The sequence below is a fragment of the Limanda limanda genome, chromosome 22 (genome assembly GCF_963576545.1).
Source record: "Limanda limanda chromosome 22, fLimLim1.1, whole genome shotgun sequence".
Taxonomy (NCBI): domain Eukaryota; kingdom Metazoa; phylum Chordata; class Actinopteri; order Pleuronectiformes; family Pleuronectidae; genus Limanda; species Limanda limanda.
In genome coordinates, this window is record NC_083657.1 from 7,635,710 (window position 1) to 7,744,941 (window position 109,232).

The 109,232-nt window shown below is 43.4% G+C and overlaps 13 protein-coding genes across 22 annotated transcripts in view; 6 read left to right on the forward strand and 7 right to left on the reverse strand.

Moving 5' to 3' along the window:
- polr2a (RNA polymerase II subunit A) overlaps positions 1-9,563 on the forward strand; it is a 13,262-nt gene extending 3,699 nt beyond the window's left edge. The window contains exons 12-29 of the mRNA XM_061066417.1: positions 1-110; positions 238-332; positions 414-617; positions 727-949; positions 1,082-1,265; positions 1,457-1,628; positions 1,721-1,826; positions 2,237-2,442; positions 2,964-3,227; positions 3,341-3,548; positions 3,637-3,737; positions 3,828-3,932; positions 4,054-4,236; positions 4,331-4,534; positions 4,623-4,809; positions 4,907-5,020; positions 5,116-5,265; positions 6,049-9,563. The exon at positions 1-110 is cut by the window's left edge and continues 59 nt beyond it. Of these exons, the coding sequence (XP_060922400.1) occupies positions 1-110; positions 238-332; positions 414-617; positions 727-949; positions 1,082-1,265; positions 1,457-1,628; positions 1,721-1,826; positions 2,237-2,442; positions 2,964-3,227; positions 3,341-3,548; positions 3,637-3,737; positions 3,828-3,932; positions 4,054-4,236; positions 4,331-4,534; positions 4,623-4,809; positions 4,907-5,020; positions 5,116-5,265; positions 6,049-7,199 (3,967 nt within the window). The 3' untranslated portion in view covers positions 7,200-9,563. The remainder of the gene's footprint in view (positions 111-237; positions 333-413; positions 618-726; positions 950-1,081; positions 1,266-1,456; positions 1,629-1,720; positions 1,827-2,236; positions 2,443-2,963; positions 3,228-3,340; positions 3,549-3,636; positions 3,738-3,827; positions 3,933-4,053; positions 4,237-4,330; positions 4,535-4,622; positions 4,810-4,906; positions 5,021-5,115; positions 5,266-6,048) is intronic.
- Positions 9,564-16,309: 6,746 nt separating this feature from the next.
- On the forward strand, positions 16,310-24,512 carry capgb (capping protein (actin filament), gelsolin-like b). Its single transcript, XM_061066076.1, has 9 exons — positions 16,310-16,407; positions 20,300-20,493; positions 21,685-21,839; positions 22,564-22,722; positions 22,839-22,988; positions 23,130-23,216; positions 23,502-23,634; positions 23,892-23,983; positions 24,128-24,512. Exons 2-9 carry the CDS (start codon positions 20,301-20,303, stop codon positions 24,191-24,193), a joined length of 1,035 nt encoding a protein of 344 aa, XP_060922059.1. The 5' UTR covers positions 16,310-16,407; position 20,300; the 3' UTR covers positions 24,194-24,512.
- A 671-nt stretch (positions 24,513-25,183) lies between these two features.
- si:dkey-219e21.2 (zinc-binding protein A33) lies at positions 25,184-29,757 on the forward strand. Its single transcript, XM_061095814.1, has 10 exons — positions 25,184-25,189; positions 25,412-25,583; positions 26,779-26,915; positions 27,025-27,126; positions 27,769-27,900; positions 27,982-28,101; positions 28,280-28,408; positions 28,843-28,921; positions 29,101-29,127; positions 29,228-29,757. The coding sequence occupies exons 1-10, from the start codon at positions 25,184-25,186 to the stop codon at positions 29,755-29,757; spliced, it is 1,434 nt and encodes a 477-aa protein (XP_060951797.1).
- Positions 29,758-30,112: 355 nt separating this feature from the next.
- Positions 30,113-32,355, reverse strand: LOC132996193 (C-type lectin domain family 12 member B-like). The gene is made up of 6 exons (XM_061066520.1): positions 32,339-32,355; positions 31,728-31,835; positions 31,425-31,553; positions 31,078-31,238; positions 30,846-30,970; positions 30,113-30,556 (listed from the first exon to the last, which is right to left on the reverse strand). The coding sequence occupies exons 2-6, from the start codon at positions 31,780-31,782 to the stop codon at positions 30,439-30,441; spliced, it is 588 nt and encodes a 195-aa protein (XP_060922503.1). The 5' UTR covers positions 31,783-31,835; positions 32,339-32,355; the 3' UTR covers positions 30,113-30,438.
- Positions 32,356-33,196: 841 nt separating this feature from the next.
- On the reverse strand, positions 33,197-48,321 carry tp53 (tumor protein p53). 4 transcript variants are annotated; one of them, XM_061066374.1, is made up of 12 exons: positions 48,033-48,321; positions 40,211-40,304; positions 39,374-39,477; positions 38,371-38,674; positions 36,796-38,136; positions 36,083-36,337; positions 35,690-35,813; positions 34,971-35,110; positions 34,616-34,873; positions 33,857-34,123; positions 33,571-33,668; positions 33,197-33,473 (listed from the first exon to the last, which is right to left on the reverse strand). In XM_061066374.1, exons 2-12 carry the CDS (start codon positions 40,257-40,259, stop codon positions 33,402-33,404), a joined length of 3,012 nt encoding a protein of 1,003 aa, XP_060922357.1. In that variant the 5' UTR covers positions 40,260-40,304; positions 48,033-48,321; the 3' UTR covers positions 33,197-33,401. The 4 variants fall into 4 exon arrangements, with proteins under 4 accessions (XP_060922357.1, XP_060922358.1, XP_060922359.1 ...); XM_061066376.1 differs by lacking the exons at positions 33,197-33,473; positions 33,571-33,668; positions 33,857-34,123; ... (6 more) ...; positions 39,374-39,477; positions 40,211-40,304 and adding exons at positions 40,732-42,494; positions 42,627-42,700; positions 42,800-42,891; ... (6 more) ...; positions 45,677-45,813; positions 47,078-47,402 and having other exon boundaries at positions 48,033-48,316; XM_061066375.1 differs by lacking the exon at positions 40,211-40,304.
- LOC132996067 (solute carrier family 2, facilitated glucose transporter member 4-like) lies at positions 44,438-61,240 on the forward strand. 2 transcript variants are annotated; one of them, XM_061066378.1, is made up of 12 exons: positions 44,438-44,635; positions 45,665-45,853; positions 53,229-53,324; positions 55,533-55,693; positions 57,434-57,558; positions 57,660-57,775; positions 57,906-58,068; positions 58,380-58,567; positions 58,662-58,766; positions 59,157-59,258; positions 59,355-59,558; positions 59,639-61,240. In XM_061066378.1, exons 2-12 carry the CDS (start codon positions 45,803-45,805, stop codon positions 59,852-59,854), a joined length of 1,527 nt encoding a protein of 508 aa, XP_060922361.1. In that variant the 5' UTR covers positions 44,438-44,635; positions 45,665-45,802; the 3' UTR covers positions 59,855-61,240. The 2 variants fall into 2 exon arrangements, with proteins under 2 accessions (XP_060922361.1, XP_060922363.1); XM_061066380.1 differs by lacking the exons at positions 44,438-44,635; positions 45,665-45,853 and adding an exon at positions 50,939-51,403.
- An 89-nt stretch (positions 61,241-61,329) lies between these two features.
- LOC132996068 (Y-box-binding protein 2-A-like) lies at positions 61,330-65,069 on the reverse strand. Of its 2 annotated transcripts, none has more exons than XM_061066382.1 (10): positions 64,901-65,069; positions 63,966-64,029; positions 63,639-63,672; positions 63,473-63,562; positions 63,160-63,402; positions 62,947-63,032; positions 62,532-62,844; positions 62,269-62,400; positions 62,099-62,172; positions 61,330-61,921 (listed from the first exon to the last, which is right to left on the reverse strand). In XM_061066382.1, the coding sequence occupies exons 1-9, from the start codon at positions 64,980-64,982 to the stop codon at positions 62,137-62,139; spliced, it is 1,080 nt and encodes a 359-aa protein (XP_060922365.1). In that variant the 5' UTR covers positions 64,983-65,069; the 3' UTR covers positions 61,330-61,921; positions 62,099-62,136. The 2 variants fall into 2 exon arrangements, with proteins under 2 accessions (XP_060922365.1, XP_060922364.1); XM_061066381.1 differs by having other exon boundaries at positions 62,099-62,175.
- A 4,106-nt stretch (positions 65,070-69,175) lies between these two features.
- On the forward strand, positions 69,176-74,162 carry LOC133028728 (eukaryotic translation initiation factor 5A-1-like). Of its 3 annotated transcripts, none has more exons than XM_061095724.1 (6): positions 69,176-69,563; positions 71,207-71,376; positions 71,579-71,683; positions 72,272-72,403; positions 72,589-72,661; positions 74,002-74,162. In XM_061095724.1, the coding sequence occupies exons 2-5, from the start codon at positions 71,209-71,211 to the stop codon at positions 72,649-72,651; spliced, it is 468 nt and encodes a 155-aa protein (XP_060951707.1). In that variant the 5' UTR covers positions 69,176-69,563; positions 71,207-71,208; the 3' UTR covers positions 72,652-72,661; positions 74,002-74,162. The 3 variants fall into 3 exon arrangements, with proteins under 3 accessions (XP_060951707.1, XP_060951705.1, XP_060951706.1); XM_061095722.1 differs by having other exon boundaries at positions 69,177-69,563; positions 71,204-71,376; XM_061095723.1 differs by lacking the exon at positions 74,002-74,162 and having other exon boundaries at positions 69,177-69,563; positions 71,204-71,376; positions 72,589-73,899.
- Positions 74,163-74,888: 726 nt separating this feature from the next.
- On the reverse strand, positions 74,889-79,527 carry gps2 (G protein pathway suppressor 2). Of its 3 annotated transcripts, none has more exons than XM_061095727.1 (11): positions 79,383-79,527; positions 78,356-78,473; positions 77,586-77,695; positions 77,344-77,456; positions 77,157-77,236; positions 76,970-77,049; positions 76,622-76,787; positions 76,347-76,430; positions 76,149-76,225; positions 75,829-75,924; positions 74,889-75,525 (listed from the first exon to the last, which is right to left on the reverse strand). In XM_061095727.1, exons 2-11 carry the CDS (start codon positions 78,447-78,449, stop codon positions 75,433-75,435), a joined length of 993 nt encoding a protein of 330 aa, XP_060951710.1. In that variant the 5' UTR covers positions 78,450-78,473; positions 79,383-79,527; the 3' UTR covers positions 74,889-75,432. The 3 variants fall into 3 exon arrangements, with proteins under 3 accessions (XP_060951710.1, XP_060951709.1, XP_060951711.1); XM_061095726.1 differs by having other exon boundaries at positions 77,586-77,761; XM_061095728.1 differs by lacking the exon at positions 75,829-75,924 and having other exon boundaries at positions 77,586-77,761.
- Positions 79,528-80,669: 1,142 nt separating this feature from the next.
- gabarapa (GABA(A) receptor-associated protein a) lies at positions 80,670-83,733 on the reverse strand. Its single transcript, XM_061066243.1, has 4 exons — positions 83,487-83,733; positions 81,972-82,050; positions 81,759-81,877; positions 80,670-81,600 (listed from the first exon to the last, which is right to left on the reverse strand). Exons 1-4 carry the CDS (start codon positions 83,574-83,576, stop codon positions 81,520-81,522), a joined length of 369 nt encoding a protein of 122 aa, XP_060922226.1. The 5' UTR covers positions 83,577-83,733; the 3' UTR covers positions 80,670-81,519.
- Positions 83,734-86,515: 2,782 nt separating this feature from the next.
- On the reverse strand, positions 86,516-95,177 carry ctdnep1a (CTD nuclear envelope phosphatase 1a). The gene is made up of 8 exons (XM_061065994.1): positions 94,459-95,177; positions 91,596-91,662; positions 90,183-90,301; positions 90,012-90,083; positions 89,612-89,728; positions 89,392-89,503; positions 88,453-88,537; positions 86,516-87,789 (listed from the first exon to the last, which is right to left on the reverse strand). Exons 1-8 carry the CDS (start codon positions 94,561-94,563, stop codon positions 87,729-87,731), a joined length of 738 nt encoding a protein of 245 aa, XP_060921977.1. The 5' UTR covers positions 94,564-95,177; the 3' UTR covers positions 86,516-87,728.
- Positions 95,178-97,071: 1,894 nt separating this feature from the next.
- Positions 97,072-99,653, reverse strand: elp5 (elongator acetyltransferase complex subunit 5). Its single transcript, XM_061066275.1, has 8 exons — positions 99,152-99,653; positions 98,985-99,045; positions 98,818-98,898; positions 98,268-98,479; positions 97,830-98,005; positions 97,660-97,755; positions 97,465-97,565; positions 97,072-97,371 (listed from the first exon to the last, which is right to left on the reverse strand). The coding sequence occupies exons 1-8, from the start codon at positions 99,204-99,206 to the stop codon at positions 97,263-97,265; spliced, it is 891 nt and encodes a 296-aa protein (XP_060922258.1). The 5' UTR covers positions 99,207-99,653; the 3' UTR covers positions 97,072-97,262.
- Positions 99,598-104,537, forward strand: phf23b (PHD finger protein 23b). The gene is made up of 5 exons (XM_061066274.1): positions 99,598-100,191; positions 101,442-101,473; positions 101,577-101,669; positions 102,087-102,702; positions 102,828-104,537. Exons 1-5 carry the CDS (start codon positions 100,164-100,166, stop codon positions 103,019-103,021), a joined length of 963 nt encoding a protein of 320 aa, XP_060922257.1. The 5' UTR covers positions 99,598-100,163; the 3' UTR covers positions 103,022-104,537.
- Positions 104,538-109,232: the final 4,695 nt, after the last annotated feature.

The following is a 109,232-nucleotide window of genomic DNA, read 5'->3' on the forward strand; positions in this document are numbered from 1 at the left end:
ATCAGCCGGCTCCCTTGTCCACATCTCCTACTTGGAGATGGGCCACGACATCACCCGGCTCTTCTACTCCAACATTCAGACTGTAGTCAACAACTGGCTGCTCATCGAGGGTGAGAACAGTCACATTTCAATAAATATGATTTACTCTTATAGTGGTATTGAATGATTCTGCAACAAACTGTTTGTATCAATTGTAGTTTTCCATATTTACAAGTTTATTCCTTGTGTATCCTCCAGGTCATTCCATTGGTATCGGTGACTCCATTGCTGATGCCAAAACCTACCTTGACATCCAGAATACCATCAAGAAAGCCAAACAGGATGTGATAGAAGTAAGCACATGTCATTTCTGCACAGTTCAGGGTAAACGTTACTCCAGAAAATGTAGTTGACCTTTGCCTTCCACCTCCCAGGTCATCGAGAAAGCCCACAACAACGAGCTGGAGCCGACCCCTGGTAACACGCTGAGGCAGACCTTTGAGAACCAGGTCAACCGAATCCTCAACGACGCTCGTGACAAAACGGGATCCTCCGCCCAGAAGTCTCTGTCTGAGTACAACAACTTCAAGTCCATGGTGGTGGCCGGATCGAAGGGTTCAAAGATTAACATCTCACAGGTAAGAGAGTCAACCTTACTATGTTGACCTCACAAAAGCTGAATTTGATTTAATGGGATACAGTTGTTCTGACCATCCCTTTACCTCTGTTATTCCCTCCTTTATCTAGGTTATCGCTGTGGTGGGGCAACAGAACGTGGAGGGTAAGAGAATCCCCTTCGGCTTCAAACACCGCACGCTGCCTCACTTCATTAAAGATGATTACGGTCCTGAGAGCAGAGGCTTCGTGGAGAACTCCTACTTGGCCGGCCTGACACCAACTGAGTTCTTCTTCCACGCCATGGGAGGCAGAGAGGGTCTGATCGATACAGCTGTCAAGACTGCTGAGACTGGTGAGTCGGAGGATCTGGGGAGAAAATAGGGAAACAAGAATTTCCTACATTTATGGAGTTGTGCTGTTAGTTACTTTTGTTTAGTAATGACCAGACTTACTCATTGTTTTAAAATCGTCTCTTCCCCGACAGGTTACATCCAGCGTCGTCTGATCAAGTCTATGGAGTCTGTGATGGTGAAGTACGACGGCACCGTGCGTAACTCCATCAACCAGGTGGTCCAGCTGCGCTACGGTGAAGACGGCCTGGCCGGAGAGAATGTCGAGTTCCAAAATCTGGCAACTCTCAAACCCTCACACAAGGCCTTTGAAAAGAAGTGAGTCACACACACACACACACACACACATACCTAGAGTTTAAGTGTTGTCTCAATACAAAGCGAGGTTGGTTTTAGCCGGATATTCAGGCTCAAAGAACCTCCCTTTTTTTGGTTTAACTTGCAATGATCCCTTGTTTTCTTGTCTATAGTCAGTGGTTTAACATTTGTCACTTGTCTTGTCTGTCTAGGTTCAGATTTGACTGCACTAATGAGCGCGCACTGAGGCGGATGCTGCAGGAGGACGTGGTTAAAGACGTCCTGACCAACGCCAACGTGCAAAGTGTCTTGGAGAGAGAGTTTGATCAAATGAAGGAGGACCGGGAGATTCTTCGGGCCATTTTCCCCACAGGGGACAGCAAGGTGACTGATCACATCTGGGCACACTTATGCTCTTTAAAGAATCTACTGCTCATACAGTGGGAAAAAAACGTAACATTTCTCCTCGCTTGCAGGTGGTGCTGCCATGCAACCTGGCCAGAATGATCTGGAATGCTCAGAAGATCTTCCGCATCAACGCTCGGACCCCAACAGACCTGAATCCTCTTAGAGTGGTCGAGGGTAAGCCAGAAATAATCGTGGCATGAATACATTCTACATCATTGGCCACTTTTTTCTCCACTTGAACTTGCTGCTAATGCATTCAGCAAAGTTGCGACTTCATATCTTTAGCTACAGGACTTTGTGAACCACGTGGATATATTACTTGTTTTAGAATTAAAGCCAAGAAGTCGTGGCCCGGCCTCAGCTGCTCTTTAAAGCCACGTAAAGCTGGCAGGGGAATCCACAGCTGTTGCATAAGAAGAGGAAGAGCTCAAGTCTTATAAGAACAGTCTTATAATGTGTGGAAACTCTCACGTTTAGCTTCATTTCTTACTATAAGGAAAGTGAAATAACAGTGAGAAGAAAAAGACAACTGTTCTCCAGTTTACTCCTCATGAGTTTCAAGCTCTTTGTATTCTGATCCTCAGGTCTTCAAGATCTTAGCAAGAAGCTGGTGATTGTGAACGGCGAGGACCCGCTGAGTCAGCAGGCCCAGAAGAACGCCACGCTGCTCTTCAACATCCACCTGCGCTCCACGCTCTGCTCCAAACGCATGACGGAGGAGTTCCGCCTTTCCACCGAGGCTTTCGACTGGCTGCTGGGAGAGATTGAGACCAAGTTCAACCAGTCCATTGTAAGTTTTCACATCTCTGCGAGACAGTTATACATTATTACTAGGGGCCGAGCACTGACAGGCACTGACAGACAGTGAGGCCCTTTTGAAATTGTAAGGATTATTATTATTATTATCTTTCAGGCAAATTTATTGGCTTTTTGAGGGCTTTCACATGCTCAAATTCTTACCAAAATTTGCAGAAAATTAGAAAGTGGTGAAAATGTATAAATTGGCCGACATGTACAAATAAGTCTGAACTTGTCCTTGGGCTTTCATTAGATCAACTTCAAGTTCTGTGAATGTCATCTCAACAAGATGGATATATAAACTACCTCGGTATATATGATTTCATCACGTGGTGTGACATTTTGATGATTCGCCAAAAAAGAGGGATTTATTATAACTCCTCTGTGCATGTCAGCCTCAAACCTCATTCACACATTCACAGTCCCGCCCTGATCAGATGTCTCTGATGTCTCTGATGTCTTAGATGTCTTAGATGTAAAGATGAAAGTTTACGTTTACCTCTTCTTCCTCAGGCCCACCCAGGTGAAATGGTCGGCGCTCTGGCTGCTCAGTCGCTGGGAGAACCAGCTACCCAGATGACCCTGAACACTTTCCACTACGCCGGTGTGTCGGCCAAGAACGTAACACTCGGTGTGCCTCGTCTTAAGGAGTTGATCAACATCTCCAAGAGGCCCAAGACGCCCTCGCTCACCGTCTTCCTGCTGGGTCAGGCTGCACGTGACGCTGAGAGGGCCAAGGACATCCTCTGTCGCCTGGAGCACACCACACTCCGAAAGGTCAGTTTCTCATGACTGGACTGTTCCTCTTTATGTGATAATGATGCTAGAGATGATATTATGATATAAAATAAATTCCACCTTTTTTAAATGTGCCTTTTTTTTTCTCTCAGGTGACAGCCAACACTGCCATCTACTACGACCCCAACCCCCAGAACACAGTGGTGGCCGAGGACCAGGAGTGGGTGAACGTCTACTATGAAATGCCCGACTTTGATGTGACGCGCATTTCGCCATGGCTGCTCCGTATCGAGCTGGACCGCAAACACATGACTGATCGCAAACTAACTATGGAACAGATCGCAGAGAAGATCAATGCAGGTCGGTTGCTTACCCATGCTCTCATTTTGAATTTGAGTGGGTGAAGCCCTTTCCCCTGATTTCATTGTGGTTTTTTCTCTCTCTGAAGGTTTTGGAGATGATCTGAACTGCATCTTCAATGACGACAATGCTGAGAAGCTCGTTCTGCGAATCAGAATCATGAACAGCGACGAGAACAAGTTCAACGAGGTGCGTAATGATGATATATTCAATAATAATAATAATACAATCTCACCGTAGTGGGACAAATCGCCAATAACGTAATTTTTCCTGGTCTAGGACGAGGAGGTGGTGGACAAAATGGACGACGACGTGTTCTTGAGATGCATCGAGTCCAACATGCTGACGGACATGACCCTACAAGGCATTGAGCAGATCAGCAAGGTAACAGATTGTACAAAGTGAAAGCACGTGGTTTATTTTCTACACGCGTCATCTGTAAAAAAAAAAAAAGGCATGTACCTGCCTGTGGCTCTGAGTCAATGGTCAAACTCCTCTCCTCCAGGTGTACATGCACTTGCCCCAGACTGACAACAAGAAGAAGATCATCATCACGGAGGAAGGAGAGTTCAAGGCCCTGCAGGAGTGGATCCTGGAGACGGACGGAGTGAGTCTCATGAGAGTCCTGAGCGAGAAGGACGTGGATCCCGTCCGAACCACCTCCAACGACATCGTGGAGATCTTCACGGTACAAACACTTCCTGGTTTTGTCTAAACAGTAGAATCGAAGTAGGTTGTCGTTGATATTCATTCCGTCTCCTCCCTTGTTTCTTCTCTTCCAGGTCTTGGGAATTGAGGCTGTGCGAAAGGCTCTGGAGAGGGAGTTGAACCACGTCATCTCCTTTGACGGTTCCTACGTCAACTACCGTCACTTGTCTCTGCTCTGTGACACCATGACCTCCCGCGGCCACCTGATGGCCATCACGCGTCACGGCATCAACCGGCAAGACACGGGACCGCTCATGAAGTGTTCCTTTGAAGAGACGGTGAGAAGAGAATCAATCACTCAATGATTCTTAGAAAGAAACTAGACTTTGTTTTCTCAACACCTCTTCTTTGTATTCCCCTCTCCAGGTGGATGTGTTGATGGAGGCGTCGGCACACGGTGAATGTGACCCCATGAAGGGCGTGTCCGAGAACATCATGCTGGGCCAGCTCGCCCCGGCTGGCACCGGCTGCTTTGATTTGCTGCTGGATGCTGAGAAGTGCAAATACGGGATGGAGATTCCCACCAACATGCCTGGGATCAGCGTGGCTGGACGTAAGTGGAGAGAGAGATTTGTTTGGTACTTTGCCTTTTTGTTTCCCTATATAGTGTCAGTGCCATGTAATTTATGTTTCTTATCTTTTTCCTGCAGCCACTGGAATGTTCTTTGGCACAGTGCCGAGTCCCATGAGTGGCATGTCACCCGCCATGACACCGTGGAACACCGGGGCCACACCAGCCTACGGCGCCTGGTCTCCTGGTATCGGTGAGTTCACCTGCAGGTTTCTCTGGCTCTTCTCATTGTGTCTGTTGTCATTCGCTGACTTTCCCCCTCCTTTCTTTTGGTGTTTCCTCCTCCAGGAAGCGGCATGACTCCTGGTGCAGCCGGCTTCTCTCCCAGCGCAGCGTCAGACGCGAGTGGCTTCTCCCCGGGCTACTCACCCGCTTGGTCCCCGACTCCCGGCTCCCCCGGTTCTCCAGGACCTGCGAGCCCGTACATCCCATCTCCAGGTTAGACACGTTAGACACTTTAGAAACATGAGTTCGTTCAAAACAATCAAAAATGTATTAAAAAAGCTTTTTAAATCCTGGTCATGCATGAGACGCACTAGTAGCCCAAAGATGGAGCCATCGGGTGCTCCTCATAGATGTATATAAAGACTAGATGTCTCGTCTGCGTTGCCGGCCAACGGAGTCGAACGTCACCACATGGCGGCCATCTTGCCAGAGGCAGCTCGCTCACCCATAACATTGTGTTGGTAGTGGAAAATAACCACAACTTGCTTAATTTTCAACCGATTTTGAAACTGTTTGGTTTGTTATACACGTCAGAGATGTCGTTATGACACTGCATAAATTATTCATTTTTTTTAGAAAATAACATAATTATTCATTAGTATGCAGTGTCATATCTACATCTCTGACGTTTATAACAAACCAAACCGTTTAACTATCGGTTGAAAATTGAGCAAGTTATGGTTATTTACCACTACCAACACAATGTTATGGGTGAGCGAGCTGCCCCCTAGCAAGATGGCCGCCATGTGCGGACGTTCGTCTCTGTTGGCCGGGCAACGCAGACGAGACATCTAGTCTTTGTATATATATATCTATGGAAAATTAAGCAAGTTATGGTTATTTACCACTACCAACACAATGTTATGGGTGAGCGAGCTGCCTGTAGCAAGATGGCCGCCATGTGGTGACGTCTAGTCTTTATATATATATATCTATGGTGCTCATCCTTTTTGTTTTCTTCATTCTTAACTCTTCCTTCTCTGTTTCTATCACCAGGTGGCGCCATGTCACCAAACTACTCTCCCACCTCCCCGGCCTACGAGCCGCGCTCCCCCGGTGGCTACACCCCCCAGAGCCCCGGCTACTCCCCCACCTCCCCCTCCTACTCGCCCACCTCTCCCTCTTACTCCCCCACCAGCCCCAACTACAGCCCGACCTCTCCTTCCTACTCGCCCACTTCGCCCAGTTACTCCCCAACCTCTCCCTCCTACTCGCCCACGTCTCCCTCCTACTCCCCCACCTCTCCATCTTACTCTCCCACCTCCCCCTCTTACTCCCCCACCTCGCCATCCTACTCTCCCACCTCGCCGAGCTACAGCCCGACGTCGCCGAGTTACAGCCCGACGTCCCCCAGCTACTCCCCCACCTCCCCCTCTTACTCGCCCACTTCACCTTCATACTCTCCCACCTCCCCCTCTTACTCTCCCACCTCCCCCTCCTACTCCCCCACCTCTCCCTCCTACTCGCCGACCAGTCCGAGCTACAGCCCCACGTCACCAAACTACACTCCCACCTCTCCCAGCTACTCCCCCACCTCGCCCTCCTACTCCCCGACGTCGCCCTCTTACTCTCCCACCTCCCCCAACTACACCCCCACCTCCCCCAACTACTCTCCCACCTCTCCCTCCTACTCCCCAACCTCTCCCTCCTACTCTCCCTCCAGTCCGCGCTTCACTCCGCAGTCGCCCACCTACACCCCCAGCTCGCCCTCCTACAGCCCCAGCTCGCCCTCCTACTCCCCCACCTCCCCCAAATACACCCCGACCTCCCCCTCCTACAGCCCCAGCTCCCCGGAGTACACTCCCACCTCTCCCAAGTACTCCCCTACCTCTCCAAAGTACTCCCCAACCTCTCCCAAGTACTCCCCGACCTCTCCCACCTACTCGCCCACGACGCCGAAGTACAGCCCCACCTCTCCCACCTACTCTCCCACCTCTCCCACCTACACCCCCACCAGCCCCAAATACTCCCCGACCTCCCCGACTTACTCCCCGACCTCACCCAAGTATTCACCCACGTCTCCTACGTACTCGCCAACTAGTCCTAAAGGCTCCACCTACAGCCCCACCTCCCCTGGATACAGCCCCACCTCCCCCACCTACAGCCCGGCCATCAGCCCGGACGACAGCGACGAGGAGACCAACTGATGAGTCACCGCGGAGGAGGAGGAGGAGGGGGGGGTGCACCTGAAAACCCTGTGTCACCTCACGGAGGACACTTGAAGGACAGCGCATTTTAACCAGCTGGAGGTGGCAGTGTTTTTAGCCCCAGGGGTACCACCTGTTGCCCCCCAAAAATCTAAAAATGAAACTATGATGTGAAAGACTTGAACTGCTTTGCCTGAAGGAAAGAAAAGGCTGCCTTTTGAAATAGTTTTTTAATTTTCACATGGGATGTTGAAGCAAAAACCGCAGATCCCAAGAGGGAATGCAAAAGGAGAGGGAGGATGAGGTGAACACATGAGGGAGAAGAACATGTCCCTTTTTAACTTTCTAGTGTATTACATCCAGTCTCTCTCTCATTCTCTAAATGTTGGGTGTGTAGTCGTTCCCTGGAAAGCATACACTTTGCCAAAAGCCTTTTTTTTTGAAAAGATGAGTGGATTGTATTCATCACTAAAGCATAAGCTCTAAAGAAAATCAAGGAGGTAAGGTTTAGACTTTGTTTACTGCATTTTTTCACCGAGGTGTATCTTGTTAGGCCTTTTGCTTCTTTTGTTAAAGTCCAGCTGCTGCCATGTGTGGTGGCATTTTGTAAAAGGAGATGGAGCTGTAGGTGTTTGATGGCTCGGATTGTCTGCAGGAGAGTTGGATGATGTATACATATATATACATTATAGGAGAGAGAAACTGGCTTGGAAGGAAATTTAACTCTGAACATCGTTAACTACATCGCCCTCCCATCCTCCTTCACACCCCAAAGACAAAAACCTCAAAGATGTCATGAAAGCACCCACCAGCATCCTCTTGTCCTCGACCATTTTGCAGACTTGTGCATCAAAAGCAAAACAAAAAAAAATGTAAAATTAAAAAAAACTTTTCCAGATGCTATTCTTCCTATGACATTGGGAATTTAAAGATTTATACGGAAGAAAAATAATCGTGACAACTATTATTCTGTCTTTAATTTTGATTCTGGGATGAACTGGGGCGCACACGGACGAGGGAAACCAGTTTGGCGTTTGCTGCTTCTGTCATCGTTTTGCATGAGTAGCACATGTTAATGCGTTTTAATCAAACTTTAGGTTGAAATTTGTCTTTTTGGAATCCCTCCCACTTTGCTAATCTTCGTCCCATTTCTTATAGTTGACGTGTACCCAGGTTTATTTGGACTATTCAGTTTATTTAAGAAAAGGTTAACTGCTATTCTGTGTGAATATGAATAGAGGAAAATTAAGGATTTCAATTTGTTATTATTTTTTTTTGGGGGGGGGGGTTCTCTTGTTTGCTTTTGGTGACTTTGTGAACCATGTGTGCAGGAGGCTCGTGTTCATATTGATGTCTCTTTTCACGAACAGTTGTACGACATGTCGCATTCTGCTGCGTTGTGGCATCGCTTCGGTTACATGGACAAAAAAAAAAATTGTGACATTTTTTCCTTCAGAACAGAGTGAACCAGTTTATTTTTCTTTTAAGCAGAGATCGTCCAAAGAAACATTCCTTTTGGGCCTCTCTTAAAAAATATAAACCTTACCCACTACATTAGTGTGACCTTTCTTTTGAATATGGGTGCTTTCTCACACGACTCGACCCACTCTGGTCTGTATGCTTGATGACAATGGAACCATTTCCACCCCCCTTCTTTCCCTCCTCGTTCCAATTTGATCATTCGTTGCGGTTTCTGATTTATTATTCTTGGATAAGCCGGGGTCGCCTCCCTCTTCCCTCTTCATCCACAAGTCATCCTCATTTCTGAAATCAGTGTTTCTTTTTTCTTCCAGTGTACGTACCAGTGACGTTGGGGGCGGGTGGGGAATGTATCTGATCCTACTGGGAGTCCCGGGGAAGTCAAAACAAAATAAAACCAGTGATTATTTTTGCGTTCTGTTTTTGAAAGTGTTTCGTCTAATTTTGTGAAACGTTGCTTCCGATTGGGTCGTCATGAATTGACAGGGATGCATCCTCTGGCCTTTGAGATGAAGCAGGGTTGGTTGGTCGCTGCACTGCGTTCATATTGTGGTGGAGCTTGTTTCCTTTGAAGCCACTTAAATGTCACGTTTTGTCCACTACGATTGCATCCAATCCTGTCGTCTTAACTCTGTGCCGTCCGGTCAATTCAGGGCGCTGGGACTCCCAGGGTGAATGAATGATTGAAAGTGTGTATGTGTGAGCGGTTAGCGTGTGTCCAGAGGTGAGACAGGGTTTCAAGCAGGGGGAAGGACGCCACGTCTGGGCAAAGGAAGGTTTAACTTAAAATTGCCACTGTATAGAAATCGATTCATTATCTCATTTCTCTGTATCTTTGTTCTGTTTGTTTTTTGACTTGGAAAAAGAAATAAAAGTTTTACTACATGTTTCTGCCTGTTTTTAACATTGTTTCATGTAAGGTGGATATAATCTGATATTTAGACATCTTGAAAAAACGTTTGAATCATAGATGAAACTACTGAATAGCCTCTAAACACAGATACTTTATAATGCTATATTTATAATAAGTACCTTTTATTGATACTTGTTTTATAATGTTTAGGTCTGATAAAGGCTAATTTATCTTACAGTTATTTGAAAAATGCTTAATGCTGATTACAGGAATAACGTGATTTTAATCAATTATAGCAGAAAAGCATAAAAATGAAACCGAGCAAGTGGACAGACTTTTTCTATCAATGTACTTGTAAACATTACTTAAATTTACTTACAAACAACAAAATGCAATTAAAGTGCCAAAAGTAAATGTACTGCACGTTTCAGATTGTATATAGATATAAACATGATACAGATTATTCATTGCAGATACAGTTTGCACTGTTGTAGATTAATTAAATACTCAGGTGTATCATGACTGGACAAAAAAAAAAGTCTAGCGGTGCAATGGGAAAAACGCAACAGGGAGCCGCCATTTTGGATTTAGTGGCCATTTTGGCCGTTTTCTAAATTTTATCTTTGACGTACTTGTCCCAGGGTTTTCATCAGATCAACTTCATATGGACATGAGTGTTATCACAACAAGATGGAGATATAAACTACCTCGAATTTCGAGTTTTCATTATGTGATCGTGGCATGGCGTCAAAGTTTGATTACATGCCATCAAAACACGATATTCTGTATCTCAGACATACATGGTGCAATGGACTCCAAACTAGACATGTATGACAAGAGTCCGACTTGACATCTACACAGAAATTATGAATTAAAATCACAGCGCCCCCTGGTGGCCACAGGAAATGTCTTGTGTTTGGAACATCTCACACTTGGAAGTATTCCTCAAAAGTGTCTCAAGACATTGATAATGCCATAAGATTACTGTGACTTTTCGTCAAATGCCATATTAGTGGCGTGGCGTCAGAGTTCATCAATTCGCCGTTAAACACGAAATTGCTGTAACTTCGGTGTTCATGCTTCAGTCTCCCTCAAAATACATTTGTGTAACAACAGCACCTCCCTGAAGATATTTATATGGTTTTAAGGAATGGGCTTGACAAAATAACACACATTCACAGTCCCGCCCTGATCAGATCCATATCAACATTGACTCATCATTACAGCGCCACCTGGTGGCTACAGGAAGTGACATGTTTTAAACTTTGATGAACTGCTCTTGGCTGCTTTACAAAGTTCAGCTCAAATGAGCTGTACATATAAAAGAGCACTTCAAAGGATTAAGTTTGCTATAATGTCACAGTGTCAGTGATGTTATAATCCTTTGATGTCTTTGATGTAAAGATGAAAGATTTGTAAGATCTGAAGAGAGAAAAGAGTGTTTTTGACCTGAACAGATCTATTAGTCTGTATATCGTGATATGGATAGCACCACCTACTGCCAAATGGAGGTAGGCTTCGTATTAAAACTAAATTCTAAAAATAAATATGCAGGAAATTAGAAAGTGGTGTAAATGCACGTATTCTGGAGGAATTTTTATTTATTTATAGTTATTCTTTTATTTCGAAATAATGATCCTAAGTTAACCTCTTCTTCCTCAGGCCCACCCAGGTGAAATGGTCGGCGCTCTCGATGCTCAGTCGCTGGGAGAACCAGCTACTCAGATGAGCCTGAACACTTTCCACTACGCCGGTGTATCGGCCGAGAACGTAACACTCAGTGTGCCTCGTGTTCAGGAGTTGACCAACGTCTCCAAGAGGCCCAAGACCCTCCCGCTCAATGTCTTCCTGCTGGGTCAGGCTGAACGGGACGCTGAGAGGGCCAAGGACATCCTCTGTCGCCTGGAGCACACCACTCTCCGAAAGGTCAGTTTCTCATGACTGGACTGGTCCTCTTTATGTGATAATGATGCTAGAGATGATATTGTATTAAAGCAAAATAAATTCAACCTTTTTAAAATGTGCCTTTTTTCTCTCAGGTGACAGCGAACACGGATGTTGTGGACGAAATGGACGACAACGTGTTCTTGAGATGCATCGAGTCCAACATCGCCCCCTGTAACTCCCCCAGCTCTCCCTCCTCCTCGCCAACCAGTCCGAGCTACTGCCCCACAACACCAAACTACACTCCCGTCTCTCCCAGTTACTCCCCCGACTCCCCCTCCTACGCCCCGACATCGCCCCCTCACTCTCCAACCTCCCCCGACTACATCCCGACTTCACCCTCATACCGGCCCAGCACCCCAGAGTACACTCCGTACTCTCAAAACTACTCTCCCACCACTTTCTGGGTCTACCGCAGATCCCAAGAGGGAATGGAAAGGAGAGGGAGGATGTGGTGAACACATGAGGGGAGAAGAACATGTTCCTTTTTAACTTTCTAGTGTCTTAAATCCAGTCTCTCTCTCATTCTCTAAAGGAAGGGTTAACTTAAAATTGCCACTGTTTAGAAATCGATTCATTATCTCATAGCTCTGTATCTTTGTTCTGTTTGTTTTCTGACTTGGAAAAAGAATAAAACTTTTACTACATGTTTCTGACTGTTTTGTAATTGAATGTTTCACGTAAGGTGGATGTAATCTGATATTTAGACATCTTGAAAAAAAGTTTGAATCATGGATGAAACTACTGAATAGCCTCTAAGCATAGATACTTTATAATGCTATGTTTATAATAAGTATTTGTAACACGTTTGTAACATGTTTATTTGCGGTATAGTACATGTTTGAATTATAGATGAAACCACTAAATAAAATCTAAACATAGATACTGAACTGATACCTTTTATTAATAATTGTCTTACAATGTTAAGATCTGATAAAAGCCCATTTATCTTCAGGGATAACGTGATTTTAATCAATTATTGATTAAACAAGAGGACAGACTTTTTCTATCAATGTACTTGTAAACATTACTTAAGTTTAAGCCCTGATCAGATCCATATCAATATTGACTCATCATTACAGCGCCACCTGCTGGCTACAGGAAGTGACATGTTTTAAACGTTGATGAACTGCTCTTGGCTGCTTTACAAAATTCAGCTCACATGAGCTGTACATATAAAAGAGCACTTCAAAGGATTAAGTTTGCTATAATGTCACAGTGTCAGTGATGTTATAATCCTTTGATGTCTTTGATGTAAAGATGAAAGATTTGTAAGATCTGAAGAGAGAAAAGAGTGTTTCTCTCTTCAGATTTGAACAGATCTATTAGTCTGTATATCGTGATATGGATAGCACCACCTACTGCCAAATGGAGGTAAGCTTCGTTTAAATACTAAATTCTAAAACTAAATTTGCAGGAAATTCGAAAGTGGTGTAAATGCACGTAGTCTGGAGGAATTCTTATTTATTTCTAGTTATTCTTTTATTTCGAAATAATGATCCTACGTTAACCTCTTCTATCTCAGGCCCACCCAGGTGAAATGGTCAGCGCTATGGATGCTCAGTCGCTGGGAGAACCAGCTACTCAGATGAGCCTGAACACTTTCCACTACGCCGGTGTATCGGCCGAGAACGTAACACTCAGTGTGCCTCGTGTTCAGGAGTTGACCAACATCTCCAAGAGGCCCAAGACCCCCCCGCTCAACGTCTTCCTGCTGGGTCAGGCTGAACGTGACGCTGAGAGGGCCAAGGACATCCTCTGTCGCTTGGAGCACGCCACTCTCCGAAAGGTCAGTTTCTCATGACTGGACTGGTCCTCTTTATGTGATAATGATGCTACAGATAATATTGTATTAAAGCAAAATAAATGCAACCTTTTTAAAATGTGATTCCTTTTCTCTCAGGTGACAGCGAACACGGATGTGGAGGACGAACTGGACGACGACGTGTTCTTTAGATGCATCGAGTCCAACATCGCCCCCTGTAACTCCCCCACCTCTCCCTCCTCCTCGCCAACCAGTCCGAGCTACTGCCCCACAACACCAAACTACACTCCCGTCTCTCCCAGTTACTCCCCCGACTCCCCCTCCTACGCCCCGACATCGCCCCCTTACTCTCCATCCTCCCCCGACTACACCCCGACTTCACCCTCATACCGGCCCAGCACCCCAGAGTACACTCCGTACTCTCCAAACTACTCTCCCACCACTTTCTTGGTCTACCCAACCTCTCTCTCATACTCTCCTTCCTGTTCACGCTTTACTCCGCAGTCACCCTCCTACACACCCTGCTCGCCCTCATTGAGCCAGAGCTCGTCCTCCTACTCCCCAACTTCCCCCAAATACAACCAGGCTACACCGCCATACAGCCCTAGTTCGCCAGATTACACTCCCAACTCTCCCAATTTCTCCCCTAACTCTCCAGAGTATTCCCGTACCTCTCCAACGATGCCGAAATACTCCTCGACCTCCCTGACTTACTCCCCACACTCCCCCGACTATTCACCCAAGTCTCCTACGTACTGGACAACTAGTCGTAATGGCTCCGACGACAGCGACGAGGAGACCAACTGATGAGTCACCGCGGAGGAGGAGGACGGGGGGGCACCTGAAAACCCTGTGTCACCTCACGGAGGACACTTGAAGGACAGCGCATTTTAACCAGCTGGAGATGGCAGTGTTTTTAGCCACAGGGGTACCAACTGTTGCCCCCCAAAAATCTAAAACAAAACTATAATGTGAAAGACTTTGCCTGAAGGAAAAAAAAAGGCTGCCTTTTGAAATAGTTTTTTATTTTTCACATGGGATGTTGAAGCAAAACCGCAGATCCCAAGAGGGAAAGCAAAGGAGAGGGAGGATGAGGGGAACACATGAGGGAGAAGAACATGTCCCTTTTTAACTTTGTAGTGTCTTAAATCCAGTCTCTCTCTCATTCTCTAAAGGAAGGTTTAACTTAAAATTGCCACTGTTTAGAAATCGATTAATTATCTAATATCTCTGTATCTTTGTTCTGTTTGTTTGTTTGACTTGGAAAAAGAATAAAAGTTTTACTACATGTTTCTGACTGTTTTGTCACACGTTTGTAACATTTTTATTTGGGGAACAGTAAACGTTTGAATTATAGATGAAACCACTAAATAAAATCCCATTTATCTACAGGGGTAATGTTATTTAATCAATTATTGCAGAAAAGCATAAAAAAATTAAACTGAAGAAGAGGACAGACTCTTTCTATCAATGTACTTGTAAACATTACGTAAGTTTACTAACAACAAAATGCACTTAAAGTGGCAAAAGTAAGAGTAGTGCACGATTCACATTGTATACAGATATAGATATGACACACATGAATCATTGCAGATACAGTTTGCACTGTTGTCGTAGAGGAGATAGATAGTGGAAAACATGACATCATCTATAATATGAGCATTCTCTACATCTGCTGTGTGCTGTGAGTTAAACTAACATGTCCCATCCACCTGGGGGCGCTGTGATCCCACCTGCTCCTTAACAAATCAGACTCATTCACAACTAATAATGAAGACACTGGCCCCAGATCTTCTAGAAACAAGATCATATTGATTATTGGAGGCTGGTTTATCTGCTGAGTCACTTCAACCAACTGAGGGGAAAATCTGTCGTTTAGCGTAGAAGTGAAGAAATCTCATTTATCGGTTATAGGTTCGGATCCTGGGTCTATAAGTGACCTCTGCTTTAAAGTGTGATAGGTTCTTAAATACAGGCCCAAAAGGAGATCAAATAATATTCATTGGTTTAACCACTAAAGATTTAAAAACCATCCAATGTGTTTCACTTGATTTAGTCATATGTAAAATTGAAACTTCCAGTCACAGACTCGACTGACTCAGCGTTTTCTCAACTCAAAGCTTGAACTTGGACTTCATGAACTTTGAAGGACACTCGTTTGATGGCGTGATGTTTTTAGAGATAGGGTCGTTGGTGAGGAGGATGATATCATGTCTAGTAAGTATACACACCCTCGAGGAGATAATCAGTGGGCTCACCCAGTGGGCCCCCCCCCCCAAACGCCTTGTGTAACGTTCACCTGTAGAAATGATAAGTCACTCGACCACATGATGATCTGTGGACGCACTGTGGTGCTTACACTTGCACATATGTTAAGGCGTGTCTAACTTGGGGGGGAAACCACGCGTGACTAACAACTGTATTTGGGTCGGTTGCTATGGCGATATTTTCCAAGTGTGCAGTGAGTCATTAATGCGAGGCTGCCTGAGGATGGGATCATATTTTTTAAAAAGAAAAAAGTTATGTTGTACATGAAGTATTTTAATTAATGAACAAAAGCAAATAATGGTTAGAAGCAAATGCCCGAGCCTCCAGGATCCTGACTTTTTCTCACGTCCTCATTAAACTTAATTTAAATCATGCAAAACCAAAACCTTTTTTTTCATGGTTTCAACCTTTCAAAGCTTTTCTGAGTTTTGGGAATATGGCATATAATATTTATCCCATAGTAAGTGGTACCAGAAAGCTGAGGAAGGGGAGTTCAATGGATTTTGAAGACATTTTGTAATTTTGAATGACATGTTCTAGTATTTTTTCAAAGAAAGAAACACAAAACTAGTCCAAAATTAAAACCTGTTGCTAGTTTGGTTTTATCAGCTTAGTCTTTACTTTCTGAAACAAGCCTGCTTTGCTTTTGAAGTCTCCCTCCACTTCAAGTCCTGATTCAATCAGGTTTCGTCTATTCCTCCTTTTGTTGTTGAGTCAGGGGGCCGGGCCAACGCCGCCGCAGACAGAGGCAGGAAATATCTTGTGTGTGTGTGTGTGTGTGTGTGTCTGTGTGAGAAAGAATTTGTGTGTTTAAGGACGTGTTTCTCTTTGCATGACTGGATTTCTCTGCTCTCTCTGCTCAGACGTGTTTGTGTCCCACTGCTCACTCACTCTCTAAGGTAAGGTAAAAGTAAGGTTGTTTTTATCCTTTTCTTCTGTAAGATCTTAAAGTCAGTCCTGTTTTTCCTTCTTCCTTTTCTTCTCAGTGTATGTTCCTGGTGTTTTCCTGTTTCTGTCTCTTTTTGCTCCACACATTCCTGAATTTCAAGAATTTCAGCGGAGGAGTCTCACAGCGGGACAATGACTCTTTAGTTGCTCCACCTTGTCTCATGTCCATCTGTCCATTCAAACTAACTCTCTGATACACTCTCATTTTATCAGTTGGGAAAATCCCTAACCTTTAGTCTCTTTTCCTTTAGTCTCTCTTCCTCCTTCTCCTCCCTCTCTCTCTCACTTCCTATAATCCAGGTTTCACTTGCAGCTGTTTCACAACTTCCTTGATATAAGGTAAGGGTGTGGTGTTGAGGAAGTAGCAGCAGATGAGATCTTGTTCTTTATCTCAGAGGAGGAGACGTAGAAGTTTGGTTGAAAAGCAAAAGTTAACTACAACTGTAAAAGTGTAATTTATCCTACATATGATAATATATATTTATTTTTTCATCTCTCTGTTTTTCTGATCCTATTCCTGCATGAGTCTGTCTTGTTTCAAATCCTCTAATCTCATAAAAACACACACACTCACACACACACAAACAAACTTACACGCACATACACACCTCTTCCTCTGCTGCATTGTCAGCTCTCACATTTCTGTCTGCATATTAACACATGACTCAGTGACGCCTGCAGCTGTAGATGTGTGACCTCTTGTCTCCATCTAACCTGCTCTGTCCAATCTGTCTCTCTGTCTCTCTGTCTCTCTGTCTATGTCTCCTCCAAACAACCAGAGGCTACCAATTAAACTTCTCTAATGTCCGACACCGACAGGACAAGTATCTCGTTTCTCACCTTGTCTTGTTTTCTCTTGTATGACACAAGCAAGACTTACATTATTATTTAAAACTTTTTTGTTTCTGCTCTTAGTCAATTTAAAGTCTGTTGTCAATGCCAGAATATAAACAATGAAACATACTCTATGGTTATGAAGCACCGTGGTTAGTGAGAAGTCATACAGGGATAAAGGAGGAGGAGGAGTAAGAGGAGGAGGAGGAGGAGGAGGAGATGGAGCCAGAGGAGAAGGGGAGAGTGGAAAGATGGAGGAGCCAGCGGCCCGCTCTCCAGTAATTATCCACTTGGTGTTTAGCTTTAGCCAGGAAGCAGGAACCTGACCCTCGCATCCCCCAACACACACTCCCATGCACACACTGTGCAGGTAGGCTTACAACACGCCGGCTCCAGTTACCTCCAGCATATATAAGCTAACCAGGCCAGGTGAGAGCAAACACTCACACGCTCCCCAAAGGACGGACCCCTCACATCCCCAAACCCTCACAGGCCAGTGGACCCGCAGGATGGAGCTGGAGTCAGACAGCATGCCGCAGGTACCAGAGCAGATCTTACAGTTAAGTGGACCAGGGTCTTTACTTACTCTTGGAGCGGCTGAGCAGGCATTGAAACCTCAACTCGAGGGCCCCTGCCTGAGAGCCGCCCCGGGGCCTTCTCCTGTCCGATCCTCCTGCTCCACTCCACCTCTCTGTCTCTATCTCTGTAGCGTTCAGCATCAATTGATTGATCACATGCTCGGGGGGAAAAACTAATAATTGATAACCAATATGTCTGGAGAGGACAGTTTGTCAGAGGGAAGCTGCTGCTGTTGTGTTCAATGGTTATTTCAGTCAGATGATGCCTGAGAGTATGTTTCATTCATGTTTGTGCAGATGGCTGTCGGACACAGATACAGTGTTCGGATGCCAAATTGATATTTGTCTCATATGGAAAAAGACGCTATCATTGCCTATTTTTATGTGAATAAGAACCACGCAAACAAATAATAACAAAGTTTTTCAAACGCAAGTCAAATTGAACCTCTAATATTTCAAAAATATTATTTTAATTTGATTTAGGAAGAGTAGCTTTCAGGTACAAAGCCTCCGAAGGCTTAATGCTAATATTAGCAGGCCAAGATGCTGACATGTCACTATTTTAAATGTTTAGCATGCTGATATTATTTGTCGTTCTTACAGTAACGTACATCCTGAGATTAGCATGTTAGCATCCTGTGTGACTGACCACACTCATGACTAATGTTTAACACTGTGGGCAGCAGCGTGTTGTGTAAGAGAGCTATCACCACTAATCCTCCCTTATCATCATGATCTGGTGCCAGTGGCATTCCAACGTAAACTGCTTATATAAAGGTTATATAGTTATATGAGTTTTCTCATCCACAAAGGTTCCACCCTTGCATTGTGTGTATGTTTATTTTAACACTATAATATCTAGTTTATTTAATAATGTCATAAACAAGAAAAGCTTGAAAGACTCAGATTATTTTGGGGGCTTTTAATAACTTCCCATGGTTTTCCTCTGGAGATTGAGATGGTGCCTTCAATCACATGACCTACCGTTACCTTAGTGATATTACAGTTCATAACCTCCTGTATGAGCTGGGTTATCACGCTATACTGAGGAAAGCCATGTGATCTGACGCCAAGTGGACTTTGATCTAGAATTCTTACCCGTCCTGGGGTCAAGCATCAATATTTGGAAGTGTGAAAATTCCTTCCTGGTCTGGGAACCAGTGATCTCTCAAGATCTACTCACTCCTTTCTGGAGCCTTCAACCAAATCTCATTGTCTTCCTCATCAGAGAGTGATAGTTTACTAACCATGTCCCCAGCTGTGTATACTGTAACTGAGGTTAGGTGGGATTTCATCTCCATCTAATAACCAAGATCATTAGATGTTGTTGAAAGCCCTGAAAAGTTAGTCAGAGGACCTTAAACTTTTTGGGGTCAATTGACAAGAATAAAGTTTATTTATTATTCAGTCATCATAAAAGTCATCCATACTAGTTAATACATTAAACAATATGATAATGAAATACATTTTTGGCTGCAGACCAGTATACAAAGTCCAACCTGCTAAAAAGTTTTAGTGGGAGGTGTCGATATTAACATTTTGTCGACCTCATCTATATCAGTGTGTCAACTTTGGGGGAAGGTTTGACGTTCGTATCTTTACTCTAAGATATACATCTAAGCGTATTCTTTTGTTTCAGCTTCTATTTATGAAGCAATCATTTGCTTTTTATACCTGATAATCACAATACTGACACACGTGTGATTTTTTTGACGCCATTAAACTTTGGACAGAATGAGACAATAAGAATCTGTCTACAAACCTTGTTGAGTTTCAGTTTGGTAAAGTATGACAGGAAGGCACCAGCACACAGGATGAGAGGGTGTTGTGGTCGCCTCACACATTTTGCCTGTTAACGTCGACCCTGCAGTTTTTTTTTTAGCTGGGTGAAACGGTGCGAAAATATGAGACACAGTGAGAGAAAAGTAAATTACAATTGTTAGTCCCTCCCTGCGACATGATCCAGTATGTATACAGCCACGCCTGTGTGGAATGACACTAGTGTTGTGTTGGTGTGCAGCTCGCTTGGTGTTGTGTTGCATGAAAAGTGATGTAACGTAGCCCGTGGTCTTTAGGCAGGGCTCATCACTCCGACCACATCCTCCTCAACATGTTTTGTTCCACCCGCATCGCAAATCCACCTTTTCAGTCACACAGAGGAGTTTAAGAAGTGTCATATTTCTAGATTGAAGTGAAAAGCAAGAACAATACTCCCTCATCTTCTGATCGTGACATGTCAGTCACTTCCCTCATGTATCAGACCCTTGTGGATTTGACTTCTGCTTCGACTTCTCCACAAACCAACCAAAAACCAGGCATGACTTCCCAAGCCGTGACAATGAGGAACCTATCTACTTCCTGTGTTGGCCAACTTCCTCTTTCCTCTTGTCTTACTACTCCTCGTCTTCTTCTTCTTCTTCTCCTCTTGCAGAATGCTCACGTTCCAGGCAGCACCGGGTCAGTTCGGCCCCGAGGTCCGGGAGCCGGGCCTGCGAGTGTGGCGGGTGGAGAAGATGAAGGCCGTGCCTCTGGATCTCTCCGAGGTGGGGGCCTTCTTCAACGGGGACTCCTATCTGGTGCTGGAGAACCGCGGCGAGCTGGGGGCCGACCTGCACATGTGGATAGGTGAGAGAGGCAGGGGACACATCTGGAGTTATAGGATCATGTAACGTGCATCTGTACAGTCTGATCATGGGTCTGGGTGTGTGATGGGAGAGGCGGTGGACTAGTGGCAGAAACTTGGACTATGGGCAGAAAAGGTCTCTGGTTCGTCTCTGGTTTCGACTCCACGGAGAAACAACAAAAAGACGAACCTGGATTGATCTGTCCAAAAATCCAAGAGGATTCTCCCTACCCTGTCTAGTGCCCCTGAGCAAGGCACCTTACTCCCCCAACAACTGCTCCTCGGGCGCCGTACATGGCTGCTCACTGCTCTGTGTGTCCTGCACCAGATGGGTTAAAAGCAGAGGTTAAATTTCCCTCCTTGCATGAGTGTGCCTGTGCATGTCTGTGCATGTGTTTGGGACAAATAAATGTATCTTAATCTGATGGTAAAACATTGCAGATATGAACGCTGCCATAGTGCTCAGAGGTGGGATTTATGACCTATACTGCAGCCAGCCACCAGGAGGCAATGAAGACACTTTGGCTTCACTTTTTGGCAGGGAAGGAGAATAAATGGCCTCTCTTGTGTCTTGTTTTACTCTTTAACCACCGTCCAATGTTTACAACACATACAACCCTGGCTCAGTGCTGCGCTCGAGAAGCTAATAACCCCCCCCCCCCTCTCCCCACCCCAACTCGCTAATGACAGCGATGACACACGAGACACAACACTGACCCGTGGCTTCATTGTGTTAGGACGGGGATGAATGGATGACAAGAGAGAGGGAACAGAAGTCCCGAGGGGAAGAGAGGGATGGTTTTTCAGCTCATTAAAACTGCAGCAGGACAGTGACAGGGCTCAAATGTGTCTGTTGTTTCCAGCATGTACGTGATGCTCAGGAAACACAAAGCTGGTCGAGGGCCCTTTACTCTCTGAACCCTCCTCCACTGGTTTACAGTTAACGACCTCTGTGTTGTTTCCTCATTTTTGACATTTTAACCTTTCTGATCACATTTCATGCTCTTATATATATTTGTAGGTCAGAATAGTCATAAATGAATGAGTAAATAAATGAATAAAAACCAAGGGTCTCTCTCAATCTCACCAAAAAGATTGATACAAACTTTTCACAAAAAGGTTTTCATCATTCTGACATGTTTTTCAGCGTTGAGGCATTTCAGTACTTTATATTTTCTGTTGTTTGGCTGCAGGTGAGAAGTCGTCTGGGGACGAGCAGGTGGCGTGTGCCATGCTGGGCACCCAGCTGGACAACTTCCTGGGCGGCGACCCCATCCAGCACCGGCAGGTTCAGGGCTACGAGTCCCCGGAGTTCATGACACTCTTCCCCAGAGGAGTCAGCTACAAGGTGAGCACCAGGGATCCGACTCGGGACGTTGACATAAAAAGTGAAATATCCTCAGGCAAAAAAGTTTAAATTAAAATAAAAATTAAATTTTGCTAATGCAATTAAAATGCCATTTATATAAGATATAATAAAACATGTAAATGGTATTCAAGCGAATATACGGCAAAAATGTGAAGACACATCTGCAGAATTTTAAAATAAAATATAATAAAAGACTAAAAATGTATTATGTTTTTAAATCTTAGATATTTGTATCGGTATATATCATGTTTGCATATTGATTATCTTGTAATTGTTTCCCTATTCTTTCCAGAAAATCTTATGCATTATGTATTATGCATCAAAACGTTTAATTTATAACAAATTCACCTTCGGAGAAACTGAATAAACTTTTTTTCCCGTAATGTCTCAGATCCAACACAATTTATTATATTGACCGTGGGTCAGTGTTGTATTTCATTATGACTTTTTTATATTATCTGGCCTCTGTTATTGTAAGATAAGGTCTTTTATAATTTCACCGCGCCCTACATACAGTGTTATAGCCTCTGTGCCAAAGTGCATTTATGAGAGATGCCAAGTGTTTCTTGTTAAAACAAACAATGATGTTAAACCTGAAATCTCAGGGACATTTCCCAGCAGGTAAAATAATATTAAATATTAAAAGAGAAAGAAGGTTTAGAGCCAGCAGACGTTTCTTTACTAACAATCTCTTCCTTGTCAGGAGGGTGGTGTGGATTCGGGCTTCCGGAGGCCTCAGGGCTCGGGGACGGTGCACAGGTTGTACCAAATCAAGGGGAAACGAAACATCCGTGCCAAGGAGGTGGAGATGTCCTGGAGCAGCTTCAACAAGGGAGACTGCTTCATCCTGGACCTCGGAGTGGTGAGGACACTCAGATAGAGATGGACATGCAGAATATAACAACATTTTGATGAGATGAAGGTGAAACCGTCAGTTTCCTTTCCTCATTTCTCTGATGCGGCCTCGCTGCTTTCCAGACGATCGTGTCGTGGATCGGATCGCAGGCCAACATGTTCGAGAAGCAGAAAGTGCGCGAGATCGCCTCGTTGATCCGTGACACGGACAGACACGGCAAAGCAAAAATCATGGATTGCAACGAAGGGGAGGAGCCTGAAGAGATGCTCAAGGTAATGGCGTGTTACTTAGGCAACTCAATTCTTTTGATTTCTGTGCTTTCCACGTCAAAAGTTGCAACCAATAAATACTTGGAAGGAAGTGACATGAATCCAGCCAACTGATCTTTAAGGTTCTCCTGTGTTGATGAGCAGGTCCTGGGACAGATGCCAGCTCTCGCAGAGGGTTCTCCAGAAGAGGACAGCCAAGCGGACGCCTCTAACTCTGCCTCCCTCTACAAGGTAACCTCATCTGCACTGATATATCAAAATGACCATTTACATCTGTTCTCCATCCATCCATCCGCTTCCACTTATCTGAAATCGGGTCGGGGAAGAAGCTCTCCCCAGCCACGGTTTCCCCTTCCTCCTGAAGCGTTCCCAGGGCCAAATGGGATTTTGAGCCCCTTCCGAGAGTTCATGTTCTACCCTTACAGGCCTCCTCCCAGTTGGGCATTCCCGGTAAACCCTGGAGGCCTCATGATAAGATGTCCGAACCACCTAAACCCGCGATTGTTTTCTCCACAGGTGTCAGACGCCACAGGTTCCCTGACGAAGACCAAAGTGTCGGAGAAGTGCCCGTTTGCCAAGGAGCTGCTGGTTCGGGACGACTGCTTCATCCTGGACAACGGCGCCAACGGAAAGGTCTTCGTGTGGAAAGGTGAGGAAGCGCCGCTTGACCCCCGGGAGAACATCGGCTGCCTGAAATGTAAACCAAGGGAAAGTGATAGTGGTTAGCGGCTCGTGATATTCGGTGTCCAGTCGGATGAAAATTTAATGAGCGTCGTGAAAAATGATTGATGCTTAAACAGCGAGGCCGGCAGATGCACCTGAACAGACCTTAAGAGCCCCTGGATGTGACATAATGGTTTGTTGGGAGGTGGAATGTTTTAAAGGCTGATTTTCTTTTGGTGTCAGGTAAGGGAGCGAACGCTGAGGAGAAGACAGGGGCCCTGCAGATGGCAGATAACTTCATCGAGGAAATGAAGTACCCCAGGATGAAAACACAGGTACTGCTCATCACTCTTTAAGGAAACACATAAAGCCCATTTGAGGTTAAGAAAACCTCAAACTGTCTGTAGCATCACCCTCAGTACATTTGAGGTCACTTGTGTACGTTTACAGTGAGAGACTTGATGTGCTTTGTGCTGCAGGTGGAGATTCTGCCCCAGGGGAAGGAGACCATCATCTTCAAGCAGTTCTTCAAGAACTGGAACTAAACATTTCACGGGACTGTTCGAGAGGGAGATCTGAAAACAGGCCGCATCTCACACGGAACATATTTCTTTTTAAATGCAAATACTTGTATGTACATATTTGTGATTTGCCGTAGCTCGTCCTCGACCTTTGGTAGAATCGGAGAGATGTGATGCTACTTTTGTAAAAGCAAACCAGCTTCTTCAGCTTACAGCACCGATATGAAGAGATCTACAAAAAAAAAAGTTAAAGAGTTAGAATTTTGTTTTTTTTACATTTGTTCGCGTGTCACAGTTTTGCCTGCCTTTTGAAAAATAAATCCGAAACTGCTTGTTACTTGTTGAGGAAGTGGTTTGAGTTTTCCTGTCAACTCAATGAGGTTGTGTGAATATTATATGAACACAACAGCCCAGTGTGATAGTGTCACAGTCATGGTTCAATGTAAACTGTATAGTAATCTAGCCAGGTACTTAACTCGAGTACCACCATGTAGTTTTACATCCTTTTTCTCCACTGGTTGTAAATAATAATTTAATGACCCATAGAGGTAATTATTACTGCCAGGTCCCGTCAGACGTATGAATGACTAATTAGGCTCATGACTGCAAGTTGAAAAATCAGAGTGATGATGATGCCGTGATGATGCATGTGGGAAGGGACAGAGACGTTTCTTCCCCGTTGATAACCTGGGAGTTATCGGGTAACAGCAGGTATGCAAACGTATAAATATCATGTGACAAATACAAAAAGTCTTTCTGATTTGAATGCCTTAGGCTTGACTTTTATGCAAGAACGTGGCAAAAGAAAAACTCAGTGTAAACAGCAAATAAGTCCCAGGACAACAAAGGGGTAGAAGAGGTAAAGGAAGAAAAGACTTGACACTAAAACATTTACACATAAGATTTCCATGAAAACGTTACAATGGTTTTATGATGTTTTTTATCTGCAGTAGCTCCTCCCTACAAGGTCGACAATGCACATCTTTTACGGTTGTTTACGTTGGAGAGTTGGCCATGACCGTAAATAACAATAAATATAAATATCTCAAATCATGTTAGTGGCATTAAAATTCACATAAGTGCAATTTGAGCTGCACCCGTCACACTTTCGTAATTACTATAAGCCTGGTTATGGTTTCAGTTACACATGCTGAAGAATCAGAGCCTGTGCGTCACACTCAGTGATATCCACTCACTTATCACGGTTATAAAGACTCTCTGCCCTCATGGCTGACGTGCCAGCAGCTGCCGGGCAGCAGCCAGGGTTTCAGCGAGACGTTTCCAGGCCTCCGAGGCCATAAAGGAGTCCAAGGATCAGGGAGACGCAGACGGGAACAAAAAGCCTGGAGCAGCAGCAGCGGCCGTCCAGTCGTCTCCACCTGCAGAGCTGCACCACCGCTCCCTCAGACCACAGGTAGGATGCACCCGATGCACTCGGGGAACATCAGCATATATATATGATTCAGGTGCAGGGCTGTGTGATATGACTGAATCCACAACATGTTTTCATTTGAATTTATGATGTTTTGTACAGTTTTAATATAATAATGTTTCATTGTAGTTCTATTTTTATTCAGAACTTCTTTCTTTATATGTTGATTTGTTTTGGATGTAATCACTCATCTTAAGAAAATACCGGTTTTCTAAATTTGACAAAACATTTATTTTCAAGTATCATTGATATAGGCACCTTTGTTATGATTTAGTTGTGGTTAAGTGGCACATTAACATATATGTCACTTGTTTGACTTTTTTTAAACTTAACTTACTTATCAAACAAAGTAAATTAGTAGTAGAGCAAATGTATAGCATCTTTATAATATGAATTATATAATTAGAGGAATTACCATATAGAGATATCATGTGTTTCTCAATATTTTGTTTCATGCTTACACTTGAATATTTTTCACATAAATTTATTTTTCTTAAAGACAATTAAATTTTTGTACTATAATATTTTGCTACAGGAACAATTGAACTTCACACATCAGTATAAATAAGCCTCTTATTTAAAAATGTATGTTATTAAACTGACAGGAGTAATTTTTCTTGTATGAAGAGTACTTTTACTTTGATATTTAAAGTAAATTAACTTAACCATACTTACACTTTTACTTGAGATGGAGTTTTTTCATTTTCTTGTGGAATCATCATTAAAAAGAAGAAATAAAACATTAAGACATTTTAGTTTTTGGATGATTTCTTTCATACTTCTTCCAAATTGTATTGAATTTTCATGAGATCTCTTCTTCACAGGAGTGAGGACGCCACCATCAAGATGAAGAGCATCCTGAAAACTAGCAAAAGTGCGTATTAAGAAAAATAAATGTAACATGCTCCTTCTGCAACTTATAACCTTTGATCAGCTATGTGGCGATAATGTCATATCACAGAGTAAATTAAATCCAACCCTGATAGCCAACTTTAATATCTGCTTTAATTGGAGCTGTAAACTGTTGGACATCCTTCAAAGGCCAACAATCAGATCTGATCGCACTGATTTATTTCCTCCAGAAAAATTGAAACTTAAACCTCCTTTCATTTTCTCCGGGGACTCAGTTGTGTGGATGAATCACGTCCGACACTCACACTTTTTTCTCCCTCTGCAGAGTTTGAGGACGGCAGCAGGACCCAGAGCAGCTCCATCGGGGCCCTGCGCTGGACCCTGCCCGAGGAGGACGTCCAGGCCCACAGCTCGGCCCCCAGCAGACACGCCCGCCCCAACAACCTCACCAAGCGCGCACAGGTGCACCAAAGACTCTGGATTTAGCAACAAAACGCCTGCATGACATTGTTGAACTTCCCGTCTGAGTCTGAATAAATGTTATAATTTCGCCCCTTTTTTGCGTTTCAAGCATCAGCATCCTCGTCAGAAGGGCCTGAAGGATCTGCGCAGCCTGCAGGAGTGCGTGTCGTTCGTCCAACACTGGAAAGAGCAAGTTGACCAAGTGTGCAAGGTAGGAGCTGAGTGAAGGAAGGAAAATAGACAGGGAGAGAAGGAGAAAGGGAGAGAGGGAGAGAGAGCTCAGCAGAGGAGTCAACCAACAAACCAGACAAGAGGCCTTTGTTTTCAGGCAGGAAATATAAAACGCTGGGAGCCACAGGCTTATTTGGCTGATTAGTTCACCCTGTTTAAAGTTCATAGCTGGAGATAAGGTCTGCCAGTTTCCCGTAAGGACTCACACTGACAGTTTTTCCCCCTATTGAGAGGTGAAGGACATGACGTGAACCAGGATTTATGATCGCATAAACCTGATAAGTGATTACTTTCTGTTCATGCAGCTGGTGGCTGATAGGATAGGATTTTGACCCTCTGCTTTGCTTCACAGTAACCCAGGACTGGGACAATGAGCTATACTGTACCCATGAACCAATTTGACTTAAACCAACGGCCCTTTTGAAATCTGTAAATGCAAAACTTCCCAAGAGTCACATTTATAACAGATTGAAGCTGCAAATCGGCTGCAGCGTTTTGTTTTTACCAGAAGGATTCCAGAAATGTCTGTGCCTGAAGTCCTCTTATTCTCATAGTAACACCCCACTATGTGTTGAAGAGCGTCTGATGTTGTCTGACAGTTTCTTGTCTTGTGTTTCAACAGGGCGGATGGGATGCAGAGGAAGGCCCCAGTAAGAAAGAAGCAAAAAGTTCAGACCCGCGTACCGAGAAAAGTCTGGAGGAGAGCAGGAAACTGATCCTGGAGTGGGCCGACGAACTCCGTCATGTCGACAAGGTCGGTACAAAGACCAGTGGGTGGATGTGCCGAGTGTGGCCCAGTAGCAGCAATATCCACTCACCCTCTCTGTGTCCTCAGCTCCTGACAGAGAGCTCCTGGGCGTCTGAGTGTCAGGAAAATAAAGAGGACAAGGACGCAAATGAGGAAGCCCATGGTAGGATCATGGAGTGGGCGAAGGAGCTGCAGAAAGCAACTGAGGTGACACCAAAGTCCAAAATACTAGAGCGAAGGTTTCGGTTAATAAAACGTACCAGGTTCAGCTCGTTTAAGAAGCGTGAAACAATGTCTTTCGCTCTAATGCCAGTAAAAACAAAATGTTATCATTATGCACTGTCTCAAATCTCGCGTCTAAAAGGAACGTGTGTGTTTGCTGCAGAGCTGCGGCGTTCAGAGCGAGGACCTGGGCAAAGTGCTGCGTCTGTTGGGCCTGAAGAAGAAGCGGCTGGTCAAGCTGATGCCTCTGCTGGAGTTCATCACCTGGTCTCTGCTGAAGGAAGACAGCACGGTGAGCATTGGTTGTCATAGCGCGCAAAAATCTCAAAGCTCCATTCAATGGCAATGAGACCATGTTAGAAAATTATGCAACATGGACTTGAGTGAACCCTGCTCCTTGGATACGTGTTGGAGCTCAATAGATGAACCAAGTGATTCCGTTTATACGACTCTGATCAACTGCTGCCCTGATAGCGACGGCCTTTGAGAACTGATAGTGACTTTGCAGATAACAGATCATCACATTTGCAGACGATGGTGTTGTGTATGTAGCAAAGAAAACAGATTTTTCTCATTCCAAGAGAGTTTGGCAGGATAGCTTGTTTAATGTTAGCCAGCTTCTCAATATGATGCGATTAGCCTCGTGTTTTTGAAGGTTCACATATAAAGAATAATAAAGGATTCGAGCTCTCGTCATACATGTTTTATTTTTTGTCTTTTCTTTAGAGGATGATTCCACAAGTGTGGTTACTCGCGAAGCAAAAGACCTGGATAGCAGGAATTCCAAGATATATCCCCAACTCAGGTGTGTATTTTTTAAATCCCTCCAGATTGTGTTGACCTTGGAATTCAATGTTCAACAGGGCGACTGATTGCTGCTCACCCGTCATCGCCTGGTGCCGTTCTTTGAGTTCGATTCATTTTTCAGAAGCATGAAGAGTATTTCAAATTAATAAACGATAATGTCTGTTTCTCTCTTTTCAGTTTGGAGTTGGATCTGCAGTGCCTCAGGTAAGATCAGCCTGGACCGTCCGCTTGCTTCACCTCACATGACAACTGGGCAAACAGCAAACATCGGACGATAACCTGATTTATCGCTTGTTCCCTACAGCCGATGTGATTCTTGACCCCATGACCAGCCACCCGTGGCTGCTGGTGTCAGAAGACCAGCGCATGGTGCAGGAGGGCCACACGCCATCTGAGCTCCCCGACAACCCCCAGCGCTTCGACAGCTGGCCGTGCGTGCTGGCTTGGGAGGGCTACAGCAGCGGGCGCCACTACTGGGAGGTGGACATAGCCAACCACGGCTACTGGCGCGTTGGACTGACCACCAGCGTCTCCAAGCGGAAGGGGCGCTTCCCGATGAACCCCAAGCAGGGCTTCTGGACCCTGTGGCGCAGCACACACGACTTCTACGCCTGCACTAAGCCGGAGACGGCGCTGCCGGTCGGCCTTGTGCCTCAGCGTATGGGGATCTACTTAGACTACGAAGAAGGACAGATCTCCTTCTACAACGCAGAAACAAAGTCCCACATCTACACCTTCACTGGAACCTTCAGGGAGACGCTGTACCCTCTGTTTGCTCCGCTGGATGGTCGCACGCTCATGAGAATCATGCCCCCACACGAGATCTCAAACTGAGTGAGATGGACCTCCATGAGTTTTATTGGACAAATGAAAAGAATCTAATTCGTCTTTAAGGAAGTGATGTTTAAAAGCAGAGTCCCCAGTTACATTTAAAATCCACATGATGAGACTTTCAAAAGAAAATATTTAGAATTTAAGCTTTGAATCTAAATTTCTCTCTTAGAATTAAACCAGAGTTAAAGAAAGATAAAGGATAAGGACTGAACGACATCTAGGTGCTAAGGATACAACAAAGTTTACTGATCATTGCACATTAAAAAATACATACATGTTAGAAATGATTTTTTATAACAAACTGACAAAAACTATAAAAGCTAAAATGAGTATATATTAAAAGAATTATCTTAAACAATCAATTTTTAAAGAAAAAGTATTTAAAGAGTCTTTTCTCTGACAGTTACACGAAAATGCAGACATACACACTTCCACATATACACAGCAAACACTTCATGTTTACACATTTCACAGAGGAAAGCTATAATTAAATGTGTAAATCGTATTTATTAGAATATAAAGCTCTGTTAAAAAAAAAACCTTGGACACATTTCCTTCACTTTTCATTCAAAGAAATTAGTAACTTTGCATTAAGTGTGACTGGAGATCCATTATATTTTTCTACCAGCACGTTGTGAGGTTATAAATATAAAGTTGTGTGTTGGTTGTGTGTGCAGCCGGTCAGGACTCTCTCTCACAAACCCACGGCCCGTACGCATCACAGTCTGCGGCGAAGAGACTCCCCCCCCCCCTCAGGTCGGCACAGTCCCTGTGATCAGCGTCCCAATCCACCGCCCACCTGCAACACACACACCACACACAACTAAATAAAATATATATAATATCTACTATCTATAAAAGTTGATATAGTATTAGATAAAATGTATGTGTGAGCATGTCAATATATAATGTATATATGTATATGGATGTACAGAATATATGTATTATATCATTATAAAAATAAACTCAAATATTATGACGCTTGTGTGTTAATATACAATCAAATATGACTAAAGATCAATAATGTCTTTTGGAATATTGTTGACTTGTGCCGCATGAGAACCGTGCCCCAGTGGATCCGGACTCACGGCATGTAGTGCTGGACGTCCGTCCCGTCCCCCCACAGCCAGCGTCCCTCCTGCTGGGCGTCCGTCAGCCCCACCCACAGGAAGGGGAAGTTGGGGAACCTGCTCATCACACCGAGGATAAACTCCTGAGAATGAAAGCGATGTTTAGAGAATTCTAATTCCAAAACGTGACCTGTGGATTTATCTGAAACTCCAAAATATATACTTTCTCCTTGAGCTATTTGCCGTTTACCATTTCTGCAGAGTCCTTAATCACCGCCAGGCTGCCGTTGTGTCCCCGACAAAACTCCGCACTCCCATTCCACTGACGATTTTCCTCGAGTCCCACAGAGAAGTAGTAGCAGCGACGCCGCCACCAAAGCCAACCGCTGGGACACACCCTGCATCTGGAGTCTATGTGCAACAGGAAGGAACATCCTGGTTGTTGTGACGCAAAACGCTGCAAGATTCAGCCGTGATTTCGCGAGGCTAAATTTCACTTTGTCTTTAAAATCTCAGATATACAATGAGAAAATGGTGAATGCACAATCCTTGAATCTAGCAAACTGCAGGAGGCCAGAGAGGAAAAGCGTGAATGACCTTGAGTGATAGTCTGGAGCATCAGGCCCAGATCATGGAGCTCCGTCCGACACTGCTGCAGTCGCTCCACCTGCTCGTCTCCTGAAGAGCCGGGGGTCCGGTGACCCTGCGGTGCTGCTCCCCACTGGGCTGACGGATTCATTTTTACACATAACACAAGTTATATGAACACAAGTGGACCCGATGACTGTGAGGTGAGTTTGAGACGCTCACGGAGCACCTTTTCGGAAAGTTTCAATTTCAGGAGCTCAAACCTTATGTGTCACTCACCAGCCTCCAAATGAACTGAAAACTGAAACTCACCAAATATCACCCGGGACAAGACGAGTCCAGTCGTGACGATGGTAAGTGTTACCATGGCAACAATCACTCCAGTTGTTGGGTGACCGATTCGACAGGATACTGCATCTGCTTTTGAAAAGCACAGATTTCAAATTTATCACTAGCAAAGTGATGATTGGAAATAATAAAATACAGAATAATGAATATCCGTTTGACCTGAGGATAGAGAAATGTTGTCCTTTGTGACTCTCTTCTAGTAGTTTTCTTTTAAAGACGGGTAAACTAATTATATATCATATTGAAACTTTGAAAGCTTAATCATCAAAATATTACTTTTTCATTGCTGGAATTGTAGATTTGTAAAAACCAAAGACTACAGACGACATAAACGATTTCACCTTTTGACCTCTGATGACCATTATGGTAAAACTGAGATATTTTCAGGATGTGAAAGCAGAAAAACTGTGGCTTTTTGCCTGTTACTGTTCAGAATACTTCAGTATAAATACACAAAGTACTACAGAGTACAAGAGTACAAGAGCGTTACACTGTGATGCACATATACAGTAACAATCTTTCCTTATTGCGAAATTAAAGTGTTTTTTAGGTGTGTGAGATGCTCTATAACTCACCTGCAGGTGTTTCTTCCTCTTCCTCCTCCTTCACCTCTTCCTCCTCGTTCTCCTCTTCCTCCTCCTCCTCCTTCTCCTCTTCCTCCTCCTCCTCCTCATGACCACCGTGTCTCGCGCTCAGCTCCATGCTGCTACTTGAGCCTCTTCTGTCTTTTTCACCACTCGTTCTCTCATCAATTACACCAACTTCACCCTCGCAGCTGAAGTGAATGTGGCCGCCCCCGCCCCTTCCTCATATTACAACAGCTCTCTTCAGCATAAGAGCACAAGAAATCAAAAGTGTTCTAAAAAAACAACCCGAGCAGAGGAAGCTGGCAGGGCGTGTAGGGAACCAGCAGCCTACATCTGCACAAAGTATTTATACCAGCAGCATCTCAACGGCTGGAGGTGTTATATATGTGTTGTTATGTGTGCGTTTATTCACTAGGCCTGTTTGTATGTTTTTCTGCTGACCTGATCGATTCCGTATCTTCAAGTAATCAAACATCATCTGGTTTATCTGCTGCTTTTTAAATCTGTTCGAGCTGAGATTTGGAAAAACAGCCTGAAAAACTGAATTTCCTGCCTTTGTACGGCTTTTGATTCTTTCATTTTGCTTTGAAAAATAATCTGTTAATGTATATTGTCTGGGTTTTATATACGCATTTTAAATGTTGATGAAAGAAAATTCAAGATCAGTGTTAAATATTAAAGATAGATTATTTATTATCTGTTTGAAAATGAAAAAATAACCGATTTCTGTCAGGGTTAAATACGCTTAAAATAAAAATGCATAAGGTAAAAAATAACTTACATTTTGTCTTAAACGCAAGTATCTTTTCATGTATTGGAAATGTTTTCAATACACGCAGAACATCATTGAAGGTATTAAGTTTATTGATTTTTTACATTTGTTGATTCTTGAGATTCTGAATGTAATCACACACACCCCCACCCACACGGACATGCACACACCACAGACACAATATTCTAATTTCTGAAACTGCAGTTAAGCATAAATAACTCGTTGATGAAAAAACCAAGACATAAAACTAACTAATCAGATCATCAATATCATTGAAAATTAAGAAATGTCTTGCTTCTCGAGTTTCCAGAAAAAATTGTCCCCCAGTTTTTGTCTAAAATGGGCCTCCAGCTGCAATGGACAAAACATTGATTTTGAAAGGTTGTTGATGGACATAAAAGATGTTAAACCATTTTTTTTCAAATAAAAATGGTGGTGAAGAACATACCTGACTGAACACACTCTCCTCGGTGGAGTTCTTTGCACAGAGGAGAGGTTCTGAGGAGGAGCACAACATGGACAGGCTGATTTCTCTTTCGTCGGCCTCTGAAGAACAAAACAGAGACGTGTGTGTAAAGAGGAAGTCACTCTCTCATTCCGGCTATGGAATTTGCATGGTCAGCTGATTCCAGCGGAAAATGCAAAGTGCGGTCAAAGTTAAAACAATCCAAAAAGAAGGAAAATGGATTGTTAAGGTACAGTAAAGACTAAAGCCTCATCACTGAGATCCTCACCTGTGAAGTGGGAAAGGCTCACTGGGGAACTTTTCGCTGTATCTGTCACGGCTTGCACTTGAAACAAGTACTTGGTCCCTGAGGTCAGGTCCTCAAACATGTGTTCGGTTATGTTGTCCAGTTTATACGACTGTTTGTAGTTCCCTATGCTGGAACTGATGTTCACCAGGTACTTGGGTGTCCTTGTGTTGTCAGGGGCCGTCCACTTGAAGGTGATTCGGTCCTTGCCGGTGGAAACGACCTTGGCATCAGTGGGCGGGAGCGGCACTGAACCAATGGAGAAAGAAAAAGAACTTTAACATTTTATTATCATTGTTTTATCCTTGTAACTCTCCTTTATTGGTGTGCTACCTATTATTGATTTCTTTGGGATGCATTGGTCACCTGTGAAGCACTTCATTGAAAGCTCAAGTTTGATCGACTCATTGATAGATTGGTGGAGATATTTGTTCTCCGCAGTTGAAGTTAAGTTAAGTTTAGTTAAGTGAGAGGCTGCACAGCTCTGCAGCCTCAATAACTCCGTGTTCTGCTGTTGTGTTGGAACCTAGTCACAGCACGTGCAATCATGGCATCATGACAAAAGGCCCATTAACTACTGATTTCTTGAGTAAGACAATATGTCTGTTCGCATGTATTGTGAACCTATACACCAGCTTTACTGCAGTATTCCATCTACAGGTGTTGTTGAGTCAACCAGGGCTAAAGTCATCGATTTACGAAACCTTTAACGACGTAAAAACACAGTAAAAGTTCACTCACGGGTGAATTTGGAGCTTTCCAGTGGCGGACTTTGGAGATGTCCACTCACAGTGCGGACGATCACCGTGTAGTTGACTCCATTCTTCAGCTTCTCATAGTTCTTCTCAGGCTTGGTCACGTTTGCTGGCGTCTCCACATCCATACCGTCGAGCTGCAGCGTGACGTTAAAGGACGAGTAGCTACCGGTAGGCTGGTTCCAGGTGGCATTGAGTGTGCTGTCCGTCGTCTCCAAGGTCAGGTTGGTAATCGGCGCCGGGGCTAAAGCAGGAGTCACAGAGGACAGATTAGGGACATTTCAGGACAGCAGGACAGAGTTTGTGCTCGTAAGCAGGGAAGCCACACAGCAGAGAGTTACCGGTGTAGCTGACGATGGTCGCGTTGTCTGACTCCACGGCGCTAAAGGCGATGGCTACCACACTCAGGGTTATCCTGGTGCCGATCGGCAGCCCCGTCACTGTCACCTCCGGCCCAGGAGGATTCCCCTCAAACAGTTTGCTGTTTGGAGGACACACAGCTACAAATTAGGTTCAGGGTTCCGGTCAGTAATAATCAACCTGTGCTCAGTGAGTTCAAATGAAAGACGTCTAGTGAATCCAGACACATCATTATTGCTCATTCTGATTCTTTAAGAGTTTGGAGCAGTCACATGATCAGATAGACAAAGAGGGGACATGCACTTATTTATCAGAAAATCCACGGTTAGTTTAAGGCCTGTATTTGTATATTTAGGTTGCATATTTTCTATATTTTTGTATTATGGCTTGTTCAATGTTCAATTTGCTTGGCTGCTTAGACACAAAAAACAATTAGAGACAAGACTTTGAGATACCTCAGGAAAATAAAATAAAAAAAGGTCAAATTATCCATGATGCTTTCATCTTCTTTGGGGATAATCTTTTCCTCTTATAGTCGTTGTCTTTGTTACCTCTGCTAAGGAGATTTTGTTTTCACACCCGTTTGTTTGTTGGTCAGCAGGAATACACAAAAGCTACACAGATTTTTACAAAAACTTGGTGGAAGGATGAAACATTGGCCCAGAAGGAACTCAAACTGTGTGTATCTCAGAACACTTACTCATTACTGTCATTCACGGCCTGCACTCGGTAACCTATGATGTTCCCCTCAGGCGGCGTCCAGCGGAGCAGCAGAGAGTTTGGGCGATTTTTCGACACTCTCAGGTTGGACACTTTCTGAGGCTCTGACAGAGGAAAAAAAACATTACATCAACAACGTCACAGGTTTAACTGTTCAGGTCAGACGTGGCTTCACTGGTTTGAATTTCACATTGTACGAGGAAGAAACCACAAAATATAAAAGTCTTCCTCATTTAAGGAATTTTCACCGGTCTCAGACATACAGTGTATTTCCTGTTTATGTTCGGTACAAAATTTGTACATTACGTGTTACATGCAGGTTTAATACTATTATAACCATTTAACTGTGTTTAGTTCTGTGATATAAACCCACTTGTATATGCCGAGATGTTTGCTGCTTCGCTTCGAAGGGAATCGTTACGGAGTCTTGAGAGGACGAAGAACGTGTGACTGATTCCAGGCTTCAAATCGACGACCTCTGACCACGTCAGATTGGTGGTTTTGGAACTCTCAACACCGTCGACCTTGATTTGGTAGAAATCCGCGTGTCCAGATGGTTTGTTCCAGCTCAGAAACACTGATGTTTCCGTCACCTTGGTCACATTGAGGTTTTGGACTTCCCTAGGTTCTGCGAAAGAGATTTGAGATTCGTGAAATTGTCATATAGTAGAATAATATTTGAAATGAAAAAAAACTTCCAAACATACAGATAAAAAAAAACCCGGCTGAAATCAAAATGAAAACAACTAGAGCTGGAAAGAAATTTCTCTTGTTGGATGAGATGCTATGATGGGATTATTTGGGTCATATGAAGAAAATATTGTAATATATATATTAGATATTATGAGAGACAAAATCTATATTGCAAGGACAAAGAAAAATAGAGGAAGTAAGTAACAAAAACAACCGGAGTTTCACTCAAAAACGACAAATCCCCTTTTGATTCATCTTGCAGATCCCAATCGACAATCTCATTTCTGCACTGAGACAGAACATGTTACATTCTCTTTCCTCTTTCTCTGTGACACAGCAGATCTTTACGTTTGGCGTAAACTAATCTAAATGACGCGGCTGAATGTGACTCACTGGTGTAGAAGGTGGCGGCCTGTGGGATCAGGATCCGCCCACATTTAACAGGGAACACCTGGATGGAGTAGCGGGTGCCCGCGGTCAGGTTGGAAAGGTCATAGGTCAGATTGGTGACGATTGCCGTTGGATTGGTGCCGATTGCCAACACATTGGTGCCGATTGCCTTCAGATTGGTGCCGATTGCCTTCAGATTGGCACCGATTGCCGTCAGATTGGTGTCGATGTCCGTCAGATTGGTGCCGATTGCCATCAGATTGGTGCCGATTGCCGTCAGATTGGTGCCGATTGCCGTAAGATTGCCACCGATTTCTGTCAGATTGGGGCAGATTGTTGTCGGATTGGTGCCGATTGTCGTCGGATTTGTGCCGATTGTCGTCGGATTTGTGCCGATTGTTGTCGGATTAGGGCCGATTGTCGTCGGATTGGTGCCGATTGTCGTCGGATTGGTGCTAGTTGCTGTCAGATTTGCACCGATTGTTGTCAGATCGGTGCAGAGTGTCATCAGATTGATGCAGATTGTTGTTGGATTGGTGCCTGTTGCTGTCGGATTGGTGCCTGTTGCCGTCGGATCGGTGCCTGTTGCTGTCGGATCGGTTCCTGTTGCCGTCGGATCGGTGCCTGTTGCCGGCGGATCGGTTCCTGTTGCCGCCGGATCGGTGCCTGTTGCTGTCGGATCGGTTTCTGTTGCTGTCGGATCAGTGCCTGTTGCTGTCGGATCGGTTCCTGTTTCCGGCGGATCGGTGCCTGTTACCGTGGGATCGTTGCCGGTTGGCGCCAGATCTGTAGCGATTGCCGCCAGATCGGTGGCGATTGACGCCAGATCGGTGCCGATTGCCGTCAGATGGGTGCCGATTGCCGTCGAGTGGGTGCTGATTGTCGTCGAGTGGGTGCCGATTGTCGCCGGATTGGTGCCGATGCTCGTCGGATTGGTGCCAATTGTCGTCGGATGGGTGCCGATTGTCATCGAGTGGGTGCCGATTGGCGTCGGATTGGTGCCATTCACTGTCGGATAGGTGCCGAATGGCGTCGGGTGGGCGCCGATTGCCTTAAGATTGGTGCCGATTTCCGTCAGATGCGCGCCGATTGCAGTCAGATTGGTGCTGATTGCCGCCAGATTGGTGCCGATAGATGTCAGATTGGTGTCGATTGTCGTAAGATTAGTGCCGTTTGCTGTCAGATTGGTGTCGATTGCCGTCAGATTGGTGCTGATTGTCGCCTGGTTGATGCCTCCTCTGGTCTCAACGTGGTAATGGTCGATGTTACCAGCCATGGGCTGCCAAGTGAAATTGGCGCTACTGGTTGTCACTGCAGTCATGCCGACTTGGCTAGAGAAACGCTCTAGAAAGTCATACAGGGAGACATAAATAAAAACAAAAATCAATATGTACTTATGCAGTAAACAAGATCTTAGAGTGGCATATAACACTGTAGTAAATATTAAGTAAGTAATGGATAACAATATAATAAATTAACATAATTGTGTTCTTTAGGGATAGTAAAGTGCTGTTTATGACAACATACTCATGTATTGTACTGTAGTATTTACCTTTGGAGCTTTTAAATGAGTCTTACCATCATAACAAATATAAGGCAGCAGCTCGGAGCAGTCCTTTTCAACCCAAGCCCCAAAATTTAGCGTGGCCACACACAAGTCTTCAGTCCCGGGGACGACCCCGGGGGATTTCAACACAGGCCAACCAGGGTACCAGTTCTGGTAGGTGAGGAAGTCCCCGTTTGCCCAGCGGCTCCACGGCATACTGGGGGGACAGGGGGGGTGGGGATGTTTGCGGAGGCCGATCCAGGAGACGGAGGTTAGTTTCTGGGCAACGACCGGGGCGTTGCTGGGGGTCAGAGTCACCAGCTCCTTGTAACAGACCTGATGACAGATGGAAATATTCAGTTACTCTTTTACAACAGAACTGAGCAAATTTCAAAAGTTGGACAAGAGGCCGAATATCCCTTGGACGTTTGAAGGTTCTCAGAACTCCGCGTGACACCATCGGCTGTTTACCTGTCGGAGTTAGCTATGAAGCTTTGGTTCAGATTCATTTGGCTTTGTACATTTCCACAAATGAAGTTTATTCACAGTTTTAAGTCTTGCACTGCACATTTTCTTGTTTCTTCCAATGGGTAAAAAAGTTACTCATCCAGTGGTTTGGATTGGCACAAGATATTGGACCTTAATGATTCCTCGACCCTTCAAGTTGAAACATCTCGTCAGCTTCAGGATGGACAGAATTTTGCTGCTTTTGGACAAAGCCAGACTAACTGTTACCTTCCAGTCTGGTTGTGGCAGTCTTTAATTCAGCAGACAAACCTGAGCCTGGTGCGAGATGCAAACATACAGACACCTACTTTCCATATTTCCTGGTTGAGGTTATGAACCAGGAAGTGCTTCTGTCAATCTACTTCTGTTCATTTCCTGTGTTAGGAAATTACTTCCTGACTGATTAGACTTTACAGCTTCCTGCTCTGGATCATTTTTCAGCCACTGCTCCAGAAATTCACCAGTTCATTTTTTTCACACACCTCACGTTTCAGCCTTGTCTACATATAGCTGAGGTTAATTCTTTACCTGGCAGTGGTTCCTGGCCTCGTTCCAGGTCATTTTATTGGGCAGGGGGAAGAACTCGGGCTGGGCCTCGACGTGCATCATCATCATTATCATCATCATCAGTGCTGCACAGAGATGTACAAACAGTGGAGAGGAGGTCAAGACTCCCAACATGCACAGTAAAGTTGAATCTGTGCACGTGTTCTGTTTCCAGCAATCATTTTATTTTCTATAATCAACACACCAACAGACCATCATTATATATTCTTGATATGTAACTCAACCACAGGATCTTGACTGAACTACAGGTAGTTAGTATAGCTGCAGCAAATTTCTGCAGCCTTAAAATAATAAAACAGGTTAAAATATTCTCTATTAAATCAAATTGTAAGTTAAGAAGGATAAAAACACAGCACCCCACTGCCAGGATCGTTATAAACCATATGTGGTCTCGAGTTTGAAGCCTCCAGGTTGAACTCACTGTGTGAAGTTAAGTTTCATTTAATAAACAGCCGTTTCTGGTGCTGTAGCAAATAGGACAAATAATGAATAATGAATATAAATTGATTTATAGGCCTTTAACAAGCAAAGTAAAATAATTACATTTACCACCGGCTTCACCAAACCATGGATTGTCTGTAAGAAATATAATATCTAACATTTACACTGAAGGACAAACTCCCATTTGAAGACATCACCTTGGCATCCAGACAATTACAATGTGAATGTTCTTATTATTTTCCATTGACATAATATCAAATAGAAAAACATATTTAAAGACAGAGTAAATCATTATTATCAGCACTTAACACTGAGCCCAAGGATTGTGCGGTGCATAGATGTTAATATAACACTCACCCCAAGGTACTAAAATACAGATTTTATCCTGAAGAGAAAACATTGTCATGTTGTCTTCCAGTGGATTCTGGATAACTTCCCCAGAGAACAGCTACTGTAAAATAAAAACAGTCGGACCCGTACAGTATTTAACCAAAGAAGGTTTTAAGTGGTTCAAAAAGCTGTAGAATTAATTTGGCTTGAATTCACAACTGACCCGAGCTATGGCTGAATCCTCTGCCTCTCTGAACAGGGAGGGAATTAATCTCTCAATATGAGAGAGAGAGGGGGGGGGATTTCATATGAACACACAAACATACACCTGATCCACCCACAGTGAAGATCAACAGGTCGTCAGACATTTGAATAAAAAAGCTCCACTCGGGACAGATGACACTGTGAGTTGCTGGTGTTTTGCATTTAATTCCGAGAGATGCAAAATACCAATATGAAAATGTGAACAGTACAATAATCCGTCAGGGAGCAGATGCAAAGACCAAAAGACATTTAGAGAATAAATAACAGATGACAGGACAACTGTGTGACGTTAAGTGTTTATTTCGGATTAAAGCTCAGACTAACTAAATGGAAAATGGTACAAAAACATGAAAACTAAACAGTAGAAAGATAAAAAACCTCTTATACAAAACTAAGTTCCCAAAATAATCTATAAAAGAAACAAACAATAAAAAAAATGGGCAAAGCCTTATGGATATGTAATGGCAGTGTGAAAGAGTGGTTTTATTCATTGACAGTGATTGGTTAAACTCAAGTGCTGATTAAACTTGTGGATGGAAGCAAACATTTAACGAACATCCTGAAGTTATTTTGTCTCTGAGTTGGATTGTTACCAAATACTTTAAAAAACAAATGTTCCTGCATGGGTGCAAATCCTATCATTTCCTCAGGTGTAATTTTGGTGTGTATAAAAAGCTAACGGGTACTAAAGAGATGTGATTAGGTTTTCGGGGATGATCCAGCCAACCCCTCATCCAACTAACAGTGTTCATTTGAACAGAAATCATTGTGTTGTATCTGAAAACAAGCTGATCTTTAACAATAAAAACACAAACGGACTAAAGACCGAGTCTAATGATCTTTGTTAATTTCCAGGCAAAGCTGTGCATTTAGCTTGAGGTTTGATTCTGGTCTGTTTAAAAAAAAAAAATCTTTGTTTGTGTGCACTGAACACTTAAGGCGCTTTCACACAGGTGTCGTTTGGTCCAGACAGGAACCAAATCGGAACCAATTCAACACTTGCGAAAGTGGCCTCAGGGGAAATTTAGACCAAACTAATTTTCTTTGGATGGTTTGGACTTGTAAATTGAAAAGAAATTGCAGGAAGTTGAAGCAGAAAACTACAGAAAACTAAAATGAAGCAGAAGCAGTTTGCAGGATTGCTTGCCATTCATTTAGCTGCTTGTAATAGCATTGAAATATTAAAGTGGCAACAAAAGTAACTAAGTGAACAAGTACATTCATTTCATCCATTCAAACGGAAGGACTCTTTTTCATGCCGACCTTTTCCAAAAACGTTTGCAGGTCTGGAATTCAAATCAATGTCCTGGATAAGTAGACACTGCCCAGGACACATGTAGGTAATGCAAACATCTTTTGTGCACTTCCTGAATTTCAATTTGAGAACCAAACATCGAATGTAAACAATGTCACAAAAGAACCTTAACCTTGGTTCGGACTTTCGGGTTTGAAAACGCACTTGATAATACTTAATACTTTGACAAAACAGTTGAACAAAGAAAAAACAAAAAAAAATTATCTCTTTGGGTTTTTAACCAATTAAAAAAAAAATCAGACAAAAAAGGAATGCATAATTAATGCCAACAGAAATGACACATTTTAAAAACAGTTGTTAAAACTAGAATTAAAATCCCACCCAAAATTAACACTGATTGAATCCAGAGCCCTATCGTTGAGTGAGAGCCGTGAGATGGAGTCAGGGTCTGCTTACAGAGTGAACCTCTCCCTCTTCATAATGCATTCCATTTATTCATTAGTTTGTGTGATTAACACTGTACAGTGCTTTACAGTACAGCAAGTGGTCAGGCAGTACAGTTGTCAGCTCAAGTGTTCTGGCATAGAGAGGCAGGAGGTGATTTTAGGGTTCCGATGAGTGAATAACCTGATTTAAACCTGAAGGCTGTGAAGGATTAAGAGAGGACGTTTGTAGTCAAGAATCGAGCAACGAGCTGCTCAGTCGCTGTCGCTCCGCTCTCCCCTCTGCACGAGTCGCTTTCCGCTGGAGGGCACCGGGAGCTCCTGCTTTACAGAGACTTTGTTCTTGGCTCTGGTGCAGAGAACGAAAAAGAAATTTGAAAAAACATTAGAAATAGTTCAGCTAGAACACTGACATAAGAAATGAATTGTGATATACATTTGGAATTGATTGCAGTGTTTAGTTTTTTGATGCATGTCTTACTTTTCTTTAGCCTCCGCCACCTCCAAAGCATTATTGATCTTTGTTATCATCTCATAACGCTCTCGACCTTTAACCTACAATAAAAAATAATTAATGAAAGGGGAATTATTCATGTCACGGAAGATTTTGTGAAGAAGAAATCCTGCTTTGTGCGACATTGCATCTTTACTCACGAGAACAGTAAAGACCTCTTCTTCCTCTGCGCTGGAGGAAGACTTGGATTTCATCACCATTGTGTGTGGAGCAGAGTTTCCCTGAGCTTGTTCTAAAACAAAAGCTCGGTTAGAAAGGAAACGGAACAAACAAATGAAAACTGAAGTTACAAATGTACATCGCAACACAAAACGTACTGCGCTTCTTGGTCTGCTTGGGGCCGTTTGGTGTCTTGGTGCTGCTGTCCTCGTCGGTTTTACGGTCCCTTCCTGGACATGCACAGACACGCACCTCGAAGCATCTCCGGCCCAGCACCAGGCCGCTGGGGAGGAAATTTAAATGTAAAAAAAAAAAGGAAACGACGGGTTCCCTAAGCTGCAACAACAAAGATCTAATACAAGCTGGAAGATGAGACTGTTTAAACATAGTTAACAAAACAAATCTACGTATGCCATTTGCCCATCACCCCCCCATACCACTTCTATCTAACCCAAAATAAGATTTCCCCTCCCTCAACACATCTCGTTAAAAACAAGACTTTGATTTATTACACTATACGTCTACCCGAAAATAAAGAATAAAACTAAAAGAAGAAGCCAAGACTTACTCGGGTGTCTCGAGGGTCAGGATGGTGAGGATCTGCCTGCGGTTCATCCCCCCCATGCAGGAGCTGTTGCACATGAAGCTCAGCAGAATGGCGGTGGTCTCTGAGCCCAGCTGAAGAAAAAAAAAATGATAACGTCACTGCTGGCTGAGGCTCATACAATTAGAGAAAGATCACTTGATCTAAAATACCACATACGTAATAAAAGAACATCTAGTAAGTTAGGAGCAGACACGTTCCCTTTCAGACAGAAGGAGGGAGGAAGTCTTACCTGGGGGGGTTCGTACGGGACGGTCACACTCTGCCTCTTTGTGTGTGGATCTTCGAAGTACAGAGCCCTCTGGCTGCCCTCCAGTCGGATCAGATGGCTGCGATGCTCTGCAGCTGAACACAAAACACAGATCCACAACCAGATCAGGACAAAATTCACCTCAGACCTGCTGGGTTTAAATCAGATTTGTCTAAAGAGGACAAAGTCTCTTCCACCAATCATACAAGGACATTTTACACTGATCACTTTACTTACTGTCCTCAGTCTGGTGATGGGGACATCTACGGACCACATCGGCCACATGCTCAGTCTTCTTGTAGACCGCTGTGGCTCTGAGGACAGCCCCCTGAGGAGGCTCCTTGCTCAGCAACACCTCCACAGGGCTGGTTTTAGCCAGCTGGCAATACAGCTTTTTGAGAAGCTCCGAAAACTGAGAGAAACACGGGGAGAAAGCCACACAGGATATAATCGTTCCACTTGTGGAGAAAGGAGAGCAGAATGTGACGACTCCAAAACCGAGTCCTGGTCTGAAATCTGTTTCAGAAAAGACAAGGAAACTACTCAAAAAGTAGGTAAACTACACTTTCTACTCTAAAGAAAAAACACAAACGACGTGTAGATTTCTCCAGATCATTGAGGACAGATTATCAAATTCAAAATTCGCAATTTATTTTACTTTATTCTGTTTTTAACCCTTTCAGTGCTGGAGGAAGACATGGCAGGAACATGTCCCGTCATGTTACAAGCAGACTGCACCTCACCCACAGACCAGAGCAGGAGTCAGGGGGCGGGAGTTCCAGGTCAGACCGGCCTAACCCTGAACCAAACTGGCCAACCATGGCGAGCTGCTGCACGAGTCATGATACACATCAACGCCATTGGCTCCTCAAATGCTGTGATTTAGCGAATCGTCACAATGAGATTCCACATGAAGGCCACCGTGAGAGAAACCAAAGAATGGATTTCTAACGCAGCGCTGAGGTAAGTTGAGATATTTTATACTAATGCTTATCTAATAGAGTTTCTATGTGTTTGAACATTTTGAATAACTTTAAAAAGAAAATAAGCTTGAGAGAACAGTGATTCATAAAACCTTTCAATCCACAAAGCTGAAAATGTTAACTTTTAAGACGATAAGATTAAATGTAATTTAGTCTATTATCAAATTGCTCGACAGGAGCACAGTTAAGATTGAGTAATATTAAATCATGAATGAAAGAAATTTGGTTCAATCTGTGAATGGCGCCTTTACACTGACATGCTTTTGAAATTCCTTTTGTCTCAGACACGGAGCTCTAACAGCAGAATGAGCTCCTCACCAAGTTTGGTTGCAGGATAATCTGCTGCGAGTGAAACTTAACTTCTGTGATCAAGCATTTAGATTCTGAATAAATCTGTTAAACTTAAACACCATTAGCCGAAAAGAATGAATTTGCTGGTGATAAAGATCAGAGTAAGACTATTCTGGTGTGTTTATCCTTTGAAATAACAGGCAGCATGTTTTCCAGTCAGTTTAAAAGTAAGCATTTCTAGGAGAGTGATTTCTTACAGTGGAGGTGACAGATTTGGCTGTGCCAGACTTCTGGAAGCGAAGCTGGAAGCCGTACTCCCCAGGGTAGTCGGTGACGACCGGGACGGTGGAGGCGGGGGGACAACCACTTTCTTTGGCTACCGTCTCTGGGGGCAGCTCAAACAGATTAATATCAAACCCATCCGCAAGCTGCAAAAGGACAAATAGAAGAGAGCTAGTCAGTCTGCCTCCTTTATCAAACAATGTAGGATTTAAAAAAAGGGATAATTCAATGGAAATGCACTCGTTATTAAATTTCCACCATCACACACACACACACACTCTCTCTCATCCAGGGGTACGCATGCTTACCAAATTGTCAATCTGGTCATTTTGCCTCCAGTTGTTCAGATCCATGGAGGGAGTTTGTCTGCAAAAACAACCTAGTTAACTTATCTGGAGTAAGCTGACATTTTTGTTTTAATGGTAAACATATCCAGAACATGACTTACACAGAAGCCCACAGCTCGCTGAAGGAGTCCTGGCTCCCGGGAAGGATCTGCAGCCCGTCCAAACCTTGCTCATCCATCATTTAGCTCCGGTCTGCAGCCGCAGGGAGGAAATGACGAGAAGCTGAGATGCAGGAATGCTGCAGTGACAACCAGGAAGTAAGAAGTTGTGTTAGAACAGTTAAGTATTTATCTCTATCTCAAATTAAATGATTACCAACAATCGGGTTGCATTTAAAAAATTTTTTAACAATATATTTGAGTTTTACATATAAGAAACATGCATTCAAACATTTATAAACATACAAACATTTATGAACACACAATCAAACACTCAGGGTAAAGAAAAAGAGGCAGAAATTAAATAACTTAAATAAGATTAAATAAAATAATAAAAAAAAATACATGTATAAAAATATAAGAATAAATGGAAGTAAATAAAGACAATTATACAAATAAATAAAATAAAATTCCAATCAATCAAATCAAAAGCCTAGATAAAATAACGTAATCTTATTCATAATATTAGTTAGTTACAATTAATATTCATCCTGTTAGGTTGCATGTAACTTTTAGTCAAGGTTTGTTTTCTGTGTAAAAATCCCCATATAATAACCATCGGAATGTCCAAAAGGCAAAGATAAAGTTCACTTCACTGTTATGAAAAACAGATGGTGGATCCTGAGGACTTTAGTTTGGGTTTGATAAGCTCATAAATTACAACAAACGATTCCAAAGAATAATAATCACAAAATAATGTATGGCATGAATAGTTATACTATTTTAATACGTAAATTTACAAGCAACAACATTTAAGACACAACTACTTTAATGAGGTTAAAGTGGACAAACAACAACATTTAGGATTAATGAGTGTAACGTCAATAAGTTAATAAATTTAGCCACAAATATGAATGCATCATGTCATGGCTGCCACACAGGAAATAAAACACACAAACTAAAGTGGGCCTTTGACTAACTTTAACCAGTTTGAATGCAACTTAGTAAAACGTGCATTAGACTCACCTATATCTCAGAAATACAGTTAGAGAACGAAAACTTAAAAATAAAAGCTAGCAGGGCTAAAAACATTTCAGGCGCAATAAACAATCCAGCATGCTAACGCTAGCTGTCGTCCATTTTCTGTCATGCAGGAGGCCCACGGATCTGAATGAACCATGCTCCATTGATCCTACTCGACACTTTACACCGACATACAGCAAATAACTAAACTTAATTATTATGAAAATCATGCTAACATGCTAACAACCGTCGAGTAAACAGCGCAGCATCTATTTTGGGATAGCTAGCGGGCGTGATTTAGCTAGCTTCCCCCGGCTAATTGGGTTAGCATAACGTTAGCATTGCGTTTTGGGGGAATCAAGCTAGCAAACTTTTTCTCACCGTGCTAACCGGCGGCTCTCCGGTGTCCGCTTCACCGGAGGGGAGAAGAACCGGGAACACACGGGTGCCTTGAGCTTCCCCCTGCCGCCGTCCGAGGGGGGCTCGAGTCGCGGGTGTGGGTCGAGCCGAGGAGGTACGAAAAAAAAGCCCGAATATTGTGATTGTCGTCGGCAGCACGTTGTTGTTGTGATCGGGGATTCCCACCAGGAAGCAGAGGGACGGCTCTTTAACCAGCGGCCAATCACAGAGAGGCCAACTCTCCCGATGCACTCAAACGCAACACCGCCAAATACTGCTGCTTTCACAACCGTCCGAAATATGACAACTGTCATAAAAACATGATAAAAGGTTATTAGGATAATATCCACATGGTGAAATTAAAACTTTTAGAATTCACACAGACTCCATACAGTTAAATGTTGTACTTCATTTGCACTTTTGAATGTTAATAGTTTTAGTTTTGTATCAAGTTATTTATACCCTTGCTTTTTTTGATTTGTTGTTATTATTGTATCATACATTTGTCAGAAGCATCTAAAGCAATTCTTACTAACGTATTCAATCAATATGATATAACAATCGTACAATCATCTTTGCCATTGAAATTAACAAAGAGCCAGTTTAGGGTTTAAGCTACATTTGAAACAAATAACTACAGTATTACACTTGAAGGCAACTTCAAATGAATGGTACAATATTGCATCAGGGACTCACATGAACTCACTGAATGTGGTGAGTTCATGTGAGTTCACTTTTCTCTTTAATAAAAGAGTCAGACTCTTAAAAACAGTGATTGTGATAGAACTAAACAACTACACAAATGTAAAAGCAAGGTAAAATACTTGTCACTATAACAGGCCTTAACTTTGTGAACGTAAAGTTATTGTCATTGTAAAAACTAGAAAATATACAGTTTCAGAATTTAAACATTTAGGAAGTAAAAGGAAATACCAACAGTTTTAGTTTCTTCCTCAGCCGACGACAGCGATGTTGTTACGAGTTCATCTTTGCACGATGAACCCAAACGTTTCCTCTTGCTTCTGTCTACGACTCCTGAGGTCAAAGGTCGACCCTGAAGCCCTTGGGTCCCTTGAGTGGCCAGTGTCAGCATCTCACTTCAGGACTGGCTCCTCCAGGTCCACTGGGCAAAGTGGAGGAGTGGAGTCCAGCCCGTTTTCCTTCTCTTCTGATAACAGTTGGTGTTTTAAAATCAGCTGTTCTCACTGTGCCTTGATTTCATAACAGGCCGGATGATGTCATCTCTCCTCACCCTTCAAACGCCCCTTTGCTGATAAGCTGCCCGTCTGTGCCGCTGGGGGACCAGAGCTCCCAGCCGGGCCCTCTCAGATGACTCCCGTCGGGCCACTCGTGCCGTGCTGCTGCCGTTGGTGTCATGTCCTGAACTGGCACCCGGAGTCACGTCCAAGGACCACGCTGGTCCTCGTCCATCACCCCTGGTTTGACCTTTAAATGAATGCACTGATGGTGCCAGCGAGTCCTCTTTGAACCTGATCCTGAGTGGCACTGCACCAGGACACAATAATGCGGGAGGTCCAACAGAACAGGCTCAGAACCACAAAGGGAATAAAAATCACATGCAGCATGAATTTGAATTTTCCCAAATGCTGGTGGAGATGGTTCAGTAAATTAGATGCCAAATCAAATTGAATGCATTGGCACGTCACATGAAAAGGGGCTGGTGTGTGCGTGTGTGTGTGTGTGTGTGTGTGTGTGTGTGTGTGTGTGGGTGTGATGATCTACATTACTACCACCAAGGAGATTAGGTCTTCATCAGCGTTTCTTTGTCAATTAGCAGGATTACTTAAAACCTGCTGCACAAATTACCACAAAACTTTGTGTTTGTTTAAAATGTTTTTTGAACCTATGCATTTGTGATTTTGTGATTTTTTTTCTCACAGTTAACGAATGACCTCGTGAGGTATTGCAGCCGGTCACACGCCGCCACTGACCATCACAGCGCAACACCTGCCGTCTGTCACGCCACACAATTTACTCTAGCATGATTTTAAACCGGCTGACCTCACCAACCATTCACACACACACACACACACACACACAAACACACACACACACCCACACACACACACACACACACACACGTACACGCACACGCACACGCACACACACACACACACACACATAGGTCATGACAAGGAGGGATAGTATTTACACAGGCGCCTTTGCTACATCATTTGGGCAGTCACATGGTGTGAGAGAGTGACAGAGTGTGAGTCTGTGTGTGTGTGTGTGTGTGTGTGTGTGTGTGTGTGTGTGTGTGTGTGTGTGTGTGTGTGTGTGTGTGTGTGTGTGTGTGTGTGTGTGTGTGTGTGTGTGTGTGTGTGTGTTTCCGATAACACTAAACATGCAGTTTGGGGACAACACAGGTGACATTTTGTGAAAAGTTCAAAATATTCTCCAAGTCTGAGAGTGCGTTGATATTTGTACCTTCTCCAAGTCTGTACTTGCAGTTCTTTCATAATTCTTGGCTCCCGCTCTATGAATACATGTGATACTTTTTGGAAATGTAATAGTACCTCTGTGTGTCCCTGGTTGTATGAACCATTAAGCTATGCTGGTGGGGACCCTACGCCAGTGTTCGGATGGTGTAAAGTGTCTCTACTTTTAGTCAGAGTCACACACAGTTGTGCGTGTGTGGGGCCCCTGGCTTCACATGATGGGTGTCAAGTTCCCACCCCCACCCCCCCCACTCGCTCTCAATGTGCGTATGAGGGCAGCGGAGGGAAAAGGCAGGGACAGAGTGGCATGGGGAGGGGGGGGTGTGGTGTGTTTCTGTGAGGGTTGTGTCTTTCTTATTGAGAGACGAACAGCAGATCTTTTTCCACTGAGCTCTCTGGAGGATTCTCCAACGCACTTGTCACCCTCATCCACAAACCACACCCACTCTGCTAACTCAGGTGGCCGAGCCCAAATTTGGGGTCCCACCTGTCGCCCGCTGGAAGGGGGGGCCGGGGCTTTGTTGTGTGCTGGAGCTGGAAGGGGGAGAGTTTGTGGAGCAGGGTGAGCGTGTGGTGTTTGACCTCTTTGGCATGTGATCTGAAATAGAAAGGGATTTATGGTTGTTGGGAAGGCAGACAATGGGCAACCAGGGGCGTCCAAGACGAGCCCCCTCTTTGCTGCATGACACATGTTGAGTCATGGTCTCATGTCTGAGACTGACATGGGTTCGCCTGAGGTCCGGCACCTGTGCAGCCATGTAGCCTCCATATCTTACCTTTAATAACTACCTGGAGGTTATGTTCACACTGGCCTTTGTCTCTTATTCTGCACAACGGCTGGAGATTATCATGAAACTTGCTGGAAGGATGTGGAATGAAAGAACCCAATAAACTCTGGTGCAGATTCAGTAATTGCTTTTTCACATTTCACATATTTGTCATCATTTTCATTGATCTCTGAGAGAATAATTAATGGCTCATGGTCCAAAAAAATGGAAACCAAATTACCAAAATGCTATCTGGAGTGAATTAGAGCAATTTGCAGCACCTCCAATTAAAAACCAAGATATAGTGAATATATATGTGGTTTTATAAGGGGACTTTTGGGAGACATATGCACTTAGTCGATGTGATTTTGAGTTTTGCTTGCTGCCTCACTTGTGCATCCCCACTGGAGTTTATAAGTCTAAAGGAAAGTTCACATTATGTAACAAGGCTTGAAAAACTGGGCCCTGAGACCAAATTTGGCCCGAAGCAAACCTCCAGCTATGGATAAAGGATTGCTGATTCAAACAGGAATCTTATAATGTAATCACAACCATGACACTTCACAAAGAAAAGCCAGACCCCCCCCCCCCCTTTGTCTGTAATGTCCCATCATGTCTCCTCCTGGAGCTTCTTCCTGCACACATGCTCGCTCCCCTCTCATCTTCAGCCAATGGTCGTTAAGGTCAGGAGCTCGTCCTCTCCGTTCTCTCCTCGGACCTCAAGATCCCACAGCCTCACTCCTACCTCTCCACTCCCCTCCTCCCACCCTTTTTGGAGAGAGGTGTGCACGCTGGTGTGCGGGTTTTCGTCTCTCCCAGCTGCACGGACGCAACGCAAACCTCAAAGTACTGAGAACACTTTGCAGGACAGGACGCTCCGGGTCGGACCCCGCGATCTTCCCTTTTTGGATTTAAGTTTCCATTGGTTTTTTGGCACAAAAGGGTCTCAGGGGTCCAGTTGCAGCTTGTTGTCCTTTTGAGGGAGTTTCACGCGTCTCCATTTGGCACCTGTCACCGCCCGCCACTGGGAGTCCGGAGCTGCCAAAGTCATGCCGGCCGGGTTTCAGCAACTCGGAGGGGAGGTAATATTTTCCACTGAGGTTTTTTAAAAGTTATTTTGTGGTGGCTTCTTTTCCTCCTCAAAAGATTGACGTGGTTAGTCGTGTTTCTGTGCTAGAAACGGGTTTTATCCGTGCGTAATTTGAGTTTGGAGAGCTTTTACGCACGGGGTTTTCGCTGTCCTATACAGAAACACTGCATTTTGCCTCGAACGATGCAAGAAATAAGCAAAGTCTAATCATATAATAATAAAATGATATAAAAACGATATAAAATACAATTGATTGACCCACATTTTTCTTATTTCTCCTATTTCTTCATGTAAAATAAGAAGAACATATAGAAATCAATGGCCAATGGGCAATTGAGAGTAAAGATAATCATCTATAATATATGTTGGTTTTTACTGACACTTGTGGGTCAGTCAGTAATGGTAGGGAGAAAAACTAACATCCCCTCAGGTTTAAATGGGCTTTGTTCCTTATTTAGTTCTGAGCTTGACCTTGACGAGGCAAATATCTCAGTTTACAGGCCCAGAGCTCAGTGTTGTGGTTTGTGAGGCCACAGAGGATTTCACCGCCCTCATCAACAGTGCCTGTGTTGTGTGCTCCCTCCGGCTCTCTTTAAGAAACCATTGCTCGGCCAGAGGGGTGGAAATGTTGGTTTTGCATGTTATATTCCTCCAAAGGACAGTTTAATATCTCCTAAACCATAAATCAACAGGAATTAGATCTGTGATGGCATTGAAACAGTGTCTGTGTGATGCTCAGAATTGTTGACACTATGACATAAAGAAAGCATTATATCTTAGTACCAGACGATCAGTGGCCGCTTTTAATTTGTGTGGAGATTGCAGGAAGTCCAAGCTTGAAAAGTAAAGGGGCTGATTTATCCCACGATAAGTGAAAAGTAAATAAGTGACTGCACATTCAGCTGAGACGAAACACGGTGTAATAGAGCAGAACATGGCTGCTTCTGAACGCGTTACCTTTTCTGCAAGGACACATGCACATAAGCAAACACACACCCCTTTGTTTTGGTCTGTGGATACTAAAGAGCGCTTATCTGCAGACTCAACACAGCAAGGTCAAGACAAAAGTGTTGCAGAGGAGTTGTACACCTTCATGATCCATTGAATAGAACAGAAATGAATGGTACATAGATAATAGAGTTATTATTTTACTTTATTGAATAATACACATTAGTGTATGAACTGCTTTTTCCTCCATTAAAAACATTATTCCAACCAAACCAAGTCCCATACTTCGCTTTTAGTCACACCATATTGTTGTTGTTTTAAATATCAGCTTTTCCGGAAGCGTAATCAAGACTATGATGGATTTGTTGTTGTTTGTCTAGCTGCCTTCTTACGTCCTCCAAAAGCTGATAAAATCCCCAAATCAGCCATGAAAATACTCATCTTAGCGTAGCAGCTATTCTCCGGGTCATCTTATCTGCCCGGTATGACATGAAAAGCTCTTTGAGAGTATTCAAACACACTTTTCTGGAAGGGGAAGTCCTCATCTCCCCAAGGTCGTCTCATCTGTCACCTTGGGGACAGGTGCCATGAGGCCTGATGGGAAAGTGGAGAGAAGCTAAACGTTCATTAAAGCGGCCCATGAGGTCTTGAGCAGCGCTAGAGAGATTGTTTCACATCCCGATCACAGTTATATATAGTTGATGTTGGTGGAGTGGGGCTATGTGCATGTGTGTGTGTGTGTTTAACCTCTGTTGGTGTTACAAGAACAGCTCCCAGCATTACTCACCGGGATGGAAATAATATAGTTTGTAACGGTAAAGGTTTATGTATTTTATAGTTTTGTGTGTTTGTGTGTGTTTCCCGTGCAGGCAGTGACTGGAACCCTTGCTCTCTCAGTCTTCACTGCCGTTCTGGGATCTCTGGAGTTCGGATACAACATCGGCGTCATCAATGCACCACAGAAGGTAAAGAGCTGAGCACTGATCACTTGGAGGATATCTGAAAGGATATCCCAGGACTAGAGGGACACTAAGTATAGCGTATACCCCGCCGCCTTGGGCACATATAACATTTACATGCACAAGATCTGAACTTTTATTTGGATCTGCACCAAATTGCACATAGACATTAACCCTCTAAACATTCCAGCATTTCCGGGTATTGTTTTTCTTAAAGATCAATGAATTATTCCCTGAGGAATCAATGAAAATATTCAAACAAACTGAAGGAAATCCGACCCATGATTTAGATCCACACCAAAACCCTAATAGTCCTTCCCTGATCCACACCACATCCTTCCACCAAGTTGCGTGATAATCAAACCAGCAGTCTTTACGTAATCCCGCTAAGCAACACACCAACCACCAACAAGCAAACGGACAAAAAATGGAAAACATCACCTCCTTCCCCGAAGTAAAAATACCATGCAAGTACGAGTCTGGATTCGGGGAAAAGAGCTGGTGTTTATAGAGGTGCTGGTTCATGCTGGGTGACTAACACAGTGGCATTTAACCAGTTGTCAACTCAGCTGTTACTCAAATATTTCCTGATGTTACAAGGTGCCGTGTTTGATGCCACAACATGACGCCGAGCTGCCTCGAGGTGCAAGGGAATTGGTGCAAGGGAGTGACTGTAAAGGCAAAGATTGATTGTGATAGAGTGACAGACAGAGAGAGAGACAGATAGAGGCGTGCGTCCTTTCGTTGTGTCAACACAACAAAGGGAGAACGCCTGTCTGGTTCATGTGGAACACACAACTTCTTAGGTGGTTTTGTTTTGGTCACATCTGGACGACAACATGCTGCAGCGAGTCGTCCATAACACGCTGTTGCTCTCTGTGCATGTGTAGTATGAAGGAACGTTTGAGGACAACATGTGAGAAATGTTCTTAGCGCTGTGTGATTTATGATGATGGTGCATGCAGCACCCGGCTCTTTATAATCAGGACCTTTAATATACGTGTCTATGAATAATTTTAGTTTGAGATATCTCCACACAAACAACACCAACAGTATAGACACAGTTTGGTTTGGTTTGAACCGATATCTTTATTAAAAAATTGTGTATAAGTAAAATAAGTTCAAAATAGGTTGAATATGCAATAATTTATTCTAGTACTTATTGTAGTAATTACAATAAGAGTAATAGTAGTTGTACCACAAATCATCAGCATATCACAATAATGATATGCTTGTATTTTTTAGATTTACATATATAAAATATTTACATATGCAACTGTGATAATTATCAGACTACAAACCTCAACATTGTACTTAAATAAATGAAATAAGAGAAAATATGATTTCAGCCACTTGTAGCGATCAACGACCATCTATTTCAATATATTATACTTTAGGAAGTTACAGCAGATGTTCCACATGTTCCACAACTAGTCAATTATCTTCTTTATAGTGTTTAACTTATCTTTCCCCAAACAAAGTCAAAAACCCATGCGTCATTTCAGCCGTGCCAGGTTACACAAAGTGCGTTTTGGCAGAACAGAGCCTGTTAGCTGTTAGCTCGCTGTCACACCCCCCCCCCCCCCCCCCCGCTGTCATTCAGTGAGATGACGAGTGTCCTGAAGTCAAGTCAGGTGAGATGTTTCCGATTCGCCGCGTGCTGGTGCTCGGGCATCTGCTCGTAAATCTGTCTTACCTTGACCCTCAGCTGCAAACTGGACTCAGCTGACACAGTTCCAGAGACACACACACACACACACACACACACACACACACACACACACACACACACACACACACACACACACACACACACACACACACACACACACACACACACACACACACACACACACACACACACACAAAGCGACACCAGAATAGAAGACGAGCGGCTGCTGTATCTTAACATGTGCGGGTGTGTGTGTGTGTTGCATTCTCTTACTGGTCATCGTGTATTGGATTGTAGCTCTTGTTCATGTGGCACCATTAACACACCAGTAAAATGCCGTAGGCCACAGGTCAGGCTGCAGGTCACATTCAGACACATTATTCATGTCACATAAGAACGTATGAAACCAAAAAATAGAGCTGGGTCTAAAAACTTAAATGATTTATATAACATATAATTTACTTACAATAAAACATCCTCGGCTTTTTACAAATGCAGATTTCGAATCCCAGTTTCTAATTGCCTTGTTTTGTCCCCTGCAGATCATTGAGCAGGACTACAACGCGACATGGATTCACCGGTATGGAGAGCCCATCCCCACCGGGACCCTCACCTCCCTCTGGTCCCTGTCTGTGGCCATCTTCTCCATCGGTGGCATGTTGTCCTCCTTCTGCGTGGGCTTTGTCTCGGAGTGGCTGGGCAGGTAGGGGAAACAGGAGGTTGCACTCGCTACTTGAAGTTGAAGTTTGTGGTTTTCTTGCAAATGCATGAAAGTTAAAATCAAAAAACTTGACACTCAGTCATATCTAAAGACTCAGACTGTGAATGCAATGAGAGGAGGTTCAGATGAACACTGAATGGCCCAACAGTTCCCTTGTGAAACCACATTTAAATTCACTATATCCTGAACCAAATGCAAATTTAAGTAATAATAAAGTAGTAAATACCCCAGCGGCTCACACATGAGTATCTCCCTTTCACCGCTGTGTGGATCCAAGATGGATCCAAACATCCATTTTCAGTCATTCAGGGGAAACTCTGACCTGGACGCTCCCTGTCGGCCCAGTTTCCCACTGTAACCTGAGCTGGGATTTGAACTGGAGACCACATCTTCCACTGACTGAAAGGAGATCTCCCCAGAGCTGGCAGCACTGTGTCAGGAGGTCTGTGGAGGAGTAGGTGAGAGGGGGGTTGGTGGGAGCACTCAGGGTGTCGCTCTGTGTAGCTGGTGGAAACGGTGGAGCTGCGGTGACCTCTGGGGTCAAAGGGATTCGATGCGTCTCCAGTGAACACAGAGGTCACCTGACCACCAGCCGAGCTTTGCTCACCCTCCACACTGAGAGTGACCGGGCCTTTCGTGTTTCTGGTAAATATCTCTGAAATACATATTTTATGTGTTTTCTCAGGACCTGGGATCTGGTATCCATGCAATTTTGTGGAAGGGTGGAACATTAACCACAGAAGAACAAAATAAATGTTGTTGCGGATATGGATCAGGGGGCAGATTTGTTTCCTCCGTCTTTAACGTTGCACGAGAGGCTATTTTCCTTGATTTCTCAGAGAATAATTAATTGTGGAACAAAATCAGACATGTTGAGGGGATTTATATTTGAGTGTGTGAACTTTGATGCAAATGCAAATAGAAATGTGGTTCTAGTTCATTTACATGTGGTTTCCTAAGGGCACTGTTGGGCCTTTGCGGAGGTATATGCACACAACTAGAGGTCAGTTAAGGTAAAATTTTTAACAAAACTATATAAGACTAATATTATTATATATGTTTTATTGTTTTAAATGTCTTAATTACATATATTTTAAGGCAGTCTTCAGATCAACCATTGTTTTAACCATTTTTCTGCACAACTTTCTGTCAAAACGTATTATGATAGTTTAAAAATATCTTCAAAAAATGTTCTACCGCCAATCTGCAACTGCTTTATTCATAGTTTCTTAGTTACCTTTTATCCACTTATCAGAAAAGAATCATTTCAGTATAACATCAAGGGACTCCAGTGTTTTAGTGCAACACTGCCACCTAGAGGCTAAATAAACGACCAGCTTTCCATGTGTGGTCTCAGTAACTTTGAGAAGAGGTAAACAAACACAGCAGTTGTATCCAGAGTCGATTTCAGTCAACTATTCAGCAGTGAAATAAATATAATTCTTAAAAACAATTATACCAAGCTTCTGTCATAATCTGAATGCTGAAAAACTGCTGCATATATTTTACTTTTTTGGGGATAAACATTGTGAGCTGGAAGGAGCAACTCCAGTCTAACAGTGTAAATATCATGTCATATTGTTAAATGGAAATAATCATATGATGCTAAAAACAACTGCATTATAGTTGAAAAACAAGATAATTGACTTTTTAATTCAATGTTAAATCCAGACGTTTGAGAAGCATGAATCCAAAAATGCTTACCCAGTGTTTGTTTTCCAGGAGGAAAGCCATGCTCATAAACAACCTGTTTGCCTTCATCGGGGGAAGTCTGATGGGGCTGTCCAAGCTCTGTCGCTCCTTTGAGATGATGATCCTCGGACGGTTTGTCATCGGGGCCTACTGTGGTGAGCAGGCCCTTCTGTTACATTGTGTTTTGTATTTGTCGTCTCCCTCATGCGTGATACACACTCTACAAAGTCTGTCGTCCATCTTTTCCTCTCTGCAGGTTTAGCATCAGGGTTGACGCCGATGTACGTGGGTGAAATCGCTCCAACGAGCCTGAGAGGAGCACTGGGCACGCTGCACCAGCTGGCTATAGTCACTGGTATTCTCATTGCACAGGTACAACCCCACAGCGATGTGGACGGACAAACATGATGTCCCTTTATGTCTCGTGTTCCTATGTCAGTGTTTCATGTTGAGATACTTTGGCGAATCTTTTAAATCTCATCTGGTTCCTCTTCCCGTGTAGGTTCTCGGCCTGGAGTCCTTATTGGGTGGTGAGCACCTGTGGCCTGTTCTCCTGGGTTTGACTGTGGTGCCGACTGTTCTTCAGATGGCTCTTCTTCCCTTCTGCCCAGAGAGCCCCCGCTTCCTGTACATCGTCCGCTGCCAGGAGCATCAGGCCAAGAGAGGTGAGCGGTGCCGGAGCACTCAAAACTCTTGATTTAAGTTCTAAGGAGAGTTTTTGCAAACTAGCTCATATTAATATCCTCTGGAAAAATGGGGTCCGACGTCTATGGAGCTGTTTTTGGGGTCAGGGCCTGAAACGTTGGGGGATTCCTGACTTACAGTACACTACCTTGCTGTCTGTACAAAGAGATACTCGTATTTTTCCATATAAGATCTTAAATTGGCCTTTTGACTCTGTGGGTTTCGGCGTAAAATGTCCTTGAACATGTCCCGTCAGTCCAACGTGCACTCTTCTTCTCCATGCTCACTCCAGGTCTGAGGAGGTTGACGGGCCGGCAGGACGTGGGCGACATGCTGGCCGAAATGAAGGAGGAGAAGAGGAGGATGGACATGGAGAGGAAGGTGTCCATCCTGGAGCTCTTTCGCTCGCCGCTCTACCGCCAGCCCATCATCATCTCCATGATGCTGCAGCTCTCCCAGCAGCTGTCGGGGGTCAACGCAGTGAGTAGAGATACCCCACATCCTTCAGGCTTTAAAGACGATCAGTGAAGGGTAATATTGACACTAAAAGTGATTGTGTTCGCCCCTCCTGCAGATTTTCTACTACTCCACCAGTATATTCATGAAGGCAGGAGTCCAGAGTCCAGTCTACGCCACTATAGGAGCTGGTGTGGTGAACTGTGCCTTCACTGTGGTCTCAGTGAGTAATCGCACCTACACACCTTCGCCTTTTTCATGCACTCCCTCCGTCATACAAGAGAATTTCATTTGAAGCATCTGATCTTTTGGGGGAATTTAGCCCGATAAACCTTTTAGTTTCGCTCTGTGCGCCTCCATTACTGTTTAACACTGTTATCAAAAAGCAAATACGATAACAGAAGAGGCAGGCCGACATTTTCATTCCTGCATCATCACGTCTGGTTTGGTTTGGCAAGTCGAGAGGTTTCAAAGTCATACAATGAGTCATGTGATGTTTCTTTTAGCAACACGGCTCTTGGGATTGAAATGGCCGATCCAGATTGAAATATCTCAACAACTATTGGACGGATTATTGTAGAAATTGTCACAAACACTCATCTTTCATCCACAGCTCTTCCTGGTCGAGAGGGCGGGTCGGCGGACGCTCCACATGCTCGGACTGGCAGGAATGTGCGTCTGTGCCGTCATCATGACCACGGCTCTCGCTTTACTGGTCAGTCTCCCAAAGATGCAAACTATTCACACTGCATCCCACTGGATACGTCTCCACTAAACCTAATTTGAACCATCGTCTTCCTCCGCCTGACAGGAGAGCATTGCCTGGATGAGCTACGTCAGCATGCTGGCAATCTTCGGCTTCGTGGCCTTCTTCGAGGTGGGCCCAGGTCCGATCCCCTGGTTCTTTGTGGCCGAGTTGTTCTCTCAGGGTCCGAGGCCGGCTGCGATGGCGGTGGCCGGCTGCTCCAACTGGACGGCCAACTTCATCGTCGGCATGTGCTTCCAGTATGTCGCTGTGAGTATCCCACTGCAGTAGCTCGAGCATTTTCCTCCATTGTCCTTTCGAATGTTGTCTAACCTGGCCGTCCTCCGCAGGATCTTTGTGGGCCATACGTCTTCCTGATCTTCGCAGGACTCCTCCTCTTCTTCCTCATCTTCACATTCTTCCGCGTGCCAGAGACGCAGGGACGGACCTTCGACCAGATCTCTGCAAGCTTCCACCAGCACTCAGCGGGAGGAATGATGGACATGGTTATGGACGCTGACAAGCCCACCGAGCTGGACTACTTGGGCGATGAAAGCATCAACTAAAGGGCTGGAAGGGAGACGGAGCTGGGATGGGACTGAGTACAGCTTGGGATGATCCGCGTCTATGGGCCCGACTCCAAACAATTTATTTTCTGACATGTATATCGAGGTCTATCGTTGTATTCATATTCAGATTGTGGTGCCATAGAAGTGTTGAGGTTGTGTGACAGTGTGGGTGTTCTGAATTGGCCGGTACCACTGCTCTTACCAGGTAAGATGCACATGAGAAGGTGTCTGGACTGTTGAGGCACTTAGTTGCAACACTGATAAATCGAAAGTGGAGAGGGGAGGATTTCCTGCACTTTATTTATAAAATTATCCACAGATATATATATATATATATGGAGTTGAGCTTGTCGATGTTGTACAAAAGCTGGGAACACACTTAAGGTCTTGTTAATGAAAAACCACTGGAGGGTCACATTCTGCTGTGTAAAGAAAAAAGGCAACAAAACCCTTAGGAAACCACATTTAAAGATTTTGATCTGCACATGCACATAAGTATCAGTCCCTTAAACAGGTCTGATATTTTCCTGTCTAGATAAGTTTTCTCTGAGATATCAGCGATGTTGAAAAACATACTCTTGCTATATTATTTGATTGAATGGGTTCTTCCTGGTCCTATATCTGAGTTTTTGTATAATCTTGCCAAATAACAAATGCAGATGAAAACAACCTCCTTGGAAGAGATAATAAATCTAAAAGGGTTTGGAACTAAACTGGAATGAATCAAGGTTTAAATCCTACAAGTGCAGGATTAATGTATTTAGGTAACACCCTGGTTTAGAATTTAGTTTATTTAAACAGAAAAATCATAGACATCTTTTTATTTCCTTAAGTGTTATGTTAGAAGTCTTGTTTTAAACATGAGTAAAGAACAAACCTAACATGGTGGAGTGCCAGCAGCACATGGTGACCCGATAACGTAGAGAAACAAAGTCTTCACTGCCAAACTGGGGTTTTTAAATCATGAGGCACATTCCCAGTTACGTTAAAGGCAAATCGTTTTTCCCGATCATGACAAACTCATTGCACAACCTGTAGAAATACTACTTTTAAAGTCTATTTTAATACTTCATGTGTACATAGTGTGTAGTTTGGTTACTGATTTAGTTTTAAAAAAAAGGTGTGAGGTTCTAATTCTTTATACTCTCTAGCTGGCGTTTAGTTTTGTAAACTGAAGCGAGACGTGCAATCTGAAGAAGGCCGCCTGTAAAGATAATCTCGTAGATGAGTTTTGTATGACAAGTTTGTGTGTTTTTGTGGAAACCAATGTGCCATTTGTTCTTTTAATCACTACCTTCTGAGGAAACACGTTCCGGGAGGAATTGTACAGAGAGAATATCGATGTTGTGACGAAAGAATGTAAATAATATATCTGAAAACACCTTCCAGTCGTCCATTAATGACTCGACATCTTTGTTCTTTAAGTCTGTTCAAAGGAGTTTCTTATCGATCGTCAAATAAGGACAGAATCCTGAGATTTGCAACATGATTTATTTATTACTATTGTCAGCACCGACATTGCACATTATCCCCTCCAAAGAAAAGCACACACAAATAAGTAAAACAAAAGAAATAAGTTTCTTTTTCAATATATATATATCCTCAACTGAGGACGATGACGGGAGTCAGTAGGTTTTTAAGTGATTTGAGGTGGAAACGTAACTAAACCGACTCCCATAATGCACCACCCCCCTCACACCTGCCTGGTTTTCCCCTTTGACCAAATTAAGTTAAATAAAATTCAAGGCTGGTTCTCCCAACTACTTGATGTGCCCAAAGAAAAATTGTTTAAGGGGGGGCGGAATAACTGGGCTACCAAGCAGATCTTTCTTTTAAAGATGTACTTTTAATTTCTAAATATGCACCCACCACCAACCTGGATCCCATTTGTTCCCCACCCCGTCCCTCTCCAAACATAGAGTTACTAGACAGGACAAGACAAGATGAAAGGAGAGGAGGAAGGAGTCCAATGAGATTGTGGGTTGGCGGGTGCGGGAGTGCAGGGGAGGGGAGAGTAGTGCACATGTTCTGAAATAGGTCCAGTCATCACCCCCCCACAAGGACCTACAAGAAACACACAAAAGAGGAAATAAACTCATACAGAGACACAGGGAGTGAAAGAAAGACGCTACAGAAACAAAAACACAAAAGACACAAACCCTGAAACGAGGATTATATTAAATCTGAAATCCTGAATTTGAGTAAAAACGTTCCCTGCGTTAAACAAAGACGGAGTCCCACCTCTTGCCAAAGGTCATGTGACTGTCCTCTCAGTGATGTCACTCTGTCGGTGCTGGGACTGTTGCGTCCGCTGCCTGCTGTGAGGTAGAGGACAGTCAGAATATTTGTCCAATCGAAGCAAACAGTAGTGATAATGCACGATGAAGATATTTCTAAGTTCCAGATCTTACCTCAGGTGATCTGGGTGTTTTGGGAGAGCTCTTCGGAGAAGACTTTGGGGATTTGGAAGACGATTTTAGGTCAGCTGGTTTGGAGTTCGGAGGCGGGGTCCCAGGCTCCGACGCAGACTTCTCTGTATCATTCTGTTAAATATGTGTTTCAAGCAAGCAACATTTAATTAGCCAGGAATTCCAGTATGAAAGGTATGGATGCCAAAGTCGAGAAATGACTTACACATCCACATAAGGTGAAGTATCAGTACAATCTCACTCACTTTGGACACAGACGACTCAGAGTTCCTTTGCCTGCGGCGTCTGGATTGGCGCCGTGGTTTCTGGCCCTCATCGGCTTCTCCGTTGGTCTGCGGGCCCTCAGAGGCCTCTGCCTGCTTCAGCTCACCCTGCTCCTGGCTCTGCTCCTGGCTCTGCTCCTGGCCCTGGTCCCGCTCCTGACCCTGGTCCTGGTCCAGGCTCTTGCCCAGGCCCTGGTCCTGACCATGGTCCTGACCCTGGTCCAGGCTCTGGTCCTCCCCGGCTGCCTGCTGCCCGTCTGCAGCCTGATCGGGAGTCGGGCGAGGCCGAAACGGTCTGTTTACCCCCCGCACAAGAGGGAAGAGTAAATTATTTCAACTTCTGGTTTTTAGAAGTGATCCAAACTTGTAGAATTTCAGGTAGTAGCGTCAGAGTCACCTGCGGTACGGACGCCAGAATCTAGAACGGCGTTGTGGTTGCTGGTCACCTTCTGTTACGCCGTTAGTTTGCTCTCCAGACTCGCCCTGAAAACAAAACATCACAGCTCTTGGTTCCACTCAAAGTCTGTTCCCACCCTCCTGCAGCATCTTCCATGCTCTGCTCATCTCTCCAGGTTGATTACCCAGAACCCATCCCTCTGCTCCAGCTTACTTCTTGTGCCTCTTGCCGTGGTCTGAAGGGCCTTCGGCGGCGCGGCTGTGGTTTCAGGCCATCGCTCTCTCCGGACCCCTCGTCCTTGACAACAGGGGCTTGGCTGTCTGCTGGTTTGCTCGGGTCCCCGGACCCAGGGCTGCGGGGGAAGAACCGGCGACGGAAACGGCGTTTGTTGGGTGCGTAGCGACTCCCTTTGACTGGAACGCCACCGGGGCCGGTCACATTGGCCGCTTCGGAGCCCTGAGAGACAGGAAAGACTAATTCTAACACTGGCAAACTTCTTAAATTTGTTTCTGAAACTGATTCTTACCTTGGCTGCTTCAATCACGTCGAACTCTACGACCTCCCCGTCTCCGACGCTGCGGAGGAACTTCCTGGGATTGTTCTTCTTGATCGCCGTCTGAGGGGACGGACTCAGCATCAAACGATGGCATATCATCCTTGTAGCTTTCAAATATAAATCTGGCTCATCTTACCTGATGAACAAATACATCTTCTTTGGTATCGTTCCTGCCAAAAATAAAAGCTCATATAGAAAATTGACACTGGACAGATTGGAACTTGGACAGACTTGGGTGGGAATCTGAATCAGTTGACAGATCCAGGGATTATTTGATTGATGGATTTCCCAGGGAATATTATACCGATCTCCGTGAAATCAAGTATTCAGGGGGATGATGTCTACAAGTGTGTTCAGTTTGAATCTAAGGAGACTGATGTGCCTTGCAGTTATGCGCTCTGCTGAATTGCTAATGCAGCTTTTAAATCAACTTAAACTTGAGGATTGCATGTAGAAACATTACCTGTTTATGAAGCCGTAGCCGTTGCGTACATTGAACCACTTCACCGTGCCTTGGACCAGGGTGGCTGCAACAGCAGGTAGCACATGATTAAGTCACATTATGCAGACGTTGATACAATTTAGCTGTTATCTCACTTGCATCAACGGCACCTCGCTGGTTAGAGTGTTGCGAGTCAATCATTAACAGTGAAACACTTTGAAAACAAGCTCTGAACTGAGTCACAAGGGAGGGGGCACTCATAACACAGGTACACGCTGCTCACCTAGACAAAAAGTTCAGCAAAGACAAGACACCTCAATGCTCAGTTTTTCCATGAAAAACAAAAACACCTGAACGCATCTAATTGGCAGAAGATCATTTGCACCTGCACAGGGGCGCGCACACGTCCGGCTGGGCGCGTGGCCGCGGATAAGGACATTTAGGTAATGTGTGAAAAACAGATTCAAAAACACAACGTGGATTTGAGCCAAATTCTAAAGTAACACACAGATTAAATGGAGAAGTTCGATTACAAAGTTGGAGAAAATGTCAAAACAAAGCAGCCAATGTTTTATTTGTAAGTTAGAAATTAAACTACTTGGGAAATAGAAACAAATCCATGTTTTATTTGTATGTTAGAAATTAAACTACTTGGAAAATAGAAAGAATTCCATTTTTTATTTGCATGTTAGAAATTAAACTTTTTGGTAAAAGCTTCCATGTTGGTGTTCACAGTAAATGGTTAAATATCCACCAGGACACGTGTTGCTGCTAAAAACGAAACACAGGTTAATCAGTGATTGAATCAAAGTTGCCTGTCGACGTGGTTTTAAAATTAATCTTCAACTTGTCACTGAACATTAAACTGTTTATTTCCAACATGGACAAACTTCATCCCCAGGAGTGATGAATACGTTCTCCACACACAGCGGCTCCACCTGCGTCCCTTCACCCACCTATGACCTTCCTCTCCGGCTGTGGTTTGTCCTCTTCCACCGGGGCCGATGGTGGATCGCTCTGCGCCTCGGCGTCGGTCATGCTCTCTGTCGGTTGGACGCACGTCTGTGTCCTCGGTCCCCTCCGCCCTCCTGATCGGCCCGGAACTCGCCTTCCTCCGGCTCCTGCAACTTTTTATCACGACCTCCCCTCCGGCTTCAGCGAGCAGGCCGCGCCCTCATTGGCTCCTGAGAGTCCGGGAACCGGGCTGTGATTGGCTGGAGGCTGCGGGCAATTGGGAAGTAGAAGTGCAGGTGAGAGGAGCTGGATTATATAGTTTATATACAGTTTTCTTTATGAGCAGGGGTTTTATATGCTATTTAGGGCCCGAGCACTGATCAAAGGTCAGGTGAGGCCCTATTGAAATTGTAAGAATTATTATTATTGTTATTATTCAGGCAAATTAATTGGCTTTTTGAGGCTTTACCATGCTCAAATTCTTACCAAAATTTGCAGAAAGTTAGAAAGTGGTGAAAATTTACGTATTCTGAAGGAATTTTCAATGGGCGCCGCAAAATGGCTCAACGGTGCCCCCCGAGACCCCTGGAACGTGTTCACATTGACCGGTCTTCACAAAAATCGATACACAGGTGTATCATGACCAGACAAACTAAAAAGTCTTTAGGTGCAATTGGAAAAACACAACACCTGCTATTTTGCATTTAGTGGCCATTTTGGCCATATTCCACATTTTTACTTTGATGTACTTGTACTTAATATTTAACTCTTGACTGCCACAGGTCAACTTTTACTTTATTTTACATTTTTACCTGTAGCATCACTGGGGAGGAGGATGCATCTGTGTGATGAATTGAATTATTGATGTATTGATATAGATGATAGATATTGATGTAGTGATATAGATGGTAGATATTGATGTATTGATAGATAAAGGGCTGGACACGCATCTTTGCTTCTCTCTACTCCTTTTTAGACATCAGTTGATAAGTTATGTTTCTCATTGAAAGTCTGTTTATTAATTATTGTTGTTTTGGTCTTACTTACTGCAAATCTTGTTTTATATGCTATTTAATATTGAACTCTTAACTGCCACAGGTCGACTTTTACTTGATTTTACATTTTGACCTGTAGGATCACTGGGGAGGAGGATGTATGTTTGTGATGAATTGAATTATTGATGTATTGATAACGATGATAGATATTGATGTATTGATAACGATGATAGATATTGATGTATTGATATAGATGATAGATATTGATGTATTGATAGATAAAGGGCTGGACACACATCTTTGCTTCTCTGTACGCCTTTTCGGATATCAGTTGATAAGTTATGTTTCTCAATGAAAGTCTGTTTATTAATTATTGTTGTTTTGGTCTTACTTACTACAAATCTTGTTTTATATGCTATTTAATATTGAACTCTTAACTGCCACAGGTCAACTTTTACTTTATTTTACATTTTTACCTGTAGCATCACTGGGGAGGAGGATGCATGTGTGTGATGAATTGAATTATTGATGTATTGATAAAGATGATAGATATTGATGTATTGATATAGATGATAGATATTGATAACGATGATTGATATTGATGTATTGATAGATAAAGGGCTGGACAAGCATCTTTGCTTCTCTCTACTCCTTTTCAGACATCGGTTGTTAATTTATGTTTCTCATTGAAAGTCTGATTATTATTTATTTATTGTTGTTTTGTTCTTACTTTATACAATCTTAAATCTATATTTAGATTTTATTTTATATAGAAATTTGTTTTTTTTAAAGTTCGAAATAACTAGTCAAATCAATTAATCAATCTAGAAAGCATTTTTCTTGCAATGAGCAGAGAAAAAATAGAATAGAAGTGACCTTTACTGGAGCCAGCCACCAGGGGGCGATCAATACTCCTTGGACTATACGGTCTATGCTTGGACTTCACATCTTTGTACAAAGTCTATGATTAAACCATCACAGATAAATTACTTTGTTGCTTCAACCTGTTGGATAGGTTCATATGAACACTACTGTTTTGGGCCAGTATAGTGATACACTTTAAGATCATATATAATGGGCTGTCATACTGGTGGGAAACAATTAACTCTTTCTAATTTAATTCTAAAAATCAACTTCCGTAATGGATGTCATCACCGTCTTGAAGATAAATTTGACGTGTAAATAAATAGTTCATTGAACTACTTGAACGTAGTTACTATGCTCTGAGGAGATTTGATGTTCATACTCCTCTGTGGAGTTTCATGTGACATATCAACACAGCAATGACTGAATCTTCCTTTTGGGGTCAACTATGCCTTTGATTACATTCACCCCCCGGCACAAAGGTCATGGAACTAGAGTTTCACTGATCTAAATTTAACCCGGCGGCTGCAAGAACTGGCAAAACCATTCAGTGATCACAGGATCCATGTGGGCCTCTGAATAGAAAGTAGGTAACCATACTGTCAGGAACTTGAAGGCCCTGGATTCAGAAATATTTCAAAGTTGCAGGATAAACCATAAGAAGAGATACCTGGATCTTGATAATTTCATTTTATTTAGTGAATGCAAAGTCTTGTGCAATCATTGATCCACACCATATTCAAATAAATGCATATGTGCACCTTACAGGCCTTAGAATGTGGCATCAAAACTCATTTTACAACTTCTAACTAAACAAAGCAGAGATAAAACTAATAAAAATACAGTTTTCAACCATTTGAAAATTATTTTTTTCCTTGTCACAAGTGGTTCTGGATGAATCATGGTGACAGATATGTGCATTTTTGTTATCTTTTTAACCAAATTATCCCACTGTATGTTTTTAAGTGGAGAGAAAGAATCGAGTGGCCCCTGGGGCACTAGAATGAAACGCCACGCATGCGCAGAACGTGCCAACATACCGAGGTCTGTTTGTTTCATTGGCATCACGGATGAGAAGCAGCATAAAGCTACACTAAGTTAGCCGGGAGGAGACAGAGGAAGATGCAGCTGCAACTTCAGTGTAAAAGTGTCTGTTCGTGCATCACATACAGGAAATATGAAGTGAAATAATCTTTATAGATATAATCTTCAACCAAACTCTACAATTGCAAAGCTTTTTACAGAAAGCTGATTAACCTGCAGTCATGAAACCAAGACCCCTGCCCTCAGCCTCTGACCTGCATTTCCTGAGAATACAACCATCTACACGTTAATACCTATTATAGCACATCTTTATCTATAGGAGGTGAAACTTGTGGACAAAATAAACGATGTATGAAGTGTATACAACATAAAGAATAAACATAATAAAAGGATGGAGCTGTCAGGGATGGAGAGATCATGGAGATGGGGCCTGTCACGTTAGTTTAGAGTTTTTATCTTATATGGTAATGCAAGGTAGAATATAATAATGTGTAATACAGTGTAGTTGCAAGAGAATCTGATCTACTAGGTTGCACATATATATGTGGAGAAGATGAAGGAGGAGGAGAAGGAGGAGAAAGAGGAGAAAAGATGATGAGGAGGAGGAGGCAGAAGAGGTGACAAGATAAGGAGGAGAAGAAGGAGGAGGATGAGGAGGCAAAGAAGGAGGAAGATGAGGATGAAGACAAGAAGAAGGAGGAGAGGAAAAGAAGAGGAAGGATAAAGAAGGAGGGGGAAGAGGAGGAAGAGGAGAAAAGATGAGGAGGAGGAAGCAGAGGCAAATAAGGAGGAGGATGAAGAGAAGGAGGAGGAGAAGAAGAAGACCACGGATAAAGGAGGAGGATGAAGAGAAGGAGGAGGAAGAGGAGGCAAAGAAGAAGGAGGAAGATGAAGACAAGAAGAAGGAGGAGACGAAGAAGAGGAAGGATAAAGAAGGAGGAGGAGAAGAAGGAGGAGGAAGAGGAGGCAAAGAAGAAGGAGGAGGATGAAGACAAGAAGAAGGAGGAGGAGAAGAAGAGGAAGGATAAAGAAGGAGGAGGAGAAGGAGGAGGAAGAGGAGGCAAAGAAGGAGGAGAATGGAGAGAAGGAGGAGGAGGAGGAGAAGATGAAGACAAAGTCTAAAGAAGGAGGAGGACGATGAGGAGGAGGAGAAGAAGAAGAAGAGGAAGGAGGAGGATGGAGAGAAGAAAAAGGAGGAGGAGAAGAAGTAGAGGAAGGATAAAGAAGGAGGAGGGCGATGAGGAGGAGGAGGAGAAGAAGAAGAAGAGGAAGGAGGAGAAGAAGTCTTGTATTGGACAATGGTCTTTTATTGTGACAGCAGTCAGAGGAAGTACAGTCGGGTGTGATGAGGAGGCCGTGGTGAGGAGGAGCAGCAGGAGCAGGAGCAGGAGAAGGAGAAGGTGGAGAACCAGGCCACTGACGGTTCACACTCGGGAAGCTGCGGGGCTCACACTCTCTTCGGCCCGGCAGCAGACTGTGACTCGAGGGGGAGGACCAGGTGGACGAGGTCAACTCGAAGCCGGACCACACACACACACACAGCGGGGAGAGAAGAGGAGCCAAGCGGACACTAGAGGAATGAACCCGGCATCAACCAGCAAAGAAAGATAGCTGCTCAGAAAGAGGAGAGACAGGGGGGGGGGACATCCCTAACGGAGCCAGCCAGACGACTCTCCAGCCCGGCGGCAGGGAGGCACCAGAGGAGGTGGAACCAGCGGGAGACGAGGTCACCAGGAGAGGAGAGCTAGCACCACACACTCCGGTGAGTTCCCATCCAGACACCCGGCAGACGGGGCGTGTTTGCGCCTGAGCAGAGGAGCCAGTCCCCGGCTCTATTATGATAAAAACCCCTTTAAACGCCCCCCGGTGCGCAGGGAGAACCGTGCGGGGAGCTAGCGCCCTCCTGCCGGGTTAGCTAACCCGCCTCACCCCGTCCCGGAAGCTGGGATGGAGAACCAGACATTACACCCGGGTCCTCTTCCGGCCTGTGCGGCTCTTTTAAGTGTAATTTACCGTAATTGACATGTTAATTGACAGTAAAGTTGTACACCTGCTGTGAACTTGGCCCCACTCAGTGATGTTGTTTCCGCGGGCAGCCATCACGGTATTAGCTGAGTCACTCCCGGGCGCTAGCGGGCCAGATATTTAACCCGCTTTACGGCTGTGGCACCGGGCAGCGGCGGGTTCGAAACCACCGGGGAGCCACGGTAGTACCGGGGCGGGCAGACGGGGTTCGAACACCGGGGTGGAGTGTGTGGAGGGGACGGTGGTTGGTGAGCGGGGGCTCGGCCTCGGTGCAGCCGGGGCAGGGCGCATGGATCCGGGCACACACACGGTCCGGTTACCGGGGCTTGTGGCTCGATGTGTGGGCACTAGGCCTCAATCGACTCCTTCATGTTCTACCACTGCGGTCCCACTTTGTAAACACACTTTACCCCCGGTACACGTCTCGGTGGACAACATGGAGGCCCGGGTAGTGGAAGTCAAACCCGGCTTGAGATCTGATTTGTGGCTCATTAAAGCGGATTAGCGGCCCTGAGTTTAACGCTTTACCCGGGAACCGGACACCACAACCGGGCAGTAAACTGCTCAACTACGGGGGGGTACAAGTTGTTTTTCCTGAAGCACATTTTTAAACAATAAGCTTATTTTGTTTTTAATTTAAATACACTTTAATACAGCTATTGTTATTGTACTTGTGTTACATAGCACTCATGGCACTCGTTAAATCTCAGGTTCTTTATCTGGTGTTTATTAAAGTTTTGTTAGATAGATATTCTCCAGCTTGTTCAAATACTTTACCCCGTGTGTGTGTGTGTGTGTGTGTGTGTGTGTGTGTGTGTGTGTGTGTGTGTGTGTGTGTGTGTGTGTGTGTGTGTGTGTGTGTGTGTGTGTGTGTGTGTGTGTGTGTGTGTGTAGTAACGCAGTAGTTGCACCAATAAAGTAAAAAAAGTTATCTCAGCCCAAACCTCAGAGACTAAGAAGATAATGATGGAAAAACAAATAGTACAATATTCGCCGTGTTGATCAATATTTATTTAGGATAAGGGAAGCTTCTTTGTGGATATCACACCTTGCGTTCTTTTAGCAGCTTTGTTTGTTTGTTTTGAACACCTCCAGTTGTGTTTTCTTATCATTTTAATCATGTATTAACTATTTGAAATCCCAATTCTATTGCCAATTTCATGCGTTGATTTTGTTGTATGTAAACATTTCAATTCTTTACACAAGGCATCTTTTGTTTCATGAAAAAGTGGTTTACGTTTCAAGTGATCCACTTTCATAGTGCTGCCATACAAGCCAGTAGCGATGGATATTCAACATCTGGTCCTATATTCTCAAATCTCTCATCATAATACAGTTTTCTAAATCCCACCACGCTGTGTTTTGGCCCCCCCACAGCAGGCATGGCAGACGCAGACCTGGACTTCCAGACCGGGGACGCAGGGGCGTCCTCCACTTACCCACAGCAGTGCTCGGCCCTGCGCAAAAATGGCTTTGTTCTGCTGAAAGGTCGACCCTGCAAGATCGTGGAGATGTCCACCTCCAAGACCGGCAAGCACGGCCACGCCAAGGTCAGTTCACCTGGTCACTGTTTCCCCTGACGGACATTTATTTTGCCCTTTACTGCATGACTCATACAAACTAATCTATATAAAACATCAAATAAAAAAGGTCAGAAAATAGTTGTGTCCTAAATAGATCCTCTGACCATTGGCCGAGTCATTTGTGTATATTTAGTTTCAATGAATGTTTTCTTTGTTTATGCTGTTGCAGGTGCACATGATTGGTATCGACATCTTCTCTGGTAAGAAGTACGAGGACATTTGTCCCTCAACCCACAACATGGACGTCCCCAACATCAAGAGAATGGATTACCAGGTGAGACAGCTGGAGGACAGATGAGATAGGTCTTCACTGTTTCTTACCAAGTATATAGGATTCATATTACATAAGTCTGTTCTATACTCCATCATAAACTCAGATTGTGTCACATCTCAAAGCTTGTTCTGGGGCCACAACTACAGACATATAAACTATAGATATCTTATATATATTCATTACCTATAAGTATTAGCACATTTTGTGTAAATGTTCTTGTGACAGAAAACTAGGACTGCCTCTTCTTTGCAAGTATAAAATGTTTATTCAGTTTTGAGAAGTATATTATTTCAAATCAGTGGTAAAATCACATCTTAGATAACACTGTAATATTCACAAATTATCTTTAATAAGCAGAATATTTTCAGAAATGTGGTTAAATGGCCGTGAGGGGACAATTAGCAATTGGTTGCTAATCTGAAAAAGCACCAAGATTGTTACAGAACAAAGACAAGAAACAATAACGTCAGCAGCCTGCGTAATGAAAATGATTAATTCTGAAATGTTTGTGTGTGAATAAGAAAACCACTTGTCTTTCCACACTCCTGACCCCTTCCTCTGCTTGGCTCCTGTCCCTGGGTCCTGCAGCTCATTGGGATCACAGAGGGCTACCTGTCTCTGCTCCAGGACAGCGGCGAGGTGAGAGAGGACCTGAAGATCCCGGAGGGAGAGCTGGGCAGGGAGATCGAGATCAAGCACGAAGCCGGAGAGGAGATCCTGGTCAGTACCGTCACCTCCCTCTCCTTTCGTTGCTCCTGTGGAACCCACATATGGCTTATTGTGGATTCATTTTCCTTTTAGCCTTTTAAAAACACTAAGTCAAGGATGCTGCCATTAAACCATGAGGAACATGTCTTCACCAAACCACACACACATACATTCACACTTTGTTCTCCTTCTTCCAGATCACCGTTCTTAATGCAATGGAGGAAGAAGTCGCCATCGGCATCAAAGCCTTGGGTAAATAAGCCACTGCAGGTAAATACAGAGCCACAGCAGTTTGGACCCCCCCCTCATCTAGCACCTTTCCCAACCCTGCCTGAAGAGGAGTGTGTGTGTGTGTGTTTTTGGTTGTGTTTGGGTGTCACACCACAAGCCACCAGCATGTGCCATGCCAGTGCATGTGTGTGTGTGATATCATGTGGAGTTTATTGTTCATTGGTGGAGCGGGGGGGGGGGGCAACTCCAGTCATTTTAAAATGAGAGAGTTTTTTAGTGTGGATTTAAATCTAGAGCCCGAGTGATGAGGATTTCTGAGGCTGGAGACGATACTCAAAATAGGCAGTAAGAAATGATCAACTGATCAATTGGGAAATATATAAATATTTTTTAATGTGGCCATGATTCTGAAGACGGCGTTATTATATGGCAAAGTATTAAAGCCATATGAAAAATATTTGAATGCCCTGATATTACGAGCAATAAAATAAGCAGCAAAGAGAACTCGAACCAATCTCGTTATTTCTTGAGAAATATTAAAATCCTTTGACTCGCTCGCACTTTACAGGCGACCAGCAACAAACATGTTTCTTTCTCTAGAAGAGACACAGTTCCTAAGTCCTGATTCTTATGATAATGTGGTGCTCACCAGGCAAAACACTAAGTATTTCTTTATTTATGAAACCTGAATCATAACTCGTTTCTCATTTTAACACAGGTCGTCTGATATTCTCCGTCTAGAGTGATATGCAATCATAGATAGAAAAGAAATGTTTTATATTAGAAAACATAACACAAACACTGTGAAAGCCTCAAATTGTATCGGCCGATTTTATTGACCAATCGATAAATCAATCAGGCTTTACTAATATCCATGTGTTAAATATATATGTTTGTTTGACATTGGATTTTATCCGAGATTTTAAAAATGTATAATTAAATGTGATCAATGAAACGATTGTATGAAATGATGGATTTGCCTTCCCCCTCCGTGTACTTTCTGTCTCATGTTAACACTATTAGGAGCATGTGTATCATTTTTGCGTAGCACTTTCAAAATATTAAGGAAAGCTTAAGGTTCATATTGTATATTTTCGAGCTTCCTGTTACTTCCTCGTAGCATCGTTGTAACTTTCAGGTCAAAACTGTTTTGTGCACTTTCTCACTTGAAAACTGTGGGCTGTGCAATAAAGTGTCCACACAAATAAAAGACAGTGTTGTACGTGCATGTTGCCTCTGAGGAGGCTCCAGCTAAAAACAGCGACTGCTTCATTAAATTGTTTCTGTTGTGTTTATTTTTTGATTCTTGTCGTGTCCGTTCTCTGACTCCTCCTTCCTCTGGCTCCTCCCCTCCCCTCCTCTCTGTGACTCTGTTTCAGGGGCACACGCGATGCACTGGACCTGGGGAAGAGGAGGAGACATTGCCTCGTCAATGCTACTCTACCTCTTTTCTTTCTTTTTCGTCTTTTTTTGGTTTTCATACTCTCTCTCTCTTTCCCTTTTCTCCACTGCTCTGTTCTCTGACCTTCCGACCTTTGGCTTCGATTAGAGATGAACTCGAATGAACGATTGGAAATTCGACTTGTAAAAAAAAAAAAATATGTACATTCACACATGATTAAAGCAACACATCCAAGTCCAGATGTACAGATGTAAAGACGAGGAAGGTTCTCTAACTAATCACTGAGTAGGTCTGCAAACACCCGAGTAGCTACCTTCCACCAGGGGAAGGAAAAACGTAGATAACCTCACAGCGGATTTGTTATAAACGTTCCCCTGTTTTATCAAGGGCTTCAACTGTAGACCTGCATCGTTCTGTTGAGTCTTGTTTCAGTGCGAGTGTCGTACAAGACCGGACACGTGACTCGTTTTGTCTCTTCTGTACGGAGCCTTTTCTTTTCAGCGATTCATCTGAACAAGTCCGTCCTGCTGTTGATTTCATCACCTGAAACTTGTCTATTAAACAAAAGGTTACCAACACGGCACACCCAGGTTGTTCTTTTTGTCTCGAGAGAAAATAATAAACCCTGCTCCCACGACGAACAAATTCTCAAACCTCAACCTAACTTAATCTGCTTCTTTAAAAGTCAGATCCTCAGAGGGAGGGGCCGTTTCACAGCTGCTTGAAGAAAAAAAACGACTTGGTCTATTTGGAGAACTCTGCAGACAAGTTGTGGCAGATTGGTTTCCTTGACTTGGGTTTGTACCAGCGAGTCAGCAGAATGTCTCCATGACCACGCAAAAATAAAGATGACACAAACTCACGTGGCGTTTACTCATCGTTTTTTATTCAGCAACACAAAAGCTTTTAAAACAGAACCGACTTGATTTGTGCAGCAGAGGAAAAACACAGGAAATCCTCCATTGGTGTGAATAACAAGTTCGTCTTGAGTTAACGTTGGGTCGGACGTGATGAACCACCAACGCCACTGAAAGCTTTTGCTCTATTCTGCTTTTTGTGCCTTTGCGGAGACGCTGAGCACCGCACTGAAAGATGTTAGTTCACAGAGAATAAGCGCTGGTTCATGCAGGTATTAACATTTCAGTGCACAGCAGCACCTCCAGAGTAGCGTTAAAATAATAGGGCTATTTTACAAATTAACATTATTTAAAGTCATGTAAAAAACAAAAATCAAAGCACATGTCAAGACACAACTTAAAACCAGTTTCTATACATGAAATAAAACACAAATATGATGGTGTGATCCAACTTAATGAGTTCTGTTGAAGAGTCATGACTCGTCCAAAAAGTTTCTCCAGAATCCAGAGTGAAGCTGTGAAACCGCAGCCGGCTCCACGTGGCTGTGAGTTCACTTGCCGTGGTGGTAGAACCTCTGGCCGCTCTGGCTGTGGGGGAGGAAGCCGTGGCGAGGAGCGCTCTGGGGGGAGCTCTGGAACTGGGCCTGGAGATGGAAGGATAGAGCACGGTGAGGTTTTCCGGTATATGTGGTGCACATCGTGATTAGAAACACAAGGTGGCGGCAGAGAAAAGTGATAAAGTAAAGGTTGGAAGAGTCAGGACTGGGAAATCAGAACTAACAAAAGATTTCCTGCTAAAAAAATTTAACCAGATAATCTGTAAAAGCAAAATCAATGCCACGGATGTAACAAAAGTAAAATAACTAAATTTAGTTCCAATCAGATCTGACTGGACGCAATTTGAAAAGTCAAAGAGCTGTATGTGTGTGATCGTTTTGGGGGTTCACCTTTGCCGTGGGAATCTGCACCGTCATTGACGGTGTGGGCAGCAGCCCTGGTGCAGAGGGATGCATGGCTGGTGGGTGCATCGGCCTTAAAGTGCCCTGTTAGGCAAGAGGCAAAAATATAAATCTCTAATCAGATGAAGTGCAAAGCAAGACTCTGAGGAATATATCAGTTTCAGTGTAGATGCTTCCATAACATGTTTGGATTGACTAGATTCCAGGATGCAAATAGCTATTTTCCATCAGTTTACTCTTTATTTTGTGTCTGGAATCAAACTGATCAACTCTAAATGAAGCTTGTGTGAGGTTTGAAATGGTCTTACAGCATCAGTGAAGCCCGACTGTTGGTTGGCATGTTCCAGCTGCTTCTGAAGAGGTATCCCTGCTCCGGGGATGTATCCTGCAGCAGATACACAAGTTACCATCTATTGTACATTTTGACAATATTGTGCAGCATCTGCTTTTAGGTTACTTCAATGTATTTGGGTGATATTATTTGTCAACACTCTTTAAAGACTGACCAGGCTGGGAGGTGAAGTGACTGTGGACGGGGTAACCAGTCTGCTGGTGGGGGAGATACTGCATGGCCTGAAACGCAGACGCACCTGAGAGAGAACGACAGTAACGACATCGCACTTTAATGTGACATCTGAGTAAAACACATCAAGCATTAAGAACACTAGTCTCAGGAATTCATGAAGAATCACTGAAGTTCAGTTATCAAATAAGTAAGAATGTAGCCTGTTAAAAATTATGTGTGATCCCTGACACTTAAACACACACACACGTCATGTACCTCTGATCTGAGAGCTGCTCGCAAAACTGACAGATGGTCCAGGGGCGTAGGTGGACGGATGCTGGGACTGAGCCACTCCGTAGGGCTCATGGACGCCCTGGCTCCCACTGAACTGCCCGTGCTCTGCTGAGGACGAGCTGAAGCTCGGCGACTGGTAGTGACGTGTCTAAAAGAGGGGGAGGAGGAAGAGAGAGTTACAGGTTTCACTCTTACTTAAATGTTTCAGGGTTAAAAGGTTTGAAGATATAGAAATTACAACATTTTGCTGAGAATACCAAAAACATGTAGGGGCAATTTAGGTCAATTTAAAAGGTGAAAGTGTTTGTGAAGAGACCAGTGAACACCTACTGGAATCACAGTGGTGGGGAACAGCTGTTTGCTTCGTTCTCCGAGCAGAGCACCAGGTCGACTGTGGCTGACGGAACCGCCTGAGAGAGGAAATGGAGAGAAAGGGATCAGCTGACGGACAATATCAATGTTCCACATAAGCCCCAGACCAGGTCAGAATATAAATAAAAGCCGGACAACCTCTCACCTTGAAGGCTGAGGAGGTGCTGCCCTGCATGCATGGGCAGACTGGTTTGATAGCTGGCTGATGTCAGTGTCGTGATATCACTGGAGAAGACAGGGAAGAAATGAAAGTCAATACAAAGAATACTTCCTTCAAACCCTTAAAATAAAAGTTTAAAAAATGGATTTTTAATAATTAGCAGAAACACTACCTCTGCTCCTTCCTCCGTCTCTTTTCCTCTTCATGGAGAACTTTCTTGAGCTGTAGAAAAAGCTGATGCTTCTCTTCTTGCAGGCCCTGAAGCTTCTCCCCCATCTTCATTACCTGAAAGTTAATTTACCAGACGTGATTATTCTGAACCCAGGCCAAGGAGGCAAAGCCATCTTCTGCTACAGAAACCTCAAGCTTCCACATCTGCATGAGTGTTTGCATTTATCTCATCACTTTTCCTACCTGTTCTTTGGTTTCCTCCAGGGACATCCTCTCCTCTATTTCCTTTGTCCTCTTCCTTTCTTCCTCCTCCTTCATCTTCTGCTCCATCATTTTGTCCACCTCTTCCTCCTCTGAAAGGTTGTGTTTGGGCAAGTGGAGGACATTGGGTGGTTTTGTACGGTTGGGAGGTGAAAACACTGTCATTTTATTCCACATTGTATGTAGTAAAATGAAGAACCAGGAAAAAAGAGGACAGTTCACCCAAAAATGAAAATTCGCTCATTATATACTCACCACTACGCCGATGGAGGGGTGGGGGGAGTGTTTGAGTTCCAAAAAACACGTCTGGGGTTTTAGAGGTTAAAGAGCGGTGCAGACAAATCCAATAGAATTTAAATTAGAATTTTCCAAAGGCAAAAAAATTCAAAATAAAATGCCTCCAAGTGTCTGTAAGCCCAGACAGTCAGATTGGACTAGATGTCCTCTGATGTCTTTCTCTGGAGACATTTAGGCTTAAAACTTGGTGTAAATGTACTCCTTTACACTTTTTCAGTTGTTTTTATCTTCAGTTACTTTAAATCGGATTTGGCTGCATCACTCTTTAACCCCGACCCTCCAGAAGTGGTTTCTGGACTCAAACACTTCACCCACCACCTCCATCCGCACAGTGCCGAGTAGATAATGAGTGGATTTTCATTTTTGGGTGAACTGTCCATTTAAATTTGTACAAACACAAAAGACTTGAGATGTGTACACTTATACAACCCCATGTTGCACACACGCACACACACCTTGTCTCTTGCGCTCCCTCTCTCTCATGATGTGCTTGTGGAGGGCTCGGGCCATCGCGTTGGACAGCTTGGGTCTCTCCAGCAGGGCGGGCATGGTGACAGGCAGTGGGGGGGCCAGCTGGGGGGACACATAAGGGTAGTTGACAAATAAGGGTGAAACAGTATTTTTTTTAATAAAGTTCTAATGAGGATTACAGATCTATGAAATTATAATGTTCAAATGCTGAATTTTTTTAAACTGCTAAGTGTTTTCCATGTCACGCCACAGGACAGCATTTGTGTTACGGACGGTTATTTTGCTGTAAATACTAATATACTAGTTTTGTGCATATTAAAACCTTATATTAATAAAGTCATTATATACAACATAATGCCAAGGCAGTTATTACCTGCTCCAGATATTTCTGGTTTATTTTGTTAATATGTAAGTTTAATGCTTCACCTATGTTACGGTCACACCGCAGGACATTTTGCGTATTCACCTTAAAATATAATCAAAACATAACAGATATTTCATACAAAATCATAAGTTTAAAACAAAGTACCATAATATGCATCACATCCATGTGTTGTTTAAGTGGTTAAATGCATCTAAATAAACATTCAAACTTAATTACAGAAAAATCATGCGTCATGTCATCCACCCGTATATAAATAATATATACTTAGTTAAGAGGACACATAAATAACATCTAACAACACGATCATTAGTACAACCAAGCAGAAACCACGCAGATTTTAACCGTGTTCCAGGCCTAGCTGCCATTAGGGCTAAAGGCTAATTTAGCATTGTTAGCTTCGGATGTTAGTACATCCAAGTCGATCTCAGCAAACTTCGTTACCGAACATGTCGTTAATTTTTATACAAACATAATTATACCAAATAAACCCGCGGTTATTACTTCATTTAAAACATCCCTAGGGGCGGATACTCGGTACATAGTGTTAGCTAGCTGCTAGCTGTTAGCCCGATTCCTCCCATCTATTCTTACGATACTTTTACGAACAAATACGTAAATATTCTTACCTTTGTCGCAAAGTGACTCGTTTGTAAAGAACTACACCGTCGGGCGGGTTTTACCCTGAAGCCTCTCGATATGAATCTGGTGCCGTTTCATATAAAAGAGAATAAAAAAATCTGCACAAAACATAAACACGGTCAGCGGCCCCCCGACCGGATGCTAAGTGCGTGTGCTTCCGGTGCGATGGGCGGGTTGTCCTCCGACGTGCAGTCTGGGAGTTGTCGTTTCTACGGTATGTGGACCGTGACGTCAAACTCCCGTACAACAAAGACAAAAATACTTAGAATTCTCCTAATACTACTACTTATAATTAAGGCCCGAGCACTGACAGGCACTGACAGACATATTGAAAATTGTAAGGATAATTATTATTATTTTTCAGGCAAATGAATTGGCTGAAAAGGATATGTAGTTGTCATAACTCCACTGTGCAGAGTCCAAGCCGGAACAGCTGTATGTGTCAGTATTTCCTCAGGGTCATAGCGCCAACTACTGATCAGTGTGAAAGTGAAGTTGTTGTTATTATTATTTATTTATTTTTCAAATGCAAAACCTTCTAGTTTATATTCGGTGATCGTATAAATTACATATTGTTCCCATCAACTAGCACAAGGAGTAAGGGTCACTCATTGCTCATTAATCATATCAAATCTCCGGCCTCCTGAACTTTTACTTTGAAGGTGAGCTGTCTCTCTGTCCCCCTGTGGTCCTCATTCAAGTTTAGTTTTAAGATGTTATACTAATAAGCAAGTTGGTTATAGAAATTCCTTTGATAACACAAGGAACTTATGTTCCCTTTAAATCTAACACCATATTTATTTAATCTATTCTTATCCTCAGTATTTTCCCCAAATCCTCCTTGCTATATATTATTAATATGTAGTGTCAATATATTGTGTATACTTTATCTAAATAAATATAACTTTATTTAATATTTACGTTTAATTAAATCATATCAGACATTACATAAAAATGTACTGACCTATTACCAACTTCTAGTATTGCTAACGTTTTCCTCCTTTATTTCCATTCTGTAAATTGTCTATGCAGTGCTTGAAATAAGTTCACAGACCTTATGTTTAGAAGATGGCTTCACACAGTTCAGGTGGTTGTATGTTAGGAAATTGTTTTGGGCAACAAAAATGAAATGAACTTCCCTCTGACGTCTTAAAAAATTTAGAGAGTATCTTTGGTATTTGTGCTGCCTCTTGCAGTGAGAAACAAAATAGATATTTGTGCTGCTACAAGTATTATTGTACATACGATATTCAATAAATACAACAAACACGGAGAGCTTTTCATCGCATTTTATCATGTACGAGCATGAGTGAAGAGAAAGAGCCAGTAATGCAGCTGTATACAGAGTTCAAATCATTTTCTTTTTTTTTTTTTAAAAAGGAGACAAACTTAAAAAAAAGAGAAAATTGCACTCAGCTTCACAATACCTTCAGAAATTAAGCCATCTAAAAAATAACAATAATAAACATTAATCATAATAGCAGTCAAACGAATAGTCTTACCACTGAAAGCAGAGGATGGTTTTTCTTTTTAGTCTGAATTCTATTAAACTCCTGACTCGGGTCAGATGCAGGGCAGCTGGTCACTGGTGAGAGTTTTTTCCTTTTTAAATCAACTTAGCCAGGAAAGGGTTTTTATCAACCAGAGGAACTGCTGTTATTCTTGACTCTGGCCGAGACAACGCTATCAAAAAGACATGTTATCCTCCTGCAGACCACCGTAAGCGACTATCCCCATATTCAGTGAGAGCTGATTTGAACTCACAATCTACGACTTTCTTCCCCAACCCTGGAGTAACTATAATTATGGCCTAGTCCTAATATTATTTCTTAAATCTTTCTCTTGTTTGTCACTTAAATACAATCTACAAAAATAACTGGCCACGAGACCACCTGACCCGGGTTGTTGCAGAAAAGAAAGCGGAGGCAAATACAATTCAGACTGCAGAATAATAAAGACAGAAATGAATGGGAGAAGGGTAATAATGCATGGGTGGTGAAAGTGCATTTGACATTTTTACTCTAGGAACTCTAAGGCTGCCGAGTTGGATTTTAATATTCAAATGAATGAACGGTGGAGGTCTCAGAAAGGTGGGTAGTGGTTGGAGGGGGGGTGGTAGTGGGATCAGATTTCCCTTTGGCTGTTCCCGTACACACTCTCATCACTGTAGGCAATGTAGAGGAAAAAGTCCTCCTCATGGTGCTCCTGAGAGAAAGAGGGAGGGGAAGTAGAGGTTAGTATGAGATCAAACACGTAGAGGAAGGCTGGCTTCGATGTTATGAAGACAAAAGATTGCAACATGCTAATGAAGACGTAGTCAAGGAGCAGGTCAGTGAGGGAGAAGGTGAGTGCAGCTCTCTTGCCTGGTACAACAGTCCCATGGTAGCTGAGGTGGGTGGAATGACGTTGTTTACAAAGAAGAAGAGAGCATCCTCCGCTCGCAAGTGGATTCTTTTCCGGATGAGGAAGTAAAACTGTCCCACTGATAAAAAGAGAGATTACAATTTTAAATGTGACGATGACAAACTGGTTTCTTTTTGAATATTGTCGGCACTTGATACTTTCGTGGTCTTTACCTGTCAAGTCGGAGGGGACAAGGTATTTCTTCTTGTCCAGATCTCCTATTCTTGCTTTTGGGGCTTTCTCCACGATTACCTAAAAATAAAACAAAATTGAATAAATAAATACAAACCATTGTACAATATGACCTCAGCAGATGAATCTAGTGCATGTTCCACTGAACAAAAGGCTGTTTATCAAGCCACATTTACTTAAATTTTATGTGTTTCGCCTTTTGCAGAAAAGGGATCTGAGAAATCGTGGGGAACTTTCCCCATTTACAAATCAAACACTGCAATACGCAAACATTTAAATGTCTCTTCTCTTTTGTCTAAAAGTAGCACTTAACTACCTGCTAGCACATCAAGTGGAAACATGTCATTGTGTAAAACGACCTCAGCTCCCCTCTCTCATTTAAAACCAGGACACTCAGCAAAGATCCCATTAGGACTTAACTTTAGATCTCCCTCATGTATCCACCAGTATTGGCAGAACTGGATTCAGTTACTATGGATTTTCTAAATGGAACGATTAACAGACTTTCCCCTCATACTAGTCTTGTGTTCACCTTGGAGATTAAAAAAATAGATTATATGAGGTTGTTTCCTTAATTAATTAATTCTTATTGTGTTGTTTTGTTGTTGCTTGTGTTTAATTTATTTGAGGCCAAAAGTGAATGTTTGTTGTTCTTAGGGTTAGGTTCTGTTAAATAGATCTCGAACTGACCGCCTGAGTAAGTGAGATTAAAACTTTTTTTTATGGATTAATTGCTTTTTTAAGCACGAACCTCCTGTTTAATGACGTTTCTTTGCTTATTTAACCTTTTGTGACAATAAAACAAGATATTGGGGTTTTAGACTATTGAATTAATGAATTATAAACCAGGTAGAGGAATCCATTGTAGATTGTTTTAGGTGGATTAGAGAAAACAGGTTTAATCGAGGACAGCTTTGACCCAGACAGTCTCGTCGGGTTCGGGCTTGAGCCGCCGAGGTCAAAGGTCGTGATCCGGATGATCCGTCCACACGAGGCCGAGCGACGTAAACAAGTGTCCCGCTTGTTGACACCGACTATTTTAAGGTGCACTGCAGTTATCGTGTCAACATCCCGGCTGAAGCTACACCCAGCCGCCCCGATCCGAATCAGCCTCGACACAATGCGGAAATCAATAAATCCACTTATTAGAACTGTATTCACGACCTGCTGGGTCTTATAACGCCTCATAATGAAGGATTCCTCTTATTGATCCCATGATATGAGGCTAAAGTCGAGAAAAACACGGAAGGACCGCACGATGCTCCCGCTAGCTAGGCCCGGATCCCCGTAGGTTAACCTGCGACGTTTGATCGCAATGACAGCGCTCAAAAATAAAACGTGAAGCTACAAGCTAATCGTGGAATTAAAAGTTAAACCGAATTGACACCGGTTTAGTCCCGTTACTATTATAAAAGAGAAGTGGAGCCTGGAGCTAAAGCTAGCTGCTAGGATGCTAACAACACCCAGAGCAGAGGGGGCTAGCGCTAGCCACTTACTGGCACCCTGTCCGGGTACTTCTTCCGGATCTTCTCGCCCTCGGACCGTCTCTTCTCGAACGGGTGCTCTTCCTTGTACTGGAACTTCATGGCGGAGAGATGACGGACGACGGGTCGGTCACTCCGGGGCTGATTCTCTGCGGTGAACGGAGGTCTCTCGATGCGCTGACACACACACACTGTCTCTCTGGCGTCAATAACAAACGATGCTAACCAGCTTTAGCCACGACACAGCTGTTTTGCTAGTGCGACCGCGGCGGAGGGATACAATAACAACGCTGTGACGTAGGAGGGGCGCAGTTTGAGGGGTGTGTTTCCATTACAGCAAAACACACAATAATTCTGCTTATAGATTTGGAATCAGCGTTAAGTCACGTATACGTCACTTTTTAAATTAAAACTCGGGTTGCGTTGTTTTATGGGGGACTACATTATCTCTGCTCGACCCGCCGCGCATTGAGACGCTAGGCAGGATGGTGAGGAGGCATCTGTCCTTGTCATATGACCGAGGCCCAGCAGTTTGCAGCCTGCACAGAGGAAACCCCCCCACAACATGTGATGGTTCCACTGGAAATCCAGCTTCTTCAACTGGGATCTGACTGGGATCCCAGTCTGCAACACAGTGGGACCATTACAGCCTCTGGTTGTTTATAAATCCTCCTTAACACAGGGAGGGATCGTCACTCATTTGTTCGTATAATTCACAGGAATCATTTCCAGCTCCATCCTTGCTCTGTATTTAACAGACATCCCTGAGGAAGTGGGAATAAAAGAGGGTTAATTTAAAGTAGAATGGGATTCAATATACTTTATTCTGCCGGGGGCCATGTAGGAAGAAATGAGCTGATATAAAATACATATAATAACCGTGGCGTTCCAGAATTTGATTTTTTGCTTGTGAAACATTAAATCAAACCAGTTTAGATCCCCAAGAATTATAATATACATTTTTAAAGCAGTTTTTAATAAAGCTAAATTCTGGAATTGAATAAGAATGGTCACTTACTGAACAGTTATTAATTGATAACTTTAAAGTTAATGCTTTCATTTGGGGCTTAGAATAGGGCTGGATGACATGGACAAAAGTTATATCGAGATAAAACGTTTCATATCAGATGATATAGAGAATTATCCCGAGAAATAACAAATTTTCGTTGTTATTTAAAGTTTGAAAGACTTGTTATTGCTTCTGATTAAAGGGTTGTGGTTTTAAATTCTTCTTTATGGGAAGAGAATGACAAACACTCAGTAGAGCCTGTACCTCCACCAAGGCCCAAAAGTCCCCTTAAATTCAGCTTCTCCAAATTACACTTACTCATAGATATCACTTCCCTTAATATTCCTTTTTTAAATTAAGATACAAGAATTATTCCCTAAGGAAATTAAGGAAAATGTATGTAAATAAAGAAATGACTAAATAACTCCCTTGGTAAAGGTAACAAACATTTTATCAAAGGTAGGTCTATTTCCTTGAAGGCTTTTGATTGCTTTGTATTCCTACGGCCACTTTCAATACTGCTTCAGAAATAACTAGAATGTTGTTTTAGGGAAGAACCAATAATAACTGACCAAATCCGTTAATTAAATTCAACTTTCTCCGGTTTTCTTCCATGTGCCCTTATCCTGAATCCACTTCCGGAAAAGTTGCTCAACTGCGTGTTGCACAAGCAGCTCTGACTCACTCTGCTCATGTGACATCTCTGCCTGACTCCCCCAAGTTCTCACCAAAGATTCAGTCTGACCACATGAATCTTTGTGTTCACATACAGACTGATCTTATCTCCTCCATGTCAGAGACTTTAGATCGTAGGTTGTACTCTGCTTTAGTGCAGGGTGTAAAGTGCTGAGTCACTCCTGGACAGGACACTGTATAAAACAGGCACTGACAGCAGCTTCAGGATCAGGCAGATATTCATTTTTGGCTGAATATGAAATACAATCGTTTCCTTTGCTGCATCCGAGACCTGAGCCCTTCCTCCTCTGTGTCAAATGATTTCTTCTACAAAAGCAACATTGACCTCATTCACCCCAAATCTTTTATTGTGATCCTAAACTGCAAAGTCTCCTTTATGGCTCAATCGAGCCTCATCATAATCGAAGTAGGTCCTGTTTCAAGTCATACGAGTCTCCATTTATTTTCTATAGGAACCCCAACATTCTCCAGTGATGCATGTCCCTCCTCTCCAGCCAGACTAGCTGCTTAACATCTACATTCAAGCAGTCTTTAACTGACAACCTGCCCGACTCTTTCCAAGACTGAGAAAAGACTCGGTCTCATTCCTACAGGAGCCAGGAGGACGTTCTTTCTTATATCATTACTGCGAGAGTCTTGATTAATTATGTACGACTTGTTGGCATGCGGAGGTAGAGGTGTCTTTATACCAGCCTGATCTTAACCCACCATAGTAATTAGCTATATGTACAGTAGACTAATTCATATCAATGATGAGAAGATATACAATCCCATATCCGAGCTCTGAAACTTACCTGTACACTATTATAGAGAGGACTGGGTAAAAAGAAATAATTGCAAACGCACAGTTAAACAAAATGAACACATTGCAAATTGTTGAAATTATCCCTGAGCCAATAAAAACTAGAAATATATTGTTGCCTGGGAATAAACATGAATAACTTAATTTGCACAGATGTCCTGAACATGTGACATTTACTACAAAAGGGTATAAATATCAACACATACACGTAAAAAATTACACGCTACCAACATCTGCAGTGGTGCTGCAGTGTCACATCAGACATGATACAAGTCTGAAGGATTTCAAATAGCGGCGACTGAGGTCAGATGCCTTCGTCTGTGCAGTAAACACATTCCTTCAGAAAGAGCAGAGTAATACTGAGTGGACCCATGCACTTCCCTGTTACACCACATGGCGGCAGCAGGTTGTTAGCAGAGGGGTTGTCCCCCACACAAACTGGATTCATCTCCTCAGTGAAGTTAGGTGAGTTTCAAAGCTGCAAAATGTTACGTCTCAAAAGTAAAGAAATAAAAAAACAAGCTGGATAAGAAGTGGCCGATACTGACAAGTGTTTTATTAGTAACACAGACCTGGAGACAGAGCCAATAAGAAGCCACTGTGAGCCTTAACAAGACTGACATTGTTCAGAAGGCATTTAAAGACAGAGGGTCTAATAGTCAAACCCATACATTGAGGGGGAGCGGGTAAAAACTGAAACGGGGAGGAAAGGCTGCGAATTTGAATCAAATACAAAACCAACTGCAACAAAAACAGAAGGGGAAAAAAAATTAAGTGCAATTCCTATTAGATGAAATCAGGATGGCATCGAATGGTATAAGGGGAATAGTGAAATGTGTCATGGTATAGAGAAGTCTTATTATCGTATATTATGGTACCAGAGAAACATTCAGATATGGAAAGGCGGCACGGCAGTCCACATATCGTTACAAGCCATTCTTTTCTTCTCACAACGTTTCAGTCGAGTCTTTATCACTGAGGAGCTTTGTGGAAACAGTGATGTTACGGCTGAGAGCTCTCAGACTACTTGGCTGTCTGGCCAGAAAAATGCCTGTGGATGTTTATGTTCCAAGCAAAAGTTCATCAGTTACTTCATGTAAGATCGTTTTTGTTCGGTGAGAAAAAGAAATATGTACCTCAGGAATCAATGAATCCCCGTTGGGGGGGTATTAGGTTTGATCTAAAAACGGGCGGTTTTTCTATTTTCCTATCTCGCCTGCTCCGAGAGGATTAAACGGTAAATTGTTGAGTTGTTTTCTGAAGTTCGACTTCTGGTGATGATGGCGAGGAAGGAGAATTAATATTGTAGAATCTTCTTAGTTGCTTTGCTGATCCCTCTCCCCACCTCCCGATCTTCAAAAAAGTTTAAAAAGGACTAATGATCTCGGCAAGCGTTCTGACCCACGTACACAAGCTCACCTCCATACGCACACAGTCAGTATCAGGAGCAATAAGGCAGAAAGGCTCCTTTTTCGTTTTGGAAAAAAATACAAATAAAGAATCAAGAAAAAGAAGAAAAAAAGAAGAAGCTGGCTCTCCCTCCCTCCCCAGTAGTTTCTGGGCTCTGGTGATCCCGCACTGTTCATCCCATGTTAGGCGCTCACCCCAGCCCCCATCTCCCCAGGACACGTCTGAGCGCGCTCAGAGAGGGCTGGCGGGTCGTCTGCGTGGGAACGGAGGGCAGGAAGAAAGCCGGCAGAGAGGAGGAGGCTGGTCAACAAGTCTCCGCCCCTCTTGATGCAGCCAATCACCAGAGTCGGTGCTGGTGGAGGTTTCGACTAAGGACGGAGCGCACATCAGCAGTGAACCTGGAGGGAAGAGAACAGAAGACCACTTAGCTACTTCAAACTGTTACCATCTTAGTCACTTAAGGAACAGTTGTTCATTTCACGAACTGCAAAAAGCGAGGTTGACACCTCAATAACACAATAAAAGTTAGTGATGCTGCATATACCTGGCTGCTATAAACTACAAAATGCTGTTTTGACATTTCTGTGTGCGTGTGTGTCTGTGTGTGTATATGCATAAGACAAATTAGAAGTGTAAGCATAAGAGCAGTAGAGCTGGTTATTCTGCTCTTACCACTCATGGGTGTCCACCATCGGGAATGTTATTATTTTGATAGGAGTGGTTGTATGGGGTAATATTTGTTGATTGACTGAGGAATGCATTTGCTGCTGAATGGCAGAGCAGCACAGTTGAAGTAGACTGAGCTCATGTGAAGATGGATATGATGTGTTGTACGTTTGTGCATGTTTATCAATACAAAAAATACTTTTGAGACGCTAATAGTGTGTATTTAAGTTTGCACAAAATGTAGCTCGCAAGATTGTTCCTCCTGCTGTCAGTATTTATACTAAGCTAACAATGTCCGGAATCACTGTCAATCATCTTCACTCATGGCAAGAGCACAAGCAAGTGTATTTTCACTGAGGTGTTAGATGTCTGTTAGCTTCCATTGGGCCTTTTACCTTAGTGCATCCAGCATAGGCAGCAAGTTAAGAAGTGCTGTGTCACTAGGGTCGCTGAACCAGGACTTGATGGGTATTGCATTGTCTGGAGGGCAGAAGACAGCCAGTCAGTCGTGTCAGAGAAAAGGACATGGGTGTGATTTGTATGCTGCTCTGTTAAAAAGAGGCCAGAGTGTTAAGAGGAGCTGTGAGGAGAGTGTTACAGCATTTACACCACAAGCCTTGGAGTCAGAAGAAAAACTTCAGCCATTTTTCCTGTTGCTGGCTCATCACAAGATTGGTTGATGCTGATAGGACGAGGCCTTTGTTTATTTTGTTTGTTAAAGATAAATATACACAACTGAAAATAGACCTCAACCTGAAAACTAGTCCCACTACATCACTGACCCTGTTAAGTAAGAATGGGTAGCTGTTGATACAACACATTAATTGACTTGCAAACAAAAGTTCACTCTTAAAGGAACTTAATCATATACTTGGTAAGAAACAGTCAGGGGTTGTATTGCTACAGTCTCCACTGCTCTGGTATGACCAGCAGCTTTTATCATGATCCTGTAGATGTCGCTGCTTTCAGACATGTACTTTAGTCTAGACATTATCCTCACAATTTCTGGAGTAACCCTGAGTAACCCCATGTGAGAATATAGCAGGATAATGTCCAGATAATACACAGCAAGTGAGGGTGTTGTCAATTTGGAAAGACTTTTGGTGATTAGGGCCAATGCAACTGGAATGTACACGTCATGTCCTGCCTCCTGCATGCTCTTGTGAACACCTCTGATCCGAAAAATCTCCTGCTGCATTCTTCACAGACATTTTCTGGAGTTCATGTCTGGCTCTTTCACTTTCTGACGTCACCCAAAAAGGGACTCGATAACATTTGACACTTTTGTATTTAACTGGACAGACAGAAAGTGCAGAAATCGCTTCAATCCTTACCTGGATGGCTACGATAAGCACCAGGCGAGTTGTCCAGGATAACAATACTGGACAGGTCGTCATGTACTACAGACAGGTCTTTAATATAACTACCTAGATCCAATGTACAATGCTGGTAAAAGACAAAAAATGTGAGTCAATGACACCATTAAAAAGAAGATTTTGCAAAGAGTCAGTAGCAGCTCTAACAACATGTTATAAATAAAGTTTTGAGTGGTACCTGTCTGTAGTATCTGCGTTTCAGGACGTTCCTGTTGTTGTCCAGTTTGTCTGCCACTGCTGAGCCATAGATCTCCATACTGGCTGTGAAAACCACCAGCTCATACCACTGGCTCACCTGTGTACACACACACAGTGTAGTGCACACAATAGTATAAGTACACAAAGTACAGTCAGTGCCTACTAAGTCTCAAAGGATCATTATCCAAAACAAATATGGGGCACTGAGCGAGTGAAGTACAATGGAGGGTGATGGAAAAGATGACAGACAGGATCAAATGTGACCTGGTACAGACTCTAGCAGGGAGGTTTCTTTTTTTCAGTGAGCTTTACTGTTCACTGACATGTTCAACATGTAGGATTCAAACACAACGTGACACTTATCACTGACTCGTACTCACCACTTCTAAAAAGAAGTCAACATGTGGCCTTTTATGTACAAAGAATCTGACTGGGTGCTTATCAATGACGACCTGGAAAGGAAACAGAAGAATCCAGTTCACTTAGACAGAGCCAGTGTGTAAACTTGTATGATTTGAGTTAAAAACATATATAGAAGTTAAAGCTCTTACTTTAAGGATAAAGTCTGGCGGCGTGCCAGGTCTCACTGTGGGTCGGAGGACCCCGTCGTGGTGAGAGTGGATCAGCGTCTCATCCAGGTCCAGAACCAGAATCTTCCTCTTTACTGCATCTGGAGTTTAGCACAAAACAAAGACACTTAGTTCTTTCATTTTGCTCAGTGAACATAGATGCATATAAGACGCAGGTTAGAAGGAGAAGTGAGCTTAGAGAGAAAAGTTTATATTTACTTATATTAACCTTTGTATTATAAATACTCCTGATAGACAGAGCAGGTCATTTATCAGATTGGTTATCTCTTACTGTCTCAAACTTTATTTTGACACAAGGATGCACCCCTTTAAATAACCATTTTTCCTTCTAAGGACCGGGAAAACATCCCGTCCTGAAGTGCTGTTGATAGTTTCTCTAATTCTGTTCACCATCAGAAACCCAATCTGCCTGGGTGAAAGTAAAGAAATCACTAATTCAGTGGAGACTGGACGAGTGTTTACAGATGAGGTCACTGAAGAGAGCTGAGGAGGCGATTGAAGTGGAACCGAATCCTCCTTCAAAGTCAAGAGTTTGCTTTTAAATTAGGTCTCTGCAGACATATGGGAATCTCATTCACATCAGTCCATGCTAGAGTTTAAGTTTGACCCTCAACATTTAGATTTCCTCTCCACTTCTACCCCAGACACAAATCTTGTTGTTGTAAGAATCAGGGCAGGAATAGTTGTTTTTCCACCAATGTGACATAATCTTAAGTGGGTTCTGACCTTATCTGATCATCATTCAGAAACTTACATAAAAGTTTTTTGGGGACAATGTTTCCACAACAAAATGTCTTACAGTCCACATCTAAATTAGACTGTTTTACAAATGTTTGCATTCTGGTTGAGTTATAAGAGTCTGTATGTTGTATATTAATAATGCAAGAATGTTGGTATGCTAGTAAAAACCTGATCAGGTTTACTGAAACAAATGAGAAAATAAAGGCTAACTGTGGTTTACATGTTATCATGTGATCCACCTAAATAAATAGAAAACAGCTAGAGGACAACCTGAAGACACGACACAAAAAAACAGTCAATAGCCTGTATGATTTTGTCATATGGATAATGTTTGTCATAGTCTGTCTGAACTTGTGGTGCACGTTAACTGTGAGGGGAGGAAAGTTCCCAGAGACGGGTCACGCTGATGACTTCTCTTTTCAAAGCAATCGCCTCTTCCTCAACAAACCGGTTTTACCAGTACTTAAATTTCCACATTACAAATAACTTGTGGTGGTGTCTACATATTATGCATATCACAAGAAACACTAATGATAAAAACATGCATTGAGAGAGAACAGCGTCTGTTATATCTTTGCAGTACTGTTGTATTTCTTTTGAAGTCTTTGACAAGAGAGATAATCGTGTACTCACTGAGTCTGTTTCTGGAGATTGGCGACAGAGGCAAAGTGTCGTATCGCACCGTCTGATACTGGATTATCTGCAAATGAACAAGACAAACACAACAGATCACAAACCATAGACAAGGATAATTACACAAATGCATCATTGATGGATGAATATATGAACTTCACTTCTGAGGGCAGGTTAAGTGCACCATCCAATCTGCTAATTTCCTACTGCAGTAAACGTGTCTGTCTCCATTTCCAAGGCAACAGTCACTTGTGTGATTTTACTCAGAGGACGAATCCTTCATGGCATTAAAGTGAAGTGGTTTTATGTCATTGTAACTGCTGCGATCCATCAATCTGATTAGAAAAATCACTGTGAGTGAAAGTTAACTGAGCTGTGGATGGTTTGAACCAGATATTAGGCTAATGTCTCCATGAAGGCTTTGAAACCTTTAAGTACTGAAGTCCTGGAACTTCGGCCTTTTAAAACAAGACATCTGTTGGCACCAGGGCTTGCTTCAGCGGGCCTTCGGAAACATAGGAGAGGACAACACCCTGAAATAAGCACGTCTACCATCCCCGTGTCCTTTCTCCTCTGCAACTTCCTTGCTCGGTTCGGGTCACGCTGACTACAGACAAGAACCTTTTCAGTGCCGCTCTCGCCCAGGGGCTCTGCACTTTTCTTCACGGGGCTATTTTTATCCCCCCAGCTGTCAGCGGGTGTCAGTGGAGCATGGTGGGGCACACGCTCGGTAAAGGAAGACTTGCAGGGTGACTTTGACTGAGATCTGTGCTGCTTGGTACCTAAGCGTTGGCAAGGGGGGCCTCCCTCAATACTTCCACTTCCCCTGCTGCCTGGCAGTGGAAGCTTGGGGGAAGTCTACTGGTGGTGGCAGCTGCTGGGCACCACAGGGGCATCCCACCCTGGGCTCGGATCTCTGCACGTCCAAGAGCGTCCATCTGGACCCCGTGACTCAGACTGGCCTTTGCCTCCAGACTAGTGCGACAACTAACATTTCAATTAATTACTGATCTATATTTGAGTTGAGCAACAGCCAGAAAATATCTAATGTATGATATTTAAAGAAGGAAAGCAGCTACAACAGTTAGGCCTTCCATTCATGTAGCTGCAATCCGGATAACTGGCTGTTGCACTCAATACATTTCTATAAATTCACTATAAACTAGTGATACGTGATTAGATTAATTTGTCAACTCTTTTCTTGATTACTGATTTGGCTCGAGATACATTAATAATGATCTGATTATGAAACTTGTTGAACTAATGGGCCAACTGGTTGATAAGCTGATTGTTTCAGCACGAGCTCCGCACTCACTGTACCATAAAGGATAAGAAGCAGAACCATTATGCAACATTGTTGTCTGTAAGATTAATAAACAACCTTTTCCCGTCATCTGTTTACACATAGCAGCGGCGTGCATGGGATTATGACCTTCTCCTAATGTTCATAATCCAATAGAGCTTTTATTGATCCAAATTTTTGAATCAGGCCACTTTGTAAAGTGTGGTGTACGCAAACAGAAAACTTGTTGGGGTCAGGAGTTGGTGAGGCCATAAAAGCTGCAGAAATAACCCGAGGTAGGCCGCAGAGACTTTATATTAACACCATCGGTTTAGATGGCACGGCCACGAAATGCTGATATCATCTGTCACGGTTTAGTTGATTGCTATCTATAGGACCACCTTCATTATGATGCCGGTGACATAAAGCGCCGGCCGGATCGGGACATTGTTCCAGTGCATCACAGATCGTAAACAGAGCTAAACTGCGAGTGTGAATGAGAGAAACAGAGTGAGAGAAAGAGAACAGTGCGCTCTCTGTGCTGACATAATCCCTCTCACTTCAGCAATAACATGGACTGGACGACTCACTCTCAGGGCCTGTTGTCAACCCGCAAGTGTTACTGCAACACAATAAACCGCAGACAGACCCTCGGACAGAGAGATGATTGCAACACAGGAGGCGCTCCTGCCGGCTTTGTGGGGTTGATACAGAGCGAGAGTCAAAGTCCACTCATATTACACCACATATGCATGTCTATTAGGGACTGCACGACACCTGCGTGTGTGTCCAAGCTACACTTGTCACCTTAAATGCCAGGTTTATTGTGGAGGAATTGTGAGCAAGTGAAGGTGACCTGCAGGCCGGGGCTGGCTGCTCCTTTCGAATTCAGCGATTGGACGCGGGAAGTTTCGACTTTGCACTGGACGAGCCATTCAATCACTTACGTCTCATCATATAAAACAAACCTCAAGACCCATCGTTTATGAGTGAAAGGATCTGATTGGTCCATCAAAGGTTCATCTGCAACTATTGATGTTTGCATAACTGCATCGTTTGATGTGTTGCAGCTGTAGCTTAAACAAATGTGAGGATTTGCTTGTTTTCTGTTTTAAATAACTGATAGGACGAATATTGGGTGTTGATGAGACAATAAAATGTGAGATAAGATCTTGCATTATATAAAATATACTAAGATTGGCTCTTGAGCTTTGAAAAGGACGGATAGGTTACTTGAGAATAAAACAAGTTAAATGCAGTTCAATACCCTGTGTGCTACCAATGCATCTATAACACTGTTTAATAACCTCTTTGCACATTGTTTCCATTCATCCTAGACACATTTGAACTGCAGATTATCATCCATACACCATCATGGATACTTGGGCCCAGATCCTCATGATGGCTGCACATTGATCAGACATAAAAGCACATGTCATCCAGCTGTGTGGGAGCTATCTGAGGATGGCTATGGACAGATGTGAGGTGCAACTATAATGATGGGAAACATGGCAACGTGGGCTATGACTTTACCCACTTGTCCCACTCACACACACACACACACATAAGAACCCTTCTCACCGTCCGGAGGTGCTTCCTGAGGATGTACATGATGAAGCCCCATATTCTCGACGTGACACCGAGGAAGGTGCGGATGCCGAGTAAACACTGCCGGGTCTTCAGCATGGCGGCGAGCAGGCGTGGACCCCTACAGGCAGTCAAACTTCAAATCCTCGGTGCACAGTAATGGTTGTTTTGCCCCCAAGTTGCTCCCGGGGGTCGAGCTGCAGAGGAAACCCGCCTGGTTCAACCACAGTCACCAAAAAAAACTAGCGATTCAGATCAAGCAGAGGCCGGGAGAAACGTGTGTGTTCCCTCGCTCCGCTTCTTGTGGCCCACTTCGGCTTTAAAGGCAGCTCATTGCAGGCATCGTCCCGGGGAAAGAGGACCGAGGGCCGGGGAGGGAAAGGAAGCCTCTGCCGCCGCTGCTGTGTGGACCTTAGCACGGGGCTAGGTGACGAGCTAGCACCGGAGCTAGCTTGTGTGCACCGCCGCTTAGCTAGCTGCCGCCGAGCTACCGCTAGCTCGACGGGGTGACCACCTTGAACCTCGGAGGAAAAAATACCCCAAAAAGAGCTGTGGAGCACCGGCTCCGTGCGACTTGACCCTGTGCGGCGTCCGAGGAGAGGCAGCGCCGCCGAAGTGTCCCAAAGTGCGGCCGGCCCGGTTAGAATGAGTGTGTAGTCCGGTGGAGATCCGGAATGAAACTGCGAGCCGCCATCGCCGCCAAGCCGTCACTTCCGCGAGCAGGTCGCCGGGTGCGCGCAGCACGTCCACGTGGAAGGAAAATAAACAGACGTGGACGAGCTCAAGGGCTGAAACAACTACTTCACAACTGTTATTTATACTTTTAAAAAAAAGTTAAATCCACAATGTGAAGCCTGGCTCAACCTCAGTGTGATTTCTGCTGTAACAGTCATGTGTCTACATCAAGTTTTACTCCATAAATGTCCTAATTTACAGTAAAGCTCATTATCCCCCTTATTTCATAGTTTTAAAACTATATAGCATGAACAAAAAAATGGTGTGAGTGAATACTTCTATAGACATTATATATATATATTCAGTATATAGATATATGTTAAAATATTTGGCAGGTATAGTTTTTAAAGCTGTCAGCATGTAATGCAGGAAAGCATTAAGTTAATTACTTAGGAAAATAAACAGACGTGGACGAGCTCAGAGGCTGAAGCAACTACTTAACAACTGTTATTTATACTTTTAAAAAAAGTTAAATCCACAATGTGAAGCCTCTCTCAACCTCAGAGTGATTTCTGCTGTAACATTCATGTGTCTACATCAAGTTTTACTACATAAATGTCCTAATTTTTGCCTGTAGAGCTCATTATCCCGCTTATTTCCTAGTTTTAAACAGTGGTGTATAAAGTACTTGAAAGCCATACTTGAGTAAAAGTAGAGATATCTTACCTGAAAGTGAAAGTAAAAGTCACCCGTCAGAAAATGACTTGAGTAAAAGTCTTAAAGTAGCTCATATTTAAAGTACTTAAGTATCAAAAGTATCTGGTGTTGAAATGTACTTAAGTATCAAAAGTAAAAGTACAAGTACCAAAATTAAAAATGCAAAGTGCAGACACAAAACCACCCAAAATGTTTCTCCTCAAGATTTATCTCAACTGACATTATCCCAACAACAATATGAATATAATGTATATAATGTATATATATAATTTTACAAATTTTTAACCCTAGATGAGAGAGAGAGAGAGAGAGAGAGAGAGAGAGAGAGAGAGAACCAACCTCCGCTGCTCAAGTAACGAGCCAGTTTGAGAATGTAAGAAGTAGAAAGTACACATATTTTTGTTCAAATGTAACGCGGAAAAGTAAAAAGTCGTCAGGAAAAGAAATACTCAATTAAAGTACAGTTATGTGAAAAATCTACTTAAGTACAGAAACAAAGTATTTCTACTTCGTTACTTCCCACCACTGGGTTTAAAACTATATAGCATGGGAAAAAAACACTAGGTGTGAGTTAATACTTTTATAGACATAATATGTATTCAGTAAATAGATATATATGTGTTATAATATTTGGCAGGTATAGTTTTTAAAGCTGTCAGCAGGCATATTTCATAGTTTTAAAACTAAGCATGAAGAAAAACACTAGATGTGAGTTAATACTTTTATAGACATAATATGTATTCAGTTAATAGATATATATGTGTTATAATATTTGGCAGGTAGTTTTTAAAGCTGTCAGCAGGCACAGGAGCTGCCATTTAATGCAGAGAAGCAGCCAATTAATTACTTCAGACTATTAAGAGAATAATGAACAATCTTCTCCGTGTAAATAACAAACAATTTGGACCAAGTGAAGTGGAGTGATTATTAATCAATGTGTGAAAAACATATTTCAACAGTTGACAAAAGTTAAAATTGACAACTTATGTGTTAACAGTCATGATGTTTGTGGAAACTACATTCCCTTGTGCTGCTGTGTCAGATTGAATCTTCCTTTCTGGGATTTAATAAAGTTATATCTTATCTAATAATTGTGATAAAGTGGATGTGAAATGAGCACGAGATTGCACATATATTTCAATCAATTTTTACAACGAGCAATATGTTATAAAGCAATATCATTTTTATTCATTTGAAAAAAATAAAATGAAGGCAATTAATAATTTTAACAAACAAATTGTAAAAATAATACAGATTATACAGAAGTTTGAGGCATTAAATTATATCTTCCAAGCTCCATGAGGTGATTGTAAGGCTTTAAAACTGCACTGCAGAAAACAACTCAGTGTCTTGATAAGAGTAAAACATGGATCTTCTGGTCCTTCCTCAGGTTTTATGGCCAAACACTACACATCAAGATCATCATCTGGGTCCTCCTGGTCAAAGTCGTCGTTTGCATCAGGCTCGTACAGAATCCGTCCTGAACCCGGGCCTGAGTGGAGCAGAGCTGTTTTCCTAAAGATTTAGAAGAGCATGCAGTTCTTTTAGATAGTTTTGGGGAAAAAAATGTTTTAAATAAACCATGAGATAATGGAAAAACTTTCTCACTTCTCTTTGCTGAAGACAAAGGGGAGTGCGAGTTTCTTCTTGGCTTCTCGCTCTGTGTCGGACAAGCGAAGGTTGAAGGTCAAGTTGGCAGTTGGATCCGTCTACATAAACACATAAAAATAACTTTACAGTCCTGCCAGGTCTGACGCCTTTATTAATTTATCGAGCAGATAGAATAAACACGTTAAATCGCACCTCCTTTTCCGAAGGATCTGGCTGTTTGGGTCCAGTATGGCTGGCCTTGCTCTGTACTATGACATTTAGATCCTCTCTGATGTGGAAAATCTCCTCCTGGGGACGAATAACATAATTTCTTTAACAGTGTTCAAACACAAAACAGTCGTCCCAAAGGAAACACCACTTACATCTAGCATAACCTTTCCAGATTTTGAGCGCTTTGTTATCTTCGCCACCGCTTCATCTCCCTTAATTCCAGGGGCCACAGTGATGACCGATGTAGCCAAATGGCGAAGACTTCCCACGGTGCCTCTCTGATGCATATCAGTATGGAGCAGACCAATGACAGCTCTCACAGCTCCTCCTAAAGAAAACAAAAGGGGAAAGAAACGTATAAAGTTACTGCAAGTTATTACAGTTCCTCTTTACTCAAAATCTGTCATCCAAGTTTGACAATATTATGCTACAGTTACAAAAGCTTGTTGTTGTTTTCTGCCTAAAAGATAAAGCTAAGAGCCACTCTGGATGCTGTGTGTCGGGTGTCACACCTTCCTTCTGCAAGTAAAACCACATAAAATCTGGGCATTACACTGATTCTACAGACATTTACCAGATTAATTCATCACCTTTTCTAAGTTGCTGAAGAGTCTTACAAACAGCAGCAGGACCGACGTGCCTCAAAATCCACGAGAGAGAGTCGATGACCAAGGTCGGCGCCTTGGGGAGTGACGTTTGCTTGACCAGATGTGTGACTTCGTCCAGATTGAACTGGCGGACTGTGAAAGCCGGATGATCGGTCCAGCCGAGGGGGTCGGTGAAAGCATCATGAAAGTGTAGCCTGCGGAAACAGATTGTTAAAGGTCGGTTTGTTTATAAGTTACATAGACTGTGTGAACGGGGATGAAAAATACTGTGCTTTGATCATTTGTAGTCTTGACAAGGGTTTAGGATTCAAACTTTTGTGTTTTGTTTGATGAACAGTTAACGAACCCTGAGGAATTCAATTTAAAAGATATAAACGAGAGGAAAGAAGCAAGTTGGAGACGTGGGAACCTGTGACATTTTGCTTATGAAGCAGAATAAGTGACGTCCCTTCACTTCTTTCTCAAAGTGATTATGACTTAAGTATTAATTGTCTGTTGATCGACTAATCCTTTCATGACTCGTCCTCTTTACCTTTGAGTGGATGATCCTTTAAAGCCACCTGTCAGCTCCTCTTCACTGACCTCAAAGCCAATGACATGGACGGTTTCCTCCCTACACATCACAACACAAGTTAGTGACACATTCAACTTAGACACATTGACAGACATAGCTGTCCCCATCATCACCTCTTTAAATACCTGTTCAATGCAGCACTGATGAAGCTCTGCAGGAGGCGTCGACCCGAGTAACCAGCACAATCTGCCCATGCCAGCAGAGAGGAGATATCACTTTACCTCACGCTAACACATCCACTCACACACATGACAGTTCTATGCTCGTAAAGCCTGAATCCTGCAGTGTTTACCTTGAATGATGATCAGCCCTCCAGCGTCGACGCCTTGCAGCAACTCGGGCAGCATCGTGGCATGTAATTAAACTGTATTAAACTCCAGATGGCTTCAGCTAGTTAGCATGATGCTAGCTCGCCGCCTGTTAGAACGCGATTGCCACAAAATATAACAGCAGAACTGTGTAAGCTAACGTCAGGAGAAGCTACATCCATTAAATGAAAACATATCGAGAGGCTACACGTCGCGGAAAGAGGGATTTAAACGCGAGTAAAGGTTCGAATCCGGCATGTTGCCCTAGTGTGTAGCGTGTTTTGGAGTGTGCCCCATTTGAGAACGTCACTTCCGGGCTCCCTTGTGCGTGGGGAAATGTAGTTCCGCCGCGTTCTCCCGCCGCTCGGAAGCCCCCGCGAGTGACAGCGCGGCGGGACTACGCTACCCGGCATGCACCCGGGGGAAACACTCCGCTGGCAGTATCAAGAGGCTTCTACCCGCGCTAGGACGAGACCGTGCGAAAGTCTCCAGTCGTTTCGTACGCGAACCGCGAAGAAACGACAAAGTTAATCCGGAGAAGTTCCCCCTGTAACCCGGGGAGCCCACACGCTTCGCACCGGAGGAGTTCCGCGGTCCCTCCACGCTCCAGCCCCGGCGGCTGTTCGCATGCAGTGACGGGGGAGGAAAGTGCAGCTTTGTCGGTGAAAAAGACGGGAGAGGAATTAGTATTTTTGTTTCGGAGCTAATCGCGATCCAGAGGCGGCGGGCTCCTGCTACGTTAGCCGGGGTATCGGCTCCTCCAGCGCAGCCCTGCGAGGGGACACTCCAACTTCCAGCCCCCAGCGGCGGGAGAGCTTGTTTTTGTACCGGGGAGAGGAGCTCCAGAGTGCCGCGGTCCGTGGGGTCGCGGCTGCCACAAGTTGCCCGGCGGTGAGGTGCAGCCACGCCGGGGGGGAAAGCACAGCGCGACGGCCGCTACTCTCCGGCTAGCTCGCCTGCTGCTGGCTGGATCGAGGCCTTCTCGCCGAGGCGACAATGCTCGACATAATGTCCGAGCACCAAGGTACGTCCCCCCGCTGTGGACCCCCGGCCAGCACCCGAACCTGCGATGCCGATCCCACCACTGTTGCTGTTTGTCCTCCACGTTTCAGGGACATTAAATCCCGATTACCTAATGCAAGTTGTGGCTAATGCTACATCGGTTGCGTATGCAGTATTAATAACATGCATGGCTGTTGGCCGATTGTTTGTTGTCCGAACGCTGCGAAAGTTGTGTGAAAGTGAAAATCGATCATCTGCAGCTTTATAAATATTAATGCTTCTGCGCGAACCTCATGTTAATCTTGCCTGGCTGTGAAGTTAGCTTGCTGGTGAGTTGGGCGCCGATCCACCTAGCTTAACGCTTATAGCTTGATAGCTAATGTTTCCCAACTCAACCCCTGCGTAGCTTCTCCTTCTCAACAAACATGACTTGTCAGCCTCGAATAAAATGCTATTTTTAAACACCGGGCTTGAAACTTCAGCGCTGACAACACATCCGATTAAACGCTGCTCCCTGGCTAGCACGAATGCTAACCGTAGCCGCCGAGCCTCCCACTTCCATTTCCAGAAAGCCAGCGTGATTGGCTTGGTTAGCTCGGGTTAACGGTCTTACGGGGCTGGAATTAGCCCGGTTGCAATGCCCGGTTGTCCCGGTTTAGAGTTTGAATGCAGCTCGTTAAGTGTAGGGAGGTAAGAAAACCCACCAGTGAGAACCACATTTGCCCCCTTTTAGCTGCAAACGTAGGGGGGGCTGGGTGGTGGTGCTGGGGGGATAGCGTGCGGTTAGCTTCCAGTGTAAATGTCAGCTAGCGTTAGCAGGTTTCAAACCAGCTGACACATTTTTAAAAAAGCGTTTGCATCAAACCAAACCATCAACAAAAGCATCAGTTTGATACGAGTGTGTTTAAATCGACGATCGGTTAATCGACGTAGTATAAATCCAGAGTTTTGGGTGAAGCGATCAAGTGACACCGGTTGCTGCTCTTTGGCAACAAGCTGTAGCTTTACCATCAAAATGAGAGATTTGCTCTTTTGTGTTACCAACAATCTGTCATCGGTTGATTTCAATCTGCTCTGTTTCTTCCTTGAATAAGCTCAACACCCCCATCGCTTATACACGTTTTAAGTTATTGAGTGGTGTTAGCAAGCAGATGCTAACGCGGCTCCACTCGTGTGTAGTCGTCCCCTCAGGTGCTTTTGTGTGTGTGTGTGTGTGTTGGCATCTCTCTGGTTCGCTTGTGACCCTAAACACTATTTTCTTCCCTCCACCAGATTCACTGTTGACGTGCAAAACGGAATCCTTGGTGAGTACTTTGTGATCTAACAACTTATTCTGTAGTTTTCTGTGGGAGTTTGTTTGGAGCAGCTTTGCTATCTTAGTCTGAAACAAAGATCTTCTCTTTGCAGCCCCCTGAGAGGAAAAAGAGGACTGTGGAGGACTTCAACAAGTTCTGCAGCTTCGTCCTGGCGTATGCTGGTTACATCCCCAGTCCTAAAGAGGTAAACTGAACTTGTTGAAACAACACTGGCACCAAAACTCCCCTTATGAAGCAACATTTAAAGTCACTAGATCTGGATTTATTTGGATTTGCACCAAACTGTACACACTCGTAATGTCCACTAAACAAACCTGATGTGTTTCATTAAGATCCATGAATTATTCTCTGACAAATCTGTGTACATGTTGAAAACCACCCTATCTCACAATGTTTTTAACAAAGCGGAAAACAATTCCTGGATCCGCACCGAAATTTAATGAGCTCTTCCCCGACCCATGCCACATCTTTCCACCAAGTCTCATGGTAATTTGTGCAGTAGTTCTTTCACAATCCTGCTAAATAACATACACATGCTTGGAATAAGACATAGCTGTCGTTGCACGTTTGAGTCAACAGTGTTTTCCTTGCTGCCCCACAGGAGAACTCATGGTCCCCGACATCATCCAGCTCGGCCCACAGCTCGGGGCTGTCGGCGGATGGAGGCGGCGGAGGCAGCAGCAGCTCCATGGGCAACACCTGGGGAGACGGAAACTCCGACATCCACACCATTCACACGTTTGTTCGTAAAGCGCGAGCAAACAAGGGCAAAAACATTCGCCGCCTGCACTCTGATAGCACTCTACTGGACAAGATGCGCCTTAAAGACTCCCTGTACGACAGCCAGGCCAGCTCGAAGTTAGAGCGCAAGAAGGACAAAAAGCTGAAAAAGCTCTCGCTGGGCTCCGGCATGACGGCGGCCGACAGCGGCAGCAGCGAAGGCGAGAAAAGGGCGCGCATCAAACGCAGCAAAAACTCAAAACAGCCAAAACCGAAGAAGCTCAAGAGCTCGGCTGCTCAAAGCGAGACAGACTCTGAGGCACGCCACGGACTTTCAGAGGTACGACCTATCGGAGAGGAGCTGGCGGTGCACGGCGCCTCCACGCCGACCATGCCGGGCATGGGCAAGCTGCAGCCGGACGAGTCCAGGGAAGCAGAGATGAGCTCCAGTGAGGGGGAGACATGGATCGCAGATGAAGACATTATGGTGGAGTCAGGTATGTGATTTAAAAACATATTAATATGAAAATCCCTTCAGTGTAATTTCTAGTAACCTTCTTTTTCTCATTAGGCAATATGCACAACAATTATGACCTAATAAATGTTTTCTTTGTCTACACAGGCGACGATTCGTGGGACTTGATCACATGTTACTGTGGGAAGCCGTTCGCCGGGCGGCCGATGATCGAGTGCAACCAGTGCGGCATCTGGGTTCACCTGTCGTGTGCGAAGATCAAGAAGTCCAACGTTCCCGACATCTTTTACTGCCACAAGTGCAGGGACACGCGGCGGTCAGGAAACAAAAAAGACACTTAGAGATGAAGAGGACGGGAGGGACCAGGAGCAACCCGCCCTGTCTTTGCTGTCCTCTTGACACTTATTTTCTTTGATGCCTGCAGCCAAAACAGCCTAAATTATCACCTGGATGGCAACTGTATTGTCAGTTTGTAGAATTTCTTTTGACAATCACAACCATTCTTATTTATCCCTCACAGTTCCTTTTTATTTCTGAGTCTGTTATTTTTCTTTGGCTATTGTGGAGAACTGAACAGACGGCTACAGAGACAGCGGAGAATCATTTATTTGTTACTAATTAATCTGTACATTCATTGGCTTTGTCATATACTGTGCTGGTCGCTCTCATATTCACTGAAGGTGCATTTTGACTTGGAGGACGCTGACAAATCAGTGAACATTTTACTTTGCTGTCCTCGAGGAGTTTTAGTTTGAAAAGCCTTCTTCTCGGCTATAAATTTTACACTTTGAACAAATGTATAGATTAAGAGATGTAAAACGTCACTTCTGTTGTTTGTTTAGAAATGCATCATAATGCTAGATGGGCAGCTCATTTTTATTTTGCGTCGTATTTTGGCAATATACCTTTTTTTTAGTTGTTTTTGGGGTGGGGGTTAGGGGCTAAAATTTAGACATCTCACTCCTCTAGAATAAGTTGAATCAGCTAACATTTATTATTTAGCATCTGCATTTGTGTCGAAATTGATTAATATAAAATTGCACACAGACAATTCTTCCAGCAGTGCACTTTTTATTCTCTATAAACCCAAATACCATGTCCACTGCATATTTGGACGGTACTGGGAATATGATTCGCTACAGCCGGTTACATCTCTACGTAGCGTGTAGCTGTGTACATTCATGATTTAGCGCTTAATGTTTCTCCCTGTCCGGCTTGTTAATCAATCATTCATAGCCAACTACCACGAACATTTACATTGAAAGCTGTTAAATTTTGATGTTTCTGTTTCACGTGTGGTTATTGTTTCAGTTTTTCTTGTTTTAAAAAAGCTCATTGTCTATCTACGAGGGGGATTAACGTTGCTGTACGACGAATGGTCTGGCCGTGCTTTCGAATGTCAAAGCGGCCCAGAGGCTCATTTATGAATGGTTGTAAAATATTTTCTATTTCATATAATTGTTTATTTCTTAGATTTCTGAGAAGCGGGGGTATTTTTTTTTTTTTTTTTAGAGAAACGCCCGCATCAGAGAATGGACATTAAGATTGTCTCACATCGAGAACAGAGTTGTAGTGTACAGAAAATAAGTTGAGGCCGCGTAGGTTGTGGCGTTTGTTTATGTTGTTTGGTTTTTACCATGTGCTTTTCTTTGGTTCGTGGGAGAGTCTTGGTAAGTCTCCAGTAGCAGTTGCACTCTCTTTACAACTTAAATTCTGTGTACATATCCTGTTCTTTTACAACTGTACATATGTGAAAGTGAAGAGAGAAAATACCCGAGCAAAATCTATATTTTCTGCAGTCTGATATTGTTTTCTTTGATTGTAGCTTGACAAATTAAAAGTCTTTGGGAACATAAAGGTGGTTTTCGGAATCATTCGTCCTGGAAAGACAAAAAAGACCTGAAATGGGTATTTTAACACATTTTATTAAATAGTGGCACACAGCATTGTGTTTGTCATGTTACTGTCTTCTACCACCAGAGGGAGACGGTGGACAGGTATCTCACTTGTTGGTATGGCAGCCAGTTGATGAATAAATATGTCACATATAACAAATATAGCAAAATGTGAGAGAGCTGAGCTGGTGTTTGTTTTCTTTTTTTAGTTCCTGTGGTTTTCCCAGTCTTCGTTTGGCCCATCCTGTAACAAACAAATGTAATGTTGAGTTCTTCATACAGTATTGTAGAAGGTAGAAGGTCTTCATAAATAATTCATCATAAACCCTCGTATACTGTATGAGTGGGTCTAGAAATGGCTCCTGGTGTCATGGAAAAACTGGACAAGGCGTGTAAGTTGAAAACTGTTTGTGCAAATGATGGGAAACAGACGCCACCTAAGAAAGTTCTCATTAACATTGAACTACACTCATAAATGTTCTTTTCTGCTGTAGCCCTATAATATAATAATAATAATTTATTTCTATAGCACCTTCCAAACTAGAGTTAGCTTCTAGTTAAAATATATAATAAAATATAAGTGGATTGATAGCAAATCATAGAGAAGCCAGATAGACTCAGCAATAAAATAAAATGAAACAGATAAAAGAATAAAGAACAAAAAAAAAAAAAAAAATAATAATAATACTGTAAATGCCAGTCTATGCAGGTGAGTTTAGGGGTTTTGACAAGTTTTCTTCACTCTGCTACGTCTCCCTGTAGCCTCTAGTTACAGTAGCTTTAGGAATAGTTTTTAAGTTGTTATTTTTCTAATTGGTTACTCACCCCTCTGTTCTTGAAACTGGACTGGATTTGGAAGCTGCCGATGGAGTCCAGAGGAGCGACCTTCCTCCTGCGGACACGAACGGAGAGAAAGACGAGACTCAGTCCAAAATCCACTGCACTCCATGTGAAGTGACAGAAATAAAAACTTTCTTTCTCCGTCTAAACATTCACTTTCTCTCACACATCACAAACAAATCTTTAAAAGGCAAATCTATTTGTTAAAAAGTGCACAAAATGTTTACCTCCCAACCAAATGAGTATTTATGACAGAAGACATAAACAGTTGTCACTATAAATACCTGATGGTGGATGGTTTACATAAAACACGTGATTTAATTTACTTAAATTTGTGTGTGTCTCCAGTAACCCTGACTTAAAATTGGATTTATATTTATCTACATTACCCACATTGTGACAACAAAACAAAAACTTATTTATCAATTCTATCTCAACCTATTTGAGATCAAATCTAAATAAACATGTAAAGTATTATTCAAGTCATGTGTGACTTTAAAACTCAGTCTAAGGACTAAACCCATTCAAACAACAAGAAGCTGTCTCCGCCCTTACTTCTTCTGGTTGGCTTTACGTTGGTGGTGCCGATGGTTTTTGGCAGAGAGTTGGTCCATTGGGTCAAGGAACGTCTCTGAATGAGAGGGTCGACCATCCTCATCCCCGCCTGCATCCCCCACAGAGAGGTCTCCCCCGTGCGTGCGGTCAGGCAGGTGGTAGAGGAGCTCCTGGTCCAGCCAGCTCACCTCCTGCAGAAAACCATCACATTATCAATAAACAAATAGACGACAGGATTTGTTTGATTTTAAAATGACGAGGCCTCTGCTTGTGCAAGCCTTTACCCTTTTGTCTCTGCCTCTGCTCAGCAGCACAGCAGCAGATATCTCCTCCAGCAGCAGATAAAGAGCCAGGACGGGCAGCGTACACCTGGAGCAGAGCATCTGAGCAAAGTGAAAAGAGTCAGTTTAAAAGGCTCTGATTCAACCGAAGGGAACAAAAACAGAAAAGAAATCATGTGTTTACCTTGAATCTTCTGATTTTCTGTGGATTTCCGTCCTCAAAGATCCAGTTCCAGGCTTCTTCTGAGCTGTTGACCGGTTCGGAGGGTATTTGTAGGGATGCATCCAGGGTGGGTTTATATTATGGGACCAAGGGCTGTTTAGGCTATGTGTCTGTGTGTGTGTGTGTGTGTGTGTGACCTCAGAAATGCCAATTACATCCTCCTCCTGTCATTGTCATCATTAGCTTCGAACCTCAGACGCTGCTCATATGAGATTCTGAGTGCTGATAACTTGCCTGGACACACGTACATACATTTGCACACACACACACACACACTGACCCACTCCCACTGTCTGTCCCTGCAGCTGAGTGAGGAGCGATGGGACAAAGATAAGGCCTTTGTTGAGTAAATTGCCATTTTAGACGGATTACATCACCCTCAGTTAGCGTACGTATTGAACATACGTACACTGTTTCATCCCCTCTTTTGAGCTTATAATGTTATTGGTCCTGTAATTCACGAAGAAATTACTTGAATACCCAAAATAAGGCCTATCAATCCAAAGGAATCAGAGTCCAAAGTGACAGAGAGATCAGAGATGGTATCAGGACCCCGGTTTGTGTGTGTTTGTGTGTGTGTGTGTGTGTGTGTGTGTGTGTGTGTGTGTGTGTGTGTGTGTGTGTGTGTGTGTGTGTGGCAATCTGGACGACTCGATCACCCTGCTTCGCCCAAATTCACCGGCGGCGAGCCACCCAATCCAGACCACCCGCACGACTCCGTCCACCCCTCCTCTGCCGGCTGCCACTGTCTCCACAAAACCAAACAGAAAGGAGACAGTGTAGCAGGGATGGATGGAGAGATTGGCAGAGGCCTGGGGGGGATGGGGGGGACCCACTCAGGGCATATGCACGTTCCAACACGTTTTCACTTTTCCTCTTTTCCCGCCCTGTCCTAATTATTTCTATTTCGGGACACTGAGGCTCACCAAACACAGAGCCAGTGCTGATAGATAAGGCGTGTATAAATAAACCAAGGCAAGGCTGACAGCATGTCAACAGGGGCCGAGGCCAGATAGACTGCACTGATTAGCTCCTTTATCAGGGACAGGCCTCATTAGGGGGCCTCTGGCTGGGTTAGGGTTCTTTTGTTGCCACACTGGACCCAAATGTCCTCATGGAGACGTCAACGTGAGGGGAATCCGTTAGAATCCCGTTCAGTGTGGGGGGTAAAAGTTAAAGGTTAAGATCTGTGTCAAGTTTCTATAGGTTGAGTGGACGTCAGTGCTGCTTGTGCTGGCAGGTTAACTGAACCCAGATTTCAGTCACGCTTTCATATATGTACCTAATGTGTTAAAGACAGTTGAGTGGACACATATTAGGATTCTTGCTGAGATGTCTGTCCAACATCGTCTGTGTGTGTGTGAGTGTGTGTGTGTGTGTATGTGTGTGTGTGTGTAACAACTTCCCTCATACCCCACCCACATCCGATGCCCTATAAGTAACAGGCACAGCAGCAGGTGCCAAATATAGTCTGAGCAGAGACAAGTGTGGGCGATAACTCCTCCAATCATTCAGTCATTGCTGCTCCCTTTATCTCTATCAAACATTTACTTATGTATAAATCATTTCTTATACATAGACACAATAGTGACACACAACGGTTTCACAATGTAGTAAATACTGTTATTCTGCTGATGTCGAACTCTGTCCTGGGAGAGGGATCGCTCACATGTGGCTCTATCGGAGGTTTAAACGTTTATTCCCCTGCTCATAGGGATTTTTCCATGGAGGATGTCACACTCTGTCAAACCCAATGATACAAATTGTGATTTGTGAATATGGGCTATATAACATTTTATTGATTGGTTGATTTATATGAGCGACCTCAGAAAAAGGTGACAAGAGAAAATACATTTGTCAGCTTGAACTGGTCCAGAAATGTCATGTTAGTTCAGTTATGTTTTCCCTGATAACCACAGAAACCCTGGCACAGCTCTACACAACACACCTAAACGAATGGGGTTTGGATTTGTTGTGACATTAAAAACACAGTTTACATTGACATTGACCGAGTGCTCTACTTTATGGAGGGTATCAGTGGGTAGGAGAAGGCTCCTTTGACGATATGGATTCTGGATATGGATATGGATATCATCAAAGCCTTCAATCTTCTATGAAGGTTCCTATGATGACATCATCAAAGGAACCTTCTTCATTTAAGAGACCTGGATTCCAAGACACACACTCAGCTCCAGCTTGATCCTGTGGAATAAAGTCTTGAACAGCCGTAAGTCTGAAATGATTGCGACCAGCTATACTAACACACATTTTGCATGAAGTAAATCAAAAGCATATTTTCAAATGCATATTAATCAGTCTATTAAGTACATACTGTTATATTTTGAGTTTTATTTTTTTATTCTTATCTAGCCGGAAAGGAAAATAGCTAGTTAGTATTGTTCATATTTCTCTTTCTCACTAGTAGTGGATTGTAAAATAATACTTACATGTGAAATGAACGGCAGGTGTTCAGCAGGGAATACAAACTGTGTAAAATGTGTTTACAAGTGATGTATAAATACAAAAGGTTCTTTTGTTTATTAAGTAAGAAAGGAAAAAAAGGGAAATAATGATTTGTGCTAATTAACAAGATATTTAATGAATACTTAGAATATTAAATAACATACATAATTTAAAAAAGAAGCACTCATGCATGAAATAACACAGGAAATGGATAATGCGTCATTTTTTACCCATGTCCTGTATTAGAAGGGTCACGATACAGGAAATATTTGTATTCAAAAAGCCGCAAAGGAAA

Excerpts from the sequence above, each read along its gene's own strand:
- capgb (XM_061066076.1), top strand. The coding sequence starts at position 20,301 with ATGCTCACGTTCCAGGCAGCACCGGGTCAGTTCGGCCCCGAGGTCCGG. Across the intron at positions 23,217-23,501 it reads ACTCTGCCTCCCTCTACAAG|GTGTCAGACGCCACAGGTTC; the intron begins GTAACCTCATCT and ends TTTTCTCCACAG. Across the intron at positions 23,635-23,891 it reads AAAGGTCTTCGTGTGGAAAG|GTAAGGGAGCGAACGCTGAG; the intron begins GTGAGGAAGCGC and ends TTTTGGTGTCAG.
- si:dkey-219e21.2 (XM_061095814.1), top strand. Across the intron at positions 25,584-26,778 it reads ACCGCTCCCTCAGACCACAG|AGTTTGAGGACGGCAGCAGG; the intron begins GTAGGATGCACC and ends CTCCCTCTGCAG. Across the intron at positions 26,916-27,024 it reads ACCTCACCAAGCGCGCACAG|CATCAGCATCCTCGTCAGAA; the intron begins GTGCACCAAAGA and ends TTGCGTTTCAAG.
- LOC132996193 (XM_061066520.1), bottom strand. The coding sequence starts at position 31,782 with ATGGTAACACTTACCATCGTCACGACTGGACTCGTCTTGTCCCGGGTG. Across the intron at positions 31,554-31,727 it reads CTTGTCCCGGGTGATATTTG|CCCAGTGGGGAGCAGCACCG; the intron begins GTGAGTTTCAGT and ends TGAATCCGTCAG. Across the intron at positions 30,557-30,845 it reads GACGTCCAGCACTACATGCC|GTGGGCGGTGGATTGGGACG; the intron begins GTGAGTCCGGAT and ends TGTGTGTTGCAG.
- tp53 (XM_061066374.1), bottom strand. The coding sequence starts at position 40,259 with ATGACAATGTTTTCTCTTCAGGATAAAATCTGTATTTTAGTACCTTGG. Across the intron at positions 35,814-36,082 it reads AAACATCTCGGCATATACAA|AGCCTCAGAAAGTGTCCAAC; the intron begins GTGGGTTTATAT and ends TTCCTCTGTCAG. Across the intron at positions 34,874-34,970 it reads GACCATCGTCAGCTACACCG|CCCCGGCGCCGATTACCAAC; the intron begins GTAACTCTCTGC and ends CTCCTGCTTTAG.
- LOC132996067 (XM_061066378.1), top strand. The coding sequence starts at position 45,803 with ATGCAGGAATGCTGCAGTGACAACCAGGAAGTAAGAAGTTGTGTTAGA. Across the intron at positions 45,854-53,228 it reads TAAGAAGTTGTGTTAGAACA|GCAGTGACTGGAACCCTTGC; the intron begins GTTAAGTATTTA and ends TTTCCCGTGCAG. Across the intron at positions 58,568-58,661 it reads AGCTGTCGGGGGTCAACGCA|ATTTTCTACTACTCCACCAG; the intron begins GTGAGTAGAGAT and ends CCCCTCCTGCAG.
- LOC132996068 (XM_061066381.1), bottom strand. The coding sequence starts at position 64,982 with ATGACCGACGCCGAGGCGCAGAGCGATCCACCATCGGCCCCGGTGGAA. Across the intron at positions 63,033-63,159 it reads CACGGCAAGAGGCACAAGAA|GGCGAGTCTGGAGAGCAAAC; the intron begins GTAAGCTGGAGC and ends TTTTGTTTTCAG. Across the intron at positions 62,845-62,946 it reads TTCTGGCGTCCGTACCGCAG|ACCGTTTCGGCCTCGCCCGA; the intron begins GTGACTCTGACG and ends GGGGGTAAACAG.
- LOC133028728 (XM_061095724.1), top strand. The coding sequence starts at position 71,209 with ATGGCAGACGCAGACCTGGACTTCCAGACCGGGGACGCAGGGGCGTCC. Across the intron at positions 71,377-71,578 it reads GCAAGCACGGCCACGCCAAG|GTGCACATGATTGGTATCGA; the intron begins GTCAGTTCACCT and ends ATGCTGTTGCAG. Across the intron at positions 71,684-72,271 it reads TCAAGAGAATGGATTACCAG|CTCATTGGGATCACAGAGGG; the intron begins GTGAGACAGCTG and ends TGGGTCCTGCAG.
- gps2 (XM_061095726.1), bottom strand. The coding sequence starts at position 78,449 with ATGCCCGCCCTGCTGGAGAGACCCAAGCTGTCCAACGCGATGGCCCGA. Across the intron at positions 77,762-78,355 it reads GAGGGAGCGCAAGAGACAAG|TGTTTTCACCTCCCAACCGT; the intron begins GTGTGTGTGCGT and ends ATAAAATGACAG. Across the intron at positions 75,526-75,828 it reads TGCAGATTCCCACGGCAAAG|GCCCAGTTCCAGAGCTCCCC; the intron begins GTGAACCCCCAA and ends TTCCATCTCCAG.
- gabarapa (XM_061066243.1), bottom strand. The coding sequence starts at position 83,576 with ATGAAGTTCCAGTACAAGGAAGAGCACCCGTTCGAGAAGAGACGGTCC. Across the intron at positions 82,051-83,486 it reads AGTACCCGGACAGGGTGCCA|GTAATCGTGGAGAAAGCCCC; the intron begins GTAAGTGGCTAG and ends TTTTATTTTTAG. Across the intron at positions 81,601-81,758 it reads CCATGGGACTGTTGTACCAG|GAGCACCATGAGGAGGACTT; the intron begins GCAAGAGAGCTG and ends TCTTTCTCTCAG.
- ctdnep1a (XM_061065994.1), bottom strand. The coding sequence starts at position 94,563 with ATGCTGAAGACCCGGCAGTGTTTACTCGGCATCCGCACCTTCCTCGGT. Across the intron at positions 89,504-89,611 it reads AACGCAGATACTACAGACAG|CATTGTACATTGGATCTAGG; the intron begins GTACCACTCAAA and ends GTCTTTTACCAG. Across the intron at positions 88,538-89,391 it reads TGCTTATCGTAGCCATCCAG|ACAATGCAATACCCATCAAG; the intron begins GTAAGGATTGAA and ends TCTGCCCTCCAG.
- elp5 (XM_061066275.1), bottom strand. The coding sequence starts at position 99,206 with ATGCTGCCCGAGTTGCTGCAAGGCGTCGACGCTGGAGGGCTGATCATC. Across the intron at positions 98,480-98,817 it reads AAAGGATCATCCACTCAAAG|GCTACACTTTCATGATGCTT; the intron begins GTAAAGAGGACG and ends CTGTTTCCGCAG. Across the intron at positions 98,006-98,267 it reads TCTTCAGCAACTTAGAAAAG|GAGGAGCTGTGAGAGCTGTC; the intron begins GTGATGAATTAA and ends TGTTTTCTTTAG.
- phf23b (XM_061066274.1), top strand. The coding sequence starts at position 100,164 with ATGCTCGACATAATGTCCGAGCACCAAG. Across the intron at positions 100,192-101,441 it reads CATAATGTCCGAGCACCAAG|ATTCACTGTTGACGTGCAAA; the intron begins GTACGTCCCCCC and ends TCCCTCCACCAG. Across the intron at positions 101,670-102,086 it reads ACATCCCCAGTCCTAAAGAG|GAGAACTCATGGTCCCCGAC; the intron begins GTAAACTGAACT and ends GCTGCCCCACAG.